The 144,179-nt window shown below is 36.7% G+C and overlaps 1 protein-coding gene across 1 annotated transcript; it reads right to left on the reverse strand.

Moving 5' to 3' along the window:
- Nucleotides 1–639: 639 nt before the first annotated feature.
- On the reverse strand, nt 640–98,078 carry SNX7 (sorting nexin 7). Its single transcript, XM_036124381.2, has 9 exons — nt 97,852–98,078; nt 71,703–71,885; nt 65,665–65,775; nt 65,157–65,321; nt 62,878–63,076; nt 58,020–58,219; nt 55,114–55,200; nt 23,313–23,465; nt 640–1,070 (listed from the first exon to the last, which is right to left on the reverse strand). The coding sequence occupies exons 1-9, from the start codon at nt 98,029–98,031 to the stop codon at nt 984–986; spliced, it is 1,365 nt and encodes a 454-aa protein (XP_035980274.1). The 5' UTR covers nt 98,032–98,078; the 3' UTR covers nt 640–983.
- Nucleotides 98,079–144,179: the final 46,101 nt, after the last annotated feature.

A 144,179-nucleotide genomic window follows, 5' to 3' on the forward strand; every position in this document is an offset into this window, starting at 1 on the left:
ATATCTATTTCAAAAAATTAGCAAATATTAAATAACCAACATATACAGTTTCTAAATATAGCCATAAGATAAATATGAAATCACGCTGGGGGCACCTGGGTGGCTCAGTCGTTAAACGTCTGCCTTCGGCTCAGGTCATGATCCCAGGGTCATGGGATCGAGCCCCGCATTGGGCTCCCTACTCCGCGGGAAGCCTGCTTCTCCCTTTCCCACTCCCCCTGCTTGTGTTCCCTCTCTTGCTGTGTCTCTTTCTGTCAAATAAATAAATAAAATCTTAAAAAAAAAATATGAAATCACTCTGTATGGTCAGTATTACTTGATTACTAGGTTTCATAGGATTACTAACTAATAACTCAAAGAATAATGTAAATCTATCTTGGTAATTTTTTTCAATTGTGAAAAACAATTTACTCTTACCAAACCAACTTGTGAACAGTTATCATTAATATTTAATAATACTAAATTAATTTTTATATATTTACTTCAAGTTCCTAATGTCAAAGTGAATAGTATTTTAGAGAAAATTGTGAGGAAATAAAGGTGAATACATAGTATGCTTGGTAACATGCTGAATTCTTATCAGAATCTGCTTCAGAGGCTTGAGTTACTAGTAGAAAAAGAACACACCACAGCCAGGCATTTCATATTAAACTTTTTATTAAAACTGAGTCTTCGTAATATATTTAAAATGACATGTTCCACAAACAAATATTTGGGCAAAAAATTTCTATATGTACTTATTGGCACACAAATCTAAAATAAAAACTAAGCTAATACATACATATATATATTTGTATGTGTAACATATATATATATGTATGTATTATAAATTCATATCAATTATCTGGAATACCTGAGTTTCAAGCTGTTGGTTTTCCAGATAGTGTGAAACATTTTTCATCCACTTCATAAAGGACACAGTCCATCCAGAAAGAATAACTTTGGTTAATAGATGCTGTCTCCCAAAGATCACACAGAAGTCCTCAATGGGATTCAGGTTTATCTTCAGAGGTTTCTTCCATGTGGAGGTCAGTCTGTGATGCAAGGAAGGATTCCCATGTAGCAAGGCACTGAATAATGGAAATACACCACGAGATCAACAGTAGTTAACTTTCAGCAGTGAAAGGATTAATAAATCCTTATGTATTTGTTCCTAGGGCAATCTGCCCTGCTCCTCTCTCCTACCAGCAAGCCAAAATCCTTGTTGTTTTCTACATATTTTAATTCCTAATGATGGATACTATTGCTAAATAAGAGGAAAACATAAAAGGTTAAAAAAATGAGCATGGATTAGTTTGCTAAAATAACCCAGTATTACCCCACTGTCAGGAAAGGAAACCACTAAATTATGGAGGAAAAGATGGACCATTTGCATCCAAGGAGGCAGGCGTTAAGCATCTAGACAGAGGAGTGGGGATATAAGCACGCATCCGTCAGATTTGAATCCCACTACAAATTTGAGTTTGGGCAAGCTGATGAATCTTTATTATAGTTTCTCCAGCTATAAATTAGATTAATGACAGTACTTACCACTAGGGCAACTGTAAAAATCAAAGTTCCCTAATCTGTATAAATCTCTATGCAGAATGCTTAACACAAATTAAGTGCTCAAAAAATTAGCAATTATTATATTATGATGGTCTCGTGGGACTAGACAGTGAAACTTAGTCATTGATGTGCCACAGGAAGTGAAAAAGGATCAGAGGAGACTGAAGGTGGTGGGGACAAGACAACAGGAATGTGGCCACCTTTGTGCTGTTGCCTAGGACTGACCTGCCTACTAGCCCAGTCTCAGTTATCTGTATGAAGTTTATCCACAGCATAATTTTAATAGTTTACACATATTTAGGATTCTTCTAAAACATACTTACTCTAACATATATTTAGCACGAGCTAAAATTAATTAGGAAAGAAATCATTTTTTTCCCAAATGTGGATAGATTGCTATATACAAATACATATATATGTAGTTTTTTTATATAATACACTCTGAAGTCGGACTGATTAACACTGGTTAACTTGCCTAAACTACTTTCACATCACTTCTTTATCCTCTAATCCTGTTATAGCTTTAATATGTCCACGTCTGACAAGTACTAGTGACAGACCAGCAATTTCCCAAACACAATACAAACTCAAAAATTTAAACCTCCCAAATTATAAATGTGCTGTGTTCCAAAAAGTATGTATGGACTTATGTAGGGGGGTGTGTGTGTGTGTGTGTGTGTGTGTGTGTGTGTGTGTATCAATATTTTTTCAAACTGAAGATTTAGAATATGGGAAGCATTTTGCCAAATAAGGTTTTTATAATGGTTATATGCAGTGATTTGATTCTGAGATAGTTTCAATAGCCTAGGAAATGAATAATAAGGCTAGAAAATTATCTATTTGCACGAGAACAGTAGAAAATACTATTGAAAACTTAATTATCAAATTTTAAAAAACTGAGTAATTTACTGGGTAAAATGTTGAGTATTTATTTTGTGATATATGTATTTTGAAAGTCAGGCTTGGTATAATACAGGTCTCATAAGAATAATTAAGCCTATCAAGACTTTAAGGGATATTTTTGATTTAAAAACTTTAGAGAGTACTGGAAGCCAAATATAAGCCACAAAGCATAATTTTAGTCACTGTGATGAATTAGTTCTGTGATTTACCTTTACTCTTTAGTAAGTTACTAACTCTCTGATTTTCTACTTTGGGTGTAAAATAATAATACCTATCTCACTGGGATGAAGAAATAACAAAATAAGATAGGGGTAAGGAAGGAGAGGGCAGGGACAAGAGAGAAGGCCAAGTAGCTATGACAGGGACCACCAGGCAAGAGTGGCCTCCTCTGACATGGTTCAGGAGAAGAAGCAGATGTCTTTACATCTAAATGCTTATATCCATGAAAGGGCATTAAGATAAATACCTCACATTTGATCTATGTTTCAACTTTTAGACCTTATGTCTTTTATAACTGTCCAAACTATACATAATTTGGGATGTGGGGGTTGACATAAAACATCCATTCACTCAAAAAATATTTTTGAGTTCTTATTATGTCAGGCACTATGACAGGGTCTGGGGCACAATCCTTGACCTCGTGGAACTTATGATTTAGCAAAGAAACATAAGTAAGCAAATATAATCAACTTCAGGGTCTATGAAGTTACAGGGTATGATGAAAATAAATAGTAGTGGGATCTAAATCAGACTAGACTGAGTTAAAAAACGTTTCCTAATAGGAGTAAGGCCATAAATTTCTGTGCATGTCTGTGGAAGGGCAATGTGAGGAATAATGTATGGTACAGTGGTTAAGAACTTGGGCTTAGGACTTCTGTTGCTGGCCAAAATGGTGGGTAGATAGATAGATAAGAAAAAATATATGAAATGACAGTTTTCAAGACCCTGAACATCAGGCAACAAAGAACTCTCAGTGATCCCTGAGAGACATGATAAAAAGAATCTGAGCTCTACGATTACCCTACTGTTATGGGCAGAATTGTGTCCCCAAAACTTATTTGTTGAAGCACATTCTGAGATACTTCAAAATTCATTTGTTGAAAACAGAGGATCACACGGGAAGAGAGGAAAAAATAAAACAAGACGAAACCAGAGAGGAAGACAAACCACAAGAGACCTTTAATCATAGGAAACAAACTGAGGGTTGCTGGAGGGGAGGGGGGTGGGGGGGGGATGGGGTAACTGGGTGATAGACATTAAGGAGGGCATATAATGAGCACTGGGTATTATGTAAGACTGATGAATCACTGACCTCTACCTCTGAAACCAATAATACATTATGTGTTAATAACGGAATTTAAATTAAAAAATAATAATATAATAAATACAATAAAAAATTCATTTATTGAAGTGCCACAGAATGTGAAAGTATTTGGATATAAGGCCTTTAAAGAGGTGATTCAGTTGAAATGAGGCTGTTAAGACGGGCCCTAATCCAATCTGACTAGTGTCTTCTAAGAGGAAATTGGTTATACAAGAAGACTACAGGAATGACAGCAGAGAGAAAAGACAATGTGAGGACACAGGGAGAAGGCTGTCATCTGCAAAGCCAAGAAGAAAGGCCTCAGAAGAAACCGAGAAACCAAGCTTGCCAACATCTTGATCTTGGACATCTAAACTCCAGAACTGCGAGAAAATAATTTTTTGTTGTTTAAGCCACTTAGTTTGTGGTGTTTTGTTATGGCAGTCCTAGCAAACCAATACACCAATTTACTGCCTTAAGAGAATTTCGAGGCCACGGTGGAAGAAGGTGAACTTAGATGTAGCCAGGCAGACTTCCTGAGTTGAAGAGATGGAGCTAAGAGTCTATAGAAAAGTAATGCAGGAGGGTTCGGAGAGCAGAGTACCAGAGAAGAAAGAGTGCAGACAGAGCACTCTGGAGATCTGTGGTGGGTCTCCCTTGGGTATTCAGTGGAGTCCTGATCAGTACATGCATGTAGAAAACTACCTGAGGCCTGGAAAAAAAAGCCACCAGTGAGAATTAGAGTGAACAGTGTCCATGTTCTCCCAGGGACTAGAATAGTACAGGATCCCACCAAAGAGATTGGAAAATCCCATAATTCATGAGATATTGGGTAGGATACAAAGAAGCGTCTTGCCTCAATACTCTCTTGCCCTCTACTAAAAGCTGCTCAAGTACCATCTATCAAATCTTAAAAGTAAGATCCTAAAGGATCAAATTGTGTCCAAGCAACTGAATTAAGTGCAATAGGGATACAAAAATATTCAACATGCAACAAAATTCATAATATCTGGCATCTAATTAAGTATAACAGGATAAAAAGAAGCAAGAAAACATAATCCATAATGAGAAAAATCAATCAATTGAAATTTATATACAATGCAATATTACTCAGCCATAAAAAAGAGTGAAATCTTGCCATTTGTAATGATGTGGATACAGCTAGAGAGTATAATGCTAAGTGAAATAAGTCAGTCAGAGAAAGACAAATACCATATGATTTCACTCATATGTGGAATTTAAAGAACAAAACAAATGAGCAATGGGGGGAGAAAAGAGAGAGGCAAACCAAAAAAACAGACTCTTAACTATAGAGAACAAACTGAGGGTTACTGGAGCAGGGAGGTGGGCAGGGGATGGGTTAAATGGCTGATGGGGATTAAGGAGGGCACTTGTAATGAGCACTGGGTGTTGTATGTAAGGGATGAATTCTACACCAGAAACCAATATTACACTGTGTTAACTAACTGGAATTTAAATAAAAATTTGGAAGAAAAAAAAAAAAAGAAACTGACCCAGAATTGACAAAGATGTTAGATTTAGCAGACAAGGACATTAAACCAGTTATTATAAAAGTGTCCTAGATGTTCAAAGAGTTAAGTAGAGGCATGGAACAAATGAAGAATAGACACAAATTAGCCTTCCAGAGATGAAAATCACTATGTGTGAGATGAAAAAATATAATGAACGGAATTAGTAACATATAAGACCAATGCAGAAGAAAAAAATTAGCGAACACGAAGGCGTAGGAATGGAAAATATCTAAAAGAAGACACACAAAGATAAAAGATCAATGAGGGGCTTCTGGATGGCTCAGTCAGTTAAGCAGCTGTCTTCGGCTCAGGTCATGATCCTGGGGTCCTGGGATCGAGTCCCACATCGGGCTTCCTGCTCAGCGGGGAGTCTGCTTCTCCCTCTGTCCCTCAACCCGCTCTCATGCTCTCTCTCACTCTCTCAAATAAATAAATAAATAAATAAATAAAATCTTTAAAAAAGAAAAAAGATCAATGAGAAAGAAAGGAAAAGAGCATCAGTGATCCAGAGGACACAGCTTGCAGTAGTATAATATATATGTAATTGGCATCGCTAAAAAGGTGGGGTGCACAAAAACTTTTGGAAAATATAAAGGCCACAATTTTTCCAAATTTGATAAATTATAAACCCACAAATCCAAGAAACTCAACAAACTCTAAACATAAGAAACATGAGGAAGAATGCATCAAGCCACTTTATAACCAAATTGCTCAAAATCAGTGATAAAGACAATCTTTAAAGACAGAGAAAAATGATACTGTTGCATACAAAAGAAGAAAAAATAGGGATGAGTATTTCTCATCCAAGATGATGTAAATGAGAAGACAGCAGAATAATATTTTTAAGGTACTGAGAGAAAAAATACTAAAAAAGATATAGGATTCTTTAAATTTTTTTTTTTTTAAGATTTTATTTATTTGCGAGAGAGACAATGAGAGACAGAGAGCATGAGAGGGAGGAGGGTCAGAGGGAGAAGCAGACTCCCTGCTGAGCAGGGAGCCTGATGTGGGACTTGATCCCGGGACTCCAGGATCATGACCTGAGCCGAAGGCAGTCGCCCAACCAACTGAGCCACCCAGGCACCCAAAGATATAGGATTCTATGCCTAGCAAAAATATCCTTCAAAAACAAAGATGGAATAAGTCTGTGTCCAGTCAAAAATGAGATTTTCTAAGAGTGACAAATAAATAAGATCAGGCATCAAAAAAAAAAAAAAAGATGGAATAAAGATATTTTCTGACATACAAAAGCTATAGAATTGTCACCAACAGACCACACTACAGGAAATGTTTTTTAAAAAAGAAAAATTTCATCAAGCAAAAAGAAAATGAGACCAGATAGAAATATGAATCCATTCAAAGGAATGAAGAACACAGAATATGACAATGATATGGAAACATGTATATTTTTCTTATTCCTTAAATTTATTTAAAAGATAATTGACCACTTAATTATTAATAATAATAGTAACAAGACCTTGTGAGGCTTATAATACATGTACAAATAAAATATATGACAAAAAGGGCATAAAGGCCAGGAGAAAGAAAATGAAGAATATGATTATAGGTTCTTAAATGATAGGTGAAGTGGTATAATATTACTTGAAGGTAGACGATGATAAGATTAAGCTACAAAAAATAAACCTGAAAATAACCACTAAAAAGTAAAAGGTATATCTAATACACCAACAAAAGATCTAAAATGAAGCGATACAAAATTGTCTATTATCCAAAAGAGGGCATAAAGAAGAAAATGGGAGCAAAGAACAAATAAAAAACAAATAGCAAAATAATAGACTCAAACCTAGCCATATCAATAATCAATTTCAATGTTAATAAGTAAATACTCCAATAAGACACAGATTGTCCTATTAAATAAAAACAAGACCCACCTATATTCCACTTATAAGAAATAAACACAAATACATTTAAATTAAAAGGGCGAAAAAAATATATACTATGTAACACATGTCAAAAGAAAGCTAGAGTGGCTATATTAGATAAAATAGATTTTAGAACAAAGATTATTATCAGAGATAAAGGTTATTTCATAATGATAAAGGCATCACTTTTTCTAGGCATAATTTAAAATATTTATATATATATAATGGGAGAGTTTTAAAATACATGAAACAAAAACTGATAGAAATGTAAGGAGAAAGACAAATCCACAATTACAATTGATTTTGATACACCTTTCTCACAAGAATTGACAGAATATGTGGACAGAAAATCAGCAGTAATACAGAAAACTAGAACACCATTATCAGTCAAGTTGACCTAACCAGTATCTATAGAAAGGAAAATACATGTTTATTCTTGTGCATATGCAACATTTACCAAAATAGACCATATTCTAGGCTACAAAAGAAGTCTCAGTAAATTTAGAGTCAAGTCACATGAAGTTTGTTCCCTGAACATAATGGAATTAAATTAGAAATCAGTAATAGAGAGATATCTGAAAAATACCCAAATATTTGAAATCTAAACAGGAAACTTAGATATATAATAACCCCTCTGTCAAAGAAGAAATCAGAAGGAAATTTAGATAGAAAGTATTTTGAATTGAATAAAAATAAAAACACAGCATATAAAAAATTCTGGGATGTGACTAAAGCAGTACATAGAAATTTATAACACTAAATGTCTATTAGCAAAGAAGAAAGTTTGCAATGAGCACTGGGTGATGAATGGAAGTGTTGAATCACTATATATGGTACACCTGAAACTAATATTATAGTATATTAACCAACTGGAATTAAAATAGAAACTAAAAAAAAATAAAAGAAAAGAAGGTCTTAATAAATGATTTGAGTTTCCACACTAAAAACAAACAAACAAACAAATAAATAAATACATAGGGGCGCCTGGGTGGCTCAGACAGTTCAGCGTCTGCCTTCAGCTCAGGTTATGATCCCAGGGTCCTGGGATCGAGCCCCGCATCGGGCTCCCTGCTCCTCGGATACCTTGCTTCTCCCTCTCCCTCTGCTGCTCCCCCTGCTTGTGCTCTCTCTCTTTGTCAAATAAAGAAATAAAATCTTTAAAAACATAAACAAACAAACAAGTAAAACAAATTAAACCCAAACAAGGGAGAACTAGAAAGCAAGCAAGCAAGCAAGCAAGCTGAAAAGATCAGGGTGCGAATTAATGAAAAAGAGAAAAAATACAGAAAAATCAATGAAACCAAATGTTGGCTCTTAGAGAAGATTAATAAAAGTGATAATCATTAACCAGACCTAAAAGAAGAGATATGACACAAATTTCCAGCTGTTAGGACTGAGAAAGGTGACATCACTCCAGATTCTACTGAAGGAAATAAAGTAATATTATGAAAAACTTTATACCTATACACTGACAACTTAAAATGAAACGGACCAATTCCCTGAAAGACACAAACTACACAAACTCACTCCAGAAGAAACAGGATAACTCAAAGAATTTGAATTTGTCGTTAAATATCTTCCCACAAAGAAAACTCTAGGCCCAAAGGCCATCACTGGTGAATTTTATCAAACATTTAGGGAAGGAATCATTAATTCTATACAAACTCTACCAGAAAATTGAAGACACGGGAATGCTTTCCAATTTACGAAAACCAAAGACAGTGTAAGAGAATAAAATTACAAACCAGTATCTCTCATAAACATAGATACAAAAAATCTAAACAAAATTTTGGCAAATCCAACAATCTATAGAATGACCAAAAGGGGTTGATCCCAGGACTGTAGGACTGGATTAACATTCAAATATTGATCAATGTAATTAGCTGTATTAAATGTAATATCATCTCAATAGACACAGAAAAGGCATTTGTCAAATTATAATGTCCATTTCTGATTTTAAAAAACTGTCAGCAAATTAGGAATTGAGGAGAATTTCCACAACCTGAGGAAGAACACCTACAAAAAACCTAAAGTTAACATCATAGGCAGACATGCATTAAATATTAGCTGTCATTCGTATTTTCTTTCTTTTCAATGCCAAGGAAAAACAGAAAGTAAAACTCAGCCTTATATATACTCAAAAATCTCCTTCACCAAATTTTGAGTATAAAGAAAGCAGGAAATAGAAAAGTACCAAAATACAAATCACTTTAAATCTCTAGCTACAGTATCTACAAAACAAGGAGAGTTATTAACTGGGACCGATGGCCCAATAGAGAGCAGACCATACTTTGCATCTGGGATGAGCCCCGTTTCCCTTGTGAACCTCATTTCTACTAGAGCCCTCTGGCCTCCTCTGCAAATCCATACACAATTCTACTATCTGGTAACCCTGCAGGGCAGCCCAAAGCAATTACTGCTTTCAGGAGATATCACATCTTTTTGATAATTCTGCCAAACTATCATTTGAATAAACTTCTGAAGTCCTCAAGGTAAAATTCAAAATGTAATTCTGAGCAGTCTGCTCTATTTAGAATTCCTGTCAAATAAGTGATCCAAATTACACCAAAGACGGCATTAATTCTCCCGTGAAGAAACTTCTATTGTCATCTTCTGCTTCAACTATTCTAGTTTAATAAATGTCTAAGGAAGATATTCAGTAGACATCCACACTGATTAGTGTTGTGAATTAACATTTTCATTTCCCAACTAAGTCCTAAATGGGACAGTGAAACTTAGTAAAAAAAGACAAATTAACTACAGAACTATCTCCTTACCATCTACCATACGATAGGAAGAAAAACAATTTATGTATTTTGAAATATGAGTTATAGAACGTTACCATAGAAAAACAATAGAAAAAAACATGACACCTGCAATATATACCAATATGAATATTTGCTCAGGCATTATAACGGTTGCTTTATTATGTATTACCTGCATATTACCACCTTACAATGACTGTTACGTATCTTATTTCACAGATGAGAAAGTTGAGGCACAAATCGTTAAGTACATCTGTGATATTACAAATCTGGTAAGTAGTACAGCCAGTATTTATTCATCAACAAATGGAAAGTAATCTCTCAAATGACCATCAGGATACATTCAATAAGTCACTGGGCCATCAAGATGAGATACCTTTCTTTTACCTAGTGGAAAAAGGGCAATTCTGGAAGGAGAGGTGGGTAAGAAAATGCATGACTGCAAGGGGCATTAAGCCGAAAAAGTTTTAGGAAAGTATATATGTGCAGGTTGAATGTGTAGAAATTGATTCCCTACACACCTCTTGGAAATTCTTTACATATTTCCAGGAGCACACATACCCTTTGAAGAGGACCTAGTTAATACATGCCAGGCATACATTAAGTACTCAGTAAATGCTGATGATTACAGAGAAGGAACGTATTGAACTACACATACAAATACGCTGGTCGTCACAAAAACTGCAGTTTTCAACCTGAATATTAATTAATTGACATCCTGGCTTCAATTGCTCTCTAAACCTGAACTAGGTAGCTCCTGATGCTACCAGACCTCTTTTGGAATTTTGATAGATTTTTTTTCTAAATCAATATGTCAACTGTCCCCTCCTGCCAATATTTAATATTACCCTGTCACCTGATATTTGCACATCTATCCAATCAATGTACATAAATCTATTTTAAAATAATAAGAGATAATCCCTAAAACTCTTTTCTCTTTCTTGTTTTTTTTTTTTTTTTAGCATGAAAAACCAAGTAAAGACTCAAGAAATGGATTGTTTGTACCATGTAGTTAAGCAATTTAGTTCAGTATCTACTGTGTCCATGACTGTGATAATTGGAGGAGATAAACAGTCATCAAAACAACAGCAACACAATCTCAAAACCTAGTATGAGACTTGCTTATAATTGTAAATCATGTTTTTTAAAAAGATATTTCTGTTATTTGGCTTCTCATTGCTTTCTATCAAGGAATTGATTTCTTCCACTTTTAAATCATTACAATTAGTGAAGCAAGCTAATATCTATCAAAGTTAGAGTAACAATAGAAAATACCCAGCACTACTGTCGGCCTGACCTTTTTAGCAGCACCCAGCAGCTCATTCTAGTTTTAGATTCTCATATTATCCTCAGAGAATCAACAACAGGAATTCCACTGTGAGTGGAATAGTGTGTCATAATCTTCCGCACATATCATTTTATTTGATACAACAATACTTAGACGAAATCGAGGAATTGCATCTTATAGTTAAGAAAACTGTGTCTACAGATTTCAGTACCTTTCCCACTGTCTCCGGTGCCTCACTGCAGTAAAAGTGAGCCAATAAATATGCTGTACATGCTACTGGGCAGGATGTTGGGTGATCAAAAAGTAAATTTATCACAAATCCTCACTAATTGAGAATCCAGTGCACGTTTTCCCCAGGTGGCTCCAGTTTGTAGCCAAAGGCCAAAAACTGCAGCTTCTCTTTGAAGGGCAGGACTGGAAAACAAAGCTGCACAGTTAGGAAGGTGAGCCAGAGCTGGGGGAGAGAGATCCAACAGGTAAACAAAAACCTTTTTGTTCCTATACACATGCTTAAAAACTTCTCAAATGCAGGGACAGAATATTTAGAAAATAAGTTTTAATTCCAAAGCTAGTTTTGAAAGTAAATCTGTTGCTATTTCAGCGAAGGTGGTGATGAGAATTCGCCATTAGAAAAGATAAATGTCTCTTCAGTTCTCATAAGTGTGTGGTAACCCTACAAGCAGATATGACCAAATTTTCCAGAGAATGAATGATGACAAAAATGGTGTTTCTACAGATACAATGTAGCTTCCAATGAAAGCTTGCATGTTTAAGAATCAGTATTTTCTCAAGTTCGTGGGGTATGAAGAGGTTCTGTCCTGCAGTGTGACTTCAAGCAAATATCTTCACTGCTCTGGGCCTGTTTACTCATTCATAAATTAAGGGGCTTGGACTGTGTATGTCCATTAAGTGTGAGCCTAGAATTAAAAGTGAATGCTACCCAGAGGCTAATTGTAGCCAACAAGAAGTTGGGAAATGAGATCACACACAATTTATAAATCTGTCTTGTTCTCCTTGGCTTGACACAGTGTGGAAATGCATCAAGCATAAAATTTTACCTCTTTCCTCAGTATTTGATATTTACAAGATAATTATCATTATAAATAATTTCCAAAGAGGTGATTCATAAACTGAGAAATATTTTCAATTACTACTATTGCTGCTCTATTGGTAGCCTACATTTATTGAAACCTTATTATGTGCTAGGAACCAAACTAAGGACATCACATATATTTTTATCCATCTATCCATCTATCTATCTATCTATCTATCATCAGCTTTGAAACTTATTTCCTATATTGGCAATTTCAGGCTCAAGTAGAGTAAATTGTAGCTTAAGGAGTAAGTTGCAGGAGACTCCTAGAAGGATGCTTATGAGTATAAAAGCTTCAAAATAATTTATTTTTAGTGACTTACAGGGAATACTGAATTTTCCTTCCAGGAATTTTCTTTCATCTTTCCTTATTCCATTCCATACATGCATACACACATACATACAGATATATTTTAATACCCAAACAAATCTGTGATGGAGGTACTATTATTTTCAGCACTTTATAGAGAAGGATGCTGAGGCTCACTAAAATAAAGTCTTCGAGGTCTCTCAGCTCAAAGTTACAAGTTGTGTCTGTCCAAAGCCATGCTCTTGGCCAACATGCAATGTCAATATAAAGTTTAATGTCTCCATTGGTAATGCTACCACCCTGTTTGTGGAATAGCTAATAGAAAATTTAGTTTTATCCAAATTATCACCTAAATCAAATTAATAAAATATTATTTATATATCTCTATGATAATAGAGTAAAATAACTATACATTTGCCTGAAACAATAACAATTAAACCTATCATTATGAAATGTGATAAAAGCCAAACTTTACCATATATTTTTTTTAAACCAGAAGTTTCCATATTAAGCCAAAAGTTGTTGTGCTTCTAGGTTTTTCCTACTAATCTAAAAATATCTTTTAGACAGTACCATGATAATTGCATGTCTTCTAATAAATTAAAAATGAAAAATATGACTGAGTGTCCTCTAAGTATTTTAATGCTGTCTCAAATGATCTTGGGCACAAATGATATCACCTACATTTGAGGAAACATTGAAGCTCAAATATGTAAACATCTCTGTACTAGGCCAATTTCACTGCAAAATAAATTACATTATAAAAAATGTAGATCATGCCTAAAATGAGGGTAATGGAATGTGTATCATTTCAGTAATTGCTTTTTACCACCTAAGCTTAAGATTCAAAACAGTACTGAAAACTTACAGGAACTGCATATTTTAAATTGTGAATGTAATCAATCCAGAAAGAAATTAGAGATGATGTTGCTAGAGGAAAGCAACTTCTATTATTTTGTAATAGCTCAAAGTTGCTCATTACATTTCATTTTTGGAAAAGTCTAAATTCAGCTTCTAAGAATCATCTGCCAATTTATAATTTTAGAGCTATCAACAACTTTAAAATAACAGAATTTGCATATTTTTTCTAAAAATTATTTTTACATATCTCTCAAAAATATAAGTAATAAGCTTGATTTATAAATCCTGCAAATACTTAAAAGACTAACAGTTAATGCAAAAGGACTCATTAGCTACAAACGCCATCTTGTGGTCCACGTTTTTATTATTTTTGTCGTATTAGTCTGGAACTCTAACTCAAGATCTGCTAAAGAAAGAAAGAACCCTGGATATAATTTATTCCCTTTCTCTCATCTTTACACATGGGAAAATTGGAGCTCCAAATGGTCTAATACATTGGAAATCTTTAGAGAAAGAATTAATACAAGAGGCAAAATTTGAATTCAAATCTTTTCAACTCATACTTTTTCTATTCCTTATCATCGTTTTTGACCAATAATATGCATGATGTCCAGCTTAGTACTAGACACTTCAAACACCAAGCTTATCTGTGTTTGTTTAACCACATCTTGAAAGTACAGCAAACTACAAGGAAGAGCACATTTACCTTTGAATTACTGAAAAATTATCAAGGCACAGCTATGATGTTTCAGTGCATTATTTTAAAGCATTTCACACATGTGTTCTAATTTTATTCTCCTAAAGATTTATGAGTTCAGTGTGTGGACAGGGGTGGGGAAGGGGAGGATTATCAATACGTCTACTGACAAATTAGAAAACTGGGTTTAGAGAAGACATGATTAAGATTTTACAATTAGCTAGTGGCAAGCATCCTGATATCCAACTTTAATTTTTTTCATTAGTCAATCCACCTTTTTTCTTCAAGATGTTATATCATTCAGTGTGTACATGTGCATGTGTGTGTCTTAAATCCCTTCCTTTTCTTTACGGGAATTACATAGTTATTGATCTGTAGAATATAGTCTATCATTTACGAAGCACAATCAGATGAAAGTCCTTGATTCAGAAACTAGATACTTTCAGAAATTATAAATATGTAATCTTCTATTCAAATCCTTGATTAGCTTAACAACAGAAAAATTCATCTAATCCAAAGGATGGGAAAGAGGCAAAGACAGTCTATGCTCTAGCATAACTGTCCATTTCACACCTAAACTTAACTTCATTTGTACAGATAATTGAGAAATAATATCACAGAATATAAGAGATTAATGCGAATTTTTTTAAGAGAAGTTTTTAAGAAAGCAGAAACCTGAAAAACACAAAAATCTTCAAGACTCATGAAACCTAATAAAAGATGTCCATGGTTATATGAAAATGTGAGCTGTAACTATGGCTTTTGAATGTACAATTCACAACAGAAATTCTCACTTAATAAAACAACAAGATACAGCTGACTCTTGAATGACAACAGGTTTGAACTACTTATCTGCATATTTTTTACAGGACAGTACTCTATATGTATTTTCTCTTCCTTATGATTTTCTTAATAACATTTTTTTTCTTTAGCTTACTTTAGTGTAAGAATACAGAATACAATATATATAACTTACAAAATATGTGTTAATTGACTATTTTACTGGTAAGGCTTCTGGTCAACAGTAGGCTATTAGCAATTAAGTTTTTGGGGAGACAAAAGTTGCACACAGATTTTCAGCTGCACGAGGGGTTGGCACCCCTCACCCCCGCATTGTTCAAGGATCAACTGTAGTTAATTACATAATTACTTTAGAATTCTAAAAATGACAATTGATTTTAAAGTTTCCTTAGAAGTAAATAAAAATCACACCCTGTTACATATTTCTATAATTGACTGTTTTATACACTTTATATAAAACTTGAATATTAAATAGATCATAAACTTTTAAATGAGAAAGGACACTATGTTTAGCCTGAGATGAGCAGACTCTTAGAAAATAGATGGAACTTCAGAGCAGTGCTTCTCAAACTATCGATGGTGAAGAACACAACTTTTCCTTTCAATCTTCAAGGACCATTAAGTGATGCTACTGAGCATGACTAGTCTGCAGTACAAGCCACATGAATCACCACAAAAGCCGAAAGATACTGGCCAATACTTAATTGGCCAATACTTAATCAACATAACAAGTCTACTAATCATCTACCTACATGTCATGGCGATGTCTAATTGCTGTAGAAGATTTTAACTGATTACTTTCAACTTCTGATTTATCTTGTTATGAATCTGCAATAAACAACTTATGGACTGGGCATCAGTCCACACTTTAAGTAGCATTACTTTAGAGATCAACATAATTACCCAAGGTTTCCCAAACTGTGTTCCATGACATGCGAATCCTGCAAGAAGAAGTGCTGATCTAGTCAAGGAAATTATATCTTCAGATTCACAAACCATATAAGCACATAAAGTAAGCTAAGAACTTCTTTAGGAAATAAACCTGTTTAACTTTATTTAATCCAAACTTCTTTGACTACAGAACTTTTTCTTTCAAAAGTATCACTCATTAACATTACAAAACACTAATTTTCTATAAAATGCATTGAGAGACTCTAGTATAGACAGAATTACTGACTTACATTATTCAACAATTGCTCAAAAACTCCCAGTGGCAAGGAATTTATTTCTTTACAATGCAATTTAATATAATTTAGAAAATTGTAACATAAAGGAAATAGTTTTGTGTGTGTGAGTTCAAATTATACAATTTCCAAGAGTTGGTTTTAGATATATTATCTGAAGCAACGATAAAATGTGTAATCCTTCTTCCATGACTGCCCTCCAAGTACCTTTCTTCTTTTCTAATTTTTTGAATGAAGATGCATTTCTAAGACCATTATCACCACAACCTTATTCTGACTACATCTTAGTTTGCCAATGTTTCTTTCAAAATGCATCATTAGGACTGAATTCAGTATTTTGAATAGCTAGTGAAGGATGTAGGTAATTACTTTGTTCTATTTTTTTGAAGTCAGAAGTGTTTTCTAGCATAACAAGACTTTAATATGGCTCTCATAAAACTTAAATTTGGAAGAGAGCAAATTTCAATGTCATCACCAGATAAAGACTTAGTGAATTAAATGAGTTGACGTCCACAAAGTATACTATTATTTCACATGCTGAAGATAATTTTATTGTGAAATAATTTTGGCTTGAGTATAAAGATTCCTTTGGAAAAAAACTAGTTAGAGGTAGATTTACAACTTGGAATATGAAAGCAGGACCCTGTCATCAATGTAGGGGATAATATCTACCTTCTTATTTGCAATAGTAGGGGAACATTCACCTGTATCACCTGAGTCATTGTTCCAGTATTACCCAAAACTTCCTCTGAAACTAATTTTAGTATTTACCTAGGAAAGAAAAACAGTCTGCATTTCTCCTGGGTGAGCAGAAGTCTGTTGATCTTCCTGACTTAAGTCAGTTTAGAACTAAGGGCTACAACTAAGGCTTGGTAAGCACTGCTTTGGGGCTGGTAAAAGAAGGGCTCTGGCATCGCTCACTGGAAAAGAGAATTTACCCAGACTCCTCTTTCCCTGGAAATGGATAGCTGTTGTTTTATTATCTTTTCAAATATACTGGATTTTAGTTACCTTTTATTTATATTTGCCTAAATCTTTCAACTTATACTTTCATTCTCCTTGATGGAGAAAACAGGAATGAAATAGAATTGAACTAGTTCTGTCTTTTCAGCTTCCATAACATGGTTTCCATTAGAGGTTCACTTTACTAATTTTATTAGAGCTTATTAATTCCTAGCTTTCTTGCATCCAAAGAGGCTCCTCAACACCCACTTCCATGGGACTTTGATACTCTTTGGAAGTCATTCACTTTTTTCTCCCAAACCTCACTTCTTCCTGAAATGTGACTCCTGACACTGTTTCCTCTGTCTTCACGTTTGTATCCTGTTGCGTCTTTGCCTTTCATAGTCCATGGTCTGCAGGTATGATCATATCTGATTCTTTAACTGCTTCCCTTTTACTTTTTAGAATTGTTCATTCCTCTTATGTCATATTCTCTTTTTCAGTCTGTGACTTTGCAATTACAACTAAATTTTCTGTAACTTTTTAAAACCACTTTACTAAATTCTAGGGAGTATGACTGAAAATGGCCAGGGTTTCCTTCCTTTGCTCTTGCCTCCCAGAATGTGAAAAGGGTACTTTCTTCCCAGGTTTCTGTCATGTTCTAGAACAGTTCCTCTCTGTTGGATGGAATCAAGTCTAAGGAAGCTATTCCCCCTCACTGCTTCTTTTAATTCATGTAGATGAACAGACTCCATCACTTATCTGATCCCAGTTTTCAAAAGAGGAATGAAATTTTGGACAGAAATCTAAATGCCACCCAGAATTCTGCTTATCTGGCAGTTTTATAATCATTATTAATATAGACTGACCTCTTCAAGTCATCATGCTTGGGAGCTCTCTTTACCTGGACCAAGGTGTTTTAAATTTACAAAATTTATAACACATTCCAAACTATGTAGTGCACCCCTGAATTGAAAAAACATATATATATGTTTGTGTGTCTTTTTAAAATTTCTCTAATTTTCAAGTGGTCCATAAATAACTACTCTTGGATTTTAGGAAAACATTAGCTGTATTATTCATCTGGCTAGATGGTATACTTTTGCAATGATTTTTTTCTTTCTTCATTTATTTTCCAGAAAATGTCCTACGCTATAATAATTTTTTTGTTTCCAACACTTCCATGTTGACACATATATTTGTATTATTCCATAGTGATAGAACCCTTCGATTAAATCTGTTCATTACAATTCAAGTAAATAAAACTAATTTAAATACTCTTCCATTAAAACAAAGCCATAGTAATCAAGTGAAAAATACATAGACTTACTGTTCTTCCCCAGTAAATTCTAAGATCCGAATGGCAAGATTTAAAGTTTGAATTTGGATGCTCCACAGTGCTTAGCACAGGATTTTGATGGTAACAGAATCTTAAAGGAATGATTTGACATGAGACAACTGACATTCTTAAATAAGATTGATACAATTTGAAATGAAATGTCCTCTGGCCTAGTTATTTCTTGAAATTCTTATCCAGAAAGTTTTTAAAGTCTAATGTTCATAATTATTTGTAATAGTATTGTCTGTGACAGCAAAAAAATAACATAGAGGTTCAACTATTAGTTGTTACCTTTGCTAATAGAAGTATATTAACATGATTGTATTATGTTAAGATTATACATTATACAGAAAAGTAAACAAATGAGAAATATGGAATGCAAAATAACACATACCCACTGTAATCATCATGACACAGAATAAATAAGTCATCATGTTTTTCTGAAGACACATTCAGAAAGGGTCATGTAGAAATCTTAAAATATTTTGACCTGAACATAGCAAATTATTTTTCTATAATTGTATTTAAATATGCCACTCTCTCTAGGAGAAAAGGTTACAGGCATTCTTTATTTTTAATTTATATATTAGTGTACCTAGCTTTTGTTGTTGTTTTTGTTTGTTTTTAGTGCGCACATATATTAATTTTATAACCACAAAAATAAAACTATGCAACAAGGACTTCCATACATTAATATCATACAGTAAACTGCACAAAGGCATAAATTATATTACTTTTTTTTTTTAAAGATTTTATTTATTTATTTGAGACAGAGAGAATGAGAGAGAGAGAGAGAGTACATGAGAGGGGGGAGGGTCAGAGGGAGAAGCAGACTCCCTGCTGAGCAGGGAGCCCGATGCGGGACTCGATCCCGGGACTCCAGGATCATGACCTGAGCTGAAGGCAGTCGCTTAACCAACTGAGCCACCCAGGCGCCCTAAATTATATTACTTTAAGTATTACATTCACTTAAGTATTATATTCACTTAACTATAAACTGGTTTATTTGGCAAAAATTAACATTATGTGATCTTTTCACTATGATATTAAAATTGAACTTTCAAAGAGTATATTCTTTCAGTTTGCAATACCTACCAAAGACCACTTCCTTTCAAATCTCTCCACCGTCATCATAATCATCATCATTAACATCAGCATAAACAACCACATAAACAGACACACTTCTGTACCTACCAGAGAACAATTAGAAAATGTCCATGCACTTAATCTAGCATGTCATGTTTTATGGTTTTAACATCCCTCCACATTTTATCAGGAAGTAATTTTCTTTGGTTATTTGGGTACCAATATACTTTGAAATTACTCACCCATGTTCATTTGGAATTTTGTTGTAATGCTTTGTTAATTCTTGTTTTTAAAAATAAGTGAAATTCATTCTTAATTCTAATTATTGGTCATATAGGACAAAATGGAAATAGCTTCATTTTACTTATTTAGAGTTCGCTTGGAGATACCTGTTTTATATTTGATATCAACTGTCTCCAAGTAAATTCACACATCTAAATACTACATTTCAATATGACAATAGCTGGTTTCCTATACAGACCCATGCCTCATATTTATAATCTGATTTTCCTCTCTCACTTTGAGATTTAAATTTTAAGTTATAAATGAGCTGTGACCATTTCACTTCATAAAACAAGTCCAAAGGCAAATGTTTATACCCCAATTCATCTATCATACTAGGAACAAACCCCTTCGGGGATTTATATTTGCAAATGTTGATTAAAAAAAAAAAAGTATTTCCGTAATAATGTGATTAAATTAAAAAAGGAAATGGAAAGATTCTGGAACATTTCACTTCTCTGTATATCTAAGATATTCTGAAGTTAACAGATAACAGTAGACGGTTACTGTTTCAGGCCACACAGTCTATGTGCTAATTAGGAAGCCTTGATTATTTAAGGGCTCCAACTTCCTGATTATGCTTGGACTGATACGGCAAATCAGCTAAAAGTTACTCACTCAGGGGAAAAACAACAAATAATTGAAACTGTAGGGTTTTTTTGAATTTAAAGAAAACCAATGATTCCTTCAAAGTTACATATTTAAGATGCAGTGCACTTATACATTTTAGTACATTTTAGTAACATTTAGAAATATAATTCATTTGGAGGAAAGAGTTAAAAACATACTGATATAAACTGCTGTGAAGAACAAGATTGGCAAAATGGCAATATGGCACAGTGATGCTAATTTAACAATATTTTATATAAACTGAATTCAGTCTATGAGAATGACAAAAATATGAATTTATATGACAGGTATAGTCAAAACCCAAACATTTCAGTTGGAGTTCAGTGGAATTGCTATGAACACTGTCCCTTAAAAAAATAAAGTCCACACTTAGAAAAAAATTTTTGCAGATCCTATTATTTAAAGGAAAAAACAGTTAGTGCATTTGTCATGTGATTTTTATACCCTAATATATTTATGTTTTATAATCATAATCACTTATAGTATATTGCATATTTTAATTTTCGAGGCATTTTCTTATAAATTATTTTGGTTGGTTGTCATAACAATTCTGTAACATCAGAATGAACAGTTCTAATGTAAAGGAGAGAGAAGGCTATTTTTGTGGATTTAAATAGTTAAGGGGTAATAAAGCCTATGGTGGTCAATGTGCTTTATTCAACAAAATATTTTAAACCATTTCAAAATCTGAGACTTATGGGAAATTCCTTTGAGATAATTGAATTTACTTAAGGTTGTTAATGTAGAATAAAAAAAATTAAGGAGAGAGAGAAAACGATCTTTTCAATCACTTGAGGCTCTAGGCCACTGCCATGAAATCCCTGTGTCAGGTCACATCTCCGTCTGGTGCTGCAACTGTTCCCTAACGATTAGGTCTCATCACGTCCAGTTGTGTTGCACTCTGACCCATAAAAGCCAGAGTGACCTTTCTAAAAGGCAAGTCTGATAGATACTGTTGTTTCCCTGCTGAAAACTCTTCAATGGCCTTTCCTATTTCCCTTAGGATGAAAAATAAAAGACTTACATTATCAGGCCCTGTTCAACCCAGTGGGGTTCAGGACACATGGCAGCAAAATATGGCACCTGGCCAGACTGAGTATTTTAAGCTGAAGTACTTTGAGACTACGGCAGAAGCAGAAAAGTCACTTGGACCTTTCACAACCCTCATCCCCTGATGCAGGTGATAAAACCCTCATATGAAAGGTGCCTTCCTTATATCCAGAGGAAAGAGACGTCCTTATCAAAGGGAAGCAGCACAAAGAAGACACCTAACAAACAGGACTTGTTAAGTTTTTTTATTATACTTACCTCATACTCCTTAATCTACCAGATTTCTACACAACTACCCACCTTTCATCAATCCTCACATAAAATACTCAAGTCTGTTTCTTCCAGACTCTATGTCCTTAGGAAGGCTTCCGTGTCTCAGAGAACTTACATTAAATCAATTTGTATACTTTTCTCCTATCAATTTATCTTTCTCATTTTAATTTTCAGACCTAGCCAAGGACCCTAAGAGGGTTCAGGAAAACTTTTTCCTCCCCTACCAAAACCTTGTTTTTCAACTCAACACGACCTGTGCTTCTCCAGCCTCCAAAAAAGAACCTCCGTTATTTGAACATGTTCGCTCACTTCTAGGATTTTCTGCATGTGTTTTCTCTGACTGGAACTCTTTCTCACATCTTTATCCGTCTACCTTATTCATCATTCAGGTCTCAGTTTAAACACACCCTCTGCAGAACCTCCCTCATTCCTTCTAGATCAGGTTAGATGCCTTTGTAATGTCTTTCTAAGCTAGAATGACTTATACTTTATTATAATCTTTTGTATTAATTGTCTGTTCCCCTGGGTGACTGTGCCTCCATGAGAAAGGCACTGTATTTGTCTTGCATGCTGTGGTCCCCTCCAGGGCCCAGCACAGGGTCTGCTGGAAGTAGGGGCTTAAGAAACTCATGTTAAATGAAAATATCATTATCAGTTCATCTTTCAAAATATACAGTATTTTATAGTATTAAACTGACATGCACTACAGACTACAAAGCATAAAAAATAATATTCTTAATGTACCAATTTCATATAGTCATTAATCCAGCCAGAGATAAGGTGAAAGATGTATGTTTAAAATGTACCTGCTAGGAAGAGTATGTTTAGAATATGCTAGATTAAAAAAAAAGTGATAGTATAAAATTTATTTAAAATAACAACTACCTTGGGGAACTGTTAGTTGTAAAAAAATAATCATTTGAAAAGCAAAATGATGACTAGGTTCTATCTTGAACTAAAAAAAACAGAGAAGGGCTGAACTAAACTAAACTGAACTAAAAAAAAAAAAAAAAATAGAAGAGCATGCTCTTTTGTTGAGGTTTTGAACAACTACAGAAGGTAAGGTGGAATCGGCAGGGACACAAGATATAGGACCTGATTTGATTTTCTGCTCGTTCAAACCTCTGGTCCTTTTCTCATGTTGCAAACCCTTTCTAACATAAGAGAAGGAAAGGAAGAGGAAAGATAGGAGAATCAGTAGGAAGCATTACCAAGTGCTTTTGAAAAATTCAAATCCTTCCGAAACAAGAGAATATGGGGAAAACAAATAAAGCAAAATGGTATCATATTTCTTTCTCACATCAAGGCTCAAATTAGGCACTTGGGGCATGCTGTGTAAGAAGGAAGACTTTCATCCTTCCTCCACATAAACACATTTGTTTCAGTGGGTGGGTTCAGCATTACTCTCTTGGCACCGAGCCACCAAGGAGGCTTTTGAATGTGACTCTTGGTTCCTTAATAGACTCTTGTAACAAAGGACAGACAGAAAGTTAGAGAGGATAACTTTCATAAAATGAAGCAATATCACGTATCACTAATTACCTGTTCATAATAGTGGATATTCTCCTCAGCCATATCTGTAAATGCTGACTTGATATCATTTTGCATATTGTGTTTCCATCTTTCCCAATCTGCTTTCAGGGCATTATTAGCACATTCCACTTTATCTTCAAGTTTTCCAATCTCTTCTGTAAGCTGAATTAGATCACAGAGAAGCATCAATCTACGATCTACGTATTCTTGTTACTGAATGAATTCATCAAATCTAAGCCAATCATTTTATCAAAACAGCTTAAGAATAATTCTTTGTTTGGAAAGTCACTGGCATTTACCCTTTGTACTAACCAGTTATGGTAAAAAGAAGACTGGATTCAGCCAGAGATGCTGAGTAGAGTTCTAAGGTCTGCCACCAATTAGCATTTGACCTTGGCTAAGTCCCTCAAACCTTGGGCTTGGGTTTCACTATTTATAAAACAGAGGAAATTGAACTACAAGTTATCTCAAAATTTTTTGCATTAAGTCTCATTACCACTATTGTTTATGGTGATAATATTTACGTTAAGAGGTACGGTTTCATTCCCCAGCTTCCCATTCCTGGGCCTCATTTTTCAGTTGTTTTTAGAAGGATCAATTAACTGACATGTTATAACATCCACTCTGATTATGCAGTCCAACCTGGAGGCCCAGGGGATTAACCTGCCAAACATCACGGAGCTAGTAACAGAGGCAGGTTTATATCTCAAGATGCCTAACACCGAGTCCATGTGCCATCAGACAGGTTTAGTGTGATATTTACACCTCCTCCCATCTCACCCACCAACCTCTGAGCATGTAATCCATCAATGTATTGTTTTGTATTTGGTGTATTTACATATTAATACATATATTTATACATACTTTATTTATGTACACTATTTATTCATAGGTTCAGCACATGTTTATTAAGTGCCTTCTCTGTACCAGGCATTCTTCCAGGGCTTGGAGATTCAGCAGTGAAGACAACAGACAAAAAAATCCCTGCTTGTACCAGAGCTTATACTCAACCGGGGAGAGACAAACCAAAAGCAAGATAAATGAAACAGGAACTATCGATCGAAAAATTAATGCTAAAAAGAAAAATGAAGCAGAAAAGTAGGGGATGTAGGACGATGCAAGTTCACATAAGATGACAGGGGCAAGCCTAAATGAGGAAGCGTCATTTGATTAAACATCTGGAGTCAATGTGAGAGTGAACCATGAGACTCTCAGGAGAAAAATCATTCCTGGCAGAGGAAACCACAGGGCAACAGCCTGGAAGTGGAAGCTTGCCTGGATGGCCCGAGAAGAACGTGGAGACTGGCATGGCCGTGGCATGTAGTGGAGTGAACAACAAAGGGAAGGTTCTAGGAGATGAAGTCACAGAAGGAACGGGTGACCATATCCTACTGAGCCATGCAGTTTGTGGTAAAATTCATGGATTTTATGGGGTGAGATCCTAGGCCGGGAAACTTCGAGCAGAAATGACACCGTCTCTCTCATATTTTCAAAGGGGCATCATACTTTACCACTGTGGTGTGACTGAAAGTATCTGAAAGCGGCGATTACTTAAGAAGATCCCCATTTCAGAGGCGTTAAAATGTGAAAATGTCTTAGAATCAAAATACGTTATTTTGCTTCAAATGCTCATGTGAATTATTACTCTTATTATTATTTTCATCATCATCATTATTATTTTTGCTATGGAATTTCACTTTTCTATCCTTATTTCATCACAGCTTTATTTGCTTTTATTTCCTAAGAATAGACATTTGGTATTATATAAATTTTCCATTGCCAATGGGAGATCTATTTTAATAGTAAGGTTGACTTCCATGTTTTTTGTGGGGGAAAGGAGATATTTTTTTACTTGTTGTGTGTGTTAACTATCTCAGTGAGGCCACTTATTACTTTTTGAGTATGTATACTCTTTGGGCTGATTATTTTGTTAAATCTTAGAGAATCCGTCTAAAGAGTTGTTAATGGTATATTAGTGGGATATCTGATGGTGGGCTGTGGATGCTAGGGGATAAGCTAAGAGTGAAATTGCTGAAAGTCCAAATATTTCAAACAGGATCTGGGTGTGCTGGAAAAAGTTCAGGGGTGGGTTAGAGAACTTCACTCCTCTGGGTTGTTGGATGAAATTGTGCCATTTTCATAGCCAGATGGAAATTATTAGCAAAATGTCTCTCTTGCACAGAATCAGGAGGTACATACACCAACTGTAAGCTCACTATTATTCTCCTCTGCTTAGCTTGTGCAGTCTAAAATTGCTATGCACTGCAGTGGGATTACTGGCAGACTGCTCTACTAAAATTGGCTTTAGGAAACAGAGTATCTAAGTCATATATATTTTATCTTTCTCCCCTTCCTGACAGTTTAACATGATGTCCCTGCCATAAGGGGTTTATAAGAGTTTTCCCTTGATCAATCTGCAACTCCCTCTCATAAAAGCCCTTGGAAGTGGTGATTTGGCTGGTTGGCGCTCCTGCTCTGGCTGAGAGCTACTAGAGAAGTCCTGTCCTGTTCTCTGACCTCACTCTCACCTACAGAAAAGAAGGTTTGTAGCCTTATCAGCACAGCATTGGGATTAAGAAGACTGATAACAAGTTAGACTGACTTCAGTTTAAGTCCCACTTCTGTCTTTATAGACTATGTGGCATTGGGTAAGACTAGCTGTTGAAGCCCCAGTTTCTTCAACTGTAAAATGGATATAAAAATAGCAATGCCTACCACACAGGGGTTTTAAATGCATGAAATAATGAACACTAATTGTCTTTCACAGTGCCTGACAATTGCCTACTAAATGTTATGTATTACCATCACCACCACCACCACTATGACCACCACCACCATCATCATCACCATCATTATCAGTTGGTGAAACTGAAGTTGATTCCTTCTCCTTTTCCAGTATTTTGATCTCTAGAAGTATTGCATTCCTCTGCCAGGGTCTTGGTCTTAAGTCCATTCCTAGTGCTATTGCTTAATCTGTTCTCACCAGGGTGGAAGATGATGCACATGCTTTAAATATATATGATCAAGTCTTGTCATTTTTTGCAGCTATACAGGAGTAATTTTTCTTTCTTTGATGATTTCATCATTATATCAGTCGGAAAAGGAGAAAAGAGACATTAGGTATTTCCCCACACTGAATCATCTTCCCATAATTTCAATTCTAGGAATCTCTAATTGATAATAAGCACAAAGCACCTAGTTCAAATGAAGAATGAGCTGGACCTTATCTTTCCTAATAATTTACAAAAGCATAGTATGTCCTTTCCCTTAGTTGACTTCAATTTTAGCAAGTTCTTTGGTATAAGGAACTGTGCATTTGGATGGTGCCATCGGGCCTAGGACATATACACTCAACAACAGTTAAAAGAAGTGGGAGAGTAAGATGTGCCAGAACCTGGAGGCCAAGGAAGGTTTCAATAACTCTAAAAGTAGGAAATTCAATTCATATTCTCTACGACAAAATAGCACAGAAAAGACTGAATTAAAAAAGGATTAAGGCTTGAATAATTGTTTTCACAAATCCTGGAAGCGATTTGGCCCTCCGTTAGTGGAAAAACAGAAGAGGCAAGCAACCTTTTTTGCCAGGAAAATGTTGTAATACCAGAATAAGTAATACAAGATTGTAAGATAGTGAAAAAAAAAAGGGGGGGGAAGATTTATATTTAACAGCAAGGCTAATGGGTAATTTCTAGCTTCAGTTATATTCAGCTAGAAATTAGCCACACAATCAAATGAAAACCATTAATACTAAGAACTCAGGCAAACAAAACAAAGCCTTTGTCCAATAGTGACTCCCTACTATGGTACCAGTAATACCAACGAGAATAATAACCATTTATTGCATTTCTGCCGAGGGCCATTGCATTAAGCTATATACTTTACATATTTCATTTAATCTGCATAATAATGTTGCAAATTTGGTATTATTATCTTCCTTTTACAAGTTAGGAAACGGGTAGAAAAAAAAGGAAAGAGATCGCAGAGCTTTTGTGACATTATAGAGATTCAAACCACGGCCTGCCTAAGTCAAAGCCCATGTTTGTTCCACACTGACTGAACAACACCAAGCTAGCTTGCCTGTGGATTTCAAGGCTGAACTGATTCAGCTTTAACTCAAGGAGTTTGTAATCTATTAGAATATATGTATGCAAAAATGAAATAAAAACTAAAGACTATAATATGAAGCAGAATGTGATATATACCACAATGGAGGAAAAAATTAAAGTGATATAGGAGGACACAGAATGGAGGATTATTTCTGACTGGAGCAGGGGACATTTTGACTGTCAATTCAGTAGGCAGGGACTGGGGAAGAAACACCTGGATGAAGGTAAGGCATAAACAAAACAGCATGCTACAGACTGTGATAACAGAATGGATAAGAAGTAGGTTTGGAGTCTGGAGGTAGGCAAGCGGAAACAAGAAATGCTGCTGGATAGGTTGATTAAATATTCACTGCTTGAGGGTATAAATGATATTGAGCATGAAATGGATTCTTCAGGAAATGGTAAATCACTAAATGTTTTTGACCAGGACAGAGCTGTATTTCCTAAGTCAGAGATATGCAGGGATGGTTAAAGAGAAAGGAAGGAGTAGAGGGAAAAAAGGAAACCAGTTAATGTTCATTGAAGAACGTTATGAAGAAACAATGATAAGTAGGATCTGCTTCATCCCCATTCACTCACTCATCCAGCAGCATTCACTCAGCATCCATCTAGTCCATGTTAGGAACTAAGATAAAGGACATCCAAGACTGTGGTGCAGGAAGACCCAGAACTCACCTCCTCCCATGAACATGCCAAATCTATACCTATATACAGAGCAATTTCTCCTGAAGATCTGAGGGCTGATTGAATAGCCAGACAAAAAATACCACAAAAAAAGAAAATTGCAGGCCAATATCCCTGATGAATATAGATGTAAAAATCCTCAATAAAATAGTAGTAAAACAAATTCAAAAGTACATTAAAAGGATCAGATACCATGATAAAGTGGGATTTATTCCAGGGATGCAAGAATGGTTCAACATCTGCAAATCAATCAGTGTGATACACCACATTAAAGAGACAAAGGATGATGATCTCAATAGATGCTGAAAAAGCATTTGACAAAATTTGGCATCCATTTATGATAAAAACTCTCAACAAAGTAGATATAGAAGGAATGTACCTCATCATAATAAAGGCCATATATGACAAACCCACAGCTAACATCACACTCAATGGTGAACTGAAAGCTTTCACCTTAAGATAAGGAATAAGACAAAGCTGCCCACTGTACCATTTTTATTCAAAATAGTATTGCAAGTCCTAGCCAGAGTAATTAGGCAAGAAAAAGTAATAAAAAGTATCCAAATTGGACAGAAGTAAAATTGTCACTATTTGCAGATGACATGATACAATATATAGAAAACTCTAAAGACTCCACCAAAAACCTATTAGAACTAATAAATAAATTCAGTAAAGTGTCAGGGTACAAAATAATATGCAGAAATCAATTGTGTTTCGATACGCTGACAACAAACTACCAGGGAAATTAAGAAAACAATCCCATTTACAACTGCATCAAAAAGAACAAAATACCTAGGAATAAATTTAACTAAGGAGGTGAAAGACCTGGACACTGAAAACTGTTAGACACTGATGAAAGAAATTAAAGACAACACAAATAAATGTAGGGTTATTCCATACTCATGGACTGGAAGAATCAATATTATTAAAATGTCCATACTACCCTATTCAATCTACAGAGTCCACAAAATCCCCATCAAAATACCAATGGCATTTTTCAAAGAACTAGAAAAAATAATCCTAAAATTTGTATGGAACCACAGAAGTCCCCAAATAGTCAAAGCAATCTTGAAGGAAAACAAACAAACAAAAACAAAAAACAAACAAAAATAAAGCTGGAGGTGTCATGCTCCCTGATTTCAAACTATACTACAAAGCTATAGCAATCAAAACAGTATGGTACTGGCACAAAAAGAGACATAGATCAATGGAATAGAATAGAGAGCCCAGAAATAAACCTACACATTAGATGGCCAATTAATATACAACAAAGGAGGAAAGAATATACAGTGGGGAAAAGACAGTCTCTTCAATAAACAGTATTGGGGAAACTGGACAGCCACATGCAAAAGAATGACACTGGACCAGTATCTTATACCACATACAAAAATAAAATCAAGATAGATTAAAGACTCGAATGTAAACTTGAAACTATAAAACTCCTAGAATAAAATAATAGGCAGTAAACTCTTGAACATTGGTCTTAATAATATTTTTTTGGACCAGTTTCCTCAGGCAAGAGCAACAAAAGCTAAAACAAGCACATGGGACTATATCAAATTAAAAGCTTTTGCACAGTGAAGAAACTATCAACAAAACAAAAAGACAACCTACTGAATGGGAGGAGATATATGCAAATCATGTAACTAACAAGGGGTTAATATCCAAAGTGTATAAAGAACATACACAATTTAATATAAAAAAAAACAAACAACCTGATTAAAAAATGGACAGAGGACTTGGATAGATATTTTCCCAAAGAAGACCTACAGAGGGCAACAGGCACATGAGAAGATGCTCAACATTAGTAGTCACCAGGGAAATTCAAATCAAAACAATGAGGTACGACCTCACACCTGTCAGAACAGCTATTACCAAAAGAGATTAAGAAAGAACAAGCGTTGGCCAGGATATGGAAGAAAGGGAACCCTTGAACACTGTTGGTGGGAATGTAAATTAGTGCAGACACTATGGAAACGAGCATGGAAATTCCTCAAAAAATTAAGAGTAGAACTACTGTATAATCCAGCAACTCCACCTCTGGGTATTTATCTGAAGAAAATGAAAACACCAATTCAAAGAGATATATGCACCCCTATGTTCACTGCAACATCATTTACAGTAGCCAAGATATGGATGCAACCCAAGTGTCCATACATAGATGAATGGATAAAGAAGATGTGGTGTATATATACAATGGAATATTAGCCACAAAAAAGAATGAAATCATGACATCTGTGACAATACAGATGGACCTAGGAAGTATTATGCTAAGTGAGATAAACCAGAGAATGACAAATAGTGATGATTTCACTTATATGTGGAATCTAAAAAACAAAACAGAAACAGATTCACAGATACAGGAAACAAACTGTTGGTTGCCACAGGGGGAGGGGTGGAAGGGTTGACGGTTGGGTGAAATAGGTGAAGATGATTAGAAGGTACAAACTTGCAGCTATAAAATAAATAAATCATTGGGATGCAATGTATAGCACAGGGAACACTGTCAATAATATTGTAATAACTTTGCATGGTGACAGATGTAAGCAACTAGATTTATCATGGGGATTACTTTGTAGTGTATATTGAATCACTATGATGTACACCTGAAATAAAGAGGATATTGTATGTCGATTGCACTTCATTAAAAAAAAAAAAAGGAAGAAAGAACTAAGATGAAGAGTGAAGAAACTGAAGGACTCATGCCCAAGGGGAGAGATTAAACAATCAAGCAGATAAAGAAGTGTGAAAGACATTTCATATAAAGCAAATAGCAGTATACAGTCTTAGAAGCATATTTACCTGGGAGTATCTGAAAAAGTACAGGTGGTTCGTTAAAGTCAATACCTAGAGTGTGAGTAGAGGAACTGCAAAAGATGAGGAAAGAGAGGCAGGCAGCTGCCAGGTCCTGAAGGGGTTTCCTTTAATAGAAGACAAGTAAAATCACTGAAGGAGTCTGAGGAAAGGAAAGGACCCAGGGACAGAAGTAACTATCAGATTCCTGATGCAGGGCACTGAGAAGAGAAAACTGAAATGCTGGGAGACGGAATCCGCAGGGTTTGTCAACTGACAATATGTGGGCATTGGGAGAAAAGTCTGTTTTGCCGTGAAGATTAACGGGGAGAACAGGTGGGGTAGGGTAAAATAGGAAATGAAGGCCTGAGGGCGACAGGAATAGTCTCACAGGGTGAGGTGCACTTCTATGTAAACATTCAAAACCACTCAGTTGTATGTAGGGCATCAAATAATTTTTGGAGGTCAACAGGAGTCGAGATCACACTTAAACTTTGAAACTTCCTAAGTGACTTTGCTGTAGTAATTTGGGTAGTTTGGACAAGCAGGGAGGGGATAGGGATATACCAATTATTCGCAAACACAGAAGAGCATTTTAAATAACAAAAAATGAGAGCTACATGTTTGTGGAGGAGAAGGAAAACTACAAGGAAAATACCAGAGAAGTGCTCTGCATCTCAGTGCAGCTGATGCACACTCCCTAGCTTTTGGGCAAGACCAGACTTCTCTTTATTACCAAGGTTTTTAGTGTGATATTTTAATGATGCTTAAATTGCCTTAGAATTCTTTTAGAACAGGAAACAGTGATGCGGTTCATTTGAAAACTATTAAAACATTTGTTCCAATAAAATGAATGCCTAATCCTACTCATTAAAATACATAAATATATAAATCTGGTTCTATTTTTCGGCCATATCCTCTTTCGATTCAATCAATTATTTTGTAGCACTATGCTTTCAAGGTTCTCAGAAAACTGTAAAACATTTTTCTGGTTTGAAGTAAGTAATTCAAATGTCATTCACACTGAATATCCTCATTTCCAGAACATTTCTGTATGTCCAGTGCTCTGCGGCATGTGGGGAGCAAGACATGTACCTGTTACAAGGGAGTGTGACCTGCCTCAGTGACAAGTTTCCGGCCTCCTTAACGACAAGATGTTTTTGCATCTAGATTGACCCAGATTCCACATGTACTGTCCACTGAAGCAGCTCCACTCTGAAGAAGTAACATTTTATCTTTTTTCGTTGCCTTAGGGCATTAATACATTCGTTTGGGCTCCTCCTCTTCTCCTGAATTTTAAAAATTTCACAATCACACACATGTATAATAGGCTCCTTAATAGTCAAGTTTCTCATCTGTAATATGAGGAGAAAGAAAGTCCCTACATAATAGGATTCTTTTGAATAACGTGTTGGTAAAAACTCTGGGACTAAGCATTTAGCACACATTAGGGTTAGAGAAGCACTCCCAAGTGACCATGGAAGGATTGGTGTGTCAGAAATGTCCTGAATGAATCTGCCCACTCACTCATTTGTACTGTCTTAGAGAATCCTTATTGAGGACCTGCTTAAAAAAAGGAACGACAGTCATAAGGGAAACAAAGAGACACTTTATCAATAGCTCAGAAAGCTTCCCCCCAAATCCCAATATACCTGAAAGTGTTGGTGGCTGGACTGGACAATGCAGCCAGGCCAAAAAGTCTATATAAGGCCATTCTATCAGGCCCTCCTCCAAATCAGAAAAAGTCCAGACATTACTTCCATTTTAAGGAACTAGGTTGCCATGTCCCCTTAATAAAGTATTTCACTTTAACTAAGGAATATTCGTATCTTGTTAATTATGGAATGATAAAATCCTAAAACAAAAAATGCAAATGGACCTTTTGCTCCCCCGACTCTGAAGGCACTTTAGAGTATACTTCCTAGTAACTAACAATACCTGTTCAGCAACTTCAGAAGATCCACCATATTTCCAAACATTTTCTTAGGCCTTTAGTTTTTCTTATTTATCAGAGATTAGTTATTAGTTTTTAGAAAATATGTTAGTTCAGTCAACAGCTACTTGTTGAACACTAACCATGTGCCGAAAACCATGCTAGCACTGGTGTAAAATATTTTTCTTCTTTTCTCACTCATTTTTTGGCATACTGATTTCACGGAGACAGATCTTTACATAACGTCAGGAAATTCTCTCAATTCTGATACAATTTCATGATGAGACCAATATGGAATACCTTAATCTATGTCTCTCAAGTTGGGATTCCTATATCCACATTAATACTCCAGGGATGGCCTAGAGAATTGCTAAAGCCATGAAAAAACGTGGCATACTCTTTTATGATATTTTATGTGGATAGATATTTTATGGAGATCATATACAAATATTTTTAAATTAACACAAACACAAATGTTTTATGGAGTAGCAATGAAACTTTAAAATAGAAGAGCTTAAACAAATGTTGAGCTTACGCTGGCAATTAATGGGTCTCTCTCAGACGACTTGGGTATATGTTCCAACTTTTCTATATCGAAGAAAGTAAACTCTTTTGGTAAAGTGTTTGAATTACACACCACATTAAAATATGTGTTAGAAGCAAATCTGCTTGACTGCTGAACTATATATTTAATAAATAATTAATGTACTCTGGCATGATAATTCTAGAGGAGTTAATTGCCGTGATTACCAACAATTTTGTCAAAGTATCATTTATAAAAATTACAGATGAGAAAGCAGCTTCCTCACAGTCTATTTCTCCAGGAATAGCTGCCAGGATGATGGAAGAAAATACCAGTCAAACTTTTTTCAATCACTGTGATCTATCACTGCTAAAGAGCAGTCTAGGGGGATTTCACTGACCTCTCGAAGAATCACCCTAGCTGACTATTCGATCATCCATCTTTCATCGCTTATGTCTTACATTATAATCTAGAACAGTGGCAAGTAAACATCCCTTTTCTTCACCCCGTCACTGTTCTCCATTTGCAAGTACAGTAGTAAAGATATTCAGACAGCACAATTAAAACTTAAGAGTCTCTCCAGTATCATGACTTAAGCCCCTAACCTAACATTGAAACAGCTCTTGAGGGTCTGCTCCAAAAGCGTTATTGGAAGAATTTTTTCTTCATTAACAAGTAATGGCAGTCTCACAAAACTCAGTCCAACATGTAACTATTTATGAAGTTAGCAAGACCTTGATATAAAAACTGATATTCTTGGCATTAGCAATAGTAATGACAAGTCATTCTTTTTCTTTCCCCAGTTTTATTGAGATATAACTGACAAATGAAGTTGTGTAAGTTTGAAGGGTACAAGATAATGATGAATCATTCTTATTTAGAAATATAGATATAAAAGTCCTAAAACACTGAGCAAGCCAAATCCACCAACAGTCAAGTTGAATTTGCCCAGGGTTCCAATGATGGTTAAAATGAGAAAATCTCTTAGTGTAAATCACCACATTAAGTGTATAATGGAGAAAAATCATAGACTTATATGAGTGGATGCAGACAACTATTTAATAAAATTCACCATCCACTTATGAACCAACTTCCTATCACAGAGAATAAGAACTATCTGAACCTGATTAAAAATATGAGGGGGGGAGGGGATATAGCAAACATCATTACTAAAGAAAAAAACCTTAAAAGCATTTATGTTAGAATCAGGAATAATACAAGAATGCCCCATCACTAATAACATTATAATGCATTTTTTAGCCAGCTCAGTAAGAAATGAAAAAAAAAAAAAAAAAGAAATATAAAGTATAATGGTTGAATAAATATCATATACCAAGTAAATAAACAAAACTATCAATATGCACCCATGATAGGATTTTCTACATAGTAAATCCCAAAGAGTCTACATATTATTAAAATTAAAACTAATTTAAAAGACTGCTGGATATAAGATAATACGCTCAAGTGAATTACATTTCTATACTCAAGCTGGAAACAAAGTTGTAAAATAAAATTTTTTAGATTTATAATTTAAGATAAATACAAACAAAAAAATAAGGTTCCTAGAAATAAATTTATCACAAAATGTATAAGAACTTTTTGGAAAAGACATTTTTGAACTTTACTGAGAGATATCCAAGAAGACTTAAATAAATGGTGAGTATCTGACAAATCATTCTATTTTACATCTAGCTAGTGCTCTTTCCTTTAATTTCAGCTTAAATATGTTTCTCAGATAATCCTTTCCAGAAGAGCATTTATGTACAAAGTAGGTTCTTTTGCTGTTTCTATTTCAGTCCACTGTTCATTTCCTTAACATTGATTAGAAATAGCTATTATTTTTATTTCCCATGTTGAAATATAAGTTGTACCATGAGGACAATGTGTCTATCTTTTGACCAGTTTACATCCCCAGTGCTCACACTATGTGGGAATTTGATAATTGTTTGTAGAATGGATGAATGATTTTAGAAAAGTGAAATATTAGTAATGAATGTAGGCTTGTTTCCCTACTGCCTTTCCAATGATTATTTCTTTACACTTTTAAATACCACATGAAATTAAAATGAGCCTGTACCTAACCCTAAAGTAATATTATCACCAAATTTTTTAACAAAACAATACAATTTGAGAATAATAGCTATTCTTTCTTAAAAATATCTTCATTGTTTTCTTTTTAAAATGGCTTCTCTATTATCTCCTTTTTTGGAAAAAAAAATCAACCATTCAATCTATTTATTCAAATGCTAAAAATTTCTCTTCATCATCAGAAAAGCTGGGAAATTATCATTTTGAAAAGTTCTTGAAAATAATATACCTAAATAAAAAGATTTGGATTGCCACTCCATCAGAAGACAATAGAAAATTCAAAAATCCAATTCTAATCTGACAGCTACGTCTTCTTAACAAGTATTAATTAAATTGCAGGGGAGAGATAAGAGGGCTCTTAACAATAAAATTATATTATTTTCTGATTCGTGAGAGAGGTAAGATGTGTCTGGAGAAATCAGATGCCTTATTATACAATGCTGCTCAGGCATACATATGATTACTAAGTAGTACCTTTTTTATATACTTTACAATACACACATTTCTTAAAAAGTAGAAACCTTTCTCCCTGAAACCCACTGGCAATTTTGTTATCCAAATGTAACATGTTCAGGAAAACACAATGCATTTTTTAAAAATGTCAATTTGAGTCATAAACACCCACAAATGTAGTTGACACATCACCTTTCAAGTCAACATCTCCAGCACCACTAACATCCCTCAAATAAAGAATATGATTTCCTGTAACACTGGAGGCAACAAAGCCAATTATTTAAAGGGTTCTATTTTTAAAAAAATGTAGTGGTTTCCTTCGAATCTTCTGCACAACAGAGGCATAGTAGATACATATTGGACTAAAGAGGATTCATTGCTTTCTAGGTGTTTCCATGAGTCTTGTTCATATAAACCTTCTAAAAAGGTATGATGTGTCTCCTTAAAAATTAAAAAGAAAGTCAAGGTCTTTGACTCTTTAGATGTAATAATTTCTTGTGTTTGTTTCTGAAAAGCATAATCTAAGCTTAGAAAAGCAATATGCTATATTATCATTAGGTTTTACTGAGGTTAAAAGTTATTTCAAAGCAAAATCTAAACATGTCTTTTACAGGCCTTTATAGGCTCTACAATTTTCTGCCAAGAGAGACTTTTATTTTATTCACTGTTTAACCAAACAATATCTCACTTGTAAAGCAAGCATTATTTTTCCCATTTTACCAACCAGAAAAAAAGTAAGGCTTTTGAGGTCTCAGTGACTTTTTTTGTAACTTCTTCCTAGAACCTGGGTTCTCTAACTTGTGATCCAACCCCCAACATACTACTCAACTCCAAAATGGGCCAGGGAACTTCAGAGCATGAAAAAACAGCTCACAGAGCTACACACAGGAACATCCATTAATATGTAATGCTTTTTTTTAATTGATATATAACATTATATTAGTTTCAGGTGTACAACATAATGATTCAATATTTGTACATAGAGCAAAGTGATCACCACAATATTAAGTCTGGCTAACATCCATCAGCACTCATAGTTACACATTTTTTTTCTTGTGATGAGACCTTTTAAGATCTACTCTCTTAGCAACTTTCAAATATATACTACAGTACCAACTACAGTTACTGTGCTGAACATTACAACCCCGTGACTTATTTACTTTATAACTGGAAGTTTGTATCTCTGGACAACCTTATATTTAACTCTTATTCCATATTTTTAACTTATTTGCATGGTTTATAATACAGGTAAAATATATGAATTTAGTAGTATAACTTGATAATTCGTGAATTTAAAATGTACATCTAGTGGGTGGTGTGCTCAGAAATATTTAAGTGATAGAAGCATGTGATCAAAAAGTCTAGTGACTACATGTTATCTTTGCTGAAGTACCATTACATTACACTTTTATTCAAGTGAATTCTCTTGATGTTTCCTTCAGACATTCATCTCTTTTCCATCTGAATTCCTACCAAACCTAAAACCTCTATTAGATATGACCTTTCTTCTTTGACCCAATCAACCAAATTACCACCCATAAAAAACAGCTCTTACAACATATTCTAAAACAGAGCTCGCCAAGAGAACTTTCTGTGATGACAGAAATGTTTGATTCTGGACTGTCCAGAATAGTAGTAATAGCCATATATAACTACTGAAATATAGTTAGTTCAACAGAGGAACTGAATTTTAAATTGCATTTAATTTTAACTAATCCAGATGTAAATGAGAATAGCCACATGTGACTAGTGGGTACTATCCCGTAAAGCCCAGCTCGGGAAAGCTATGATTAATATAACTGGAATAGCAGATATGCTCAAGTATATAAGTTAGATGTTCTCTCCCACAAAGGTATCCTTTAATAACGCTCCTGTTTTCCTAAAAAGCCTCTCATATTGTTGAATATTTTCTGAATTACTTCTAAAGAACATGATAATAATTTGGAAGAAATATTAACTTGAAACAAACTCAGTTAATGGTACTTTTGGAAATATAGATTCACTAATAGTCCACTAATGGAATTGGTTTTTTTTTTTTGAAGATGACAACACAATAATTATTTCTAGGAAATGACTCATAATTCAAGTGCTTTATTATCATTACAAATAAGTATTTTAAAGTCTACTTTTAAAAACACTGCATATAGACAAACAAAAAGAGTAACGACTGGAGATAGACTAGTCCTATCATACATAAAATACATTCTAAAACCTCCATTATTGAAACAGTATGGTTGTGGTGCTTAACCAACAGGCAGATCAAAGGAACATACAAAAAGGCTTAAAATAGGTGCAAATGAAAACAAAAACTTTCAAAGGTAGTGTCCTTCACAGGTAGCATCACAAATTACTGGGGAAGACATGAATATTCAATAGATAGTTTTGGCACAACTGGATAGTTATCTAGAAAAGAAGATAACTGAATCCACACCTCACATTCATAACCAGAATCAATTCCAATGGCTCAAAGATTCAAATATAAAAAAAGAAAACCATAGAAGTTAATAGAAGAAACATGAGACAATTCTTTTATTATTCTGAATTAGGGAAGGACTTTGTCACATATACTTAAAACTAAAATCCTTTAGGGTGCCTGGGTGGCTCAGTTGGTTGAGCAACTGCCTTCAGCTCAGGTCATGATCCTGGAGTCCAGGGATCGAGTCCCGCATCAGGCTCCCTGCTCAGCAGGGAGTCTGCTTCTCCCTCTGACCCTCCCCCCTCTCATGTGCTCTCTCTCTCCTCTCATCCTCTCTCTCAAATAAATAAATAAAATCTTTAAAAAAAAAAAAACTAAAATCCTTTAGAAAAAGATAGATAAATTTGACTTCATAAAAACTCAACATTTCTGCATAACAAAAATCACTATAAAGAAAATAACAATACAAATGACCAAAAAACCCCACAAAAAACCCAAAAAACAAAAAAACCCAAATAATATTCCCTAATAAGAATCTTCTAAAAATCAGGGAAAGCCCAAGAATTAACAGAGAAAATCTAATGATCAAAAAACAGAGAATAAGGGGCGCCTGGGTGGCTCAGTCGTTAAGCGTCTGCTTTCGGCTCAGGTCATGATCCCAGGGTCCTGGGATCAAGCCCCACATCAGGCTCCCTGCTCAGCGGGAAGCCTGTTTCTCCCTCTCCCACACCCCCTGCTCGTGTTCCTGCTCTCCCTATCTCTCTCTCTGTCAAATAAATAAATAAAATCTTAAAAAAAAAATAGAGAATCATAAAAAAAGAAATCAAATTTTATGTAAATGAAATAAAATGTAACAAATTTAATACAATTAAACATACAAAAATTCTTAATACTACTCATCATAATAGAAATGCAGATTAAAACTACTACTCTTCACTTATCAGATGGGAGCATTCTAGTTTAACACTGACAAGCCTAGGGTGGAGGGTACAGGAGTAAACAGGCAATCAAAAACATCCTGGTGAGAATGTAAATAGCTCTCCCGGTAGAAAGCAATTTGGTGGTAATAATAATAACATCAACAATAACAACAACAGCCAATTCTTTTAACCCTTCCTTTGTATCAGGCACTATTCTAAGCACCTTATATATGTTAACACATTTGGCCCTATGAGCTAGGTACTGTTATTTCTATTCTACAAACTAGTAAACTCAAGGACAAGAAGTTAGCTCACTTGCCCAAGGTTCCACATTTAGTAAGGAAATATCAAAACTGAATAGCCTCTGATTCAGCAATTTAACTTGCAGGTATTTATTCTATAGATCTACTGGTACATTTACGAAATAATATTTGTATGAGGTTATTCACAGAAACACTGTTTATAGCAGCAAAAGATCAGAAGTAAACAGGCACCAGTAGCAGTCAGATTAAATCAATCCTGATACATCCATACAATGGAATACCATGTAGCTGTAAAAGGCCAGTGACTGTAATGCTGTCCAAGATATTATATTATATTAATAAAGCAAAGTGCTGAAAACTTTATAGCATATTACTACATTCATTAAGAAAAGGGAAATCAGGATGTATATTTGTATTTGTTGTACATCCCTGAAGAAACATGGAAGGCCAGAAAGTGACTAACAACAGCATGCCCTTGTAATGTGTGTGGTGGGAGTTGGGGGGACCAAGGATATGGGGATGGGAAGAAGACTTTTCATTAAATGTGAGTTTTAAAATTTATAAATTTTGAACCATGTGAAGGTATTACCTATTCAAATAAATCATTTTAGGTTTTTTTTAAAAAACAACATGCTAAGTTCTTACATTAGAGATCAAAAATATACATGTTTTTGGGAGACATGAAATATTGAAGTTTCCTATGTCATCTAAATGAGTACTGATGGTTGGAGGTAATACCTGTAGGGACATATCACATAAGGATTCAAAAGTAAGGCACAGAAATAGGGAATCTGGGCTCCTTTTTCCTGATTGTTGAACTGTGTGAATATACAAACTTTTCCAATGAAAAGGGACTGTTAGATGACTCAAAAGAAATGTTGAGGATGCATGTGAGTGGAAAAAGGTGATACTTCTACAATAATATATTACTTAATTTATTTAATTATTAATTCTAATATTATTTAATATTAGAAAACTCCACATTCATACATACATGTGATCTTAAATGTGTATAACTAAGTTAATCTAAATGTTATAACTAAAAATTTGACATTGGAGGGGCACCTGGATGGCTCAGATGGTTAAGCGTCTGCCTTCGGCTCGGGTCATGATCCCAGGGTCCTGGGATCGAGCCCCGCCTCAGGCTTCCTGCTCAGCCGAGAGTGTGCTTCTCCCTCTCCTTCTCCTGCTCCCCCTGCTTGTGCTCTCTCACTCTCTCTGCCAAATAAATAAATAAAATCTTAAAAAAATAAAAATAAAAATAAAAATTTGACATTGGACAAAAACATCTTTTCGTGAGGGATCTTCATTGGGAAACTTGTTTGGGGGGGTCACATTTGCATTTCTACACGTGATTATGATGACCATATCTGGTGTGTGGGCACGCCCTTTCTGCATCCTCATTTATGGACTCTCCATAACGTGTCTAGCATTTTCCTGGTGCAAGGTCTGCGCCAGCTCTTTAAATACACGAAAGATTTGTTTTGAATGCATTTCTCTGTCCTCTTTCTTACTCATTTTAAATTAAAAGCTTCTAGATCAGAGGGTCTCCTGGCAGGGCAGAACCTCTGAAAGTTGGTATATTTTGAAAAATGCCCCATTGATTCTGAACTCTTACCCCTTCCCAGGCCACACTGCTATTGAGAACCACTGACACACATTGGGGAAGAAATTGTGCCTCCTTAATTCATTTCACACCCTCTTTTTACTGAGAGATAAGCAAAGCAGGTCAATTTACTCTAAAATTAATACCATGAAAACTGCCAGTTCACGGTGACAGAATATTTCAAAATCACCACTAATGTTCTGCAGCAGGAATGGCAAATAGAATTTATCACACATGCAAACTCTAATTTATTGATATTAGTTATCTGAAGCATGTTGATAAGCATCTTTTCACATGTTGCCCTGGAATACAGTTTTATATCTAATCTAATCTAATTGGAATAAGTTTATAGCACCCTTTCTGGAGTCCTGCTTCAACAACTCCAACATGTGCAATATTGAGCCAGTTAACTTTACGCCTCAGTTTTCACATTTGTAAAATGAGGAAGTAATAGTACCTACCTTACTGTATTGTGTGAAACATAACTGAGATAACCCATATACAGCACTTAGAAGCAAAGAAAGTGCTTAAGAAATGTTAGCTATTACCATCATCATCATCATTTAATTTTGGCATTACATTCTGACCTGGTAAAATAAAATTCTATAATTATTCCTTATCAGAAGAAAAAAAGAATTTCAACTTTCTGAGATCATCAACAACTCTGTATGTTCCAAAGTGTTTTCAAGTTGAAATTTCTAATGTATCATGATTTCTAAATATGATTTCTTGGAGGGGATAAAAGGAGAAAGCACTAAACTCTTAAAATTCCTTTGTTTTGATTTTAGTAGGAAATAATTGTTATTTGTCTTCAAATTTTCTGGGCTTCTGACCCACCCATCAGAAAAAAAAAAAAAATAGTATTTACAAGAGACCGGGGTGTGCAGTGCCAGGTTATAGGTCTGGCTCTGCTGGTTAACTAGCTGTATAACTGTGGACAAATCACTTAACCCCTCTTATCAAAATCTCCATGATGACCACATTGGTTTATGCCATCATCATCTTCCTACTGCACTGGACTCAGCAGGTCTTTTTGTTTCCCATGCAGGAAACAGAGTGAGGTCTGAAAGCAACTGCAAGTTCTTCCATTTCCCTTTCTCTTCCTGAACAATTCAGTCCTGAAATTTATGTGGTGGGGCAGAGCAAAGCTGGTGTCCATGCCGGTGAAGGTAGGGAGGCAAGATAACCCCTGCAAAAAGTGGTCTGGAATGGGAAGTAACAGCCCAAGCAGGGTGAAGAGGGTGCCTTATTGTGGGGGAAGGGGGGGGCTGGCATGGGGAAACAGAATCGTAGAGTGTAAAGATGCTCTTGCATGGGTGTGGCCCAGCATAGGGTGCAAAATCTCATGTGGAGTGAGGTACTTAGGAAAGATGACAAGACCTATGTTAAGACTGGTTACAGAGGATTGATCAAAGAGGTAGATATATGAAGGATAATGGGAACCTGTTTTTCATTGTCAGAAAGGGAACTACAAGTAAGGAAAGAAAGAAAACTAGTGTGAACCCTTATGATACTGAATTTTAACTGGAGACACTGGTATGAATTCTGTTTTTAATATAAAATTGGACAAATAAATATAAATAAAAATATGTGTGTGTCTGATCACACATAAATATATTCCCTATCTCTATCCACTCAGGTCTTGGAATTACTGATACCTCAATAGCAACAAACATATCTAATGCCAAGATACTGTATTCCTTTTTTAAAAAAAAGATCTTATTTCTTTATTTGAGAGACAGCGAAAGTGAGAGAGATCACAGCGGGAGTGGGAGAGGGAGAAGCAGGCTCCCCGCTGAACAGAGAGCCCGAAGCAGGGCTCTGTCCTAGGACCCCGAGGTCATGACCTGAGCCCAAGGCAGACGCTTAACTGACTGAGCCACCCAGGTGCCCCTACTGCCAAGATACTGTATTCTAAATATAATTTTTTCTACTAAAAGTAACTAGGGACTCAACACCCAAAGAACAAATGATCCAATCAAGAAATGGGCAAAAGACAAGAACAGACATTTTTCCAAAGAAGACATCCAAATGGCCAACAGACCCATGAAAAAGTGCTCAACATCACTCAGCATCAGGGAAATCCAAATCAAAACCTCCATGAGATACCACCTCACGCCAGTCAAAATGGCTAAAATTAACAAGTCAGGAAACAAGAGATGTTGGCGGGGATGCGGAGAAAGGGGAACCCTCCTACACTGTTGGTGGGAATGCAAGCTGGTGCAGCCACTCTGGAAAACAGTATGGAGGTTCCTCAAAAAGTTGAAAATAGAGCTGCCCTATGACCCAGCAACTGCACTACTGGGTATTTATCCCAAAGATACAAATGTAGGGATCCAAAGGGGTACGTGCACCCCAATGTTTATAGCAGCAATGTCCACAATAGCCAAACTATGGAAAGAGCCAAGATGTCCATCGACAGATGAATGGATAAAGAAGATGTGGTATATATATACAATGGAATATTATGCAGCCATCAAAAGGAATGAAATCTTGCCATTTGCAACAATGTGGATGGAACTAGAGGGTATTATGCTGAGCGAAATAAGTCAATCAGAGAAGACATGTATCATATGATCTCACTGATATGAGGAATTCTTAATCTCAGGAAACAAACTGAGGGTTGCTGGAGTGGTGGGGGGTGGGAGGCATGGGGTGGCTGGGTGACAGACATTGGGGAGGGTATGTGCTATGGTGAGCGCTGTGAATTGTGTAAGACTGTTGAATCACAGAACTGTACCTCTGAAACAAATAATACATTATATGTTAAAAAAAAAAAAAAGAAGATAATAGGAAGGGAGAAATGAAGGGGGGTAAATCGGTGGGGGAGATGAACCATGAGAGACTATGGACTCTGAGAAACAAACTGAGGGTTCTAGAGGGGAGGGGGGGATGGGTTAGCCTGGTGATGGGTATTAAAGAGGGCACGTACTGCATGGAGCACTGGGTGTTATACGCAAACAATGAATCATGGAACACTACATCAAAAACTAATGATGTAATGTATGGTGATTAACATAATCAAAAAAAAAAGTAACTAGGGCTTGTTAGAAAAAGGACTGAGGACAAGAAAAGTATAAGAAGAGCCTGGAATGTTTTGTTGTATGAGAAAGAATGATGGGAGCATGTCAAAAGGGAAAAAAACAGCTTGAAGACTGCCTTATTAGCCAAATTGGGGGCAATCTGCATATTAAAATACACAGTGATAGTAACGGACTTACTGACTAACATAGAAAACCACAACCACACACACACAACACACATACACAAATCAATTGGAAGTTTAAAGTATGATAACGAATGGTACGATTATATAGTCTCAAAGTAGCTCTGCACAAAGTGTTAATTACCTACAAAGGGAAAGGAGTGATTTTACAGTGGAGAAGCTGGGCAGACATCACCTTCATCAACTGATCGAAGAGGACATTGTCATTAATGGGCCAAATAAAAATCCTGTGCTACCTGACAGAGATCAATGAAAAGATCACAGCATCACTTGAGCAATATCCCTGTCAAAGATTGATAATTTAAATCTAACCATAAGGAAAAACCAAACAAGTTGGTATTGGAGGTATTCTGCACGATAACTAGCCTCTAAAATGTAATGGTCATGAAAGTCAAGGAAAGATGAAAGACCCGTTACAGACTGAAGAAGACATGTAACTAAATGCTGTCAATAACATTACAGAACCCTGGCAAAATCTGAATGGGGTCTGAGCATTAGATGAAAGTCATGTTCCCATGATAATTTCCTGATACTGCTAGTTGTATTATGGCTATGTAGAAGAGTGTCCTTGTTTGTAAGAAACATGCACCATCAAGGAGTCCTGAGTATAAGGATTGCAATTTACTTTCCAGTGGCTCAAGGGAGGGGGGGGGAGGTGGTGGGGTGTGTGTGTGAGATTTTTGAGCTGTACTTACAACTTTTCTATAAGTCAATTCAAGATTTAAAAAATACCAAACTTACAAGCACACAACATTTCGCATCACAAGTCTTCCCTGCTTGGAACTTGTCGGTGGCTCCCCACAGCAACTAGAATAAAACCCAAGACCTATGTGTTTTTATCCTGCTTGCTTGGTCCTCATCCCCAGCCTCCACCCCTTCGTTTTCTATATTCCAGCTACACTAGCTGTGACTAAGCTCCTGGAACGTGCAGAGCTCGCTTTGCATGGATTCTTCTTAGAACACTTGTGTCCAGATCTTGGAATGATTGCCCCTTATCAGCATTCACCTGTTCTCTCAATGTTACCTTTTCAGAAAGGCCTTCTCTTCCCTTCCTGGTATTCTCTATCGCATCGCCCAGGTTCAGTCCCTTCATAATTTATTAAATTATTTAATTTAATTTAAATTTACTATTATTAAATTTTTTTAATTTGGTTATCAAATTATCATAGTCATTTATTATTTTTTCCTTTTTTTCAGTATCCCCCAACTAGACTGCTATCACCTTTAAGGACAGGGGCTTTGTCGGTCTCCATCCCTGCAATTTCCCCACAGCCAAGTGCCTGGAGAGGGAAGCAGCTAATAACTCTTGGCTGACTGACAACCTAGGCTTTGATTTTCTCATCTACAAAATGGGAATAAACTACTACTGAACTTGTAGTATTATACATTGAATAATATATGCAAATGATTAGCACAGTGCCCAGCACACAACAGGTACTAAATAGATGCAAAATATGCATAGACAATGGAAAGCGCTAGTTTGGGTCTAGAAACTCTTTGAAAGTTGAATGGTGCTTTGATAGGGTATCTCTCCCTAAATTTACTGCCCTATTGACTATGATTTAATAGAGAGAAAATGCTTCCTTTCCAAAGCCTAGAAATATAACAAATCAAAATGCACTTAATTTAGTGATCCAGCACTGTGCTGGAAGAAAAACTACTGGTTCTATTCTTCATGGAAATATAATTTTTTTTTATTTTTAGTAGTGCTATTTAAATGATTCATACTTTAAATAACATGTTTTATGGTACCATTGTATCTTCCCTAACATATTATTCTTTTATACTTTCTTCCTCTAACTTACCAAAATTTTTACTGACACAAGCTCTAGATCTATAAACATTAATTCATCTTCAAAAAAATTTTCTTCAAAGTAAGCATCATTTCTGCATGTTCATGGATAAAGAGTAATTAATGTCTGATTAAGGTCACAAGTTAAGTAAAAGTGAATCAGAGCCCTCTCCAGGCTTCAGACTCCCAGTGTGTTATTGCTCTAAGCATAATCAAATATTTATTGAGGGCCTAGGCCAGGCCGGGAGTGAAAGAGATATGTAAGACAGACCCTTAGGACACATTTCTTACTAACAAAAAGTCTAAATTAAAAGGAAATTGAATCTATTTTGAGTTTCTATATGGGACAGCTATTTAAACTATTATATCTATGGTGGGCAGAACTCCACAGACCAAACCACAAATCCACAAGGACACCGTTAAGTAGAATTTCTTAAATCCTGAGAAGACAGGACTAGAATTTTAAACCACTTCTTTCACTTACCCATTTGTTACTTTTTCTGTTGCAGTTAAGACAGTGGGGGAAAAAAATGTTTGGAGAGAAAGACAGGAGCTAACAATCTTCCTTTAGAAAATCATCTACAACAATGTTACACTGCCTCGTTTTTCTACAGCCTTCCATTGTCTCCTCCCTCCTTCTACCCTCACCCACCACAAGCATACACAAGCCTCATTCATCAAGACTGTAGGTTTATGTGTTCTTTTTTTCAAATCAGTAAACATTAAGATGTAATACATTCCCTAAGCAAATTTCATAGGTAAAAATTTCTGGAAGTCATACAAGTTTCTCACTTCACCTTCAGATATCTCCTGACTAATTTTCGTGGTTAACAGTTAATATGAGCCTGCCAGCGTTCAGATTTGTGTTCACAACAGACATGCTAGTGTTTATGGATTCAAAAAAAAAAAGTGACTAAAACATGGTTTTTCGTCATAAATATGTTATAAAAAATGTGTTGATCTTTTAGTTGATTTGAAATACTTTAGTTCTTTTTATTGATGTTTCTCACTTGTTCCATATTAGATTTGAAATGGCTTCAAAAGTTACACTCTACAACTGGCTTAAACCCTGTAAGTAAATAAAGGCATTAGTGCAGAGGGAAAATAAGAGTAGGGAAAAACATGGTTAAAGCCAGGGGTGAGGATGACACACAAAAGACACACTTACTTGCCAGACAGAACCGGATCTGAATTGGGGCTCTTAATAGTCTAGTAACTAAAGTAAGCAGTGGGTTGGATCAGGTATAAAACCTGATGTATATGCTAAAAAAAAAGCTAATGGCTCAGGAGAAATTAGATCCTACTGCTGATGCTGAGAGATAAATGAAACTTTTCTCAAGAGTCTTCATAAATGAAAAATAAAATGTAGTCAGTGCTGTTGATGCTTATCATAAAGGGATTTATGGTTCTCCTTTTTAAAAAGTCCTTCATTATAAATCAATGGCATAATACCAAGTATAGTTTAGTTAAAATAATCCCATGGAGTCCAAAACACAACTTCTTGATTGTACAAATTCAGATACGTTTTAAAGTACCCATTCAATTACCTAGAGTGACTAGGTGGGGTCACTGGGAGCCGTCACTTTTCAGCCAAGCTAATTGCTGCCTTTTTTTTTTTTCTTAATATATTTTTTTGACATTGTGAAGGTCCAAGAAGCAAAACTATAGCCACACTTAAACTTTGCTCTAGAAGAATAAAACATCCAACACACACTTCAAAGAAAGTTCTTCTAATATTGCTTATAAAAATATTTACAATCTAACACTAGTTAGGTACTGGACTAAGTTTTCAGATGCTGATTTAATAACACTCTAGGGAAGATATTCCCCACAACTGTTATAGTCGAGGAAATTGAGGCAAGGAAAACGTAAATAACTTGCCTAAAACTACAAAGGAGCACAGTGTTGTGGTTGAAATTACATGCAACTCTGCAATTAGGTTTGAGACCTTGTATGAAATACTTTTCAGGGACAGCTCTACATAAAAGTGCCAGGAGCATAAAAATAAATGTTAGAGGGGGAAAGTAATATGGTACAATTTCAGATGGAGATCCCAGACTCAACAGACTCCTATTCACAGGGTAGACATGATGTTTTACCATTGACTCAAATATCCACTAGCCTCCTTTACAAGTTTATGTAAATAGGAGTATATGCCCCACCCCCCTCCCCCCCACAACCACTCAAACCAACGGATGCCCTGAATGAGAGGCCTGCTGGCGAAGGTATAGAGGGACAGGAATTCTAGGCACTGGCAGGGACTTTGTTCTGGGAGGAGAAGCTGCTGAGGGCCGTTTTGACTACAGCCTCCCCCACCCTCCTGTCCCAAACTCCCACCCAGCTGTGGTATACTACTCCAATACGTGCTACACTGTGTATTTGCGGCACGTGTCTATTAGTTTTTTACCCAGAATCCATTCTCCACTCCCCTTCTTACTACCTGAAAGAGCCCTGGTTTTTTTTCTGGTATTTGCATCAAGGGGCATACTATTGGCTTATCTAAGTCAATTCTGATGGCCACATTCCCACTCCAAGTAATTGACTCGATCATGGACTTTTCACAACTCTGGCTAGTGAGAAATGAGGAAAAGTCTGCTGGATGCCTTCTAGAGTAAATGGATAAAAGGAAATATACAAGAAAAAAGTCCTTCTTCCTTCCACTGGATGAGTGTCATATATGTACCTATGTGTACTTGTGTGTATGTGAGGGGCACAGATGCAAACAGACAAAAAAGAAGCCAAGAGAGGAAAACAGATACTAAGAAATGAGGCACACAGAAAGGAATAAATTTGTAAAAGGTCAAGGGAGAGAGATAGGACAATAAATATCCGAGAAAAGGTAGAGGCGACCTCTGCCCCCCACCACACAAAAAAAATTATGTCAATACTATCATTTCCTAGAAGCTTAGAGGAAAGCCAGTCTTGCTTTGTGCAGTGTTTAGTACACTATCAAGAACATTTGAAGATTAATAGCCACTATTTGAGGACAAGAGTAAAATACTGGTTCAAAAATAGCAAGTCATACAGAGCAAAGACCAGCTTGAATAAATTTGGTATCTGTTTGCATCTACTGAATGTGGCTATATGCAAATCCAGATCATAATGATCTTATGAAAATGCATTTTTTTTTTGCTCACATAAATATACTGCTAAACAGCTATGGCATTATATCTAGATCCAACTCTCAGATTCTATGCACATATTGCTAAATGTCAAATGTATTCATATTCATTTATATCTGAATGCTGCTTTGAGTGGAAAACTATAAATCATCCATTCAAAAATAAAAACAAAAATAAAATGGATATGCAGCATTATTTAGCACCACAGATGAACCTTATTTATCTTGCAGTTAAGCAGCGAAGTGAATAAGCATTTTCAAACAGAAGCTCTGACTCTGAAAACTTAATAACTAAACTGCAAAAACCACAAGTTTCTTCAAAATATCTGAATTTTCCTCATAATCTCAGTTATTGTTGTTACACTATTATCTCTATTACCTATACTTATCTTAATTATTCTGTATCAAGCTGCTTTTATAAATTCCCCATAAATGGAGAAGTGGTTAAAAAGATGAATGACCCTAAATAAATTTGTTGAGTTCATTGTGTTGGTTCCATCATTTACCACCAGCCAAAGCATATAAATTTCCTCTCCTTCTCCTCACCAGCTAATCCTTCTCTGGTTTTTAATATTGGAATATGCCATGGCTCAGTCCCATTAAGTCCTGGGACCTCTTTTTTCTCATCCTCAGCAAATCTCATGGCTTTATATACTATCTACTAACAACTCCCAAATATGTATCTCCCAGCTGGATCCCTGACCTGACCTATGGATTTTTATATGGATTTTTATATGTAACTCTTTACTCAAAATCTCCACTTGGATATCTGATAGGTACATCAACTTTAAATGTCTAAATCTGATTTCTTCATCTTCCCCATTAATCCTGTCCCTTCTGAAGTCTTCCCCATTTCAATTCATGCCAACTCTTACCTTCCAGTTGCTCAGTCCAAAAACCTTGGTGTCATCCTTGCCCACTCACAATCTACAGATGTCCAAATAGCAAACAGCTCTACCTTCACAATATATTTGGAATCTGACCACTTCACACCACTTCCACCCTGTCCAGTGGGATTGTAAGAGGTAGTCAGTCTCCAGCACTGGTGTTCTCCTATCCCATGCACACACCACATACACACCATCTCTTGTCTTTCCCAAGAACAATAATTGTTTCATGACTTACGTCTGATGGCGTTACTCCTCAGTTCAACTGTTCTCTTCCTATTTCACTGAGACCAGATCTCATGATCTGACCCCTCTGACCTCATTTACTATAACTCTTTCACTTGCTCATTCCATTCCAGCAACATTAGTCTGCATGCTTTTTCTGAACCGTGCAGGCATATTTACCCTTTTGTACTTACTGACTCTAACTGAAATGCTCTTCTTCCAGATATTCATGGAGTTCAAGACCTCCCCCCTTTCAGGTTTTACTTAATCACCTTCTTGGTAAGACCTTCCCTGACCCCCATTTTTAAATTTCACTGCTCCCAAACACTTCCTCTTCTCCACACTTATCCTTATAGGACAATCAACTTAAATTTTAATTAATTAATTGTTTACTGTTGTCTCCATCCACTAGAATGAGGGTCTGCTTTTCTTTTTTTTTTTTTTTTTTTTAAAGATTTTATTCATTTATTCGACAGAGAGAGACACAGCGAGAGAGGGGACACAAGCAGGGGGAGTGTGAGAGGGAGAAGCAGGCTTCCCGCTGAGCAAGGAGCCCGATGTGGGGCCCGATCCCAGGGCCCTGGGATCATGACCTGAGCCGAAGGCAGACGCTTAACGACTGAGCCACCCAGGCGCCCCGAGGGTCTGCTTTTCTTGACTGCTACCTCCCCAGTGCCCGCAATAGTGTCTCTCTTACAGTAGGTCCTCAGCAACATTTGTCGGTAGGTTTCATTGAATACCTCTACCTTAAAGGTCATCTTATCATGACATAAAGTTGCATATCTCTCATTTTTTCCTCCATTTTATATGCTATAGTTCAGTCTATAGAGCCACTCATTATCTGCCCTCCTTGCAAGCTAGAGATGGTAAGGGTAACTAACAACTTGAAACATTGGCTTCCCTTCATTCTTTAACTGCTATGGATTCTATCTTCCACCTACAACTCTCTCAAATTTACTCCCCTCTCTAACTCCTCAACTACCTCTTCAGTTCAGGCTCCCACTGGATCCACGCTGCCCAAAGGATCAAGTCCATATTCCTCATCCTGACAGACAACAAGGCTCCCTAACTGACTGTGGCCTATCTTTATAGCCACATCCCCTTATCTCCCCTATACGTGCTCCCTATACATCAACCTAGTTTTCTCAGTTTAGCATGCTTCTTGAGCTTTTGCTACTTTTCATAATACTGACTACATGCAATATGCTCCCTGCTCTTCAAGGAAAAATTCTGAAGTCATTTTACAGAAGCCATCTCATATATTACTTCTATAAAGTCATCAAAGTAACAGCAGCTAACAACCACTGAGTGCTTACTAGGATTCAAATAATTGACTTACACTGTACCATTTAACCCTTAAACAAATCTATTAGAAAGGTACTAATAACTTCCCCCAAATTATACATGACAAAACAAGGCTAAAGGAAGTTAGGAAACATGTCCTAGGTCATAGACTTAATAAGCAGATGAGCTAGGATTGGATCCTACATCTACCTAATTCCAAAGCCTAAATGTCAAAACTAAAAAAACAGCTGAGCTGACTTTAAATGGGTATTCTGAAAGTCTTTACTGAGTTAGGTCATTTTAAAACGATGTATTTTATTGTTGTGAGATAAGAACTACAAACCACAAGCTCTAAGAAGCTGCCACTTTATAACTACCCAGATAATAAATCAAAGAATTCACTCTAAAGCACCGTTTTTAGTCTGCAGGCAAACACATAATTTTTGTAGGCATATTTGTGTGATGAGAAAAACTAACAATAATACCATTATTGTCAATTTACAGCATTTACAAAATTACAGGCAAGGTAAAAGTCCAGAACCTTGTTTCTGTGTGCCACGAAGCCACATAACCGTCACCTGATATGTCTAAAAGGACCTCTGGAATGTTACAACTCTGCTCATTTCTACCCAATAATTATAACTCTCCTAGTTTTTGCCCTTCTTGGTAAAGCTTCATTTCACGGACCTTTTCATTATGAGTTGCTTTGCTGGGTTTGCATATAGCATCCCACTCAAAGGTGACTTTGATGGGGCCTCTAAAGGCAGCCCCGGCAGGTCTCCATAGAAATGGCCCCAGGGTTGTCTCCAAAGTGGCCCTGCTTGAGTTGCCATGGTAAACAACCAGGCTAGATTGCTATATTCAGTTCTCTGCCAGGGTCGCCATGGTGACTGCAAAGGATGGCTCCTTAGAAGGACCTCACAAGGGCGCGTTTCCATGGTGACCCTATCCTGCATATTTCTAAGCAACTTCCCTCTGGTTGTTCTGTGACCAATCATGGCAGGTTCATTCTGAGAGTCACCCTGGACAGTTTCTCCCACAGATACCGTCATAACACATAGGCATTTGGAAGTGAGGTCTGTAAACAAATAAACTGCTCGAAAACGTAAATGGTACCATTCATAAATCATTAAATTAGTCCGTATACGTTTTAGGAAGGATCTGTTTTGATGGGTAACAAAAAAAAAAAAAAAAAAAAAAAAAAACATTTGCAACGTCTGTTAAATGTGTCTGTTTCAAATCTTAATTTAAAATATCTTACAGAGTATAATGCAGATAATTAAAGTTTCAAATTTCTCCAATCCTACAACATAGCAGATAACTAGGTAAAAAATACTTTATAGTGGATATGACACATACACATAAAATGAAATCATAAATACAGATGGATCATTAGGTTATAATGAGATATCAAGGAAATTTTTATAGAGCAAAAGACAAAATATTTGCAAGTCAAATGAAAAAAAAAATGTGTTTTTTTAGTTGAGTTGGGAAAGCCTAGCCGTATTTGGGCCCAAGCTATTTTTTCCTGTATTTTTGTGGTTGGAACAATCTCAATTACTCTTCCTTTCAATTTAAAATATGAATATAAACCATTCTGAACAGATGCTTGGTTTTTAAGCCATGTAACTATTCTCCTGAAACTTTAAAATACTGTACTTTATCTAGTATTTAGTCAAGGGCAAATTTTATCTAATTGCTAATTTTTCAGTATCTTTAAAAATTACCTAACAAATAAAAAGAATCCACAGTTCAAAAGATACAATTATAATTTCTGTACACGTGCCCACTCTTTTTTGTTCTTTCCAAGTGACTCTTTAAATTTACACACACACACACACACACACACACACACACACACACACACATTCCCTATTGTGAAGAAAAGGTTAACCTTGGGTTTCCTCTTTTTTTCTCCTCATCTTGAGGTAATGGCAAACATGATTTTCCCCACTGAGCATTAGTTCCATTGGCTTTACATTTCCCATTATTTTCTTTCTCAGAAATGCTTTTTATGTCCTACTCTGTCCACTGCAGTCCACCACTGCCCATTCACCTTCCATCCAGGAGAAAGACCTTTGAGTTTGAAAAACAAAAATAGTTCAAGGAAGATAAGGGTAATTCATAGTCACTTCCTGGTGAAGGCTCGATGTTCTACACAAAGTCTGAATTTGTAGAGACTTCTTGCTTTAAGCCTTCAGCATATTTTTGTGAATCAGAGCAATCACTGCAATTTTCATTCATTCATTTATTCACTAAATTTTTATTGAGCAGCTACACAATATCTCTGGCACTGTTTTAGGGGCTGAGAACACTTCGGGAATCAAATAAAAAATTCCTGCCTTTCAGGTGCTTAGATTATAGACAGGGAGAGAGAGAAAGATAGTAAGTACAAAGAAAACCAGTAAGTACAAAATCATATCTCTTGTTAGAAAATGATTAAAGTCAGGGAGAAAATTAAAGCAGAGAAGAGGGAGGCTGACCCCAAGCCAGGATGGGATGGGGGCTACGATACTAGGATTAATGGAGGGTTTCAAGAACTCCCCACGCACCTGCCATAAGCATACTCAATATTGTACTCAATACTAAACAAAATCCTTACATTAAAAAGGATCATAGAGAATTCAATAGAAGTTAACCAAAGTAATACTCAATTTTTCCCACTTTTATACTTGTTCTCTGGGAGGCAGCAGTCTGAGGAAGGCAAGTGATAACACCACCTCTGAGCCTACTTCTGCTTCAAGAACTATATGAACTTAGGAGAGTTACTCCGCCTTCAAAGCCTCTTTCTCAATTTTAAAACGAGAATAATAATTCCAAGGTGAAAGTAGTACTCTGAAGATATGCAAAGACAATAAAATATAAATACTAAAATATTGCGGGTGATACGATAGTGTCTGGAATCAGCATGAGAACACTTCAGAAAAAAGGTGAGGAAAGAGACAGATGAAGAAAGGCAGACAAAATGTCGGAAATGAATGAAGCCCAGTGATGGGTATACGAATTTATTATATCACTCTTTATGTTTGAAATTTTCCATAAAAATCTACTGCAAGGAAAGGATGAAACTTGAAAGCAAAGACACTTCCTCTCTAAAGGTTTTGACAAGAACTAGGGAAAACTGTACAGGAACATTGACTTATTTTGTATAAAAACCTTATATAATGAGCAAAAAATGGATTTATCTACTAACCTTCTGGAACAATGTTAGGTACTTTCCATACCTTCTACTAACACTCTAACTTAAAAAAAAAATTAACTTCAAACTTTACTCATAATAAGAGACAAAATATAAGATGGAAAAGCAGAAAACCATCATTGTTTAGCTTGCAGACCAATGGGTACTCAATGTATAATCGGTTTTTAGAAGAAAGTTTAGTATCATTTGCTGAATCCTTAAAAACAAGCATGCAATGGAGTTCTATACCACTAATAAAAATTTAAGACAATGAATCCTATATGATTAAGATCAAGAAACTTAAAAACTTACCAGATCAGTATCTGCCTTTTTATACGTCAAAGCTTCCACTTTGGAATCCAGTTCTGCTTGTATTTGGTCTCTCCTTTTCATAACACCCTTCATATCAAAACACAAGGATGGAATAGGTTGCACTTAGGTTTAATAATATTTGTATGACAAAAAAATATACACTTTAGAATATAAATAGCATCTCTTCCCCCAAGTCATCAGTCATTTGGGATTACAATGACTTAAAGAAAAAAAAATTTTTTTTAATCTCTAAAAGCTAAACTGAAAGCAAGCATTTAAGAGACTTTTTCCCCCCCAAATCTTTTATTCATTTTCCCAATATACATCTTACTGGGTTAGGTATTTTATGTACAACTCTTGATGGAACACCCTAGACATACACAGTTCTTCAAAAAGAGCAAAAAAGCAAAACAAATAATCAAACAAACAAACAAAAATCTGTGAGAGCACTGAAAATACATGTGATAGTGTAAAGTGGTCGCAGTTGGGACGTCACATGGGCCACTCACCTAAAATGTCTGTAATAATTGGTAGCCCACTTATCCAATTCCAAAGGCATGGTTAATCAAAGAGTTAATTATAGTGGGGAATCAGAAAACTGAAGTGTGCACTCACATTCTGAGACTCTGTCTTAGCTTAAAATACATCAATATTAATCAATTAGCCAAGCTTTTGATGAGAAATCACAGCCTCTTCTCTGACTGTGAGGAGTTCCATCTTGTTTTCTTGCATAATCATGATTTCATGTTTTGGTGTCTTTAAAACACCCGTGAGGGAATCTGAGTGCAGAATTCACCTTCACCTTTTATAATGTTTGCCAGTCTTTTACAATGTCTTTCCCTGAGTGACTCACTTTTCTTCCAAGACACGCTCCTTGGGCTAATTTATGGACCCAAGGACTCATTTTATTTGTACTCATTTTCACTGGTTTTCACAATATTAGTTTAAGTAATAAAATTGTGATAATGAACACAAGTGGCCTAAACAGGTTAAGGAAGAAAAATGAAAACAAGCTCCAGGTAAGTGAACAATTCAACCAGAAAGAGTAGAAATGCAGGACATACAAGAGAAGAGCCTTAATGAGGCACAGGTCATTTAGGGGTTTTCAGAGGAAGGTTAAGAACCTACCTATAATACAGTTAAATGGAGGCCAGATAAGATGGCTATAGTATTTGGGAACTGAGAGGCATTAAGGATAAAAAGCATCCTGAAAATTACCCAGTCTAGTTTTGTGCCTGGTGGAATCACTCTTAAAACACTCAAAAGAGATAAACCTTTCTTGTATTTTCAAAGAAATCAATAGAAAATTCAGCTAATTATCACAGATATTTTACATTTATTTCAATGTTTCATTGCCATTACTATCAGGAACCCCTTCCTTTCTCTAACCCAAATGACACGTACTACAATTTAGTCTCATTTAAGGTCTGTTTCCATAAATATGAAGTACTGTGCTTCACATAGGTAGAATAGTTTAAGAGTTTGCTTCAGAAGACGAATAGTAAAATTACACAAATTTAATCATTTTGTCAAGGCATACACTTCATTATTTTAGCTCACATTGAAGAAAACCTTCCAATACAAAACAGACCAGAACTGCAATATAAATGCTACTGATTATGCCCTGGGAATCTACAAAATAATATAATCAAATGAGAACCTACAAAACAGTTCTTTCTGGTTACTATTATTAATTTTTCCACACCTATAATGATATATGACTTAAATTACATAATTTTCATCTTGACATAATAAAGAGAAAAACATCTAATTAAGGGAAAATATACTATTTTTAATTATACAAATCAGATCTCTTTGAAAAGCCACACAAGGAGGATATCAATAATGAAGCAAAACAATGAAATGTAGCCAAGGAGATTGATGGAGACAAGGAGGAGACTCCTCCACAGTGAAACCTCAGAGGCTTTTGGGAAGCCAGAAGGGTCTGTTTAAAGAAGACCCCAATAAAAGGAAGTAACGGCAGCAACCTGAAATATCTACAAAATATTTAATGGCTCTGAAAGAAAAACCTAAATGTGATAAGCACAAAAGGGGCAGATCTCATGCTGAAAGGCTAAGAGAGTTTTTCTTACCAAGACAGAAGCAAAATTAAAAAAAAAAAAAAATTCCCTCCAAACCAAGAGTACATGAAAACATGGCTCCGATTAGAAATGGCAGAAGAAATGGACTATATCTGAATGTAAGCAGACTCCTGCCCCCACGGCCACGCTAAAACACCAGAACCCTGAGGGTACCAGTTTGTGCCAAGGTACTGTGCGCAGAGGATAACACAGGATGAAAAACATTAGCTCTGCAGATAGCATTGCTAAATCCCAAATATCTGGAAACCTTAACTTGAATTGAGGAGGTTAAATGCAAAACTTTGATACAAGAGGAAGAAAAGCCTTTGCAACCAGTGAAAGAAACACATTTTAACTTAACGGATTTCTTTTTAGAAGCACCCAGAAAACGGAACAAACATCAAGATCCACTCAAGTACTTTGTACATAATGATAAATGAATTGCTAAATCAAATGTACCTAGAAGGGGGTAAGCAACTCTTTCATGAAAAGAAATTTCTAAAGCACTAAAAATTTTTAAAGTAAACTTTTAAAAGCTTGGAAAAACTAATCATATCCTCTATGTAAATCTTGACTGAGGATGTTTCAGATCTACGTGTAATCTTACACGTCCTTGTTGCTATTGAGTATTCTGCCTTTTATTAACATATTCTGCTACTCATCAGTTCACTCACATAGTGAACAAATCTTTATGGAGTATCTTTATATGCAAAGCATTCTGCTCAGACAGGAGGACAGTGGTGAAACAAGAGAAATAGAAACCACCTTTGTAAAGCTTACAATCAGGTTGGGGACTAAGGCGAAAGTGTAACGAGGCATTCTTACCATTACCGTTTCACTGTAAAGCACATACTCATGTACAGCAGGAAGCAGGGCCTCTGAGAGTCCAGACATCCGTTTCTCAGTGGCCTGACAGCATTGGTCAAGGCATCTGGCAACCCCTTTTAGACTATCAACCAGATCTTCTTCTGACGCTGACCACAAAACATGAATCGGGCCGTATTCTTTCATTTCATCAGAATATTCTAAAAACAAAAGTTAAGTCCTTCAATTTATAGAAGCTTTAAAAGCCCCTATACTAAAGACAGTAAGAAAGTTATTTTTTTCATTGTGCATATATTCTTCCAAATGCACATAAAAAGATGGATATTCTCTTTCATCAAATTGAGCGGTCATTCCAATCCACTCAGGCCAGTTCTTGAATGACTACTGTCCAAGAGTGATCAGCAACAGCCACCTTTTTCACTCTCAAAAGTATCCTGGCTTAGAATATAAATTATACGATCACCGTCATCTATCATGGACATCTGCCTACCAAATAAACTATACCTCAGTGTCTCAGAGGCAACATTACCTAAACAAACTTGTCTTCTTTCTTCCCTTCTCCTGAATACATATCCTACTTAACAGTAATTGTTTCCAGTGATCTAAGCAAAAAATCCAGGTATCATCCTATACACATACCTGCACAGAGCTACTCAATCACCAATTCCAATATTTCTTAATATCCATCCATCCACCCACCAATCCATCAATCCATCCATCCATCCATCTATCTATCTATTCTTGCTTCCACTGTCATCAGCTCATCAGCATCTATAACTACACTACCGCAAGGGACTTCTAACTATTCTCCCTCTTTTAATTTTTGTCACAGTATACAAACATTGAAGCTTCTTAACTGAATTAGAAAGTCCTTTATGATCAGTCCCTACATTGCCTCTCCAGGTCCAACCCTTGAGATTCTCTCCCAAAGATATTTTAATTCAGGCCAAAATAATTACTCATTCATGAATATCTCATGATTTCTCCTCATTTAAACATTACATATATCCCTTTGCCTTGCCCTTTGCCATTCCTACCATCTGACAAGCTACTTCTAATCCTTTAAATCCTAGCACAAATAAATTCCTTCTGATTCTGTTCCAAAAGATTTGTAGATGCTTTCTCCTCAATGAGCTGATCATAATTTTATATTTCTATTAATGCCTATCATAATTTTATGCTTGTATTATTCCTTTCTATTATAATTGCTTGCATAAATCATATGCTCCTAGGCCATATGCTCCTTAAAATAGGGGCTGAGTCTCATTATTTTCTTTTATCTCAAAGCCTGCTACATACTATGTTCAATAAATATTCTCATATTAGTGAGAGAACGAATGAACAACAAAAGATTATTCAGTGCTTGATAAGCCATTAATTCAAAAATTTGGATTTCATTTTAAAATCTGAATATTTTTACATTTTTTCTTTTGTACTATCATCTTTGATAAATAATAGCTTTTTATGGTAGAGAATGTATAAGCAGTGAGCAATTTTTTGTCTAATATCCATTAAATACAATGAAATTCTCTATATTTTATCATCTTACTACTCATTAGGGTTAGTTGAAATATGTCATATTACTCTAAACTATTAAAATATCAAAAGTTCATATGATCAAGCAAGCTGAAAAATATTTTTAAAAATTTAAAAATAACGGAAATATTAGTTGTCACTGAATAAAGGTATTAGGTTTCATGACCACTAGAGCCTTTCCAATTGCACCCTCCTGATCTAGGCCTATCCTTTGTTTTAAGTAATGGCCATATTAAACTAATATTTCTAGCAAAGAAAAATGTTTTCCTTTATCTCTTTTTCTCAATTTTTGTATACATCAGTGTGTATCATTAAACCCTGCAATATTTATGTTTATATAGAGAGCTTTCCTAAAATTCTACACTGTGCTTACACAGCACTCAGATCACATTTATATGCAAACACTTAATGAGTTGCACTGTAATGTCTATTAATATATCTGTTTCTCCAACTAGACTCTGAGCTCAAGGACAGGTACCATTTTATTCCTCCTTTAGCCTCCAGTACAGAGAAGCATCACAGCATGTGGTCAATACAAATATGGCAAATAAACTGGGGAACACAAAAGAAAACAAGATCAAAGAAAAAAACTTGAATAAAAAAACTTTTAAGATTTTATTTATTTATTTGAGAGAGAGAGAGAGCACGAGCAGAGGAGGGGCAAAGAGAGAGGGAGAAGCAGACTCCCTGCTGGGCAGGGAGCCTGACCAGGCTCTATCCCAGGACCCTGAGCCAAAGGCAGACACTTAACCAACTGAGCCACCCAGGTGCCCCAAAATTTGAATAAGAAATTTTTAAAAAGAGAAACCACTAGTTATGATCACCAAATTTTCATGATTTGAATATGAATGAAATGTCCTATATAGCTTAGGCTCCCAAGGCTACAAATGAAAACATTCCAACATTTTTAATAGAATCTGACAAGTGGGCTTCACATTGGAAAGACTAAGAAATCCCTCAAGTTTGGGCCAGTGGCAATCACTCCCTGAAAATTAGAACTCAAATTTATAATCTACCATAAAATCCAGCTTTCCTTCTGAGCATTTCACCAACTTTAGAGTATACCAAAAATTTTAAAACTATTCCCTTGCACCAGTAAATGTGAAGCAGCACATTGATATTCTACAAAACTCCTACATCTCAAGAGTTTCCAGCAGCTTCTCTGAATCGCTATCCCACTTAACTATGCATCAAGAATATACTTAACAGAACTGGAATCACAGAACCCACTCAAAACAATTAGCCTCTTGAGATTAAAAAAAAAAAAAAAAAAGACAAATGGTAAATAACAAGGGCAGACCAATAAGTCTTAAAAGAAATTATTAAACTATATTCAGTTACCACAATGACATCATCAAGTATCAGTGCATTGGAAAAAAAAGGTAAAGGGAAACGTACATTCAGCTATAACAATTTTTTCTATATTTCTTTTGATAACCAATTGATTCTTGATAAAGCAAATTTTCCTACCACCAAATGATATGTTAATTCATTTATTTTTTCAATCATTGAACAGGTTTTAGTTGAGCACCTACTATGTGTTAAGTACTATCTAGATACTAGAAATAAAATAAATCTTTTCCCTTTTTGGTTCTGATGGAATTTACTGTTTAAGGGGGGAACCCAGAAAATAACAACAACAACAAAAAATAAGCCATCAATATAGAGACTCTCAAACCAATTTATATCAGGAAGTAATATAAATTGACTTAGCCACCTATTTTTAATGTAGTTAAATGCAATTAGAAAATTAGCAAAAAGTCATCATGGAATTGGAAAAAAAATCATCATGGAATAAAGTCTAACTTATAAACTAAAAAAAATAAGAAAATTGAAAAAGGAAATGGTGACAGAAAATAGAAAGAGGGACCTAATTTCCAATATATAAATTTCTCTGCCATGCTGGGACAGGCCCAATAGAGAGTACTTGTTCCAAAAATACCACTAGGAAATGTGGACACCTGATTTTCTTAAACATCACCTTTTTGATTTTAAGCTATGATCCATGTTGTACATTTGAGACCAACTTCATACAACTACATTCAAAATCTGAAGCTCAGGGCTTACTTTGCCACTATTACTTTAAATATGGGAACAAGAATAGCTAGTGATTGATTAACGCAAATGGGGACTGGCCATGACTACCTTCAAAATCGTATAGAAATCAAAGATGTTCTCAGTAGGTCTGGGCATAAGCCACACTTGAAGGTGAAATTCTAACTTAATGTTATGTGATTCCTCATGTAAGGAGCTTAGACGTCACTCCTCAATCCTAAGTAAAATGCTGAAGAGACTGAAAAATGAACAACTTTTCTTGACTCTGGAAGATAGGAGAGGACACAGGACAAACCATTGCCCTCCAGGTTGGAAAGACAGGTGAATACAAGGAATTGTGGGTTCCTGGGCATACACTAAAGAGCGGAACCACCTCCAGCCACCCACTGCTGGGGTAGGGAGACTGCAACTGTGACTGAGGGACTGCTGGGGGCTCAGGGTGGACAACTTTAAGAGCTAAAACCTTCAGGAGGACCCAGTCATGGGGAGCCCCCACAATATTGTGGGATTTACCCGGAGGAGTTCAACGAGGTTCCCACAGTAAATACTGAATAAAAACCACTCCTGCTTCTTGCAGGGGAAAACGAACCATTTTGAAATAGCCAGAGCATCTGTTCTTCTCAACAAAGGCCTGCCCTGAGGGGACACTAGTTAACCAGAGAAAGGAAGATACTCAACTCCAGCCCACTCTGGCCATTCTGTCCCAACGAAGCAGGGAGGGGAAAACTGAGAAATTCTTGTGAAGTTCACAGTCCAGAAGCACAGGCTCTCACTAAAAGACTGAGACCTGATTGCAAAACTATAGAACCTTTCAGGTATAACAATTTCTTCTATATTTAGAACTATAGAACTCTTCTATATTTAAAACTATAGAAGCTTTCTCCTCCCCCACGCCTTACTTAGAGCATTACTAAAGGCCTGTTTACAGCAGTTCCTTCTACCCAGCATCACGTCTGGCTATTAAGAAAAAAAAACCACAAGGCATAATAAAAGGCAAAAAAAAAAGATAATTTAAAGAGACAAGCAAGCATCAGAATCGGACAGGGCAGGGACCTTGAAAAGATCAGACCAGGAATTTAAAGCAACGCTCTAATGGAGAAAGTAAACGGCATGCAAGAACAGATGCGGGCTGTAAGCAGAGAGACGGAAGTCTTAAGAGAGAACCAGGAAGAAATGCTAACTTCACGTGGCTTTACTACACCAGCAAATGTGAAGATCTGTCAGAAACTGAACAACTTTGTGATCACATTCCAGTGATTCTACATACCCCTTTCTTCCTTGTAAATTCTCTGAGATATTTTATCTATCAAATTTATTTTCTGGCTAAATATTTCAATAAAGTTATTCATTTCCATGAACTCCTCCGGGCGGCTTTTCACTCCTCTCATTGATAACGCGACAGCTCTGACTGTCTGCCCCATCCTGCTGAGCAATCCAGGCCCTTGCTTCTTGTGAGAAGACAGTTCCTAGAAACAGACAGACAGACAGACAAATGAAATATTTGTGCTGAAGCAAATATTCCAATATTCCCAACAAAAGGAAATCTGATTGGAAGGAGAGAGAATAAAAATGTTTCATATACTTTTTTTTCATGTAGTTTGAAGCAGCTGAGTTTTAATGGGGCACAGTTCTTCCTCTAAGTCTGCCTTCTTGATAATATTCCTTTTCAAAGTACTCGTGTGAAACATGTATACCTGCTTCCTCTCAGCATGGATCTTTAAAAGAACGAGGTTTAACAAAGGGGATCGTGCTTAAGATGTTGGAAAAGATAAGAGGATAATATGAAATGCAATCTATATTTTATAACAGGAATCTAATGGGAAAATGATTGAGAGAAGATTTCTTAGGGTCTAAACTACTCCCTGAAAAAAAAAAAAAAGGAAAATTTCATTAATTCTTCAGTTATAATAATAGCTAACATGTATTGAGAGCTTAGTATGTTCCAGGCACTATACTCACATTTTTTTCATCTATAACTCACAATAACACTACGAGGTAGGTTCTATTATTATCCTCATTTTACAGAAGAAAATACAAGCACAGGAAGGTTAGGGAGCTTGCTCTAAGTCCAAGAGCAATTAAGTGCTGAACAAGGATCAGTCTGACTCCAGAGGCTTCACTGCTCAGCACTAACTAGCTTTTTCTTTGTACTGTTTCTACAATAGTTTGTAAATAGATACTCCCTGACCATAGAGAGCTCTTCAGTCAACCGAAGTTGGGTAAACTGTGACACTACCTCTACTTGCTGGCTGGCTGTAGAGAAAGATTTTTAAGAATGTATGTAGCAGGCTGTTTCATAGTTAATCTGGGAGGGAGGGCTACAGACTTGCAAAAAGAAGAAATGCAAGAAAAGGATACACCACACAAAAGTAACCCTTTAGAAGTATAGCATATTGAAAAAGAACACCAAGAAGAAGACCAAGGGATCCTGGTGATGGTTATACCACTTGTAAACATAGGTTTGGGATCAAATAAAAGTTGATCAAATAAAAGGTTACCCACCACGAAAAAAAAATCTATAAATAATACTGTTGACTACCAAGTCCACAGATAAAAATATTATTATGTATTATTTACCCAAATATTAAATAACATATTTATCCAGATTTTCTTTCCTGAAGGTCTTACATAGAAGAATACATAGAAAGTAAACTTGTTTGCTTCCAAGTCAGTATGATTTTATGAGCATATAACCACAGATGCCACCCCTTGACCAGGTAACACATCTCTCCAGGAGTGCTACAGCATCTCTTGATATAGTTAACATTATCAGAGACAGCACAAGTCACAACTGGCAAGCTATTATTGTGAATCTTGACTACAGAGAATGTTTCTAGCAGCTTCTAAGGTTCTGGAGTCAGGCCACAAATTCATTTCACAGAAGTCTCAAAGGGCTTCCAAAAAGTAGTACTATCTGCCAAGACTGAGACGAAACACTTTCAAGCCTCTGTCACTTTGGCAACAACTGAGAGATATAAAACTCAATATTGGTCAGCAATCATTTCATATTGACCATCTTCCCTATCCATTCTTTTTCTTGGTGAGTTATATTTTCATAGGTGACAAGAAAAAAGAAGAGGAACACATAAAGTTTCTGGATTAGAAATAGATACGCCCCCTTCCCTTCATTAGGTAATTGAAAGAAAAATAAGAAAACTGTATTCTCTATCTGGCTATCCATCCAACCATCTATCCATTTAATAAAGACTTTTATCCTAACTTGAAAAGTCCTAACCCGTTATAAAAGAAATATATTTGTATATGTTCAGTATTAGCTATATATGCAAGGAATACCCTGACATTATAAAAAAATCAGCTACCAAGAGAAATATAACATGTGTATGTGAGGAAGATAAAAGATGTCTGTGATGTTTACATGTAGATTTGACACAGGGTTAAATCTGAAGGATATCTCTCGAAGGTCTGATAATCCATCTTAATTCAAGGACGCTGCTGCCTGATTTAAAGATAGACAAGAGGAAGCGTACAACCTACTATACATAAAGACACTAAAGGATTATATGAGTATAAATCAAAATTCTTTACCCAAGCTTGTGCAGTAAGAAACACTTTGAAGTCTTCATTAAATGTTAAAGTTGGATGATCAGCAATTCGGTTCAGGAATTTCTGCAGTGCCTTCCTGCGTGTCTCGATGAAGTCATCATTAAAGCGTTCCACCATTCCTTTCACGATAAACTTCTCAGGCAATGGCTGAGGCAAAAAAATTTTAAAACGTATCTGAGCATTATGTGGCATGGGATTACAAGAAATTCTGTACTCTTCCTTTCTGGAAGACTATTCAAACATGTGATGATTTCTTATAAAAATAATTTTTCAAGATTCACAATGCCAGAACCAAAACCTGCAAAATCTTAACATATTTAGAATAGTTTAGAAAAACAAATCTGTACATAGATTGAATGTTTAAGAGCAAATGTTTCTAAGATCAATGAGTTACACTAAATTTAAAGGTCTGACATTAGGTTTTCAGCATTCTAATGATTCACAAGACAAAATGGTAGCCACCCTATGGAAAAAAAAAATGTAGACTTACTGGAATAATCAGAGTGGGGTGTGCTTCTTCAAGTTTTCCTTTCAACCAAAGGAAATCTTGATAACGTCTCCTAACTTCAAATTCACTGGAGTCAAATTCCCCACGAGATGTCTGAAGAAAGAAGGAGAAAATAACAGCACACGCAATATGAGACGGAAGACATTTGCCTAATGTTATTTTAGACATTCTGAAATAAATGGGTCTCTAAGAAAAATTAACAAATTCTAATTATTCAGTGTTTGTCAGCCTGTACTTTTTTTGCAGTCATCAATTCATGTAGCAGATGAAACAAAGCAAACTTTTCAGTATTTCCAGAAAGAAAGCAAACATCATGCTCAAATTTAAAATCCAAACTGAAAAATCTGTCTTAGAGCAGCCATCTGCCTTCCACAAGATTTTAACTACGATTATATTTGGCGTGACTTTCTTGCTAACAAGAAAGTGTGTTCTGAATTTAGGTTTCAAATATATTTTTCTCAAGATGATTAGAATTCAGAATTTGAGGAAAGTTCTATTTTTGTAATTTGGAAAATAACCTGAACATAACTGAGAAAAAATGTTTTCCTGGAATTTGCTCAAATGAATTGCTTTGGTAAAATTTGCTTTTAGTATATGAAAATTCTAACATTTTACAGAGTGATTTTACCACTTTTTAAAAAATGTTATTAATGAAGATTTGATGTGAAAAGAAAATCTTCCTGTCATTTCTTAAGGGATTTTGAGTTATATGCCTAAACTCCTAAAAATTAAGCAAATAAATTAAAATATCTGTTCTCAACAAACCAAAAATCTATGCCAACACATATGACAAGAAGAACATGGGTACAATATCAACCTCACTTCCACTGCATGGATCCCAAACCAAATAAAAAAAGATTATCTAATACACACTCACACCAATATTGCATTAACTAAAATTTTTGCATATTAAAAATTATACACATTAATATTAAGGTTGAAATTTTCCTGGAGGAATAATGATGGAATAACACACTGCATGCATATTTCGCACTCACCAGAAATATCAATCACCCACATAGATGAATGCAATCGTAAAATTAAGTAGTTCAAGTCATAGATGCAATCTTAATTGTCATGAAATAAGGTTCACAAAAGTTATACTTTCCAAGGTTTATTCTTTTAAAATGAATGTTTAGAATATCATACAATATATTTTATCAAAACATTTCCTTTTTAGTGGGAAAAGTGGAGGCAAATGAGATGCAGAAGTCTAAGGAACTAAATGTTCACAAAACACTATGAAATCTTAACTATGGGTACAAGTTATGGAAATGGTAAAAATAGGAAAACTAAATCTAGTAGAAACACAGTTTAACAACATATATACGAGTTGGTATATGTACATATATATGCAAATACACACATATGCATACATATATACACATAAAACATGGTTTATAGTCACTCATTAAAAAATACTTATTGAACACCTTCTTGTACGTGGCACATATGTATAGGTTCACTACCAATTTCCAAAAATATAAATTGGCATAACCAACACTAAAATACTAAAAAATTGGGCAGTTAAGAGCTTTATATGTCCTCAAGAATTTTCAACACTTTAAGTAAACATAGAACAATCTGATATAAATTCTGGCAAGAGGAAGATGTAAAATCAAGTCAAATAATTGGTTGATTCTATCCCCACACTCAGTCATTGACTTAGAAGAGTTTTCTAACATACTGCAATAGCAGAGGAAGAAAACAGAAGATAAGTACAAGTCTCAAAGACAGTGTGTTCTTTTGTGCTACTTTAAGAATTTATTCTATTCCCAAGGAGTTATAAGACTAAGATATGGCAAGGAAAACAAGTATTATCAGCTGGGCTCAGATCATGGTTAATTTCCCAACAGCAGGGACAGAATCGTTGTCTCATCTAAAGTGGCCAATTTTGGTCATTAGAAGATAGATAGAAACTTGCAAACTATAGGAATAACACAGTTTGATGACAGATCTCCAACTTAGAAAGAACATGTGTTCCAAAAAGTTAATTTGAAGTACAAATAATGCTTCTAATATAGGATACAGTTTTCTATGGAAGCTATATGGTAAATGGTGTTTAATTTCTCACACTTGACTTTAAAAGCTTGGGTACTTGAAGTTTAGGATGAATAGACTCATGTGATCTATACCCCTAAATGCACTCATTCAACAAACACTGACCTTTGGTCAAGGGCAGTTACTCTAGGCTCAGAGGATTTAGAAAACTGTTTTTGAGGGAAAATGAATCTGAGAATCAGGAATATATTTTAACCCCTACTCCATACTGGTAGACATTTAGGAGTCTGTCTTCATGATGAGGATGTGAGAGAGAAGACCCTTGTTAAACCTCCTCACTCTTGTTTCTATATGTAGTAAAGGAAGGCACATCTCTTGATCTCCAAAAGAGAAAATACTTTAGAGCAGTCACTTCAGATAGTCTAACCTGGAAAGTAAAGGGTAATTTTCCACAAGGAGAAGAGATGCCAGGAACATGGGCTTCCTGACACTCATCATTATTTACAGCCAGGTCATTCTTAAGTATTGCTAAGTAGATATCGTCAGTGTACATACGTGCGCATGTATATGTGCATTTACCCTTATAATCTTAATGTCATAAATACAAATTTTCATAAAACTAAAACTTTCTCAAGGAAGCCACCTCTGAACCTCCAAACTAGATGGGGTGCCTGTACTCATAAAATCATAGCATCTGTAATTTTTAAATAATTAAATAATTAAGCATGTAATTGTTTAATATCCATCACCCCCCTAGATTGAAAGCTCCATGAAGGCAGAGGGTTATGTCTGTCTTGATTGCTGGTGTTGTCTCAAAATACAAGCACAGTACCCAGGACGTAACTGTCACTCAACAAAACTTCATTGAATATATGAGAAAGTGAATAAATGATAATAAGTGAATAACAAAGAAAAGACTATTTGATAACATAATATCCATCTACTAAATATTTATATATTTGTATCTGCAAGGCATATTTTAGCATATATAGGTTTAGTCTAAATACTAGGATATAGTAAAAATAATCAGAAGTAGAACAAAGGGATTTATTGTATAATAGGTTATTTCATAAAAATGAAACGAAAGATAGTTGGCCATAACCATGTAGAGATGCACAGAAAACACATACAGTGTGAACATAAATGGTCTGGATTTAAATCCCAGCTCAGGTAATCATTATGTTGTGTGACCTTTGGCAACTGAGTTTCAGGGTCCTCATGCACAAAATGGGGATAACTCATAACATTTAGGTCCTAGGATCATTGTTTTTTTTTTTTTCTAAAGATTTTATTTATTCATTTGAGACACAGGGATACAGAGAGAGAGAGAGAGAGAGCATGAGCAGGGAGAGAGGCAGAGGGAGAGGGAGAAGCAGGCTCCCCGCTGAGCAGGGAGCCCGATGCGGGGCTCGATCCCAGGACGCTGGGATCATGACCTGAGCCGAAGGCAGACGCTTAACCATCTGAGCCACCCAGGCGCCCCCATTGTTAAGCTTTAAATAAGTTAATATGTATAAAGTGGTTAGAACATTGCCTGGCACAAAATAATCACACAATAAATGTTAGTTAAACACACTGTAATATTATCACTACTAATACTACAATGAGAACAGTACATTTAAAGTACAATGTAAATTTGAATAACTCATCAGAATTATATGTCAGTGATTAGAGTAAAATTCACATGATGGCTTATAAAAAAGTGTCTTTCTAAGAGAAACTAATAATGATGGGAAAATTAGTCAGTCACACAAATTCTTTGCTAGGAAGGAAGATAACAACGGGTGCTTATAATTAAAATAGTAATACCAGGAGAAATCTGGTTCTATTCTTAGCAGTATGTCTGTATAAACACATTAAATATTCACAAAGACCCTACAAGGTTAGTACTGTTATCTTATTTATAACTGAAGAAACTAAGCATAGAGAGGTTAATTAAATTGCCCAAGACACATAGCAAGAAAGGGGAGTCATCAAGATTCAATTCCATGCTGTCTTGCTCTACAGCATCCTGATATAAGTATGATACCATAAATTTCTTCACTCATCCATTCACCGAAAAGTTAAATTGCTTACTTACTATATCCTAAGGATTGTGTTTGGAAATATGGATAACTGAAGATACAATTACCTTCCTTAAGAAGCTCACAGACTTGTTAGGAATAAATACAAATAAACACATACAGATAGGCGAGTACTGAACATGTATTATGTGACAGGCATTCTGCTAAGTGTTTTGCATTGATTACCAATCCTAAATCAATTCTTACAGCAACTCTACAGAACCAGATTCGATTATCATTTCTGTTTTATAGATTTAAAAAAAAAAAAAAAAACCCTGAGGCTTAGAAGGATTAAATATAGACCTTTAATTTCTTTGCTATATTGACTCCAGTGTTTTACATTCTTTAAGAATCCAATTAGGACAACATGAGAAAACAGAAGAAAGAAAGAGGACTTGAGCCTGCAGGTGCCGGGGGGAGGGGGGAGCAGGCATCATTTTGAGTTGCTGAAAATAAACAGTAGTTTATTCTTCCTCTAGAAGAGGAAGGACATAGCAAATAAGGAGAAGTAAATGCCAAGTAATGAGAGTAAGAAATACCCTAGAGGGGCGCCTGGGTGGCTCAGTCGGTTAAGCGTCCACCTTTGGCTCAGGTCATGGTCTCAGGGTCCTGGGATCGGGCCCCACATAGGGCTCTCTGCTCATTGGAGAGCCTGCTTCTGCCTCTGCCCCTCCCCTCCACTCCTGCTCTCTCTCTCTCTGGCTCTCTCTCTCTCTCTCAAATAAATAAATAAAATCTTATAAAAAAAAAAAAAAGAAATATCCTAGAGTATTCAGATAACAAAAATAGTTCTAGTTGAGTGGAGAGCAGGAGTATTAAAAATGGGGAGGTAGGAGATGAGTCTTATATGGTAAGCTGGCATCAGACTGAGAAATTCTTTGTATGTCATTCAAAGGAATTTGTACTTTGTTCTATAGGAAATGAGGAACCAAGGAAGGATTTTAAGAATCTGAGTGAAGAGATCAATATATTTTTATGAAATATAACTAGCAGCAAGGTGGAATTTGCACTGGAAGAAGTGATTACAGGAAGATGGTCCAAACCCTTTTCAGCTACAAAAAAGATGTACTACAAAAGAGATTAGGGTGGGGCTTCATAAAGAAAATATTATAGGGGCGCCTGGGTGGCTCAGATGGTTAAGCATCTGCTTTCGGCTCAGGTCATGATCCCAGGGTCCTGGGATCAAGCCCCGCGCAGGCTCCCTGCTCAGTGGGGAGACTGCTTCTCCCTCTTCCTCTGCCCCTTCTCCCCACTCGGGCTCTCTCTCTCTCAAATAAAATCTTTAAAAAAAAAAAAGAAAAGAAAATGTTACAACTTATGAATATAATTCTTAAAGGCTGCTAGTACATAAGGATTTAAAAAAAAAACCCAGTTATACTATTTGGTTGTTTTATTCTGTCAGAAGTAAACTGTCTTTTTTACAGAGTCTTCTCCTAGGATTAAGAAGATTTGGTTCTAGATTTACTCTGCCTTTGAATTATTGGAGAACTAACAGTATCTTATAAAGCAGCCACTTGCTCTTATTTGGAAAACAAATGAAATTATATTTTGTAATCTTCAGAAGATATGCTACAACATTATATATATTATACATATATGTATATATTTGTGTATATATGTATTATATCAAGTTTTTAAATAGTTTTCTTTATTAGAAAACTGAAGCTCTTCTTTTCCTAAGATATTTCTTCATAATTTTTGAAACTAGAAACTAAATGTTCCTCTTTCAAGACGCATAAGTGCTAAAAGATGAGTGACTGTTGTAATCTGAATTTCACTGATTTCATACAGAACAAGGGAAGGATAGATCAGATGCAATGTCTTACCCAAAATGGTTGAAAAACAGTAAGTCAATTCAGCTAAGATTATCTACTGTTGAAAGTCATAGTGAACAAAAAGCACTTCCAAAAGTTCAGAGAGCAACTGTATTCAAGAAAGTATTTATTAAAAATTTACCTTAGTAATAATCCTGTAAGTAATGAAAGTTTCAATTGTAGTAACATGGCTTTCAGGTTCATCAACTGTAATGAAGAGATCTTTCAAATCTGGCTCATCTTCAAACTTGACTTGATTTATCATTGACAGAGGGGATGTTGGCATCATAGGGCTGAAGGAATTCATGTCCATCAGTGAGGCATCCTAAGGAATTAAACACATTCAAAAATTAGCATCTATAGAAGAAATAGTTTAAAATCCTCTTTTTTTCTTAGAAACCATGAATACTAATGAAATATGTCAAGAACAAAAAGGATGATTGGACTCATGGTTAAATATGGTATGTTGAACATGTATTTTTATCTCTGTTTCCTCTTAAAATCCCACTTTAAAAATGACAGCAAAGAAACAAATTAAAACAAAACAAGACAAAAAGGCATAAAAAGGCATAAACCCTCAAGGTAATAAAAGAGAGAGAGAGAAGGAGACTAAGCAAACAAAAGTAACAACTTTTTGGAAACTGGAAATCTGATCGTTGAGGGGTAAGTGAAATAGCAGCACAGAGAAAGCTGAACAATAAACCTAGATGATGGTAAACTTAGAAGGCACGTTTATAAGACAGAATTCCAGAGTGACTTGAGAATTACAGGCAGCAGAAACCCGTGGACACAGAGTGCTGGTAGAGCTAAAACCAGAGGACTGGTTGAAGAGCTAATAAAACCAAAAAAAAAAAAAGAGAGAGAGAGAGAGAGAGTTAGTACCTCAGATTCCCTCACCTACCCCATGCCATCAGGTGACATTTCTTTCCCAGTTTTGCAGAAAACTGGAAGTTTACTTTCTGGAGTGTCTCTGAACTCAAGGTTGCCAGGCAGAATGGAGGAAGAAAGAGCAAGGGAAAGTCCTATAGACTAGATAGGAAGATAGCCAGCCCTCTCCTCATCTGGCCGCAAGGATGCTGGCAGCAATGTGCAAAATTCCACACAGTGGTCAGAGGGTTCCTCTCACCTCACCATTCTGAGAAAAAACTAACAGTTGCAGTCCCTGATGAATTAACCAGGTCTCTGCATAATCACCCTGCAGTGAAGCCCCTACCATACATGCTGAATATCTACTCCACTTTTTATTACCTGATGTAGAGACTACAAAATATCTAAATATGCAGAAAGCCTCTGATGTGAAAGACTCACAAACAAACAGAAGACAGGAAGCAGTTAGAGAACAGAACGCTTACAAAAAACAGATGAAGTCATCAGAGATAAGAATGATATCTAATTCATGAATAAAAACAGGAGTTATATTCTTAAAAAATTCAGAGAACAGCAGCAAGACAATAAAAAAGGAGGCTCATGAAAATTGAAATATGATAATAAGATAACAACTCAACAGGAAGTTTGAAAGCTAGAAGTCAAGAACTAAGCTGAATTAAAAGAACAAGAGATGGAAAACGAGAAGGAGGTGTTTTTAAAAATTGAACGATCCAGGCAGGCAGTGCCTTAATAAAACTAACTCCATAAAATGAAGAAGGAAAATGTGCTTTGAACTGAAGGGTTTCCAGGTTGATAGGGCCTCTCACACCTCCTCAAAATGAATGAGGCAGTGGTGGGGTGGGATGTGCTCCTGCAACCATCCATTACCATGACATTTCATAGTAGAGGTTAGCTTCCAGAGAGAATATAAACAGGTAAAGTACAATAGGAATCTCAGGAATCAGAATGGCTCCCTATTTCTCAATGGTAACACAGGAAACTAAATGACAATAAAATATCTTCCAAATTTTGAGAGAATATCTTCTACCTAGAACTCTATATAGCCAGGCAAATTGTCATTCAAGTATACACGTAGATTAAAGCTGTTTCAGATAGAAAAGATTCCAAAAACTGACTTCCCTTGAACCCATTCTTTGAAAGCTTCTTTAACTTGCCAAAATAAGGGCATAGAGCAAGAAGAAATAGGGTCTAGGGGACACCTGGGTGGCTCAGTCAGTTGAGCATCCGACTCTTGGTTTTGGCTCAGGTCATGATCTCAGGGTTGTAGGACCAAGCCCAGCATAGGGCTCTGTGCTCAGCAGGGAATGTGTTTGAGATTCTCTCTCTCCCTCTCCCTCCGCTCCTCCCCTGCCCTTCAAAATAAATAAATAAATCTTAAAAAAAAAAGAAGAAGTAACAGAATCTAAAAACAGCAGATTCAACAGAAAAGAGAACCAGAAGCAATTCTTCAAATGATTGTGAAGGAATGTTCCAGGTTGACAGCTTTGCAGCAGAACTAGGGAACAACCTATATAGACCTGGTCAGGAAGACAGAGTCACCAGGGAGGCAAGGAGATGAAGAGGGAGAAAGAATAAAGGAAGAGAGGGAAGAAGGAAGGAGGGACAGAAGGAAAGACACAGGGGAGTAAGCAAAGGAAGGAGGAAAAGAAAAAAAAGAGAGGAAAGGAAGGAAGGAAGGGAGAGAGGGAGGGAGGGAAGGAAGAAGGAAAAGAAAGAAAGAAAGAAAGAAAGAAAGAAAGAAAGAAAGAAAGAAAGAAAGAAAGAAAGAAAGAAAGAAAGGAGAAAGAAAGAGAAAAAGAAAGAAAGAAAAAGAAAGAGAAAGAAAGAAAGAAAAAAGAAAAGAGAAGAGAAGGAGGAAGAGGGAGAGAGGCAGGTGACAGAATATGTGATATGTTTAAACATAATGAGAGGAAGCATGCCATGTTAGTTTTTTTTTCACTTTTTTTAAAATTTATTATGTTAATCACCATACATTACACCATTAGTTTTTGATGTAGTGTTCCATGAGTCATTCTTCACGTATAACACCCAGTGCACCATGCAGAACGTGCCCTCTTTAATACCCATCACCAGGCTGACCCATCCCCCCACCCCCCTCCCCTCTAGAACCCTCAGTTTGTTTCTCAGAGTCCATAGTCTCTCATGGTTCGTCTCCCGCACTGATTTACCCCCTTCATTCTTGCCCTCCTGCTATCTTCTTCTTTTAATTTTTTTATTTTTTAAAATTTTTTATTGTTATGTTAATCACCATGCATTACATCATTAGTTTTTGATGTAGTGTTCCATGATTCATTGTTTGTGCATAACACCCAGTGCTCCATGCAGAACATGCCCTCTTTAATACCCATCACCAGGCTAACCCATCCTCCCACCCCCTCCCCTCTAGAATCCTGTTTGTTTCTCAGAGTCCATCGTCTCTCATGGTTCATCTCCCCCTCCGATTTCCCCCCCTTCATTCTTCCCCTCCTGCTATCTTCTTCTTCTTCTTTTTTTTTCTTAATATATACTGCATTATTTGTTTCAGAGGTACAGACCTGTGATTCAACAGTCTTACACAATTCACAGCACTCACCATAGCACATACCCTCCCCAATGTCTATCACCCAGTCACCCCATCCCTCCCACCCCCCACCACTCCAGCAACCCTCAGTTTGTTTCCTGAGATTAAGAATTCCTCATATCAGTGAGATCATATGATACATGTCTTTCTCTGATTGACTTATTTCGCTCAGCATATTACCCTCCAGTTCCATCCACGTCGTTGCAAATGGCAAGATCTCATTCCTTTTGATGGCTGCAATGTCCACAATAGCCAAACTGTGGAAAGAGCCAAGATGTCCATCGACAGATGAATGGATAAAGAAGATGTGGTATATACATACAATGGACTATTATGCAGCCATGCTAGATTTTGTAGAGGAATCGAGATGGGTGCAGGGAAAGCAAGAGCGAGGGATAAAGAAGTAGAGGAAAAGAATGAATGAAGGAATAAATGAATGATAAACTCTCAAGAAAGCAAAAGATGTACAAGAATGAAAATGTAATCCTAATTCACTATATGGCTTGACTGTGAATAAAAATAAATTGTTCTTAATCCTGAATTTAACTAAAAATGGTGTTATAATTATACTGATCAGAAGAAAAATACAGGTACTGTATATGTTTGAGGGGAAGAGACATTGCCTGTAAAATAGCTTCAAAAATGCAATTCCTATGATGGAAAAAAGGAAGATGAGCAACTGTTTCAGACTGAAGAAGACCAAAGAGACATAATAGCTAAATACAACATGTGATCTTGAATTGGATTCCATACCAAAGGAGGAGAACCTTTGTTTTTTCTCTCTAAACTATGTTATTGGGACAACTAGAGAAATCTAAAAGGGTCTGTGGATTAGAATGTAGTATTGTGTCAATATTAGTTTCCTGATTTGGATATGTATACTGTAATTTGGTAGGAGAGTGTCCCTGTTTTCATAAAATACATGCAGACCTATTCAGGATTAATAAAACATCATGTCTCCAATTTACTCAACTAACACAGAGAGAGAGAGAGAAAGGAAAAATTGTGAAATCGCAGTCATTGGGAAATCTAGGTTCTTTGTGGTATTCTTGCAACTTTTCTCCCAGTTTGAAATTACTTCAAAATAAAAAGTATATTTATAGTTTTTAAAAGTCAAATAATTCTACAAAGTTTAAAATAAAACAAAACAAATTAAAATTTAAAAGCAGCTTCCTCTGCTCCAGAATTGCTGTTCTCAGTTCACGCTCCTCAGAAACAAATGCAGAACTCTATTAGCTGTTTTTGTTCCTTGTTACATTCCTTATTTCAAAATAACATATGTATTGCTTCTTTTTTTTTTTTTTTTCAATTTTGACATTATCAGTAGGTTTCCTACTAAGGAGAAAAAAGAGTATTTATTTACTTAGTCAATTAATTATACAAGTATAGACTCACAGATTCCTATGTTATTCAACAGGTTATAATTGTTAAGTGTTCAAGACCTGACGCGTGGGACCCCCTAGCGGCACCTGTGTGTTTTTGATTTGTCTTCATTATTCCTTGAGCACTTTACACAACATAACTTGGCAGAATAAGATGTTTCAGGTTTATCATATTTTCCCTGACCCCACTACGGAATCAGACATGTCTCCAAGGAGCTCTGGTTCCTTCTAGAGGAAACTGGAATTTGGAAACCAAGATGTGAATGATAGGAAATATAAGTATAATACACACACACATACACATGCACATACACATCTGGATCCAGATATATACAGATAGATATTAAATACCATGAGTTCACACTGATACCTCCAATTACAATTTGACACCATTTGACTGTTCCGGCCTTACCTCTTTCCATATTTGTAACTCTTTTCTCCAGCAGAGAGAAGCCTGGCTCCCAGTATCCTGAAGATATTTATTAATATGCTCAATCCCCTTACATGTAACCAATCTCCCAACCAGGCCAACTGTCTCCTCAGCCCTGACCCCATGAGCCAAGGCAGTCTTATTCTCATTCACAACCACACAGGTTCCCTCCTCAGCCCCAATCCCACTGGCTACTTCCTTGGACATACTGTCTCCTCAGGCATTTTCAATAGTTTGTTTCTAAAGAAAGGGCTGCATGTTATTTTTTTAATAAAAATTTTTAAATGAAACAAAAGGATAATATGCAGTAAATTCTACAAGTAATGTTTTATTCATATGCAAAGATAAAACTAACAGTACCAATATAACATTTGAATTATTTCTTCAGTAGTAATAATGACTTGTTTCCACCTCTCTGCTTTCTCTTTTAGATACCACTTTTTTCCTCCAAAATTAAGAATACAGATGTCAGAATCAAAATTTTGTCTGTTGTTATGAACAGATTAAATTTAACCAACACACTTAAAGATGAATTCGGCAACAAAGTCCATCATAACTTAGCAACAGAGTTTAGCCAGTCCTAAATGAAAAAAAAAAAAATCATTACAAAGGAGGCCCAAAACTGGGTTCCAGTCCTTTCTCTGCCACTAACTAAGCAGGTAACTTTGAACAATTAATTCAGCCTTTCAAGGTTAAACTGAGGATCCGGAGTTGAAAATCTGCAAAATCTTTCCCACCTCAAAGACTAAGACAGGACAACTTCTAAATGTATTAATATAGAAAAATGTAGCAAAACCCTGATATTTTAAGAAAAGGAATGCTTTTGTAGTACTAGGAATGAAAAAAAAGATTGAAATCATAATACTGACTTATTTTTCCCCTCAAAACAAATCAACTTAAATCCTTGTGAAGCATCAGTAATACCCAGAGCACTATTCTCAAGGTTCATCCCACACAAAAAGTTAGTTATGTGAACTATAATATAGCATTTGGTAACCCCTCAATGCAATAATGCAAGAGATATTATGGTAGGACACACCAGTTGAAGAGATAAGAACAACAATCGCTGTTTAAATTAAGAAGATTCAGGTTATTGTGATTACAAAATGATTTGTGAAAGGAAAAACATTTAGGCATGATTTAGACCAAGGAATAGAAGACAGGTAACAGCTGTTATTAATGAGACACAAAAACAGAGACAATAAATGTCTTGCAATGAAAGTTTAGCAAAATAAATTATGGCATATCCCTATTGATAGGTTACAATAAAGTCTATCCATGTGATATTCTAGAAGTAATATTAAAAGTAATATTCTAGAAGTAGCTTAGAATACAGTATGTTAGAAACAGGGTCATAGTATGTTATTAAAAGAAAATAACAGGATATAAAATTTGTGTACAATTAGATTCTTATGTGTGTATGTGTGTTTATGTGTATGTAAGACAGACAGGGTAGGAGAGAAAAAGTGTGAGAGAGAGACAGGGGACACAAACTTATAAGCTATACCAAAAAAGTTAACTGAAGTTATTCCAGGTGTTGGGATTGCTGTTGAGTTTAATATTTTTCTATGAGTTTCTGCATTTCCACATATTCTAAAATAAACATATATTGAGGAAAATATTAAAATTGTTAGTGTCAACACTGTGTATAATATGTTCCAAGGCAGTAAGAACTACTGTAATAAGTTAAAACAATTGTCTAGGGCCATTTGGGCAAAGGACCTTGGATTACATTTGATTTTTTTTCTTAACTCATCAAAGTTGCATAATTAAATAGGAAATTTTAAAATGTTTGGAATCACATGGAAATTGGATTATCGAGATAAATTATGGAATGCTAACACAATGGAATACTAAGGAGCCATTAAAAACATAATTTAGAGGTTCCAAGTGAATATGCAGTCAGCATATACAAAAATATCTCTCCGTATAGTATATATTGTATATAGTATAGCCACTTCACTACGTAAGTATCTGTTTTTGCAATCCAAAGATTTTCACTCTTATGGAAAAAGATGAAAAGCAAAAACAGTGTTCAGCAACTGCTCTGCAGCAAGCCCTTAGAGAGGCTGAGTGCACCCCAAGCAGTAAGAGGGGCGATACCAAGCTCCTTCCCCAGGAACTACACTCAGCATCCTGGCATCAAACTCCACAGCTTGAACTGTGTCTGTGAACATCTGTGCTTTATCCCCATTTATTTTGTGCATCCATTAGCAAAATGTGTCCTAAGGTGTCAGAAAAGCCTAAGAGAGGCTGTGTTTTGGGTCTGGGAATATTCAAAAAAATGTTCCATATAGATTAATGGTAACTGCTCCTTCACTTTATGCCATTTCAGCTTATGAAAGGTTTCACTGGAATGCTCTACTTTCAGATCGGGGCGGCGGGGCGGGGGCGGGGGGGGGGTTCCTGTAGTAGCTTTTTAAGCTGACAAATTTTAATTTGATAGGCAAACGTACTTTAAATTTCCCTGACACTGCACACAACCATGTGCTTTGGTATTCTTTGTAGTCACCCTCTTAACTCACCACAACCCACTCCTTATACCTACTACATAATTTAGCATTCTATTTCTTCTGCTTAAAATGCATCCTTTTGTAGAGCGGGAAAGATCTGCATGAATTTACAAAGGCTCACAATTCCAATGAGCATAGTGTGGTGTCAAAAATATGCTTCAATATCAAGCAAAGGAAGAAAATTACAAGCTGAAATTTAGCAACATCCAAGAATTCAGTAGAAGGATTTAAATTACTATGAATCACTCAAAAACATTCTTAAAACCTCAATAAAACTGACTATCCAAAGAGTTATATTCACTTCAAAAAAAGGGAAAGAAAATATAATGACAATGCTTAAAAGATTTACATTTGGACATGAATAAGAGAAGAAAATAAGTGTTTGAGAAGATCCAAAGAAGCAATTAACAAAAAAGCCCTCCATTTAACCTTTTGTGGTGGATGCTTTTCAGGAGAAATGGATCATTAAAATTTGTTCTTTCCAAACAAAGGTCTCACCTCCACAATAACATGTGCTTCTTCCTCCTGTTAGTTATCTCTCTTTTCTCTCTCCCCGCCCCCACCCCTGAACTTTATTTATACATTCATTCATTCTTAGCATTTGGATAGATGTCCATTATCCTCTGATCTTTTAGACAATGAAAGTACACCATTTCATTTTCTTTCTTCAAGAGATTAAAGCAGAAGGGAAATGATCTGTGTGGTAAATCTCGACTTCTTAAATAACACTGAATACCTTTCTTACACCTAGGATAGTGAAGACACACAGGCACACACACACCAAAAATCCTGGGATGGTTTCAAGCCCAGACGTGAACATGTATAATAGCGAAGCCAAATTATTGCAAGAAGTCACTGTCTTCTACCCTTATTCCAAACCAACACATCCATCAAGAGAGAAACAACTTAAATGACTTTACTGAAATTAATGGACATTAGAATTGTGTTAGCATGATACTGAAATTTATTGATACAATCACTTACAAATTAAGTGTAAGTTTTCCTTGTTGTTACATTTGGTTTATTTTAAGCATATGTTATGGGTTAAATTATGTCCTTCCAAAATTCATATGATGAAGAGACCTAATACCTCAGAATGTGACTTTATTTAGAGACAGGGTCTTACAGAGGTTATTAAGTCAAAATGTGGCCATTGGTTTGGGTCCTTACACAATATGACAGGTGTCTTTCTAAAAAGTACAAATTTGGACACAGAGACATGTATAGAGGGAAGACAATGTTAAGAAACATAAGGAGAAACAAACTGAGGGTTCTAGAGGGGAGGCGGGTTAGGGGGATGAGTTAGCCTGGTGATGGGTATTAAAGAGAGCACGTATTGAATGGAGCACTGGGTGTTATACACGAACAATGAATCATGATGGAACACTACAACAAAAACTAATGATGTAATGTACGGTGATTAATGTAACATAATAAAATAAAATTTAAAAAAAAAAAAGAAGAAAGATAAGGAGAAGAGAGCCATCTACAAGCCAAGCCAGGTTGAGAGGCCTGGAACAGATTCCCTCCTCACTGCTCTCAGAAGGAACCAACCCCACTGACACCTTCACTTCAGGACTTCTAGCTTCCAGAACTGGGAAAAAGGTAAATAAATGTCTCTTGTTTCAGACATTTCAGACACAGACACCTAGTCTATGGTACTCTGTTACGGCAGCCCTGGCAAACTGACAGCATTTCTACACATAGAGTTGTACACAATAAAAATTTAAGGAAGGAAGCAAGGGTGGAAACGTAGGAAGGAATTATGATTACTGCATTTCATCCCTGCTCCATGCCTTCATTTTCTTACAGGTTAACAGTCAACTCCAGTAATTTCTGAGAAATGTTTTTGCCTCCCTCCTTTAATGCTCTTAGATGGTTCCAAGGTTCTACTACTGAAATAAATAAAATACATCGCTGAAATTTAAAACAAACAACAGCCTGTCAATATTTGAGTACTCAGGAGATAAACACCCAAAGAAACAGGTTAAAAGGTGAGAGATGACCTTTCTAAGAGGTGTCCTTCCTGAATATCTCCCACTAAAAGGCTACTTGGAAACATCTCATAAATATAACATGAATTACTCTTATAATACTAAATCGTATCTACCATCTGTGCACAAACAGCTATTTTCTTTTTACAAGTAGAGGGAAAAAAAAATCAATGTGAGAAGTGTGATAAATCAGAATAGTGGCATGAAAAGGCCATGCAAATAAAATTTGCTGATGCGCAAGAAACTCGCACACCAAGAGACATCTGGTAAAAAAGCAACTTAAAGTGGAAGGAGTTTGAGAAACTGTGTTATGAGGGACACTCATCCTGATGGGCCTAAATTTAGACTTACCAGCTGTGTTTTGGTTTACAGCTCCTTCCAATCTGCCTGCTTATAATAATAATAAAAAATCAGAAAGGCCTTCTGTGGAACACTGTTGAAAATGTGATTGGGGGAAAAGCCAGCCTGTGTCATGTTCTATAAAGGGGCATACAACACTCTAATCTTGTTTGACATAATTTCCAGGGCTATGTAGGATATATCCCCTTGTATGCACATATGATAATTTATTTATCCATTTTTCTGCTTCTAGTATTTCTATTTTCTAACACTGTTGCCTTGAATGTACTTGGACTTCCTCAGGTTTTGTGCACTCTAAAGCTATATACTAACCATAGTAATTTTTCACATCATTCTATTTGACAGAACATTCCCCTCTGTCTACCTCCCCCAAAATGTAGTATATTAAAAGAAAAAGTCTCTGTAGTCAGGCAGAGAGGTCATATCTCACCTTGGATCACAGAGGATTAAGGAGAGGATAAAAAAGAGAGGAATAAATGTGATGTACACATCATCTGCTTGAAGGCTCTGTATGAATTATTTTAGGTAAACCTTACCACAACCCTGTTGAGTATGTTCTATTTCTACACCCCCACCACTTTTTTTTTAACCAGATAGCAATACTTATCATTTTTGACTTTACACTAGTGAGAAAGTGACACACATTCAGTAGAAACCATACTTTGATTTTGAATTTTGATCTTTTCTTGGGCTAGCGATATACACACAGCACAATACTCTTCCATAAAGCTGGACAGCAGTGTTCCAGTTAGCCATGTGATCATGAGGGTGACAGCCAATACACTTACCACCATGCTGTACACATGCAATCAATCTGTTTTTCACTTTCAGGACAGTATTCAACAAATTCAGTATCTCAGGTGAATGAGATATTCACCACTTTATTATAAAATAGGCTTTTGTTAGATGATTTTGCCCAACTGTAGGCTAATGTAAATATTCTGAGCATGTTTAAGGTAGGCTAGGCTAGTTATGATGTTTGGTAGGTTAGGTGTACTAAATGCATTTCAACTCACAATATTTTCAATTTACGATGGGTATGCCAGGATGTAACCCCATCATAAGTGAAGGAAGATGTGTATATTTTTTTGTATGCATGAAAATACTCTATAATGAAAAATCATTTAAAAACTTATAAAAGGGGTCACCTGGGTGGCTCAGTCTGTTAAGCATCTGCCTTCAGCTTGGGTCATGATCCCAGGGTGCCGGGATTGAGCCCTGTGTCTGGCTCCCTGCTCAGGGGGGAGTCTGCTTCTCCCTCTCCCTTTGCCCCTCCCCCTCACTTGTGCTTGCTCCTTTGCCCTCTCTCAAATAAATAAATAAAATCTTTAAAAAAAGTTATAAAAGGTGTATTCAAATAGGATAAAGATACATTCTTGATTACTGAAAACTGTCCAGTAATTTTCTTTTAAAGTTTTCTCATAAAACTTAGAAATAAAAATAAAGTCCTGTTGACAATTCGTAGGTAGGCAAAGGTAAGTAACTTCCAGATTTTTAGCATTTGTATTCTTTTAAGGGCTTCTTTTTTTATACTCAGACACACACACACACACACACACACACACACACACACACACATTAATGTTCTTATTCACCTTAGTAAAGATCACTGCATATGTAAGCTAGGACAATTAAATAACAAGTAAAATGTTAAGGCTGAAAGACAGGCAAGGCTCCCACACGAAGTGTGTCCTCTAAACCACTGGTACAGTTCTATGTAGGCCTCACCAATATGTCATGTTACTACATGCCAGAGATATTTAAAACCGTTAATGTTAAACCTACAAATGACAAAGGTCTATTCAACTTGCCTCAAAATAAGTTTGGGGTACTGGATACACATATTAAATACAGCATCAGCCAACTACCTATTATAGATTCAGTGATGACTAAGTAGAAACGGAGCAAGCCAGGAAAAAGAATTACTCTAACCAGAACTCCTGAAGAAGTTGAAAATATGTTCTATGGGCAGACAACACTGCAGACCCAACTTAGGAATGTAATAAAATTAAAAAAAAAAAAAAAAAAAAAAAAAGCAGTTCCTAAGGAGCACAGCCAACTGACTGTACACTTACTAGGCATGACTACAATGGAATCCGGCATACAGTAAATTATAACTACGCCCCTAAACCAAAGTTTCATCTTTGTAAATGTTTTCCAGGCAAAAGGCTGAGTTGCCTTGATATCCAGCCACACCAACAACCTTAAAAGCATTCCTAAGAGACTTAATATATACTTATATCAAGAAAACTAGTAGACTGTTAAAACAGCTGTACCAAGAATATTCTTATCCTCTAGTCCTTTCAAATAACATGACAAATACTACATATCATGAATCATTCAACTGGGGAGCTATATCCACACACAGGCACACTGTGGAGATATTGAGGGATTTTGGTTCCAGACAACCACAATAAAGAGAATATTGCAATAAAGTGGGTCAAATGAATTTTTTAGTTTCCCAGTGCATAGAAAAGTCATGTTTACACTAAACTATAGTCTATTAAGTGTGCAGTAGCATTATGTCTAGAAAAGGTACAGTACATACCCTAATTACAAAACACTTTTTTGCTAAAAAATGGTAACCATCATCAGAGCTTTCAGTGAGTTGTAATCTTTTTGCTGGTGGAGGGTTTTGCCACCATGTTGATGGTTGCTGACTGGTCAGGGTGGTGGCTGCTGAAGGCTGGGGAAGCTGTGACAATTTCTTAAAATAAGACAGCAGTGAAGTTTGCTGCAAACATTGACTCTTCCTTTCATGAACAATTTCTCTGTAGCGTGTGATGCTGTTTGATAACACTTTACCCACAGTAGAACTTCTTTCAAAATTGGAGTCGGTCCTCTCAAACCCTGCTGCTGCTTTATCAACTAAGTTGATATAATACTCTAAATTCCTTGTTATCATTTCAACCATCTTCACAGCATCTTCACCAGGATTAGATTCCAGCTCAGGAAACCACTGTCTTTGCTCATCCGTGAGAAGCAGCTCCTCAGCTGTGAAAGTTCAATCATGAGATCACAGCCGTCCAGACGCATGTTCAGGCTCCCCTGCTGCTTCTAGTCCTCTCGCTGTTTCCACCCCATCTGCAGTTCCTTCCTCCGCTGGAGTCCTGAGCCCCCCAAGTCACCCATGAGGGCTGCAATCAACTTCTTCCAGACTCCTGTTCATGTTGATATTGTGACCTCTTCCCATGAATACAAGTGTTCCTAACATCATGTAGAATGGTAAGTCCTTTCCAGAAGGTTTTCAATGGACTTTGCCCAGATCCATTGGAGGAATCACTATCTGTGGCAACTATAGCCTTATGAAATGTATTTCTTAAATTAAGGACTTAAGGAGTAGAAATCACTCCTTGATCCATGGGCTGCAGAATGGATGTTGTGTTAGCAGGCATGAGAACAACATTAATCTCATTGTGCAGCTCCATCAGAGCTCCTGGGTGACCAGGTGCATTGTCAATGAGCAGGCATATTTTGAAAAGAACTTTTTTTCTGAGAAGGAGGTCTCAACAGTGGGCTTAAAATATTCAGTAAACCATGTTGTAAACAGATGTGCTGTCATCCAGGCTTTGTTGTTCCATTTATGAAGCACAGGCAGAGTAGATTTGTAATTCTTAAGGGCTCTAGGGTTTTCAGAATGGTAAATGAGCACTGGCTTCAACTTATAAAGTCACCAGCTGTATTAGTCCCTAACAACAGAGTCAGCCTGTCTTTTGAAGCTTTAAAGCCAGGCATTCACTTCTTTCCAGCTATGAAAGCCGTAGATGGCATCTTCTTCCAATAGAAAGTTGTTTCTTCTACATTGAAAATCTGTTGTTGAGTGTAGCCACCCTCATTAATGATCTGAGCTCGATCTTCTGGATACCTTGCTGCAGCTTCTCCATCAGCACTTGCTGCTTCACCTTGCACTTTTATATTACGGAGATGGCTTCTTTCCTTAAACCTCACTAACCAACCTCTGCTAGCTTCAAACTTTTCTCCTGCAGCTTCCTCACCTCTCTCAGCCTTCACAGAATTGAAGAGTTAGGGCTCTGGCTTAGGTTTTGGGTTAAGGGAATATTGTGGCTGGTTTGATCTTCTATCCAGACCACTAAAATTTTCTCCATATCAATAATAAGACTGTTTCATTTTTACCATTCATGTGTTCACTGGAGTAACACTTTTAAATTCCTTTAAGAACTTTTCCTTTGCATTCACAACTTGGCTGTTTGGTGCAAGGGGCGTAGCTTTTGGAATATCTTGACTTCCGACATGCTTCCTCGTTAAGCTTAATCATTTCTAGCTTCTCCTTTAAAGTGAGAGACATGCAACTCTTCCTTTCACTTGAACACTTGGAGGCTACTGTAGCGTTATTAATTGGCCTAATTTTAATATTGTTGTGTCTCAGGAAATAGGGAGGCTCAAGGAAAAGGAGAGCGACAGGGGAATGACTAGTGAGTGGAACAGCCAGAGCACACACAACATTTATGTATTAAGTTCCCCATCTCATACGGGTGCTGTTCGTGGAACCCCAAAACAAATTACAATGATAACATCAAAGATCACTGATCACAGGTCAGGAATAAATATAATAATAGTTAAAAAGTTTGAAATATTGCAAGAATTTCCAAAATGTGACACAGAGACACAAAGTGAGCAAATACTGTTAGGAAAATGGTGCCAAGAGACTTGCCTGACACACGGTTACCACAGACTTTCAACTGGTAAAAAAAAAATGCAATATTTGCAAAGCCTGCAATAAAGGAAACAACAATAGAATGAGTAAGCCTGTAACACAGCATTTAAGAGACAATACCAAAATTCTGGTAGCACTCTCGACAGTAACTAAAAAACATACGGGAACATATATATGTTTGTGAGTCTCTGAAGATCTCATTACAAATTGCAAACCAGATGCATCTACAACTTGAAAACATTAATCTTATGTACCATAACAGCAAATACTGAAATTCTCTACGGGACAGGGACTGTGCCTTAGCACCATATACTTACATTACTTCATTTAATCCTGTCAACAACATGATGGGAAGTAAGTGCAATTATCATCATCTGCATCTTACAGATAAGCTTGTGGCATAGGGTGATAATAATTCTCCCCAACTCACTTATCTCAACTGGCAGAGTCAAGACTCAATCACCACTACCATCACCACCAGCCATATGCACACACAAAAAGCACCCAGTGTAGAAGCTTTACTTCATTTTACAAATGTTCACTGAATGTCAACCATGTGTCAGGCACTGGGCTGGGGCTGCAACAGCAGCCGAGATGGCAGGCTTCCTGGGCTCGTATGAAGCCCACACTTTAATTAAGCGGGAGGGCTTGAGATAATAAACAAGTAAACATAGAGAAAAAACAAGAAAATTCCAGATTTGAATAAGTATTGATAAACAAGGTTATAAATTCCAAAAAAAAAGTGGGGTGGGTTGCTGGGGTAACACTGAAAGGGAGAAAGAGGAACGCTCCTGATAGAGCTATCGGGGAAGGTGTCTTTCAGGAGGTAATATTGAAAAGGAGGCAGTCATGAAAAACACTGAGGGAAAAGGATTCCAGTCTGGAGAGCCAATGAAGCCTATGACAGGAAAGGACTCAGAATGCTGGAGGGACCAGAAAGGTGGCAAATGGCGGGAACACAGGCTTTGGTGAAGGTCTAAACAGCAAAAAACTCATTTTAACATTTACTGTGTCAGAATTGTAAGTATTCACATTTTCATCTTATAGGTCTTGAAAAAAGGGAAGGGAGACCTCCCTGATAAATGACTGTTGCACCTAAAAATCCAAAAGTGAGACATTTGTTGTACACTAGAGGTTTTTAAGGATCTGTATGGTCTTACTCAGACTATCATGAGCATTAGCCAATTGGAGATTAGTAATCATGATGTTTTTCTATTTGTCTCAATTATGCTCCTTACCTAGTGAAAAAATTTCTTTTTTGTACTTAATACCCCATGGGGAAAAAATGTTTTTCCTTATTCAGAGAGGTCCAACATGCCATTTGCCTCTAGCTTTGCCACAAGACCACTGTGGGAGATGGTATGATTGTTCCCAGTGGCCCTCTGTCTTCCTATGAGAGCATTATATCTCCTGGTCAACTGCCAGGTAACTTTCAGTGCCTCCTTATAGAAGGAAAAGAGTCTCCCACCACAATGGATTTGATCATTGACTTAGTTTGGATAATGGCATGTGTCTGGGCAGATTTGGAAGCCACTGCCCGTTTCCACCAGTGCTCCTATTCTTCTCCCTTTGCCAGAGGAATGACATGTCCCAGTTAGGGGTCTCCCCTTCAGTCTTGATCCCAAAATGAAGAAGACATGTGAAACAGACTCAAAACTTGGGACAGACTCATAGCTCAGTTACAGTTGACAGATTCATGAAAAAGAAATAAGCCTTTATTGTAGTTAAGTCACTGAGATCTTGTTGCTTATATTACAGCATAATTAGTGAAAGCTGATGAAAATATTATTCAATGTTCAATTAAACATATAAATATATACTTATATATGTGTGTATTAACACGCACACTTAACTTTCTCAGAGTTAGTACAAAAGAACAAAATCTCTAATTTTGAAGATTCTTTTCTTTTTTAAAAGATTTTATTTATTTATTTGACAGAGAGAGACACAGTGAGAGAGGGAACACAAGCAGGGGGAGTGGGAGAGGGAGAAGCAGGCTTCCCGCGGAGCAGGGAGCTTGATGCAGGGCTCGATCCCAGGACCCTGGGATCATGACCTGAGCTGAAGGCAGATGCTTAACAGACTGAGCCACCCAGGCGCCCCTAATTTTGAAGATTCTTATACAAAGAGTTTGCCATTTGCTTTTGGTCACACATAATAAGGCTTTCATTTCAACATTAAACAGAACTTCTATTCCTAACATTTCATTTAAAATGATTAAGCTCTGTTTTTCATTTCAAAATAAAAACTTTATTTCTTATACCAAAAAATTAAAGCCATGACTAAAAAAATAAAATTACAAGAAAAATGAACCTAAAAATATACTAATTAAATGAAAGAAACCATACACAAAAGACCACATATTGTCTGATTCCATTTATATGAAATTTCCTGAAAAGGCAAATCTGCAGAGACAGAAAATAGTAGATTAGTGGTTGTCCACGGGTGGGAGTGAAAACAGAGATTAATTGTAAATGACGTGATGGATTTTTTGGGGGGTATAAAAATGTTCCAAAACTGGTTTACAGGGATGGCTATGCAACTCAGTAAATTTAATTTAAAAAAAATCACCTCTGGGTGAAGTTTATAGTATATAAATTATACCTCAGTGAAGTTACCTTAAAAACAATAAAAAAGAGTATGTCATACCAAAGCATTTTTAAAATAAAAAAAATACATAAGCATATATATAATTATTTCAGTTTTAATTTTAAAAACTACTGGTTTAACCTTCTGTTCTGTTTTATCGTAAGTGCATTTTGCTGATTTTTTATGTCAGTATTTGCTAATAAATTTGATTTCCTGATTCTATCCTTTTTTATTAATACTACAGGTAACAACACTGTGTTATCCAGCATGACTGGTATATGCAGTGTCAGAATTAATAAAATATTCAATTTAAAACTGAGAAAATCTTTCAAGCATATAACTTTTCACTTGTTTATTGAGAAAACTTTAACATACATTCCTAAAGTGAGTAACTATGAAAATTTACTTTAACTTTTAGTCTTATATCCTGTTTGGAAAATGTGGGATACAAATAAATATAAGAATAAAATAAACTTTGAAGACTACAACCACATAGCTATTGAATCTGTGTTTCTTTTTGATCACACTAGCCATTTGTAAAAATGTAGCAGGTTATCAGTTAAGAGTTATATGAGAGCATCCTATCAGAACCTCAAGGATGCAGAAATAAAATTGCACGTAAACTTTATTAAGTATTTTTTAGAGTATATTATGTTCAAATCTGGTGCCCTTTGACATCATTTTCCCAAAATATTTTTAATAATATTCTCCAATGTCATGGATCAATAAATAAATACTGTTGTCTGCATAAAAACCTTTCCTAAAGGTTCTCATGGATTTTTACTTTTGGCTATACAACATCCAATCCCCTTTCCAAATATAACATTGACTACAGTTTCTGCTAGTGCTTATCCCTTTCTGCACCTGCCATCTCCAGCCTTCACATCTACTTTGTGAGTACCTAATTGTGCTTCTTTCCTTTCCTGCTGTAATTAGTTTCCATTGCTTGCAACCAAGCTTTTTGATTGAGATAGGAGCTATTAGCTCTAAAAGTTATTTTTCCTAGTAAAAGAAGGTTCTTAAGTGATTCCCTTGGGGTTGTTGGGGGTTTTAGTTGTTGTTTTGTTGTTGTTTTGTTTTTTGTTTTGTGTTTATTTCTTCTAATACAATTCAAAAAGGAGATTTTGTCCAGATTGACATTCAACATAGCTCTGTGTCATCCAGCAATAACATTTATTCACCACTTATTAAGACCAATTCGTTTTAATTCTATTTGGTTTGGTATCCTGATAGGAAGGACCAACACAATACAAATTGAATTTACTGAAAACAGATCACTAGCAAATTACTGTAATAACTGGGTCTATACATAGGAAAAAAGTCATAGGCCATATCATTCATTAACATATTTATCCCATAAATATTTAAAGTTCCTACTCCTCTACCATCAAGAAGTTTAATCTATTGGAGATAAACAAGCTATCAAAGTTTTACAGATGAGAAGTAAATACCTATTCATAAGGTAATGTAGTAAGTATTACAAGATTCAAAACAGCATTATGGGAAGCGTAGAGTGGAGAAATTAATTCTAGCTGAAGAATGAAGAAGCTCTTAGGTAAGAGGTAGTTTTACATTAGGCCATAGGAAACAGAAAGGAATTTGCTTTGTCAACCCAACAATAATTACACAGAGGTAGAAAAATTAGAAGCAAGCTCATGTAGTGGCAAAGTGAACCAACCTAGATCAGCGCTTCTAGTCAGTACTTTTCAAACTCTAAGGTGCAAACGAATCAATACGGACTCGTGGTAACATACAGATTGATTCATCTGGCCTGGAAAGTGGGTTCTGAGACTGCATTGCTAACGAGCTCCCAGGTGATGCAACAGATTCATGGACTCAGCGGAGTAAGGCTGTAGAGGACAGAGTGGTGAGGCGGGAGAGCCGCAAGCAGCCTGATCAAGCATCTTGAATGGCAAAATGTGACCATACGATCAGAACTGTGTGCTCTGGAAACATCGGTGTGCTTGTGAGCACGTGGAATAGACTAGAGGCAGAAGAGAAGAGACTGAGACTTTTAGAGACTATTTTAATGGTTCTCAGAGACTATTTTAATGGTTCTCAATCTCTTTAATGGTAACTGTATAACAACTCTGATGGTAGCAGTGGGAACAGAAGAAGGTATGGATTCTGGAGATACCAAGAAGATAAAACTGATGGGGACTTCTTAGATATGTTGGACACATGGAGAGTGAATGAAAGGGATAAATAGAAAGTAACACTAAGCATTTTATCCTGGCTATCTAAGAAGTTGTCACATCATTAGCAGACAATTAAATGGAAACCATAACCAATGTGGGAAGAGAAGTATAAAAACTAGGGAATGGTAGAAGATAAGTTGATTTGGGAATTAAGTTGAAGAGACAAGTAGGACCATCTAATTAAGACTTTCCACTGCTCTTATAGTTAGATTTAGTGTAAGTTAAAATTCCACTTGTAACAGCCTCTTAATAGTGCAAAGGGACAGTCCAATTGCCACACCCTCCTCTCCTCTGGGACAGTTAGTCATCCAGCTTGCGCTCGAACATTTTTAGTGACAGAATTCATGACCATGCTGAGCAATCCTTTTCATTTTGGAACTTTCACTTAGAAAATTCTTCCACAAATTGACCTAAAACTTGTCTCCCCATATTTTTGACCTAGCAATTCTAGTTTCACCCTTCAAAACTACAACCATCTAATCAACCTAAATCAAAATAACTCTTCATAAAGAATTAACCCAAGTCTTTTCCAAGCTAAACTACTTTTTGTTCTTCCCCAGCCTTTCTTCATAGGCCATGGTTGCCAAAACATATCATTGGTGAAACCCCTTTGTTTATTCTCCTTCACAATGGCAAATGTGTGGCAAGACTGTTGCTGGGCAGCCCTCCCCACTGCTCATGCTAGTGGAAAACAGTGTAGACGGATCCAAGCCTTCTTTCTGCTGAGCCCAGAGATCTCACGCTCAACCTCAACACAGCATTCCAAAGAATCAATAACAAGGCACTGGCGTCTGCAGATGAGATAACATCCCTTTGACATTTTCTGATATAATCGATTCCCCTTTAAAATACAGAGAATGCGGGGCGACTCGGTGGCGCAGTCAGCTGGGCATCTGACTCTTGTTTTCAGCTCAGGTCATGGTCTAGGGGGTCGTGGGATTGACCCCGCATCGGGCTCTGCGCTCCCCTCTCCCTCTGCCCCTCCTGCTCATGTGCATGTGCTCTCTCTCTCTAAACTAAATAAGCACATCTTTAAAAAAAAAATAAAGGGGCGCCTGGGTGGCTCAGTCATTGAGCGTCTGCCTTCAGCTCAGGTCATGATCCCAAAGTCCTGGGATCGAGCCCCGCATCGGGCTCCCTGCTCTGCGGGAAGCCTGCTTCTCCCTCTCCCACTCCCCCTGCTTGTGTTCCCTCTCTCACTGTGTCTCTCTCTGTCAAATAAATAAATAAAATCTTTAAAAAAATAAAAATAAAAAAATAAAATAAAAATAAAATAAAATACAGAGGATGGAATGAAATTTCGGAAGTGGCATGGACAAATCAGAGTACAGTACAATTAATACTCCATATGACCTTGAAAATATGGTGCTTGTTTAGATTCAGTATCACGTCATTTGTGTACATTGATCTTTCAGTCACTGAAAACCACTAGGAATGTTTGTACATAGAATGGTCCATACAAGGTCTCCCTAAACTTACTCTGAAATTTCCTTATATATTTAAATTCTATTGTTGACCATATATACTCACTCATAAGGAGATCTTGAGGATTTTTTAATCTTCTTTCTACTTCACTCCACCTCCTCCTCTGGCAGGAATATGAGAATACTTAACATATAACAGGGCAATGATGGTAGATGATGGAACTTCAGTAGGGTAAATGTCCTACTTTCCTCTGTTTTATGGGTTCCTCTTTTTTTAACCATCAAAATGGTAACACCCACTGAGGCAGGATCAGGATACAGACCGGGAAAGGAGAACACATGACCTGACTGCTGTAATCCTGCATTCTAGATTTTAAGTGAGTTGGACAACTGAGCATATACACACAAATATTCACATACATTCACGCTCGCACACTATACACACACACAATACATACATAATCCATGCACGCACACACTGCACATATATGTAAGCACATATGTGTGTGCATATGTTGTGTATGATGCATGTGTGTATTTTATATATTTCAGTGCGGATCACCAAGGGAACTACTCATTCATTCAAGAATACTTCTTGAGTAACCATAAGTCAAGCCTGTAATGAAATAAAGATTTGTTTAGTCTTCTACTGCTCAAACTGATAGCCACTAGCCACAGACGGCTACTTATATTTAAATGTAAATTAATTAAATACAACTAAAAGGTCAGTTCCTCCAATGTACTAGCCGCATTTCACGTGCTCACAAGCCACCTGTGGCGAGTGGCTGCTACTGTAGACAGGCAGATACAGAACATGTCCATTGTTGCACTTCTTTTTGGACAACAGAATCCTATGGCTGTGTAGAGCTGATCAACAGTCAAGAGTGTTTACTAAAGGCCAGGAACTATTCACAAGCTCTTTATATATAGTAACTCATTTCATTTTCATATTTATTATCTGCCCTCATTTTCCAGATGAAGAATCTGAGGCATTGAGAGGTTAAGTAATTTGCCCAAGGAAACAAAGCTATCAAGCGGTGGAGCCAGGATTTCCAATACAGACATTTCTTACATATCAGCTCCGAACAGTACAGTGTCCCACTGGACAAAGCACAGCCTGCACCGCCTTTTATCATCTAGCCCTGGAAGCTGCACGGTATCATTTCCACCAGACCTTACTGGTGAGGCAGTCACAATCCCAGCCAGATTCAAGGAGGCGGCAGAGATCCCACCTCTAATTAGGAAGGTGGCAGGTCACTGTATAGAAGAGCCTATGGGATAGGAGATAGAGATGTGGTTATCTTTATCCAAAGCTACTTGCCACACTTTGGTACTATGTATTATGCTGGTTATTCTTTATTTCCACTCCCAACCTCCCAGCTCCCAGCATCTACTCTTGGGGTGGATGACATCACCTGAGCCGCTTGCCCAGGGCAGGTCACAAGCAGGAGATCCAAGCGCAGCAGAAGAGGAGCTCAGGGAATATCCTATTTCTTCCTTGCTTTGGCACCACGTTTCTGGCAGGGGTACACTTCTACAGACATCTCTCTGTATATACAGCTCCTGTGCAAGTGGCCCCTTCGCTACAGGTCCAGTTCTCACTGCATTCCAGCAACACCATATCTATTTCTCTTCCCATTAAACTCTGGGTACTAATGGCTTTTTTGCCTCTGCAAGTTTCTAAGTACCTCAGTGTCCCTTGTGTGTTCCTGAACCCTGCCCCAAATCCTGTAAGTAGTTCTTGCACTAAACATTCTTCATTTAAGTCATCGGAGAGAATTCTGATTCTTAACAGGGCCATGACTGATACAGGCACACAATAGGAACTCAATAGAGACAGTTCAGGGAACAAATATGAAAAATTAATAACCAAACTTCCAATATCTTCTACTAAGTATCTGATATAATTATTGAATAGTACAATTATGTCCCTCCACTATGTCGGGATTGACAGAGATCCAATATATAGGAGCTGGATGTCTCAACAACTATATTCTTCTTTCGAAAGTAACCTTTTTTGCAAATGAGTGATTCTTTCAAAAGCATTGTTCAAATAAACATGCTCATTGTTATATTTCTGATTTACCACAGAACTATTTTCTATCACTGTTATAAAACCAGATCACCTCTTTCTTTCCAAAGTGTTTATAAACAAAATACTAAATAGTTCCATAGGTTTGATAGCTTTGCTGGAGATTGAAATTTTGCCTGCCTATACCTTCCAGAACTTCTTTTTGCCCATTATATTAAAAAAAGAATTTTTTTTTTTTTTTTTAGTTTTGGTGCACCATGCTCATCTCCTCAAACATGACTAGCAGTGATGAGGATAATTATATCTGTAGATCCCCTGTTTATCTTAGATGATACAGATCTTATTTTATGGTCCTGAATAACTTTTAAAAAGACCAATAACAATATCTATCATTTACCGAGTACCAGATAAGTACCCCACTGCTTTACCGTGACCTAGTTACCTTAGTTATGTTTCAGTTGCTCCTCCTTCTACACATTACAGTATTTAATAAAAATAAAGGCTAGTTATTTTAACATTTCCAAAAAAGAACTTTTTTTTCTTTTTTTTTAATATAGAGAAACCGGACTCTTTTCTCTAAATTTTTTGCAAGCCACGCGTCATTTTTGCCCAGTCCTAACACTATTCTTACACTAACGTTATAATTTTTATCCTTTTTCTTTTTTCTGTTTTTGAATCGTTGGTCATGTTCCCCTACCTTCCAACATCTATATTTACTCTTTTAAGTCAATAACCTCTGCATTCCTTATGGTCTCTTGAGATTTGGTATCATTTTCCTCTCACTGGATTACCTGAAAACTCCGAAAAACACTGTTTTGTTTCCCATCTCTCCTGATTTATATTGCCATTTAGAGTCTCTGTCACATCTTCCACCTGGACTCCAAGACTGAATCATGTCTTTCTTTTTTCCAAATACCCAGCACAGTATCTTACACAAAAAGATTTAACATGTATTTGCCATGCGCTTGTAAGGTATTGTGGGAAGAAAAGAATTAATAATAAGCCAAAGATTCTACTCTTTAAAAAGCTTCTGGAGGAGATTATGATATATATTCACAAATAATCTAAGGGAAGAAGGAATGACAAATGTAAGCTGAATATTAAGGTAGGGGATCTCAAAGTACTAAAGGGTAGCAATAGTATACTTTAGAAGTAATTGTTGAAAGTATCCCAGGGGAAACTGGTCAGTGGGAGAGGTCTACAGAGGAGCTGGCTAAAAAGGGAGTGGTAGAGAGAGCAGTCCAAATGGAGAGGACTTTCTTAAATCTGCTTGTCTAACTAACTGTGGTTAATGGTTGTAAAATTCAACTTATAAGCAGGCAGCTGACTTAAATTTTTTCCAAGTATTTTCAGACTCTAACCAACATTACATCTTTACCTTAATCTACGTGGCCAGTCTCTGTAAAAGTGGTTCTTAACATTTTCCTAAGGGTCCAACACACGTAGTTATAAAGCACTAACAGGTAGTGTGCATCCAGGTGTGTGGAGCTGAAGCTTACATCCTTTTAAAAAGAATCCAAACTTAACAAAACAAAATTAGATAGAAAAACAAATGTCGATTTAGAATGAGAAAAGAGATCTCAACAACTCTTCTCCGGAGACTTGGAGATCTAGATTCCTTTCTTCTGAGATAGCTTTAGGCAATTTACCAGAAATGCTAACTTAGAAATGCTTCTGGTTGCAATCTGTCATTCCCTTCCCACCTAGAACATCTAGAATTCCCAGTAACTCTCAACATTTCCAGAGGCCTAAGCACATAAACATCTGAAGCTTCAATTTCATTAGCTTCATCTTAGATCTGCCTCTGACAACAGGGGCTAATTAAAACAATGATTCTTAAGAGGGGACTGGGACACTTAGAATCCGGGGAAAGAGAAAGCACGGGACTAGGTTAAAACAATCCTAGTTGATACACAACTGCCACTCCCAACCAACACTCTCCCTCCCCCAGGCTGGAAGTTTCACAATGCAGAGCCCTACACTAATTAATGCAAAGACTAATAGTATCTTAGAAGGCAATGTGAGGGATAGGCCAATTGTCCCCGATCTGAACATAGAGTATGTGTGGAATATAAAACAGCAGTGTTAATTTTTTACAAGCGAACATAAAATAATTCCATTGTTTTACAATTTAAACACATTGAAAGGTCAAATAACTTTCTCAAGAGCACAAAACTGTTACTCTGTCTGAACATCTAGAATCCGATTGTGCCTACCATTCCATTTAATCCTAAAGGGAGAAAGGAGCTTTCATATTCCTCTTTGGGGTCAGAGTATGCTTGTTCAGTTTGTAACTTCAGTTCGCTCTCCCAGAGTATAGCAGTGGTTAGGTAGGTCGCTTTCCCTAACACCTCAAGGTAACAGCTAACTACTGCACAGGCTTATTAATTAATACAGCAGCAACGTTAAGAAACTGGGTTGACATTTTAACAGCCCTGCAAGAAAGGTATTTTTCTTTTCCAAAAAGAAATTACAACCAGCAGTTGTACAGGCACCACAAGTCTACCGCTAACCTGAGTCAATTTCTCTCCAACTCTACTGCAAGTTAGGAGGGCCCTTTCGTCCTGATTTTCCCCGGGGAAAGGAAAAACGAAAGCGGCTGGCGGTGGGTTGGGAGGCAGTAGCTCACTGAAAAATCCTCAACTCCGCAGCGGAGGAGCTTCCTGTTGGACACACAGGACCCGTTTGCTCCTCAAGAGGGGATTCCCTTGCCACCTAGTCTCACGGGCTTGAGGCTCACCTCCGGTGTCAGTCAGCCCAGTCTTAAACCCACAGTCAGCACCACTAAATCAGGAATAATTTCTCTCGACTAGGGTGATCTCTCTCCCAGAGCTCTGGGCTGGCTGCGCCCGAAAAGAAGCGGCCAGGGCGGGGGCTCTCTCGGGCCACCGCCTCCCGGGTTCGAAAACTGTCCGGAGGAGGCGTCCGCGTCAGACAAGAACCGAGAAAGAGAAAAAAGGGGGTAAAAAAATCACAACTTTGCCGACTCCACAAAGCCACGGTCGTGCCGAATGGAGGGTCAAAGTGCAGAGGAGGGCGCGGTTGCGGTTCGCGGCCCGGCCGGGACGCAGCCCGGGGTGCGGCGAGCCGCCTGGCGGGGTTGGGCGCCCGGGGAGACCCCACCCACCTCCAGCTCGGAGCCTCCGCCGGGGCCGGGCGAGCGCACTGGGGGCGGCCGCCGCGCCACGGTGCCAACTCCTGGAGTTGACTTGGAACTTTCTCGGGACGCGCCGCCGCCGCCCTCACCTTACTGAACACCTCCAGGTCGTCCTCGTCCTCGTCCAGATCCAGCACCTCGGCCTGCAGCAGGGCAGAGGAGCCGCTGCTGCCCAGGAGGGGGGCGTCGACCCCCGGGCTCTCCCCCGTGGCGCCCCCAGCCGGGAGGCCGGAGGAGCGCGCCTGAGATGCCAGGCGCTCGCCCTCCATCCCGACAGTGCGCGCCCGGCCCGCCGCCGCTGCCAGCCCGGCTCCCCCGAGCGTGCCCATTGGCTCCCGCGCATCCTGCACCTCCCGGGCCGGCCCCGCTCCAGCCCCTCGCCCGCTGCGCAGACGCGGAACTGCCGGGGCCAGCGCGGGGCCGGCTCGCCCCCACCTGGCCTGGGGCCTGCCGGAGACGCGGGAGTGGGGCTCGCGGGCCCTGGCTAGGGTGGGGAAAGGGCAGCTGTCGGCTGGAGGAAAGCCGAGCACGCGAAGGTACGAGGAGGGCGTCCCCGCAATGCCCTGGCTCGGGGACTGCCGAGCGTGGGTTTCCGCGGCGGCGGGGGTCTGGGCATAAGCGACAGAGCGAACCGTCAACTTCGGGGGACCCACAACGAGGCTGGAAGGCAGCCGACCCATCCTGCCGAGAGAAAAAGCCAGTACTGTATTTCCTGTATTTTAAATGGTTGTCTTTCTTCTTGGTTGTGGTTTTGGAGTCCGTCTTTTACTAAGGCTAATGCAAAAATAAAAGACCTGAAAAGCTCCCTCTGTTTTTGTAATTGATTTTTGACCCAGTGACCGGACTGTGTGGTCATCTCACTGTCAAGCCAGGGAAGTTGGATTTAAAAACTCTTTTCAGCCACTTTAAAATGTGCCTTTACTTCTGGAAGTCTTCCTGAAGTTAATGAGCAGGAACATTTCTAAAAGCCGAGGACAAAGAGCAGGACTGGACCTCGCCACCAAGAAATAATCTTCAATCTTTGCGCTGCCAATGCCAAGCTACAATTAGTTGTCACTGCTTAATATTAAAAAAAAAAAAAAAAATCTAAGTTCCAAAAAAAGGAAAATTGAACACAAATTGATATATTTTGGGACTATCTTCATGTTTTATTATTTAACTCCCCTCAGTCCCAGCCAGCTCTTTTCTCCATCGGCCCTGGAAAGAATGTCTAATAAGTTTGCACATAGGCAGGGAGGAGACTACGTCAGAGACTTGACTCCCTGCAAAATATTTAACCCAATGTTCAGAGTTCTTAACTTGATGAAATTGAAAGATAGATAGATAGATATAAAATATTTGGGGAATTAGAGCATTTCTCTACTTCTGATTAGAGGACATGGCCTTAATAATATGTTCCCTCTTAACCATTCAGATGCACCTCCCATTGCTTTCGGTTCACATATGCTCTTCCTAAGTCAGGCTGGTCAGCTGCCCTGTGAATATACAGTCTTCTTCCTACACTTTTTGGTTCCTGTATCCAGAATACCATCTCCTGCTCATCCTTCAGGAATTAACTATAGTCCTACCTCTTTCTGGAAGACTTTCCAAGTCAACACCTCCTGTTCCCAATTTAGCATTTAATTTTATGCCATCTTATAGATTGTATTTATTTCATGTAAATGCCTTATATTTCTTAGCAAACTTTAACATTTAAAGGTTAGTGTTCACATTATTTATTAATAAGCCACAGTGTCAGATATACTCACTTAAAAAGGCTCTGTGCTAATGTCTAAAAGGAATACAAGTTATTAAAAGTCTATTTTTTTTCCTCTCTAAGCTCATTCTGGCTAGTGAGAGATTCAAGGGTTTCTAACTGCAACCTGAACCAGGAAATTCTTAAGGATACCGTGACTCACACAGTTGCCAGAAAGCATAGAGACAGGCTCAGAAAATGGGCAGAACAAACTGGGACTACATAGCTTGGATCACAGCCAAAACCATGCCACAGAGCTAATGTGCAGACCTTGCAGCCACCATTGCTGAACCCAGGGTGCCGCTGACACTGATGTCACTGGACTCAGGGTGCTGTCACCAAGGGCCACATCACAGCAGCCTCGGAGAAGTACCTCTATTAGTGCCACAAAAATGCCCCACAGTCCTCTTTCTCAGTGTTAGTAGTTCTAGTTGCAAAACCCCTGAGGAAAGATCTACTTGACCCACCTGGCCAAATCCCACAGAGATTTCTAAGGCAAAGAATTTTTTAAACATAGAAAGGCCATATTGATGCTGGTCAGAAGATTAAAAAAAAAAAATCCCTACCACTAGAATTCACTCCTTTGACTGCCTAACATTAATATCATGTTTCTTCACATACTGTCTCCCCCTGACCTCCATTCCTGCTGAGTATACTTCAGCTATGGCTCAAGCACTTGGGAATATAGTACTGAGCTCCCCAAAGGAAGAAAACCCAAACCTATTCATTACTGGGGCAGCTCCAAGTCTAATATGTCCATTCCTCCTGCAGTTCTACAATCCTGTTGATATTTTGCAACTTATGGACTAAATTTTTGAATTTAATTACCAAAATGCCAGGCCTGCTTATTCAATGGCATGAAAAATCCTAAACTGCCACATAACAGTCTAAGCTTACCATTAAGTGGGATCATCAGTGGGTTCTTTAATGGAAGAATTCTCATTTGGATACCAAAGCCTATAAACCAGCATGGCTCAAAATTTTAAGTACAGGTGTAATATTAAGAGGAGGCCTACCCAGTCCTGTCCCTTGGTTTCTGGACTCTTTTTCTGATTATAGGAGAAATAGCATCATATATTAAATTTTGTTTCTGAGAACGTACAACTTGTCAAAAACCTTCCTCTCTCTCACCCTTTCCAGTTGGGATCTCCTGAGACCATAACTGAGTCTTTAATGTTACATTCAGCCATCCATAAAGTTAGCTGTTTCTGGTAATGGGGTTCATGATACGACAGGTCACCCCTTGGGTATTGCCCAATGGCTTTGTTTCTTTTGCTGGAAGATGATTTAATTGATTAGAAAAAAAATGTTATGTGTAAAATCTGATGGGAAAGCAACCAGTCAGTGAGTTCATGGATGATCATGTTGGGAGAAACTGAGCAGGAAAAGCAAACCCAATATACCTTTGTGATTAAGGACAAATCATGGCATCCTCCAGATGGGTATCAGGGGTGGACCAGAAGTAGCTGCTGCTGTGGCGAGATGAACACTTAGCCATGGAAGTAGCCAGTTGTCCTTTAGTGTGTGGGAAATCCATGCTGTTAAGCTGGTGCATAGCATACATCATCCCCACCATCATGGCCATAGAAAAAGCATAGGAGTGCCTGGCAAAGCAATAGTATTAGCATCCACAGAACAAGAATTCTTATCAAACATACTGTTTGATCATGTAAATTCATCAAATGGAGTTTTGGGAAAACATTGCCATGGGCTACAAATAGGCTTTTATTCTGGGACCATTCCAAGAGGCCACATACATTTTCTCAAACCTCCTTGACTTCTGGATCCTACCTTGTTCCTTCTAAGTCCCACCCAACAACCCTTCAGCCCGTGTCCTTGGAGCAATATAGAATCTTCATCCAGCCTCTCTCCTTTGAAGCCTAGTGGACATTGTTATATACCATGGGGAGGATTTCTCTATTCCATCGTCCTTTTTCACAGCAGTACACCGATTCCAGAATATGATAAAGAACCATCTGCAACCCAGATCTGAAATTTTTACCCCTTAGTTAACTGTTCAAATGGAGTTCCCTGTGAGATCCTAACAGTATGCCTTTTGGTAGCAAGAGCCAAATGCTCATGCAATGTATGCTTTTAGGACTATTTTTATATATACCATTTCCACATGAGTATGGTTGGCTGAGGGCTTATCTAATTTTATGGTTTTTTTGTCAGTATATTGTTAATAATTATTTTGTTAATAATTTCATGATGAGCTGCTCAGGTCACATAGTCACATGATGTCCCACGCTTAGGTATTTAGTATTTGTCAAAACCCCATAGCAAGCCAAGGGCTGGTTTCCTAAATGAAAAAAGAGGACATGTTTTGCCTTAAAACTTGATGTTTTTTATTCTCTTTCAGAACTTGTCACAGATTCCAGAGAGCATCCTGTTTCTACAGGCTCATCAATAATATTGTCAATAGTAGCTAATTGGTACCTCCTTTGAGTCTGACAATGTTATTAGTACATTATGTATATTCACTCATTTAATTCTCAAAAACACCTTATGAGAGGTGCTATTATTAACATCCCCATTTTATAGATGAGGAAACTGATGAACAGAGAGGTTTAGTAACTTATCCAAGGTAAGTAGTAAGTGGTAAATAATTTACAGCTCACTGAAAGACAGTGTTATATATGTTGCCTTAAAAAAATAAAAAAGAGGAATTATAAGGATATTTTGGGATTCTTGGTTCTTGAGAGAATGAGACTAAACATTTCAGCTGACGCTCTGCATGCCCCCAGGGTGGGGTGATAGGATTGGCCTCTATAATCTAAAAGTTTGAATTAAAGAATAATGGAAGTGAAAATTTGTAAAATATGCACTCAATAACAAAACTTTTCTTCATCAGCCTGGGCTCCATGTGAGAAAGATATCTACTCCCCCCCCCAAATCCTAACCATAGTTCAGGAAGTCACACTTCAAAAAATTCCAAGTGTCCCTGGGTTAATGATATATACCTGGAACCTCTGGCACAACCAAACACAAAATCTCTCTTCAAAACACTTCTGACAGAGTTTCTACAGATAAAACTCTACTGTAGATGAGATCAGTGTTAATCCATGAGATTAAAAATATTCAAGGAAACCACCTACCATGTACCAGAATCACTATATAAAGCTATTAAAAGGATTAGAGCCTAGAGAACTTTAAGCAGTACACAAAAATATAAATTATTTAATAAATAAAAAGAATGAAAATAACTACAAGATGCTATAAAAATAGCTAAGAATTGAGAAATGAAAAATACAGTTATTGTGCTGATGGTTAATTTTTTGCCTCTTCACTCCATATCAACTCTTGTTGCCTGCTCTGGAATGATGGTGCTGGGCCTTGTCAATATTTCTGTTTTGCCACCTGGCATGATGTCAAGCCTTGTCAGTAGAGGGCCTGGAGGAGCACTGGAGGAGGAAGGATTTTCCTCTTCCTGTTTCTGGTGTGCTATCTTACCAGTGTCCTGTGGAGAGCTATTTTTCCTCCTTTGTTCAGCCCCTACATAGTTTCTCTAGTGTAAGTTTCCTTCAGGGCACAGCTTTGATGGTGTTTTACCCACTACCAAACTCATACGACTGTGGTGGCATAGTCTAGAGACCCAGACATTGTGAGCCTGCCCCCAGCCTAGGTTGCCACAACCCATACCCTCTCCTCAGTCCCAGGCATGGACATACACCCAGGGGCACTGGAGGTCTGCCATCCCCTGACCTTTGTCCTGCACCCAGCCCAGAGCTGACCCAGTCTGAACTGAACATGGAAGTGCACTAGACTCCTGAAGAGGGGGACCTCTTAAGCTCCTGACTCCAACAGTGTCCAGCAGCCTCTCTTGGTGCCTAACAAGTTCTAAGGCTTAGCACTTCCCAGAGGGTAGATTTCCAGCAGGTTCCACTAATGAAGCACTTTGCTGACTTCGCCATTCAGGAAGCCAGTGTGGTACTCTTTCCATTGATATCTGGATCTTAGCCCTAACAGGGGAGGACATTTTCCTGGGTACTTATCTCAACCCTAGGGGTAGTGGTCACATCTTTCTCTGCTATTGTTACTTTAGAATTCTTTGAAACACTCCTTACTCCAATCCCTTTCTAATAAAGCTTTATATTAAACTTTCCCTTTCTAAATGATGGTGGGGTCCCATCTCCTGACCGGACCTTGAACAATATAGAATTCGTACTAGGAATGGTCCTAGGAGATAGACCTACAAAAATGGCATTCTGGGACTCTCTGTACAACGAGGTGACCGAGGAAAAAATAACCCTGAGCCTGATCTACAGATGAATGTTCGTGATCTGCTAGTAGCTAGTAGCACCTCAAAGTAGCAGCTGCAGCACCATGGCCCCACGCAAGGGTGAACCTGAGGAACAGTGGTGAAGGAAAATCCTCCTAGTGGCCAACACTTCAGGCATGAAATGTGGTCAACTACTACATCTGGAGTGAGAAATGTCCAGAAATGTAGGTCTGTATTAATTCATAAGTAGTTGTAAATGGTTTGGTCAGATGGTTAAAGACTTGGAAAGAATATTGGAAAACTGATGAAAAGGGAGCTTAGGGAAGAAAGATGTCAATGGACTTTCCGTAGGGGCACGGGCTGTGACAATATTAGTGAATGTGAAATGTCTACTAAAAGACCTCTACTGCAGAGGAGGTTCTTAACGATCAGGTGGAAAAACTGTAGACTCCAGGAATGTCAATCATCCTTTCTCCCTAACCATCACATTCCTTACTTAATGGGCCTGTGAACTTAAGTAGCAATGGTGGCAGGAATGGAATCTATGCATGAGTTTGATAACATGGACATCCCTTTACCAAAGCTGACCTGACTAGTGTTGCTGACCTGACTAGTGACTAATCTGCCAACAGCACAAACCAACATTGAATCCTCAATATGACACCATTTGGGGGATATGTGACAGCAAGCCAGTCATTGGTGGCAAGCTGATTACACTGGATATATGCCTTCATAGAGTAGGTAGAGATTCATCCTCATTGAAACAGAAATTCTAGATGAGTTTTCCTTTCCTGCCATTGTTTTTGCCAACATCACCACTGATGAGTTCACAGAGTATCTTATTCACCATTGTGGCATTCCATATAGCATTCCATCTGATCAAAATGAAAAAATTCATGGGGCGCTTGGGTGGCTCAGTCGTTAAGCGTCTGCCTTCGGCTCAGGTCATGATCCCAGGGTCCTGGGATCGAGCCCCACATTGGGCTCCCTGCTCCGCGGGAAGCCTGCTTCTCCCTCTCCCACTCCCCCTGCTTGTGTTCCCTCTCTCGCTGTGTCTCTCTCTGTCAAATAAATGAATAAAATCTTTAAAAAAAATGAAAAAATTCATTTCACAGCAAAGGAAATCATAAGCTCATGTACATGGAATCAACTATTCTTACCATATACCCCGTAACCTATATGCTTTCCATGCCATCTCTTCTGGCCCAAAAGTGACTCATGTCTCTTTTGTTCACAACAAATTGGCCAGAACTGGTCATGTGGCTTCATCTAACCCCAAGGAGGTCATGAAGTACAATCATATGTTCAATAGGCAGAGGGTCAAAAATACTTGATGAATAGCACAAATGACAGTTACAACCTATGTGTGGTTAATTCTAGGTAATTAACATGAGGGAAAAACAAGGTGATGGAAAGCAATAACCCAAGTCTGTGATTAATACCCATTTATTCTGTAAGTGTACAGTTCTTTAAAGAGAATTCCTTACTGTCTTAAAAAATTCAAGCAAGTATTTTAAATTATTAGCTTCAATTTTCTCATCTAAAAAGTGGGGATAATTAGTATATACTTCAAAGGCTATGAGGATCAAAGAAACTAATAGATGTGAAATAATTTGTGAAATAAAGACAAATACAAATCTTAATTGTTTCATTACTATTAATATTATTAATGTAAGCAGTAGCATATGATTGCCATATTTTCTCCATAATTTCATTTAGACACCCAAGTAGTAATGTCTGGGTTAGTTCCCATAATGTAACATGATGCTTTGCAGTTTGATTAGAATATATGGGTTTGGTTTTTGTTTTTAAGGTCTCCCTTACTTTTAAGGAACACTGGCAATTCCAAGTCCTCAGTCATTTATTGTGACAAAGAAACAAATAAATGTGTTAGAATAATAAGGCAACATGATTTTAAACATCTTTTAACTCATCAAAACCCAAAGGACATGGATTATGCATGTAATTCCATGACCGATAATGGCCTGCTTTTCTGTTGAATGTAAAGCAATGATCCTCCTATCAGGAAAGCTAGGAATTATTTTCATTGAAAACAGGAAACAAATTTACTATCTAACATAACTAGAAATACAGAGGTAAGAGGCATAAGAAGGCAGGCATTGTAAGATAATTGTTCAATAATTGTTACCTAATTAATTGGATGAATGAACTGATATAGAAACAGCTTACTATTGCCAAACTTGTTTTTAGAATGTTGATGTTTTGAGGAGCCTGGGGGCTCAGTCGGTTAAGTGTCTGACTTCAGTTCAGGTCACTATCTCAGGGTCCTAGGACTGAGCCCCATGTGGGGCTCCCTGCTCCATCTCTCTCACCATCTCCCTCTGCATGCCCTCCTCTGTCGCCACTCCTGCTCACTTTCTCTCTCTCTCAAAAAAATAAAATCTTTTTTTTATTTTTATTTTTTTATTCTTTTTTTTTTTTCTATTTGACAGAGAGAAAGAGAATACAAGCAGAGGGAGTGGCAGGCAGAGGGAGAGGGAGAAGCAGGCTCCCTGCTCAGCAGGGAGCCCAATGTGAGGCTCGATCCCAGGACCCCGGGATCATGACCTGAGCCAAAGGCAGACGCCTAACATCTGAGCCATCCAGGTGCCCCTAAAATCTTAAAAATAAATAAATAAAATGTTGATGTTTTAACAAATGTTCAGTTTCTCAGGTCTACCATACTCCTTTTCTATGGACAGACCCATTAGACAGATCATTGGTATCATGGAATTTCATTTAAGTGGTACCTAGTATAATGGGAATTTATCTCCAGTTCATTTTAATTCTAGAAGAAAAGTTCATTTGAAGATATTTGCTTTAAGGAAACTTCAGAAAAAATTTTCCAATAAGTTATATGTCCTTGGTAATTTTTTTAAAGATTTATTTATTTATTTTAGAGAGAGAGAGAGAAAGAAAGAGAGTGCAAGAACAAGTGGGGAGAGGGGCAGAAGGAGAGAATCTCAAGCTGACTCCCCACTGTGTACAGAGCCCGAGGCAGGGCTTGATCTCAGGGTCCTGTGATTGTGACCTGAGCTGAAATCAAGAGTCAGACGCTTAACTCACTGAGCCACCCAGGTGCCTCATGCGCTTGGTAATGCTTTTAAATGAAGGAGTTATGGAACATAGAGATGCCATATCTTAAAAGTGAGACTTAGATATTTTCTTTCTCTTTTTACAAATTAATAGCTTTATTGAGATATAATTCATATACCATATAATGCACCCATTTAAATTATAAAAGTCAATGGTTTTTATATATTCACATATTGGACATTTCCATCACTCCCAGAAAGAAGCCCCTACACCCATTAGCAAGCACTCCCATTTATCCCCAGCCCCCAGCCCATGGCAACTACTAATGTACTTTTTGTCACTATGGATTTGCCTAGTTCTGCACATTTCATATAAGTGGAATCATATAATAGTATTAAATCTATCCATGAACATGGAGTATCTTTCCATTTATTTAAGTCTTCTTTAATTTCTTTGAAAATGTTTAATAGTTTTTAGCAGTAAGTTTGCATTTCTCTTATTAAATTTACTTCTAGATATTTTATTCTTTATTATACTACCATAAATGGAATTATGTTCTTAATTTTATTTACAGATTTTTCATTGCTATTGTATAGAATTATGATTGGGTTTTTTACTTAATTAATTTATTTATTTTAATTTTTATTTATTTACTTACTTATTTTGAGAGGGAGAGGGAGAGAGAAAATCTTAAGAAGGCTCCAAGCTCAGCACAGAGCCTGATGCCGGACTTGATCTCACAACCCTGAGATCATGACCTGAGCCAAAATCAAGAGTCAGATGCTTAACTGAACCACCCAGGCACCCAAGTTCTTTTTATTTTGATCTTGTGCCTTATAACCTTGCTTAACTTGATTATTCGGTTTAATATTTTTTAGTGAATTCTTCAAGATCTCCAATATGCACAATCAAGTAATCTTCAAATTGTGATAGTTTCACATCTTTGTTTCCAGTATAGTTGCCTTTTATTTCATTTGCTTGCTGTATTAGTCAGGGTTCTCCAGAGGAACAGAACCAATTATATAATGAGTAATTGGCTACACAGTTATGGAAGCTGACAAGACTTAAGATCTGCTATCAGCACAGTGGAGTTCCAGAAGAGCCCCTGGTGTAGTTCCAGTCTGAAGATCAACAGGCTCAAGACACAGAAAGAACCAGCATTCCAGTTCAAGTCCAAAAGCAGGAAAAAGCCAGTGTCCCAGCTTGAAGACTGTCAGGCAGGAGTTCCATCTTACTCAACCTTTTTTTTTTTTTTTTTAAGTCCTTCAACTGATTGGATAAGACCTACTCACATTAGGGAGAGCAATCTGCTTTACTCAGTATACCAATTCAAATGTAATCTCATCCAGAAACACCCTCACAGAAACATCCAGAATAATGTTAAAGTTAACATCTAGACATGCCATAGCCCAGTCAGACACATAAAATTAACCATCACAAGTTCACTCCTTGTCAATTTGGCACCCATTCACATCCCTCTCTTTTTTTTAAGATTTTATTTATTTATTAGAGAGAGAGAGCACACAAGTGGAGGGGAGGGGCAAGGGAGAGGGAGAAGCATGCTCCCCACTCAGCAGGGAGCCCGATACACGCTCTATCCCAGAACCCTGGGATCATGACCTGAGCTGAAGGCAGACACTTAACTGACTGAGCCACCCAAGTGTCCCCCAATTCACATCTCTTTAAGCCATACTTCATATCCAAATCAAGAAATAACAAGGTCATAATGCCACCCAGCATGATACAACTATCTTGCATACAACCAAAAATGCCCCTCTCCTGGAAGAAGACATAAAGTTCTTGGGTGATGTTTACTCTTTTCCTTGATATTCCATGACCTAAATACTATGATGTAAAACTAACAATGCTTAACTACTATGACATAAAGTCAATACATCTTATGTTATATGATAAGGGAATAAGAGAGGAAAGAAATGTGCTATGTTGAGCACTGTGAATTGTGCAAGACTGTTGAATCACAGATCTGTACCTCTGAAACAAATAATACATTATATGTTAAAAAAAAAAAAAGAAGAAGATAGCAGGAGGGGAAGAATGAAGTGGGGGAAATTGGAGGGGGAGATGAACCATGAGAGACGATGGACTCTGAAAAACAAACTGAGGGTTCTAGAGGGGAGGGGGTTGGGAGGATGGGTTAGCCTGGTGATGGGTATTAAAGAGGGCACGTTCTGCATGGGGCACTGGGTGTTATATGCAAACAATGAATCATGGAACACTACATCAAAAACTAATGATGTGATGTATGGTGATTAACATAACATAATAAAAAAAAAATGCCCCTCTCCTGGAAGAAGAGGTAAAGTTCTTGGGTGATGTTTACTCTTTTCCTTGATATTCCATGACCTAAATACTATGATGTAAAACTAACAATGCTTAACTACTATGATATAAAGTTAATACATCTTATGTTATATGATAAGGGAATAAGAGAAGAAAGAAATGGCAAACATCTTTGTTCCTTTCATATGTGTATATACATGCACACGCATACACACATACAGAAATATATCCATAACAAAACAAGGAATAAGGATGAAATACTCATGACAATTAGAGTTCTCATTTTCTGTAATAGATGATGTGGTCATAGCTGATACTTATAACAACCATCTTCTATTACTCATTCTGTATTCCTTTTGCCTTCAGCAAGCACCCCAGCTAGTCATAGTTCTTTATGTGTTGGAGCAACCCAAACCTTCATTCCTGAAGAGTTTGGGCCATGACTAGTCCTGCCTCATTTGGGTTGCTGTAGTTTGACATTGATCTTAATCACAGCATGGCAATGCTGAGATGTCTTAAGGGATCTCCTGTATTCCACATATACTCTTCCTTACCTCCTTTGTGGAGTAGCAGTCCAATTTCTCCTTGGTGACAAGTGTGACCAAAGAAAGAGGCTGACTGGTAACTACAGAATGGTCATCCTGTCCATTTGATTGTTAAAACTTCCTCTGCTAAGGTCACCATTTGTTGAGCATTTATACAGGATTCAAATATCTTTACCTCATTTGCCCTTTCAGAGATGTCTAGCTACATATCTTCTCCCCAAATTTCTTTGTCATCAATATTCTAATCAAATTCCTTCTAAGTCCCTGACCATTTAGCTAAACCACTAGCCAGAGGCAATGAATTGGAATATAATCACATCCCTGGCCATTGCTCCTTCCAAGCAAAATGAATGATCAGCTGCACTGCTTGAAGTTCTGCCCACTGGGAGGATTTCCCTCTTACTTAGTCTTTTTGTTCTAGTCAGGCCTTCAACTGATCAGATGAGGCCCATCCACATTAGAGAGGGCAATCTACTTTACTCAGTCTACGAATATGAATGTGAATCTCATCCAGAAACAACACACAGACACACACAGAACAATGTTTGACCAAATGCCTGGGCACTTCATGGCCCAGCAAGTTGAGACATAAAATCACCCATCACACTTACCTAATTGACCTGGCTAGAAACTGCAGTGGGTTGACGAGACGCAAGACAGCAGGCATCCTTGTCGTGTTTCTGATTTTAGAGAGAAGGAATTCGAAATTTACCAGTAAGTTTGATGTTAGCTGTGTGGTCTTAATACATGTCCTTTATCAGGCTGAGGCAATACCCTTCTGCTTCTAGTTGGTTGAGTGGTTTTTGTTTTTTGTTTTTTTCATGAATGTGTTTTGGATTTTCTCAAATGCTGTTTCTTAAGGATTGAGAGAATAATGGGGATTTTGTCCTCCTGGGATGAAACTTCTGTCCTATGACTGAGGACAGGAGGATTATCACAGCCGAATATTCTTGTATTCTTGGCCTATAATGCCTACAGTAGAGCCTCCACCCTATGTGTGGGAGCTGGGTGGAGGGAAGAACCCCCATACATTGACTGCACTCACCTCAGATTTAACCTCTGGAACATGAGCAAGGGAAGGGGAGGAATGGAAATGCTGGTGGCCTGTCCCTCCCAGGGAAATACTCAAGCTCTTAACTATAGCTGGGGGAAGAGGGATCTAGGTGAGGTACACACTCACCTAGAGTAGAGTTTCCATCACCATGAGCTGGGAGGGAGAAAAGAGAGAGAGCAGGTTGTGTCTCAAGTGCAACAGACTCTCACTGTTCTGACAGATTTTAGATTTTCTTGAATAAATGTTTCTACATTTCCTACATGCCCTTAGGTCAGTTACCATTTATGGTTGTCTCTTGGGAGTGGGGGAAGCAGGTCTGCAGAGCTCCTCATGCAGCTATTCTGGAAGTTGTCTCAAATGCCTACTTTCTGTGAATAACACAAAGTCAAAAAAATTGCTCAGACAAGAGTGGTTTTCACCCCTTTTCATTATGATACAGACTTTGGAAGACATGAGTTTTATAATGCGGCATGATCCCAGGGTAAACTTCTATTTCTCTGATTTTTCTTAATTAAAATTGCGTTTTTATTTCAAAAAGGAACTTGTCAAGCAATTTCCTTAGTATCAGAACTTAGGATCGACACTTTGGCCTGGAGAAATATTTTAGAAGATCTACATTAAATACAGTTTAAGAAAATTAAAGTGTTCTTATTTAAAAAATCAACTCTTTAAAATTCCTACTGGGTTGTAAATAATGATGATGCAAAACAAATATATAAAAAAGACAAAGAAGTACATTAAAACTCCCGCATTTAATACCTTCAGGAAAAAGAAAATGTGCAGTGAATATTTAATATACTTTGAGAACAGAGGCAAGAGTTTTGAATGTTCTTAAGTATGAAACACCAGTTTTAACCTCAGCCATCTCCTCTTGAAAACACTGTAGTTGTCATTATAAGATGGAATATTGCTTCAAACATGTTTTATAGAAGTTTGATCTTACAAAGTAAAACTGTCTTGTTTTATTTTAAAAAGATAATGAGAATTTTATATGTAGAAACCTAAAGTAAAAAGTTTCTCTCTCTTTCAACTGGCTACATCCAAAGAATGATTTAGTTGTGACAATATGGGTGAACCACCTGACCATACAGCCTTTGAAGGTAGAAACCCTGGCATACCACCTTTCTGAAGAATCTAAAGAGTATTTGTTCGCTATGTGATCTTGCATATCAAACTCCACTGAGGTGTTTGCCATTGGATATAGCATACTCTCCCTGTTCTTGATAACACCATCTACTTACTTTTCCATTGCTCCTTTTAATATATAACATTTTTGGCATCAGGTCCACTGCCTTTCTTTATACTCAGAATCCCACACTCATCCTGAGTAAATCCATTCCATGTGATGACCTATAAGTCCCTTTTCTTCTTCAACTCTAAAGGTTTTCTTGTCCATTTCGACTCATTTTTACTGTCACACCCACACGCCCACACACATACACACAAATTTTATTTTATATATATATATATATAATTTGATTTTAAGCCTATAAAAAGACACTCATGCAAAGATAAAAGATATAGATAAAATTCACAGTAAGTTCCAGTTTTTTATTTATATGACTGTGCGAGATCTCAAAGTTTACTTTTCCAAATTTTATTGCTTGGAGAATTTGATAAATTCGGTAAAACTTCTTTGGAGAGCAATTTGGTGATATTTATCAAATAAAAATTGTACATAGATGTTATGGCTAAATTGTGTCCCCCCCCCCACCACCACATGACTGTATTTGAAAATAGGACCTATCAAGATGTAATAAAGGTTAAATGCGGTCACAAGTGTGCGGCCCTAATCTGATAAGACTGGTGTCCTTATAAAAGGAGGAAAAGACTCCAAAGCATTCTCTGTCTCCACATGGGCACAGAGGAAAAACCACTTAGGAAATGAGAAAGACGCTATCTACAAGCCAGGACGAGAGGTCTCGCAAGAAACCAAAACCCTTACAGCACCTTGATCTTGGACTTCTGGCCGCCAGAACCGTGAGAAAATACATTTCTGTTATGTCACTCAGCTTGTGGTATCATTTTGGCAGCCTGAGCTAACTAACACAATACCTTTGACTCAGAAATTCCAACTATAGGTCTTTTCTCTAGATAAAGATGGGGGACACAATCGGGAATGCTCATTACAGCGTTTTTGCAATTGCAAAGAATTGGACATAATTCCAGTGTCCTTCTTCTGGGTTAGATATTTTGAATTTGCTCATTCAGGTTTCATTTTACCACCTCTTCTTCAAATTTGGAACACTAAGAACTTTATTTTCCAGACACTATTGCAGCTAGGGCTCTGGGTACAAACTGGATCAACCACTTAGATGGATTCGTATGGCATTTGGAAGTGAGGTGGACATCACCTTCTTGCTTTTACTTGGTAATTTCCAAAGGTCAGCGACGTGGTAGAAATGAACAGTCTTTTTGCTTTTGCTCTGCTTGGTTGATTGACTGTTCCCAGAGCAACAGCATTCCAGGATCCATTCCCCAGCTTCCTGGGTGTCGAGGGGAGGTTGTGGAGGAAGGGGCAGAAGGAGGCTTGGCATTTTGATTTTGGTACAGCTTCAGAGGTGGTCTCAGAGGTAACAGCTACATGAGTCAGTCAATCCTGTACTGTTTCGGAAGATATTCCTGAAGGGCCCACTGAGAACCCTCTCTTTGTAGCCTTTCTAATGATTTTGTAAGCCCCAATTCCCTATATGCTATCTCTACCTGCTTAAGCTACATACAGCTATTTTTTTCCCGAACTGAACCCTGACTGATGTACCTCCAATAAGGAAATGACAAAATCAAGTATAACATATGCATATAATGAAATGATCTATGTTAGTTAGAGGAATAAAGAGCAGCTCCATGTATCAATGAAGCCAGATGTGGCTGTTAAATAAAACATCATTACATGAAAAAAGGCAAGCAGCAGAATGATATGTATATACAACAAATACGTAGCCACAGAGCTCTGTACATACACGCACACCAATAACATATATTCTCGGAGGCTAGGTATGTTTGTACATGAAATAGACATCAAACTGTTATTGCGGTTTACCTTTGCAAAAAACGGAGATAGGATGTGGGTAGCCAAAAATGCTTTAGCTTTTACTCAATTGCATCAAAGAACTTTGGTTTTTCTCTAACATTTAAAGGGGGATGCATCCATGTTTTCATGCTTTATAAAGAATTAATTTTAAAAAAGCTCCTTTGCGGGCGCCTGGGTGGCTCAGTCGTTAAGCGTCTGCCTTCGGCTCAGGTCATGATCCCAGGGTCCTGGGATCGAGCCCCGCATCGGGCTCCCTGCTCAGCGGGAAGCCTGCTTCTCCCTCTCCCACTCCCCCTGCTTGTGTTCCTGCTCTCGCTGTGTCTCTCTCTGTCAAATAAATAAATAAAATCTTTAAAAAAAAAAAAAAAAGCTCCTTTGCCACCGAAACACTAATTCAAGCATTGTATTTCCTGAGCACAATCTTCTATTATTCTAGCTTATTCTTTCAACTGCTCCCTCTGTGATCATTCTTGTGTCTCGGTGGGCCCTCAGGTCATTGCTCTTGCTACTTCTCTCTAATACATCACCGTTCAGCTTAGATTTCCTGCTCCTTCATTTCAGTCATTCTAGTACTCAGTCCTCTCACCCCTTTTTTCTTCCTTTGCACGTGCCTCTAATGCCCTCAATCTAGATAATTACAACTATTCATTTTCTGAGTGAGAATTACTGAACATGACAAATTGTTCTCAGTGTAACTTCATAATCACCTACCTCAACTGGGCCCTCACCGATACCCAGTTATTCTACTGTTTCTTTGTTCAACTCCCATTCCCCGCGATGACTATTTCAAAAGTTGGACAGAACTCAGAAGTTCAGAGAAAACTCTGAACCTTGATTGCATAACCTCCCTCCTTATTCTCAGCAGGTGGCTTTATCTCCTACTTTATAAAGAAAACAGAAGTCTTAAACATACAGACTCACTCAATTCTGCCTACATGCAATCCTCCTTCCCTCTCTGTTAGAATACTTGCTCCACTTCTGAAGACCTGGAAGTTGTTGATTCTGGATTTGACATCCGGAAATGTTGAGCCCATTTGGGGACCACAGGAGGATTTATCCTGAAAACAAAACCAACACTGTACAGTTAACAGACAGATGAGAAAATATTTGGATCCATAAAGCCAGTAGTGTTTATCAAGCAAATTTGGCAGTGTCCTTATCAAAGATTCCATGGTTGTGCATGCAGATTGAAATGATAGATGTCTTAATTGTTGAGGTTATTTGAGTCACTCTTCTTCTCTACATTCTGAAAAAAATACCAAATTCAAGTTGACTTGAAAATGGCTACATGGGGATTCCACTTCCAGTCTATTCTTACCCACACAATTATTACAGAGTGTGAGGGGATGAGATGGGGGCTCTTGTTAAACCCCCCATGTGATATAGGATGTGACATTTTCTTATCTACTCCTATGAGACTGGAAAGACTAAAATTCTATACTTCTGGATTGCTAAATGCCTTCAAGACAAAAGTACATTTCATGTTTTGAATACTTAATTCAGTATTTTTTTCTGATAGAGAAGGTGATCTGAAATACCTAATCTACTATTACTGGATATAGATGCTACCGTAGCTTTTAAAATTTGGACCAGCTTTACTGAGGTATAATTTATAGTCAGCAAATTTCACCAAATTTAAGTGTACAACTTGACAAATTTTGACAATTATATATAATAGTGTAACCACAACCATAATCATGATATAAAATATTTCCATCTGTTAAAAGAATTTGTTGGTAGCCATTTGTCAAATATAAAACCTGGATTCACAAAGTTTGACTTAAAACCATAATACGTTCTTCATATGCACCTATTCTTTAAACTTATCATAATTGTGAATAATTTTAAACAAATAACAGATAACAAAAGATTAGACAGGAAGCCAGGTGACACTGAAAGGGAGATGGGTGTGCAGTACCTGACTTAACATACCAAAGAAAGCAAGTTTTCAGGACTTGGGGTAAAGTGGGAAAAGTAACCTAATTTCCACTTCATAAACATTTAGGAATCGAAGGCCCCAAAATGTGTGGGCTGAGGAACGGTTAGATATGCAGATCCCTTTCCTCTGCCCTGGAGCCAGGTGACTGCAAGAGAAGACTGGAAATTAATTAGACCTGCTGCTCTTGTGGGCACAGATAGAAACTACTCTCCTAAAATACCAGTGGATAGATAAATTATTGCACCACTTTGTGAAAGCAATCTCATGACATATGCTAAAATATAAAACATATCTATTGAAATGTCTATTAAAATTTAAAAACTGACTTCTGGTCCTTAAAAGCAAGAGAACCAGTCTGTAACAATTTTTTAATTTTAGCAGTTTATATAGTGGCTGAAACTAGAAAGGATTTGAATGCCTATCTACAAATGATTAGGTAAATAAGTTGTGAAATTTATTCTGGGATATTATGCAGCCAGTATAAGAAATGAATTCCAGCCACACACGTTGACTTGGCAGGGTTTTCCAAAGTATCATTGCACCTAGAGGTAAAAATATGACTAGAGACAAATTTATAACTTATTTTATAAAATAATGATTTTTAAAACTTATATTTGTATAGCATATGTATTTATATTTAATATTAATGTCTGGATATGATTGTGTGATCTTAAAATGTTTGAAACTGAATTTAGGGAACTAAAGGAAAAAAGGGATTTGAGAGAAGTGATTAGGAGTCAGCGGAAACAGCTTTGCAAATGTGAATAGAGATTTTAAGTGTGTCAGATACAGGGCCAGGAGTGTATTCCAAATATTCTGTCAAGACAGAATACTAAGGAAAGAAAAAGCAAGACTTAGTGTGCAGGAAATGAAGCAGATAGCTGGAGGCTGAGGAGGCCCCTACAGTCCTGGGAGAGATAGCAAAATGAGACATCTCAGGGATCCCGGCCAAAGAATGAAGCGAGGCAGCCCTGCTGTCCTGCAGGAGCTGTGGTGGGAAACTGCCCGACTTAGTGCTTAAGCTTTAGACTTTAGATCAGAAAGAGTGATGACAATTTCCAAACTTTGCTATTATTAAGCCGAACAGCTGCATTGTCACTGCCCTTAGAAGAAGAAAAGGTAGCTGAAAGTCACTTGATATGGTTTGATTTAAAGGTCAACATCCTGGACAGATAAAGTGAACTAATTTTATTCTCATGCCTTTCAAAACCAATTTTTAAAGTTTTTCACATCAACATATTCCAAATATGACAGTTTATATTATGACTATTAAAAAACCTTTATCAAAAACATTTTCATGACTTACATTGTTATTTAACGCAATTATTAGGCATTCGTTTGTATTTCAAAAAGAAATTTTCTATAGTACTGCATGGAGCACTGGGTGTTATACGAAAACAATGGATCGTGGATCACCACATCAAAAACCAATGATGTATTGTATGGTGACTAACAACATAATAAAATTAAAAAAGAAGAAATTTTCTATAAATGTTTTTTAGTTTTTTAACAAAAGTCAGTGTAGACTACAAAAGCAGTGACAAATTTTATCTTGATTTTATTTGCCAGTTCGGTTGACAATTGAATAGCTTTTAAAAAGTAATTAATGTTAGTTCTTTAGGAATTGAAATATTGTGGACAGATCATGTGAGAGAAAGTGAAGTGGCTTTTTCCTTTCAATAGTATCTATAAATGGGGGACAAAGCAGACTAGGAGGGTGGTACAAACTCTAGTATATAAATATATAATAATATCAAAGTCTTTGAAAAATAATAGCAGTCCTTTAAACAAAATTACTTTTGACCATGGTATCATATTTTAAATTCACAAAAGAAAAAAGTTATTCAGAAAATTATGTAAGTTTGTGTATCTTCATCAGTTATTAATATGTTTATTAATTTTCCAGTGTTAGTAAGTTTGATACTTCAGTAAAAATAATTTCAGTTTAGTGTTGGAATCCAATTGTTTCTTGCAACTTTACAATGCTCTAACAAATTCACTTTGTTTCAAACTTACAGTGACATGCAAATGACTACATTCATTCCATTTTAACTCATAATGTAAAAATGTTATTTATTCATTCAGACATTTAGGATGAAAATATCCTTCCCCACAAGATAGTTTAAGAATACTTTTTTGTTTTCTTTTTTAATGTTTCAAGTTTTTATTTAAATTCTAGTTAGTTACCATATAGTGTTACAGTTGTTTCAAGAGTAGAATTTAGTGATTCATCATTTACGTATAACACCCAGTGCTCATCACAAGTGCCCTCCTTAATACTCATCATCCATTCAGTCCATCCCCCAACACATCTCCCCTCCAGCAACCCTCAGTTTGTTTTCTATAGTTAAGAGTCTGTTTTATGGCTTGCCTCTCTCTCTCTTTTTTTTTTTCTTTTCTTTTCCCTATGTTAGTTCACTCATATGTGGAATTTAAGAAACAAGAATACTTTTTTACGAGAGACAACAGAGTATAATGATTAAGCATGTGGGCTCTGCATTCAGAATGTCTGCTATAAAATTCTGGCTTTGTCCCTTACCAACTAAGTGATAATTATTTAACACCTTCAAGTCCTAGTCTTCTCATCTCTAAAGTAGAGTAACAGTTGTGATAACTGAATGACATAACCCATAAGAAACACTTTGTAAAATGCCTTGCAAATAGTAAGTACCAAATGAATATTAGTTCTTACTATGAAAAAGGATGCCATGCCCATATTCAGAGGACCGCCTGGGAGCATGCAATGATCTGACAGGGCTATAAACCCTTTTTGCCTCCAAACAGCTTTTGTCTGCAATTAAAGGCCACACTGTGTATGAAGAATACATTGGATTTTACATTAGAATACAGATGCTAATGGAATCTGTCTCTTACAAGCTATACGACTTTGGGAAACCTATTTAAAATATCTACACAGGTTAATTTACAATGTTATTGAAAAGATCAAAGCGGATCATATATGAGAATCACAAAGGATTTTATTATTAATAGGATTGAATATAATGGTCACAGACATATTCCCAATCAGCTTCATTCATATCTTTGGATTAGGGCATTACTTCTCGAACTTTATTTTTTTAGGTTGAGGAATTCCTAGTTCAAACGAAGTCTTACAAAACTGCATTTAGAAGTAGATCACTGTAGTCATTAGCCACTTGATTAGCTGGTTTAGCTCATTTTTGCTTCTTAAGGTCCATAAAGTTTTCTCTAGCTTTCCTACATATCCTTTAAAAATTAGCTCCAATACCACTTCTTCTGTAAGGTCTTTTCTATACCATCTCCAGGCCGTACATATTAGTCACGGGGGCCAGTAATAAAAATAAATCCTTTCTAAATCACCCAACGAAGGCATTTCATAAAGAAGACTTTGCAAAAAGAACTAGTTACATAGATGTTAGGGGGCTGGCAAATCAAAACAAAGGCCATGGGTAAGGAAGAAATAACAACTGTGAGAAGCAGCTACCACACAAAGGCTGGGGAACAAGGGGAAGAGGTTGGGGCTATCAGAACTAGAAGCTCAGAGGTGAAGTCCTATAGAGCTGAGCTGGAGTCCTTCTAAGGAAGGAAATCATGGCTGCTATTGTTGGCTCCTGTGAAGGACCAAGATAAGGATGGTTCTAGGAGTCTTGAAAGAAGCTGGTATCTAAAACCAACAACTCCTGGCTGTGGCATCATTCCATGGCTCAGAAACACGGTCAAGATCAGCAAGCAGAACACAAAGGAGGAAGCCCCTTATCTACCCTCCTCTTGCCTTCCAATCTTTTCTTTCTTTTGGCAAAACACAGTTCCAGTCCCAGAGTCACAGAAAAAATATAAAAGAGTGAATCTGGAGAGGGGAAAGATGGCGGAGGAGTAAGGGACCCTATTTCAACTGGTCCCCGGAATTGAGCTGGATATCTACCAGACCACACTGAGCACCCACGAAACCAGCCTGAGATGTAAGAAGATCTGGATCTCTACAAACAGAATATCGCTGGCAGTTGGTTTTGAGGTACGAAGCGGAGAGCCGTGATTCTGTGGGCAGATATCGGACGATAAATGGAGGCGGGAGGGTGCCTGGCCGTGGGGATCCTACACCGCCGGTGAGTGACAGCCTCACGCGCTGCGGACGGGGCACAGACTCGCAGACCGGTAGCGTCGGGAAAGAACTTTAGGGCACCCCCGGGGTGGAAAACCAGACCGGCGGGGTCACGCGCACGCGAACCGCAGGCCCCCTGGACAGAAACCGGAGCGACGGTCGCACGCACGCCAACTGCAGCCTCAGAGACGGAAACCCGGTGTGCCGTGTCCTGCCGGTGAACTGCAACCCTCGGGGTGGGAACCGCGAGCGGCCGAGTGGCGCGCACGCGAATTGGGAGCAGCTGGCGGTTTTAGAAGCACAAAGGGCAGAGACGTGCCCCGACCTGGAGGCAGGACTGGGAGCGCTGCGGAGGGGTGCACAACCCAGGCCGCTGCAGTTTCTAGCAGCATGGACAGAAACAGAGACAGTGTGGCCTGGAGAGCTCACTGAAGAACAGACTGCGGTCTCTGCTCTGAGGCAGAGGGTTGGAAACGGTCTCTTCTGCTCTGACTTGCGGAAGAGACGCGGAAAGCCACCAGGGAAAGCCGCCAGAGAACAAAAGCCCCCAAAACTGATTCCCGCTGAGCCCATCCCCCGCCACAGGGGGGCAGGGCAACTCCGCCCAAACAGGGTTGCCTGAGTAACAGCGTGGCAGGCCCCTCCCGCAGAAGACAGGCTGGGAAAACAAGAGGCCAGCAACCCTAAGGTCCCAAGAAAACAGGTGCATCTTGCTTGGGTTCTGGTAAATAATTTGGACTCTATACATTCCCTCAAACACCCATCAACAGAATGACTAGGAGGAGGAGCCCCCAAAACAGAAAAGACCCAGAGATTAAGACTTATGCTGCAGATTTACAAATGGATGCAAATATAACCAAGATGTCGGAGAGGGAATTCAGGCTAGCAATTGTGAAGACAATGGCTAGAATGGAGAAATCAATTAATGGCAACAGAGTCTCTAAGGGCAGAAATAAAAGGCGAATTGGCAGAACTTAAAAATGCTATCAATGAGATCCAATCCAATCTAGATAATCTAACAGCTAGGGTAACTGAGACAGAAGAGAGAATAAGCGACCTGGAAGACAGTATAATAGATAAAAAGGGAAAAGAGGAGGCCAGGGAAAAACAACTCAGAATCCATGAAAATAGAATCAGAGAAATAAGTGACACCATGAAGCATTCCAATGTCAGAATCATTGGAATCCCGGAGGGAGTGGAGAGAGAGAGAGGGCTAGAAGATGTATTTGAGCAAATCGTAGCTGAGAACTTCCCTAATCTGGAGAATGAAACAAACATTCGAGGCCTAGAGGCAGAGAGGACCCCTCCTAAGATCAAGGAAAACAGGCCAACACCCTGGCATGTAATAGTAAAACTTGCAAATCTTAGAACCAAGGAAATCATCTTAAGGGCAGTTAGGGGGAAGAGATTCCTTACGTACAGAGGGAGGAACATCAGAAAAACGTCAGACCTATCCACAGAGACCTGGCAAGCCAGAAAGGCCTGGCAAGACATATTCAGGGTACTAAATGAGAAGAACATACAGCCAAAAATACTTTATCCGGCAAGGCTTTCATTTAGAATGGATAGAGAGATGCAGAGCTTCCACGATCGGCAGAAGTTGAAAGAATATGTGACCACTAAGCCAGCCCTGCAAGAAATATTAAGGGGGGTTCTATAAAAGGAGAAAGACCCCAAGAGTGATCTACAACAGAAATTTACAGGGACAATCTATAAAAACAACATCTTCACAGGCAACATGATGACAATTAATTCATATCTTTCAATAATCACTCTCAACGTGAATGGCCTAAACGCTCCCATAAAACGGCACAGGATTGCAGATTGGATAAAAAGACAGGACCCATCCATATACTGTCTACAAGAGACTCATTTTGAACCTAAAGAGACATCCAGACTGAAAGTGAAGGGATGGAGATCCATCTTCCATGCCAGCGGACCTCAAAAGAAAGCTGGGGTAGCAATTCTTATATCAGACAAATTAGATTTTAAACTAAAGTCTGTAATAAGAGACACAGAAGGACACTATATCATTCTTAAAGGGTCTATCCAACAAGAAGATCTAACAATTGTAAATATCTATGCCCCCAACATGGGAGCAGCCATATACATAAGCCAACTGTTAACCAAAATAAAGAGTCATATTGATAACAATACGTTAATTGTAGGAGACCTCAATACTCCACTCTCAGCAATGGACAGATCATCTAAGCAGAAAATCAACAAGGAAACAACAGCTTTGAATGATACATTGGACCAGATGGACCTCATAGATATTTACAGAACATTCCACCCTAAAACAACAGAATACTCATTCTTCTCGAGCGCACACGGAACTTTCTCCAGAATAGACCATATACTGGGTCACAAATCAGGTCTCAACCGATACCAAAAGATTGAGATTATTCCCTGCATATTCTCAGACCACAATGCTCTAAAACTGGAACTCAATCACAAGAAAAAATTTGGCAGAAATTCAAACACTTGGAAGCTAAAGACCACTCTGCTCAAGAATGTTTGGGTCAACCAAGAAATCAAAGAAGAACTTAAACAATTCATGGAAATCAATGAGAACAAAAACACATTGGTCCAAAACCTATGGGATACTGCAAAGGCGGTCCTAAGGGGGAAATACATAGCCATCCAAGCCTCACTCAAAAAAATAGAAAAATCCCGAATTCACCAACTAACTCTACACCTTAAAGAACTAGAGAAAAAGCAACAAACGATGCCTAAGCCATGCATTAGAAGAGAAATAATTAAAATTAGAGCAGAAATCAATGAATTAGAAACCAGAAACACAGTAGATCAGATCAACGAAACTAGAAGTTGGTTCTTTGAAAGAATTAATAAGATTGATAAACCACTGGCCAGACTTATCCAAAAGAAAAGAGAAAGGACCCAAATTAATAAAATTATGAATGAAAGGGGAGAGATCACGACTAACACCAAGGAAATAGAAACAATTATTAGAAATTATTATCAACAACTATATGCCAATAAACAGAGCAATCTGGATGAAATGGAGGCCTTCCTGGAAACCTATAAGCTGCCAAGACTGAAACAGGAAGAAATTGACAACCTGAATAGGCCAAGAACCAGTAACGAGATTGAAGCAGTCATCAAAAACCTCCCAAAAAACAAGAGTCCAGGGCTTGATGGATTCCCTGGGGAATTCTACCAAACATTCAAAGAAGAAATAATACCTATTCTACTGAAGCTGTTTCAAAAAATAGAAACAGAAGGAAAACTTCCAAACTCATTCTATGAGGCCAGCATTACCTTAATCCCCAAACCAGGCAAAGACCCCATCAAAAAGGAGAATTTCAGACCGATATCCCTGATGAATATGGATTCCAAAATCCTCAACAAAATCCTAGCTAATAGGATCCAACAATACATTAAAAGGATCAACCACCACGACCAAGTGGGATTTGTCTCCGGGATGCAAGGGTGGTTCAACATTCGCAAATCAATCAATGTGATAGAACACATTAATAAGAGGAGGGAGAAGAACCATACGGTCCTCTCAATTGATGCAGAAAAAGCATTTGACAAAATACAACATCCTTTCCTGATTAAAACTCTCCAAAGTATAGGGATAGAGGGAACATTCCTCAAGCTCATAAAATCCATCTATGAAAAACCCACAGCGAATATCATCCTCAATGGGGAAAGGCTGAGAGCCTTTCCCTTAAGATCAGGAACACGTCAAGGGTGCCCACTCTCACCACTGTTGTTCAACATAGTACTAGAAGTCCTAGCAACAGCAATCAGACAACAAAAAGAAATAAAAAGTATTCAAATTGGCAAAGAAGAAGTCAAACTCTCTTTTTTTGCAGACGACATGATACTTAATGTGGAAAACCCGAAAGACTCCACCCCCAAATTACTAGAACTCATCCAGCAATTCAGTAATGCGGCAGGATACAAAATCAATGCACAGAAATCAGTTGCTTTCTTATACACTAACAATGCAACCGTAGAAAGAGAAATTAAAGAAACGATTCCATTTACAATAGCACCAAAAACCATAAGATACCTCGGGATAAACCTAACCAAAGAGGTAAATGATCTATACTCTAGGAACTACAGAACACTCATGAAAGAAATTAAAGAAGACACAAAAAGATGGAAAAATATTCCATGCTCATGGATCTGAAGAATAAACTTTGTTAAAATGTCTATGCTACGCAGAGCAATCTATACCTTCAATGCCATCCCGATCAAAATTCCAATGACATTTTTCAAAGTGCTGGAACAAACAATCCTAAATTTCTATGGAATCAGAAAAGACCCCGAATCGCCAAGGAGATGTTGAAAAAGAAAAACAAAGCTGGGGGCATCACGTTGCCTGATTCCAAGCTATATTACAAAGCAGTGATCACCAAGACAGCATGGTACTGGCACAAAAACAGACATACAGAATAGAGAACCCAGATATGGACCCTCAACTCTATGGTCAAATAATCTTTGACAAAGCAGGAAAAAACATGCAATGGAAAACAGATAGTCTCTTCAATAAATGGTGCTGGGAAAATTGGACAGCCACATGCAGAAGAATGAAACTCGACCATTCTCTAACACCATTCACAAAGATAAACTCAAAGTGGATGAAAGACCTCAATGTGAGACAGGAATCCATCAAAATCCTAGAAGAGAACATAGGCAGTAACCTCTTTTACATCGCCCACAGCAACTTCTTTCAAGATACATCTCCAAAAGCTAGTGAAACAAAAGCAAAAATGAACTTTTGGGACTTCATCAAGATAAAAAGCTTCTGCACAGCAAAGGAAACAGTCAACAAAACATAGAGGCAACCCACAGAATGGGAGAAGATATTTGCAAATGACACTACACATAAAGGGCTGGTATCCAAAATCTATAAAGAACTTCTCAAACTCAACACCCAAAAAACAAATAATCAAGTCAAAAAGTGGGCAGAAGAGATGAACAGACACTTCTCTGAAGAAGACATACAAATGGCTAACAGACACATGAAAAAATGTTCATCATCATTAGCCATCAGGGAAATTCAAATCAAAACCACACTGAGATACCACCTTACACCAGTTAGAATGGCAAAAATGGACAGGGAAGAAACAACAAATGTTGGAGAGGTTGTGGACAAAGGGGAACCCTCTTACACTGTTGGTGGGAATGCAAGTTGGCACAGCTACTTTGAAAAACAGTGTGGAGGTTCCTCAAAAATTTAAAAATAGAGCTACCCTATGACCCAGCAATTGCACTACTGGGTATTTACCCCAAAGACACAGATGTAGTGAAAAGAAGGGCCATATGCACCCCAATGTTCATAGCAGCAATGTCCGCAATAGCCAAACTGTGGAAAGAGCCAAGATGCCCTTCAACAGATGAATGGATAAAGAAGATGTGGTCCAGATATACAATGGAATATTACTCAGCCATCAGAAAGGATGAATACCCAACTTTTACATCAACATGGATGGGACTGGAGGAGATTATGCTAAGTGAAATAAGTCAAGCAGAGAAAGTCAATTATCATATGGTTTCACTTATTTGTGGAACATAAGGAATAACATGGAGGACATTAGGAGAAGGAAGGGAAAAATGGGCAGGGGGAATCGGAGGGAGAGATGAACCATGAGAGACTATGGACTCTGAGAAGCAAACAGGGTTTTAGAGGGGAGGGGGGAGGGGGGATTGGTTAGCCTGGTGATGGGTATTAAGGAGGGCACGTACTGCATGGAGCACTGGGTGTTATACGAAAACAATGGGTCATGGATCACTACATCAAAAACTAATGATGTATTGTATGGTGACTAACATAACATAATAAAATTAAAAACTACCAAAAAAATAAAAAATAAAAAAAAATAAAGAATACTGATTTCAACAACAACAACAAAAAAAGAGTGAATCTGGATCTGAGAGATAAGAGCTAAAAAACTTGCACACAGAATTAGTTCTTTTTTCCTTCTTTATGTGCTAGTTCTGCAACACCTTGTTCCTGTCTTGTTAATACCGTGACATATTGTTAATATTTGCCATATTATATCTCTGAATATGTTAGTCATCTACTAGACTCAGTTCAGTATAGTTTACATGAGTTCAACCAATACTTATAGAGTGGCTATTATGTTATAACCAGACAAATAAGGGTGATATAAAGATGAATATGATGCAGTTCTGTTCTTATAATCTTAGCTTATAACCTGATATTTTCAATACAATGAAGCAAACACAATGATTACCTAGACACCAAGAAACCCTGAAGAGGAGCAATTAGTGAAGCCTCCAACAGGAAGAAATAATAAAAAGATATGAGAAAGGGATGCTTGAATGGGACTTGAGCTGAATCTTAAAAGATGAGGAGAGATGCAAATGTGAATAGCCTGAGCAATGTGATTTTAAGAGAGCATAAGATGTGACCCAAGAAATGAGAAGAGATAAGATTGAAGAGATAGGCAAAGGATTGTGCCTTATTTCCACATGTAACCCCAATAATTACTGTAATATCAAGCACATGGTGAACACTCAATAAATACTTGATGAACAATAGAATAAATGAGGGACCATTTATAGGACTATAGCTCACCATTAAATATCTAGGGAAGCAGACAGCTAAAGAAATACAGTGGAACCTCAAACATAAACTTCAAACAGATATTCTTCTCATAATAAAATTGCATAAGAGATAGCTATGACTAATTTCCAGACAGCCAACTAACAACTGGATGGTGATTTAACATTAAACTTATGTGTTCAGAACAGAAAGAATAAACGAGAGAACAAACTGTGAAAGATCGTGAAGAAATGTTCTTTTGACATTGGCTCCAAGTTTGTTTGAGGCTGCAGGTGAACCCTGGGACACTACCTTAGACTGATGCCCACTAAAGAAGATGAGAGAACAGAGAAGTTAAATTGACCTGCTGCCCCATGAAACCCTGATAGATAGATCTGCCTGTATTTGGCTATTTCACATGTAATACAGATGAAAATGAGAATGAAAATTATTTTAGGAATGTCTCTTTAAAAATTACATATGTTTTGAAAATTACTCTCCACGCGGAGATCATGACCTGAGCTGAAATCAAGAGTTGGTCTCTTAACTTACATACAATTCTCTGGCCAACCATTTAACATTTAAATGAAAGACATAGACAAAGGGGCCCCTGGGTGGCGCCAGTTAAGCATCCAACTTCAGTTTCAGCTCAGGTCATGACCTCAGGGTCCTAAGATCAAGCTCTGCATCAGGCTCTGAGCTCAGCAAGGAGTCTGCTAAAGTTTCTCTCTCCTTCTCCCTTTGCCCTTCCCCACGCTCTCTTTCTTTCTCTAAAATAAATAAATAAATCTTAAAAAAAAAAGATGTGGACAAAGACTGGAAAAAAATGAGACTGTAGTAAATATCTCACATCTCATAAAGGCTCAGCTAATATTTTTATCATGAATGAATAAAAATGGGTAATATTTTGTATTCAACTTGTTTTAGTAACTTTTTTCTTTTAGTTCCAATGTATTTCCTTATTAATTAAAATTTTATCTCCTGATGAAGTTGTTTAACCTGGTTAGCTGATCAAAGGGAATTAAACTTCTCCGATGACTAAAGACAGAAATTTCCTGAAATATATAGTTAGGACACATTCATGCTAAGAATAAAATCAATATATGAAAGTGAGAAAATTTAATTACTTGTTTTGAAGAGTCAAAAAAAAAAAAAATACAAAGATGATAGTATCTTACTATGAAGCCCAGGAATATTTTTAAAGTCAAAGTGGATTGAATCATCAAAGATAGTGCATTTTAATAGAAGTTAAATACAGAGTAATTTTTATGAAGAATTTCTCTAATGCTTATTCCTTTTCCATTTCCAGAAAAGACAATAAGCTTAGGTAAGAAGAAGAGAAATCTATAATTGTTATCAGAAAGAAAACAGTTGTAATATCCAAAGTATAAAGAAGATTTGAGTTGATGGCTTTTCTAAAAAATATATTAAATTAAGAAAACACATTTTCTGATTTTATATTAATGGCATTAACCTATTTTCTACCAGATGAGTTGAAGTATTTTTTCCAGAATGCAGGTGACTATTCACTTTTGATTTTGGTGGTCTCTGGTGTAAGATCTTTATTGTTTATAAAGCAAATCTCTTTTTTATTCAAAATAAATGGTAATGCCTCTGTTGTTCCACCATAATGGTTAAGACACTCCCTAGCTTAGTTCTTCCATTTACTTTCTGTATAAAGTAAATTTCTTTAAAAGTAGAACAATAACTTACTTTCTAGTGTTGAAATGATTAATGGAAATAAATGCCCAATAAATGGAAGAAACTATTAAAATTACTCTATATGATTTCACCATTGGGAAGAGTTTCCTTATGTTAAGGATATATTCTTTAATACATACTTCTCAAAAGCATTTTATTTTTTTTAAGATTTACTTATTTATTTGAAGAGGGGGAGAGGAGGAGTAGAAGAAGGGGGAGAGAGAGAATCCTAAGCAGACTCCCCAGTGAACATGGAGCCCCATGCAGGCTCAACTTTTGACCCGGAGATCATGACCTGAGCCGAAATCAAGAGTTGGTCGCTAAATGACTGAGCTACCCAGGGGCTCCTCAAAAGCATTTTAAAAATAAGCAATGGCTGGGGCCCCTGGGTGGCTCAGTTGTTAAGCGTCTGCCTTCGGCTCAGGTCATGATCCCAGCGTCCTGGGATCAAGCCCCGCCTCGGGCTCCCTGCTTGGCAGGAAGCCTGCTTCTCCCTCTCCCACTCTCCCTGCTTGTGTTCCCTCTCTCACTGCATCTCTATCAAATAAATAAAAAATCTTTAAAAAAAAAAAATAAGCAATGGCTGCTGAGTGGTATTGAATACTTTTTTAAGCACAATCTATTGATTATAGAAAATTTTTAAAACAAACTGATGAATATATTTTAAAAAATAATTTAAGATATATAAATCTTTATGTAAATAAAGTTGTGTACATGATTCTTTTCTGCAATCTTTATTGATTTGGGTTTAGAATTATCCTACATCTGTCAAATTAATTGGGCAGCTCTTTATCATTTTCCTTAGCCTTGAATAAATTATACTAGAATCAGAAAATTCTATTCTTCAAAATATTAAAAACTCATGTCCACAAAACCACATGGCCCAAAACATTCTGGACAGTGATAATTATAATCATTTAATACTTTTCCCTCAAATTTTCCTTAAATAGTATGTTTAATTAGTAGCTATTTTTGTTAATTATGGTACTTTTTAAATTTATACAAAAATATCTTATTTCATTGAGATGCACTAGCTTGGATTTGTATATAACATTCTTTTAAATTAAAACAACAACCAACTGCTGTTAACTTACTTGCTTTTTCATATTACTTCTAAATTTCTCATTTTTTACAAGTAGATTTATCTTTTTGAGTTTTTTCCCAATGTTTCACAGAGTAATAATTCCAATGTTTTCATGATTTCTAAAATAAATCTTAATTTATCTTTTAAAATTATTTTCCTTAGAGCCTTTTCACATTTTAAGAATAAATATGTCTTCCTGAATAATTATGAATAAACTTTTTTCTTTTTTAAAAAATATTTTATTTATTTATTTGAGAGAAAGAGAGAGCACAAACAGGGGGAAGGGGCAGAGGGAGGGAGAGAAGCAGACTCCCCACTGAGCAGGGAGCCCGAAGGGGGGCCCCAGGACCCCGGGATCATGACCTGAGCCGAAGGCAGACACTTAACCAACTGAGCCACCCAGACTCCTAATTTTTTTCTTTGTTAAAAAAGAAAAAAAGAAAAGAATTGAACCTTATATAATCTCTGTTTCTGTATGGTATTTTATATGGTTTCTGTCTTTGATCTCTCTAGAATTTGTTTTGATATAAAGTATGAATTAAGGATCTAACTTTTCTTTTCCTACTAAATGCACCACGGGGTTGCAATGCTATTTATTTAATCACTAATTTTCTTCATTGACTTGAAACACCACCTTTATAATAAAATAATGACATTTATAGCCGTGTAGATTTTTGTGTCTGTTTATGGGCTTTTTATTTTATTCAATCGATGTATCTGACACCTATTACACACTTGTAATATTTGTACCTTAATATCAGTATTTGGAATCATATTGATATCCTTATACATTTCCCTTTTTCTTATCTTACTTACCTTCCCAGGATCAGTCAACAAATTATTCTCTTATACAGTCTTGAATAATCTTCTTTTTTGACTTTCATTATTTCATGTTCTCTTGGTTTTTTTTTTTTTTACTTCTGTCCTATGTATTCATTTTTAGTCATCTGCAAATGAATTCCTCCTATGTCTAACAATTAAATGTATTTTCTATAATAGACATATGTGAAAGAAACTTTTTGTGATGACTATAGTAAATAAAAAGTTATTCAAAATACCTATACCTCAGAAGTACCTAATTCAGACTTCCACTTTTGGCTATTAAGAGTTAACTTGTATTAGACCAATATTCCCATAATGGACAACTGTAAATGTTTTTTAGATAAAAAATAAAGACTGTTCATAATCATTAGGGAACAATCCGGATGGCATTCAGAACCTGAGAAACCAGGATCCCAGATAGAAGGAAAATGCATTGAGCTTAGCCTAACATTTGGTGTCACTATTCCCCTTGAAGTGTTTTTGTTTTTAAGTCGTAGCTAAGAGTGAGAAGTCAAGCAGAAAGCAGCAACTAAAAAGCCGAGAAAACTAGCAGAATTTTCAGCACTCATGGTATGAGCAAGACAAACTTCAATTCAGGACCTACCAAGGATGAAGCCCCTGGAAGTTACCTTAGATACTCAGTTGGGATTCCTGAATAGTTACATCCTACAAATATATAGGATAAACAGAAAATCCTACAAAGGATAAACAGAAAATAGATTATCCCTCACAAAGATTGAAACCCAGTTTTTCAACAGCTCAATCCACACTGGATTAAGGTGATCCCCTGCCATATCAAGCTGACAGCCAGAAACAGATGTAAATCTATGAAGAAAGAGGACATCATCTAGAACTTCAATGTGCATACGCCTTGTCTGGCATTAAAAGTAAAATAAAACAAAATTCCTGTAAGATGGGATAATGTATTAAATAATTGAAAGCAACAGAGAAATAGGCAGTATAAATAGACCCACAGGTGATACATATATTGGAGTTACTAGACTTAGACTTTAAAATAGTTTTAATATATTTTTAAAATATATCACAGAACATATACTTTCAGTAGATAGCTGAAATCCATAAATGAGCAAAATGGATATCCTAGAATGCACAAATAAGATAGCTAAAATTAAGAAATTAATACATTGATTAATAGCAGATTAAAGACAGCTGAGGAGAACATTAGTGAACTGGGAGAAAAGTCAATATAAGATATCTGGACTGAAGCGTGGAGAGGGCAAATAAGATGAAAATTCAGAAAAGAGCCTAAAAGATATATGGAGATGATTTTTAAAAAATTAGAATATTTGTACTAAGGTCTCCAGGTAGAGGAGAGAATGAGAGAGAGTCAATATTTGAAAGAGATAATGGCTAAGAATTTTACAAATTGGAAATTAGAGTCATCACTGATAGATTTAAGAACTGTTACAAACACCAAGCAAGAAAATACAAAGGAAATGGCATCAAGGCATATCAGACAAAGAGACCATTGTAAACTGTCAAAAGGAAATGGAGCCATTACTTTAAAACAGGAAAATAAGAGCTACAAGACAAGCAAGCCAAAACCCGAAGCCAAGTATTAAAATGCTGCAAGAAACCTACTGCTAAACAATGAAATTATTTTTCAAAAATGAAGGTGAATTTAAGATTTTTGAACAAACAAAAACAGAGAATTCTTTCCTCATAGATTCACACAAAACTATTACAATAAATTCTATAAGCCAAGGAAAATGCTGCATAAAAATGTTGAAAAAAATTTTTCATTACTGTAAACTGTGTCATTACATGGATGAACCATAATTTATTTGACTATTGCTATGAACCGAATTTTTATGTGTCCCACCCCCCCAGTTCATATGTTGAGGCCTTACTCTCCAATGTAGAGCCTTAATCAAATTTGGATGAGGTCATGTAGGTGGAGGTAGAGCCACTATGGTGGGATTGGTGCCCTTAGAAGGGGATGAAGAGACCCAAACTCTTGCTCTCTCTTCCATACATGAATAAATCCGGAAGAAGGCCCTCACCAAAACCCGACCACATGGACACCCTGATCTCAGACTCCCTGGCCTCCAGAACAGTGAAAAATAAATGTTTGTTATGTAAGCCACCTAGTCTATGGTATTCCACTTAGAGCAGTCTGAATTGACTAAGAAACCATTGATGGACATTTTATATAATCCAGTCTTTTGCTGTTAAAAACAATAATTCAATAAACTTGTACACATGTCATTTGGCAATTTTGCCAGTATATCTGTAAGATATTACTCAAAGCTGAACTACTAGGTAAAGGAGTATGTACATTTCTAATTTTGATAGACATTACAAAATTGATCTCCAAAAAGTTCATGCAATTTATACTCGTACTGTTCGTGTCTGAGGATGCCTTTTCTCCTATCTGCTCTCCAACAGTGTGAGTTTTCAAATATCTTTTCATTTCTTAAAATAATAGGTTAAGAAGTGATATCAGCACTTTTATCTAGCATATCTTTATAAAATAAAGCAGGTTTTAAAAAATATTTAAACACCCAATATTTTTTATTTTCTGAGAATGGTCCTCTGCCCATATTTCTTTATTGCTCTTCTTTTTCTTATTGATTTGAAATGTCTCCACAAAGATGAAAGAAGTTAGCTATTTGTCAAATGTGTTGCACTTTTTCTTACTTTTTGTCTTAAGACTTTATATGTTTTTATGCAGATATTTTGATTTTTATATGGTCAAATTAATCATTCTTCCCCTATGTTGTCTGGGGTTTATGTCCTATAAAGCATTCCTAATTCTAAGATTGTTATGGAAAAATACTCCCATATTTCATTTTAGATCTTTTATGGCTTTACTAAATCACTGATATTTCAAACCTAATTTGATAAAAGGAACATGGTAGTGCTTATTTTAATCCATCTTTTATCCACCTTTATTGCATATATTTTTATATCAGCAGAGTTTTAATTGCTGTGACATTATAATGTCTGGTAGGATTAGTCTTTATTTCCTTTTTTTCAAAGTTGCTGGCTATTCTCAGTAACTTGTTTTTTCTCTATAAACTTTAGAATTAGCTTGCCTGGTTTCAAAATTTAAAGAACTGCCATATTTACAATATTGTCTCCTCTTATCCAAGAATATAATAAATCTTGGCATTTATTCAGATCTTTTTTAATGTCCCTTAGTAGCATTTAAAATTTTTTGTTATATAAATATACTACCCTTCCCATTAAGTTTTTCTTTAGTGTCTCACATGGAATGTTCCTTTTAAATTTGACTTTTATTTCCATTATATTTTCTAACAGGTTGCTGTGTATCTATAGAAATGTAATACATTTTTATATATCTAGCATACTTACTGGTTTCTTTGTGTCTAATAACTTGACAGTTTATTCTTTTGCTTTTTTTAGAATAGAATAATACTTACCTGCATTAATGAAAATACTGCATTCTCCCTTTAAATGTTATGCTTCATATTCTTTCTCTTGCTATTTACCTTGGCTAGATCTGCCAGAATAATTAATGATAGTAGCATTTTTGGGTTTAATATGAATGTTTCTATTGTTGAAACATTCAGTCTGATTTTAGCTTTTGGACATGTATATACAAACACACATAGATACATGTTAGTGTTTTACATTATATATATATATATATATATACCCATATATATTTATTCATCATAATAAGTAGATATCTCTGTTCCTATTTTAATGGGAATCTCTTAAATGGATGTTTTAAATCTTATCTAATACGTTTTAGTCTATGAAGATAATAATTTTCCTCCCGCCAGGACATACTAAATGGTGGATCCTAATAGATTGCTTTATATTAAATCATCTTTCCATCCCCAGCAAGAGGCTATTTAATCACGGCAAATATGTACTTTCGATTCTACTTGCTAATATTTTATTTAGAATTTTCTTTTGCACTGCTATCCCATGGTACTATCAGTCCGTACACTTACTTTGTCAAGCTGGTTTGGGCGATAACAAAAGGAAGCATTTTCCCTCCCTGTTTGCTGTGAATGGAGCAATACCACACAGATCAATTTGTTATAATTGTTTTTCTGTGAGGCAATCTGGTCATCAACTTTTGTTTCTTTTAAAAAGAGGAGGGCAGGCAGGGAAGGCCATCTTACCACAGATGCTTTCACCTCCTCTCTCCCATTCTGCTGGCTGGTTCTTGGTGGACATGGTGCTTCCTTGCATTTTCTCAACTATGTCAGTCTCTCTCCCCTCCCCTGATATCAGTTATTTATTTTTATGATGTGTCTATGATTTTACTTTTTTAAGTGCAGACCTAGTTCTGTTGACCCATTCTCATTCCCTTGCATTATTTCTCTTTCAGCCATATGCCTTTTCACTTCTGCCTTTACTTTCAACTGCTCCTTGATTACAGTACATTGTGAAGATGCCTATTTGAGTTTCAGAAGATATGAAGTATATTTATAACATCTTCTTCTGTTTCCTATGTTAAGACAATTTCAAAGTTAGTGTTTGCTCTTCAGTGACTCTCTTCCCTTGGCAGCAAAATGTTTTCCAAAGGCTCCATATTGTTATTCTTGTTTCTATTTCTTTATTACTCATTTTCAAATAGAAGAGATCTATGTAGGTCTTACATTTGTTGTCAGATAAGGTAGACGCGATTTTCTCATAGTCCCTTGCATTCTGCTTGTTCAGTGACATACTTCACCTTCTTAGATCTAGACCCAGAAACTAGGCTGATTTTCATATACAGTCAGTATTTAGCTAAACTTCAAACGTCAGAAAGGTGGGGACAGGGATTATTTGAGTAGCAGACTTGGAGACCCGTAACACTTTCCATAAGAATGTCCTTAAAGACACACACACGTCCACACCCCCCAACACACCCATACCCTGCATGTGTGCTTGAAAATAAAGAGTAAAAATAGACCTTCCTTGGAAATTTTCTACTAGCATTTTTATTGGGGATTTTTTTTTTTTTTTAGGTAAGAATAAACTAGTAGTATGTATGCACTTCATTCTGACCCAGAAAAGAATTATTGGCCAAAAGAAGATATATAAAACTTTGAATGACCTCTGGAGATAGCATCTAACATTTGGTTGTCCAAGTCATTCTATCAGGACATGAGGTGAAACTTCATGCATAAACATCAGTGTGCTTCCTTTGCCTTTATTCCTTTGCCACACCAACATCTAGTCTCTTCCATTGCCTTTCTTTCCTTACTACACCAGCATCTACTCTCTTTCTACATCTATCAGAAGATTACAATTTCCAGGAAGCAAATGCTGGAAATAGTGGATGATGGGTTGTGCTTTATGTTCTAGAAAAGGTAGTCATATTAGGAAAAGTGCTATTGATGGGACATCAAGAGGAAGAATCCCTGTATTCTTGAGAGATGGGTGGTTAATGTATACACACACACAAACACACACAAATATAAGTTTAGAACTTGGCCTTAATTTATTAACATGTCTTCACAAAAGTGAGTATTTTTTTCCTATTTGAGAACATGTTGTGCCAATGTTAGGAATATCCAGAATTGAATAGAAAGAGCACATTATACTTCATTAAATTATAATTCAGAAAAAGAAGTTGTTAGCTTAGCCTATGAAATCTAAAAATAATAAACTTATCACATCTCCTAATTTTGTGTGAGAAGCTAAACTACTTCATTCAATCTCCAACTTCACATTTTCTTCCAATTAAATGGAGATGAGAATATTGAGCTAGATCACTGGCAAGTGATGAGCCAAAATTTAGAAATAATTGCAACTTAAGTATATAACTTTATATAAATGCTATGAGAAGCTGAAAACAATGAATAATCCATAAAGAGTATTGGGTTTATACTTCCATTAAAGACTATGTTCCCTCAAGCCTTGAATATTCCATGAACAATTCAATTAATCTTTAATATATAGCAGACACAATAAAAGTCACTGACACTTTGTATACAAAGCACTTCATAAAATAATATTTTTAAAAATTACCTAAATTATATTTTAGCTCAACTTTTCATTTTCAAAAATTAGATTTTGGCTCACCTTTTCATTTTAAAAAGTGGTAAGTGCAAAAAATGGATCATTTTTTCACATACTATAACCTAGTTTTAGTTTTATGTATTTTTAAGACTTAGTGACAGATGAACTCACTCTAATCTATTATATATCATACTTTTCTACCTTTCATATTGTCATCCAAAAGTAAAATAGATAAATATAAACTTTTATTTTATAAAGAGCACTGATCATGTCAACAATTTCAGTCACTCTCCTTTCACCTCCTCTTCATTCCAAGTTCTTAATGATCTTCAATCATAACTTATGGGTGCATTTACTCAATGGTGCCTCTTGTCGGGGTTCTTTTAGCTATATGAAAAGAAAAATTCTGTGGTCTGGTTTTATGATGAATTTGAGAATGGAGACTACTGGGGAGCTTTCAGGCAATAAAACTGAAAGTTTTCTGCATCAAGAATGGACATGTTTCTGTTTTTATATTATAAATATTATTTATTATATTTATAATTTATTTATATATGGATACATATTGGGGCAGTGGTGCCTAGAGAATCAGGAGTAGACAGCTGCCAATGTGCTTTGATTTAAATTATAAATGATGGTGGGGCGCCTGGGTGGCTCAGTCGTTAAGCGTCTGCCTTCGGCTCAGGTCATGATCCCAGGGTCCTGGGATCGAGTCCCACATCGGGCTCCCTGCTCAGTGGGAAGCCCGCTTCTCCCTCTCCCACTCCCCCCGCTTGTGTTCCTGCTCTCGCTATCTCTCTCTCTGTCAAATAAATAAATAAAATCTTTAAAAAAACCAAAAAAAACCTTTAAATTATAAATGATGGCATAAAATAAACACCAAAAAAATACTAAATTCTACACAGATGTATTTGATTGCTTTCTATGGAAAAAATAACTACCAGGTACTGAGGATATTTTAATCAACATCTCATGCTAAAAGGAAAATCTATATCACACAAATTTTTCTTAGATGGCTGAAAGATTGAAAATTGAAATACAAAACTTTAAAAATCTATAGGATTAAATTTAGAATGATCTTCTGGTAATATTTTGGAAAAGACCAGCATTGTTAAAATAAATATCATTGGTCAAAGAGCAGTATCTGAAGTAGAGTATATTTAAATCTCATCTACTGCTATAAACTTGAGTAATTTAAGTTCTTTTTGCTTCAGCCTCCTCATCTGTAAAATAGAGGCAATAACATTACCTACCTCAAAGGTTGTTATGAGGATAAAATTTGCTCAACTATGTAAAGAAATGAGGACATCTGCAACATGGCAATGTGCGAGTCAACTGGGACCCAGAGTGAGGGGTGGCAGTTTTCATGGGCATGGTCTTATTATAGTCAAAAATGGAAGTACTCAGAAGGACAAGTGGAAACATGGGGATAACTCTAAAGGCCTAGATACATCATATATTCCACTTGCCAAAACAAGTGCCATGGCCAAGCACAACTTCAACATGTCAGAGAAATAGACAATTTCCGTGCAATTGTTGGGGTAAAGAACAATTATTTTGGAAATATCAAACATACTACACTTGGTAAAACCACCATTTACAAGATCGGTTCTTTGGGGTTTGGTGTGGCTGTTTGAGTAAAAAAGTCAAGATTTTTGTGCATAGGCTTGGTTTGGGATAGTTTAAAAGAAAGAATCATGAAATCATTTGCCTTTGAGGAAGTGAAGCATAAGAGATTTTAAGAAGTGTGACTTTGATCTATGTGTGCCCTTCAGTTTTCAAGAAAGGCAAATAAAAAAGAGTTATTTTGAAAGTATTTTTTGCTTGCTGTTTCTTTGATTATGCCATCAATCTGGGCCTGGAATGTATGAACAGTAGCAACCAAGTCACTATAATGCCATAAGCTTTTTAAAAGAATTTACAAAGTAATAATTTTAATATCACATTCATTTTGCCATACATATTCATCATGCATATGTAACTACTGGTGATGATTTGGCCTATAACCTTGTTAAGTTTTCTCTAATATATACAGATAGAGCCAAATACACATATTTTTATATGAGAAATGTATACATTTTATATAAGAATATTATATTTATTTATAAATATATATTGACATATGTAATATATAGGTTATATATATATATGTAAAGTATTCATTTAACTAAATAAGTCATATTTGTCTTTATAGGTCATTATGTGTAGATCTCCTTAATTCTTTATAATAACTGAATACTATTCCATGGAATGAATGTTCCATAATATATGTGTGAACTTCCCCTTTGTGGAATTGCTTACATTTTTTGATATCATGCACAATGCTGCAATAAACACTCATGCATCTTTATATACTATTTCTGTAGTTTTTGAAGGGAGAATTCCTCAGAATGGAATTGCTAGATTAAATAAATAATTTAATAAATAATTTAATTAGATTTTTTACAAGTTTTTGCCACAGTATTCTACAAAACTATTTTTGCAAATTTGCTCTCGTATTAACTGTGTTTCAGACTGTATGCTAGTAGTGCATGTACTCAACTTTTAAAATGTTTTCCAATCTGATAAAAAAAATAGTATCTGGTTTGTTTTATTTTGCATTCATAATGTTTTTAGATGAAAATGATCTTGGCATTTACTACTATTCTTCCCCATTCTCTTTTCTCCCTTACAAACCTAGATTGGAATTCTGAGAATTATCTTTTTCAGAATCCCTTGCCAGAAGCATTCCAGTTAAAAGTCTGCCAATTAGAATCTTCTTGCAGTATTTGGAAGGTGTAAGGTAAACAGAAGTTGTTCTTCCTCCGTCAATGGTAGGCAAATGAATGAGCTTAAATCAAAGTGAGGGGTGGAGTAGTAGGAGGACTCCAGGCTTGTCTGATCCCTTGAACACAGTGAGATAAATATCAAATCATTCTCAATACCCAAGAAATCAATCTGAGGACTGACAGAACAAATTGCACAACTAGAAGGAGAGAAGAGGCCACATCATGGAAGGTAGGAGGCGCAGAGATGTGTTTTAAGGGAGAAACCGATCTCTGGTGCTGCAGAGGCAAGGGAGCCACAGAGAGAAAGAAGTGCACAGGGGATTGTACAAGGAAAACATGAGGGATCTAATCAAAACAGATATAAGTAATATTCCTGATCAGATTTTAAAGCAACAGTCACAAGGATACACACTGGGCTTGAGAAGAGCATAGTAGACACCAGGGAGTCCCTAACTGCAGAGATAAAAGAGTAAAAACTAGTCAGGCAGAAATGAAAAATGCAATAAGTGAGATTTAAAACCAATGGATATAAAGACCACAAGGATGGAAGAAGCAGAAGAATGAATAAGTAATATAGAAGATAAAATTATGGAAAATAATGAAGTGGAAAAGAAGAGGGAAAGAAAAATACTGGATCACAAATGTACACTTAGGGAACTTGGCGACTCCATAAAACATAATAACATTCATATCATAGGAGTCTCAGAAGAAGAAGAGAGAGAAAAGGGGGCAGGAAATTAAGGCTGAAAACTTCCCTAATCTCGGGAAGGAAACAGACATCCAAATCCAGGAGTCACAGAAAACATCCAACAAAATCAACAAAAGCAGGCCAACACAAAGACATACTGTAGTTAAATTTGCAAAATATAGAGATAAAGAAAAAAATCGTAAAAGCAGCAAGGCAAAAGAAGTCCCTAACTTACAAGGGAAGACAAATAAGTTTAGCAGATCTCTCCATAGAAACTTGGCAGGCCAGAAGAGAGTGATATTCAATGTGCTGAATGGGAAAAATCTGCAGCCAAGAATACTCTTTCCAGCAAGGCTATCATTCAGAATAGGGGAGACAAAGAGTTTCCTAGATAAACAAAAACTAAAGGATTTGGTGACTGCTAAAGCAGCCCTGCAAAAAATATTAAAGGGGACTCTTTGAGTGGGAAAGACCAAAAGTGAGAAAGGCAAGAAAAGAACAGAGAAAATTTCCAGAAACAATGACAAAAACATGTAATAAAATGGCACTAAATTCATATCCATCAATAATTACTCTGAATGTAAATGGCCTAAATGCTCCAATCAAAAGACATAGGGTGTCAGAATGAATAAAAAAACAAGACCCATCTATACGCTGCCTACAAGAGACTCATTTTAGATCTAAAGACAACTGCAGGTTGAAAGCAAAGGGATGGAGAAATATTTACCATGCAAATGGATGTCAAAAGAAAGCCAGAGTATCAATACTTGTATCAGAAAAACTAGATTTTAAACCAAAGACTGTAACAAGAGATGAAGGGCAATATTAATATCAGAAGAGGCAGATCAATAAAAATATTGTCATGCATAAAGAAAGTTATTTCATAAAGATAAAGGGATCAATCCAAATATACCTGTAGCATTCCTAAACTTTTTTCTTTTTTGTTTATTTTTTTTTACAAACCCTTGTGTCAGCAGTCCTAAATATTTATAAACTTATGAGCAAAATTTGAAAATAATGAAGCAAAAACTGACAGATCTGTAAGGAGAACTAAAAAAATTTCATAATTGCATGAGGGAGATTTCAGTTTCCCTCTTGCAAAATGGACAAGTATACTATATAATGGAATACTAAATCAGTAAAGGTATAGAAATTTGAACAACACTCTCATGTAACTTGACCTAATAGACATTTCTGGACAATGACAGCAGAATACACATTATTTTCAAATGCACACATAACATTTGCCAAGACTGTCATATTTGGAGCAATAAAATAATTCTCACTAAATTTAAAAGGATTTAAATCATATAAAGTATGTTGTTTGACTACAATGGAACAAATTAGAAATCAAAAATAGAAAGATCTCTGGAAAATCCCCAAATATTTGAAAATTGTTTCAGTCAAAATTTTCCAAAGACACAGAATCAATACACTATATTTGTATCTATCTTTGTATCTATCATCTGAGTATCTATATCTATCATCTATCTATCATCTATCTATGTATCATCTATCTATTATCTATCACCTATCTATCTATCTATCTATCTATCTATCTATCTATCTATCTATCTATCTAAATGTTCATCCATGTTTCCATGTTGTACCATGTATTAATACTTCATTCTTTTTTATTATACCAATGATCCTTGACCTCTTTCGGACTTAAGGGGTCCTTTTGAGAATCTCCTGAAAGTTAAGAATCCCCTCCCCTGCAAACATACATATATAACAATTTTTAAATATTCCTGGATCCCTTGAATCACATCCAGGAACCCATATATATATTAGAGAGAAAGAAAAAGAAAAAGATTTTAAAGATTTAACTCATTGGTTCATGTAATTGTGGAGACTGGCAAATCTGAAATCTGTTTTTCAAGCCAGCAGACTAGAAATTAAGGAAAGAGATGATGTTGCATTTATGTTGCAATCTGGAGGCAGAATTCCTTCTTCTTCGTGATACCTGTCTTTTCTTTTAAGGCTTTCAACTAATTGTATAAAGTTCACCCACATTATGGAGGATAATCTGCTTTACTTTGAGTCAACTGATTGTAAATGTAAATTACACCTAAAAATTACCTTTACAGCAACATCTAAACTAGTGTTTGCCCAACAAACTATGGTCACTACAGTCTAGCCAAGTTGACATATAAAATTAACTTTTTTATAGAAAAAAGAAAGTAAATTCACAGAAAGTAAACAACACACATCTAAATTACCCATCAGTCAAAGAAAAACATCAAAAAGGAAATTAAAAATATGTTTTTATCTGAATGAAAATTAAAACACAATGTGCTAAAATTTGGGGGATGAATGAAAAGCAGGCTTAGGGGGAAAATTATGCCACTAAACAATTTATATTGGGAATGAATGAAGATCAGTTTTCATCTTAACAAACTAGAAAAAAGGAACAAAGCAAATGAACCAAAATTAAGCAGAAGAAAAGAAATAATTGAGGTCATGGTGAAAATCAATGAAATATAAATCAGACCCAAATTCTAGGCCTGATCTCATATTTGAGAAGATCAAGAAGATTGATAAACCTCTATTTCAACCAATTAAGAAAAAATAGATGACACAAATGATCAAGATCAGTTAATCAATCCATTCTGTTCCATTGATCTGTGTCTATTCTTTCGCCAACAACAAAATGTTCTTTCTTTTCTTCATTACTATAACTTACATGTAGTCCTGAAATCAGGTGGTGTGAGTCTTCCACTTTGATCTTTTTCAGAATTGTTTTTATTATTCTGTTTCTTTGTCTTTCTGTTTATATTTTAGAAGCTACTTGTGAATATTTAAAAAAAATCCAAAACCTTGGGGTTTTGATTAGAATGGCCTTGAATCTATAGATTAAATTGAAGAGAATTTATATTTTAGCAATATTGTGTCTTCAAAACATAAACACAGTGTATCTCTCCACTTATTTAGGTTTTCTTTGATTTCTTTCATTAATGATTTTTTTTAGTTTTCTGCATATAAATTCTGTACAAACTTTGTTAGCTTTATTCCTAATGGTTTCATATTTAGAGTAGCTAGTGCAAATGGTATTTTTAAAATTTTAAATTCCAGTTTTGCTAGTAATTAAGATTGTGATTGACTTTTGTATATTGATCTTGTATCATGAGACCATATTCTAAAAATGGTCTTTAGTTCCAGAAACTGTTTTGCAGACTTTTTTGGTTTTCCTATATATATCATCATAAATTTGGACATTGCAGCTCTTTGTGTAATTACAAAGGTAAGAAACAGTACTATATCTTTCAAATAACTTATATTTGGAAGAGAGATTATCCTCTTTTAAAAAGGAAGTAAAGTCCATATAAAATTCTAATCATGATAAAACTGTAGCCTAACTGATGTTTTTAAACATATCTAAAGAAAATGTTAATAGATATGGGAATTTAGAAAACATAAGCCAAAGGGCAAAGTGTTGACATTTAGAGACGAGTAATTAAACAACCATCATATTTCAGGGATGATAGACACTGAATTTTAAGGAAAATGAATAAAGTTTCTGTTGTAGACAGGAATGATTCATCATATCTGAACATGGCCTGGATGAAATTACCTCCATTTGTCTGATTTCATTTCCTCCCAGCATCATATTGATTATCGTTTGGCTTCAGGTTCTGAAGTCAGAGTGCTTTGGTTCTCTCCAGCCCCAGCATTCAATAGTTAGCTGCAGGCTTTTCAGTATCTTTAAGTTACACTTCTCTCATTTGCAAAATAAAGTTAAAAATAGTACTTACCTCATAGGATTGTCATGAGAATTAAATAAGATAATATAGGCCAATATGCTAAAGCGCGCATCTCATAAGCAAAATGGACATGGCAGATATGTGAGTTATCACTGTTTTTCTTGGCACTCTTCTTAACATGGCCAGATGAGAAAACCCCAGTAGCTGGAGGCTATGGAATACATTGTTGCTTCACAAACCCTGGGAGCTTCCCAGGTGTAATCTGAAACATGCTCCACAAGGGGAGGAGGAGGGCAGGGAGACACCAAGGAAAGAGTCAGGCCACTCCCAATTGGTAGAGAGAAGGTTTACTAAGTGAGGGAGTTTACTTAGGAGGCTTATCTTGGACAGCCAAAAGATGAGTAGATTTCCACACCTGTCTGCCAAATCTTTATAGAGGCCTTAACTGGATTCATTTACATACACTATCCGGATGGTCTCAGCAACATATTGCTCTCTCAAGGCTATGTCCTTGAGAATGGCTCCCATTGTGAGAACAGTGTGGGGAGAACTTACATTTCAAGCACTGGGGAGGGGTGAGGAGATTCTAATTGCCTGGGTCCAGTTCTCCAGTTAACTGGCAGTCACATCCCCTCGATGATCTCCTCTAACATGTACCAAAGGCTGTGGGAGCATAGGGGGAGTGGAGATGACAGTGTGTTTTCCACATGAGGAAAGTGAACGGTGGCAATTAGACTCCTTTCCTGGGGCTTCCCAAATGGCTCAGCGAGAAGCAAATGGGCACCTACTTGTGCCGAGGACATCAGCAACCAAAAGTAGACTGTAACAGCTAGTAAGACCTTCCTTTACTCCCTTCTCTCTAATGCCTCCTTTCTTTTCCCAACCCTGGAGATGCTTGAAGGAGGAGGGACATCGTGGGGCAAGAGGAATGAAAATGTCCACCACAGGGCCCCTGCTTTCCATTTGATATCTTGCACGCACTGGCAGTGAAAGGTTGAGCACTGAATTATCTATAAGATGCAATCAACTGGACTTTTAACATCTGAAAATGAATGCATGGCTATATATTCTGCCCAAAATGTCTTAAGAGACCAAAAAGGAAAAGTAAATTATTGAAGAAAAAATAAAACATTATCCTATTTGTACTCTGCCAAAAACAGACTGGGCAATTAACAGGTTTTTGTAACTAGAAACAATTTTTTTTCCTAATTGGGAA

Source organism: Halichoerus grypus, chromosome 5, assembly GCF_964656455.1.
Source record: "Halichoerus grypus chromosome 5, mHalGry1.hap1.1, whole genome shotgun sequence".
Classification (NCBI taxonomy): domain Eukaryota; kingdom Metazoa; phylum Chordata; class Mammalia; order Carnivora; family Phocidae; genus Halichoerus; species Halichoerus grypus.

Coding starts and splice junctions, on each gene's coding strand:
- SNX7 (XM_036124381.2), bottom strand. CDS start 98,031: ATGGAGGGCGAGCGCCTGGCATCTCAGGCGCGCTCCTCCGGCCTCCCG. Junction 55,201..58,019: donor TTTACAGTGAAACGGTAATG/GTAAGAATGCCT, acceptor TTTGATATGAAG/GGTGTTATGAAAAGGAGAGA. Junction 1,071..23,312: donor ATATCCACTATTATGAACAG/GTAATTAGTGAT, acceptor TCCATTATTCAG/TGCCTTGCTACATGGGAATC.